Below are 144,179 nucleotides of genomic sequence, written 5' to 3'. Positions count from 1 at the left end.
TTGTTCTTCCAAGCTGCAGCTGCTGCTGTTTGACCAGGAAACAGGAGGTTCTCTCCTGGCATCTGTTTGATAAGCTCAATCAGAGCAAAAGTTCAGTTTTGGCTTCCTCTTGGAGGAAAAGACAATGTGAGTCAATAGGCCCATCCCGACAGGGAGCCTTAATTAAGCTAAAGCTTAAAAAGTGTAGAAAATGTAAGTTTAAACCAGTTTGGAATAACTTCCTGTGAAATCCTGAAAAGTGAAGGTCAAATGGGGCAAACTGCCTATTCTCCAAGAAATCCAAACCATCTAGCCTTTACCCCAAATTGTACATTTCTCTTATAGATAAGATCTATTGCTCTCTATGTCAATAATCTGTCTTGTTCCTCCAATGAAATATCTCAACCTATGATAAGCCTTGGAACATGTGAAGTGAAAATGTACAGACTATGCCCACTGAATTTAGGATTTAGAGGAACTATAAGGGATTTTGTGTGTTTTCTTTCTAAATGATTTCTGTGCTATAGAGGTGTCATGAGTCATATCACATGAGAAGGAAAAAGGAATGCTGAAAGATACCTAAGCAAGGTGTGACTTTGGAATATTAAAAGAAATTAAAAGAAATATTAAAAGGGGCTAATACTGAAATAGAACCCATTGAATCAATTAAACCATCTGACTAAAAGAGCAGCGACTAGATACTGATGGAAGTAGCAGAGCTGAAAGCTGAGAACAATTTGGCACATAGCCCATAGAAATCAAAGGGTAGTCCCCTCCAATGATCCTGAAATCAGGGTATATGAAATTGAGGTCATTCCCAGCTTATCAGGATAAGATAAGAAGAAGCACCGAGATTTCATTTCAAAGATACTATTTCCCCTTCTGGTCTATAAGATCAATAACTGAAGGTTAGCGTTTTGATTCTACACTCTTTAGTGAGACATTAAGTAACTTTATTTTGCATTTCAGCCACCAGCCAATGCTATGTCCGTGTCCTCCTTTACACAAGTCCAAGCAAACTGGCCCAAGAGGGTATATCTACAGAGCAATGTAAGCATAGGGTTAGTGGTACTTGAGTAAGATGAAACACTTCAGGGAACCCTGGGCTTGAGCCTCTACACTGCATTTGAGCCCTAGCTTAAGGATTTTCTCACCTGTGCTTGAACCTAGGGCTCTGGCATCCACACTGCAGTGCACAGACTGTGTCAAAGAAACCCTACCCCAGGGTATGTAGCACTCCCACCGTCTCACTACTGTCAACACTCTAGCCCTTCAAATGTGTTGCACTGTAGGAAAACTCTACCACCCACCCTGTATCCTCACTGTGATGGTGCTGTTCATGGGACTCAGGCAGCCCACAAAGAGCACATTGGTGGCACAATTAGCTCCTTTGGTGACCGTCTCTAGAATGCCTACAGTTGGAGAAGCTGAACTACCATCTAATCTGAGAACTGGGCTCTCCAGCTCTAGGCTGTGTCGTGTTGGCAGAAAAATACTCATGTGCACCTCTTCTGAGGATAAATCAGCCTCCAGGGCTGGCAAACTATTAAAACGAAACTTTGTAATTCTTAATTTGTTAAATGGGCTGTTCAGAGAAGGTGTTTTTATTCATTTTTGTCTGTTCGTTTTGAAGTTTGACATGAAAAGTGGGTTTCAGAGGAAAAGTGTGCACACACACTCCAGCGTTGATGCTGCTGGCTACAGAGAGGTAAGGCTTGGGGTGCACTCTGCTCCAGCATCCCCCGGGGATCCCTGATCCCTGCTTGGGGTCAGGGATTCCTGGGAGGCTGTGGGGAACTTTGGGAGCTGGCTTCTACTCACCACCCTCTCAGTGCATGCTGCCTGGGCACCACTGCACACACAGCCCCAGGGAGGGTGGGCAGGAGCAAGGGACAGAGAGCTGAACAGGACCAAGAGACTGCCCTGTAGGGAGGGGAAGCAGCAGAGCTCCTGGCTGGGGGAGGGATGACCCCAAACATCCTGGCAGCCGGAAGATGCCTCTCGCTTGTCAACTTTGGTCCTTGCTCCCAGCAAACTTTGCACAGCAGCGAAGAGGTGCCTCAGCTGCCACCACTGGATGCTGCAGGGAGGTTTGGGGGCTGGCTCCCATTCTCTGCACTCAAAGTGCCTGGTGCCCAGGCACTTCTGCACACACAGCCCCAAGGAGGGCAGGGGGGGATGCACAGAGAAAAGTGGGGACCAAGCACATGCAGGGCTGGATTAACCTGTTGTGGGCCCAGCGCCAAACATATTTGTGGGCCCCCATGGGGGTAAAGGAGCATGGCATGGGGAGGTTGGTCCCCAGATCAAGGGGCCAGCCAGGGGCAATAGGGCATAGCATGGTGGGGCCAGCCCCGCTCCACCCAGCCCAATGCAAGGGTACTGCATACAAACCAGCAGTAGCCAGATGCACACTGGCCCACCCAGTCCTGAGCTGCCAGCCTGCCCCTTCCCCTTAGGGGTGGGCCCATGCCATGCCACACAGCCCCCGACTCCCTATGCCCAGCATCCCCTGGAACTGCTATGCCCAGCAGCCCCCCACACAGATGATCCACCACAAATGCACAATGGCCTGCGCACCCCCACCCCTGCCCAGCACCTGCCCCATAGCTGCACCACTATTGTCCAATGCACTTTCCCACAGCCCCCCACCGTAACTACACAGCACCCCACTTAGACCCCCCACTGCCCAGCATCCCAACACACAGACATCCCCCACCACCGCCCAAGAGACCCCCCACTGGTCAGCAGCCCCCACACACACACACCTCCAGAGACCCACTCCCTCACACCCTGCCCCCAGCCACACTCACTGGCCCTGCTGGAAGGTGACGGAGTCTGCCAGGCTGAGCTGTCAGCATGGCCAGGGCCGGTCCAGTGCCAGGCGGGGAATCATGCCCACCTTTTAGGAGTGGCATGATTAGCCAGGTCAGGGTCTGCCCCCGCCCTGGCCGGACTCCCTCAGGACCCACTTGCCTGAAAATAGGATGACCACATGTCCCTGTTTGGCTGGGACAGTTCCCTTTTTAAGCTCTGTTCCCGCCATCCTGACTTCTTTGACAAAAACAGGCATTTATCCCTGTCAAGGTTCCTTCCCCACTGTGAACTCTAGGGTACAGATGTGGGGACCTGCATGAAAGACCCCCTAAGCTTATTCTTACCAGCTTAGGTTAAAAACTTCCCCAAGGTACAAACTTTGCCTTGTCCTTGAACCCTATGCTGCCACCACCAAGCATGTTAAACAAAGAACAGGGGAAGAGCCCACTGGGAGATGTCTTCCCCCAAAATATCGCCCCAGGCCCTACACCCCCTTTCCTGGGGAAGGCTTGATAAAACTCCTCACCAATTGGTACAGGTGAACACAGACCCAAACCCTTGGATATTAAGAACAATGAAAACGCACTCAGGTTCTTAAAAGAAGAATATTAAAGAAAAAGTAAAAGAATCCCCTCTGTAAAAATCAGGATGGTAAATACCTTACAGGGTAATCAGATTCAAAACATAGATATAAAGGGAAGGGTAACCACCTTTCTTTCCACAGTGCTATAAAATCCCTCTTGGCCAGAGGCAAAATCCTTTCACCTCTAAAGGGTTAAGACGCTAGGATAACCCCGCTGGCACCTGACCAAAATGACCAATGAGGAGACAAGATACTTTCAAAGCTGGAGGGGGGACGGACAAAGGGTCTGTCTGTCTGGGTGATGCTTTTGCCGGGAACAGATCAGGAATGCAGCTCAGAACTCCTGTAAAAAGTTAGTAGGTAATCTAGCTAGAAATCTGTTAGATTTCTTTTGTTTAATGGCTGGTAAAATAGCTGTGCTGGATGGAATGTATATTCCTGTTTGTGTCTTTTTGTAACTTAAGGTTTTGCCTAGAGGGATTCTCTATGTTCTCTATGTTTTGAATCTATAGTAGACTCCCACCATGACATCACCCTTGTTGCTCACACTTCTAAACTTAATCCAGAGACTCTCAGGTTTTTCTGCAGTTTCATACCAGAGCTCTGAGCAGTCATACTGCTCCCTTACACACAGTGCAATTCCCCCACCTTTTCTGCCCTGCCTGTCCTTCCTGAACAGTTTATATCCATCCATGACAGTACTCCAGTCATGTGAGTTATCCCACCAAGTCTCTGTTATTCCTATCACATCATAATTCCTTGACTGTGCCAGGACTTCCAGTTCTCACTGCTTCTTTCCCAGGCTTCTTGCATTTGTGTATAGGCACTTAAGATAACTTGCTGATCGTCCTGCTTTCTCAGTATGAGGCAGGAGCCCTGCCCTCTCACGCGCTCCTGCTCGTGCTTCCTCCCGGTATCCCACTTCCCCATTTACCTCAGGGCTTTGGTCTCCTTCCCCCGGTGAACCTAGTTTAAAGCCCTCCTCACTTGGTTAGCCAGCCTGCTTGCGAAGATGCTCTTCCCTCTCTTTGTTAGGTGGAGACCCGTCTCGGCCTAGCACTCCTTCTTCTTGGAACACCATCCTATGGTCAAAGAATCCAAAGCCTTCTCTCCGACACCACCTGCGTAGCCATTCCTTTGACTTTCACGATTCGACGGTCTCTACCTGGGCCTTTTCCTGCCACAGAGAGGATGGGCGAGAACACCACTTGCATTTCAAACTCGTTTATTGGAGCCACATAGCCTGCAGTGATATGCTGCAATGATATTGCTACAGTTTCAACTGATTTTCCTGGTACTTCAGTTAGTCTTAATAGCCTGTAATTGCCAGGATCACCTCTGGATCCTTTTTTTAAAAAATGATGTCACATTAGCTATCTTCCAGTCATCTGGTATACAGGCTCATTTAAATGATAGGCTACATACCACTGTTAATAATTCTGCAATTTCACATTTGAGTTCTTTCAAAACTCTAGAGCGAGAACCATCTGGTCTGGTGACTTATTGTTTAATTTATCAATTTGGTCCAAAACCTCCTCTATTGACACCTCAATCTGGGACAGTTCCTTAGATTTCTCAAAAGAATGGCTCAGGTGTGGGAATCTCCCTCACATCCTCTGCAGTGAAGACCAATGCCAAAGAATTCATTTAGCTTCTCCACTTAGCATCTTGATCATCCAGTGGTCCAAATGATTGCTTCCTGCTTCTGCTATACATAAAAGAAATGTTGCTGTTAGTTTGTGTTGTGCTAGTTGCTCTTCAAATTCTTTTTTGGCCTGCCTAATTATACTTTTACACATGACTTGTTAGAGTTTATGCTTCTACTGTATTTTCCTCAGCAGGATATGACTTCCAATTTTTAAAGGATGCCTTTTTGCCACTAACTACTTTTTACCTTGTTGTTTAGGCATCATGGCACTTTTTTTGTCTTCATTATGTTTTTTTTAATTTGGGGTATACATTGAATTTGAGCCTCTATTATGGTGTTCCAAAGAGGATGGATCTAGACTGGGGTCGGCAAACTATGGCCCGCAGGCCACATGCAGCCCACAGGCCCGTCCTGTCCGGCCCCTGAGCTCCTGACTGGGGAGGCTCCTCCCACTTCCCCCGCTGTCCCCCGAACCCCAGAACGCCCCAGCGCACCGCGCTGCCAGTGCTCTGGGAGGTGGGGCTGCGTGCTCCGGAAGATCAGCGCGGCAGCCTGTCTGGCTCCACACAGACACTCTGCTCTGAGTGGCATGGTAAGGGGGCCGGGGCCAGGGGGTTGGATAAGGGGCAGAGGGTCTCGGGGGGCGATCAGCGGAGGGGGAACGGGGGCGTTGGAGTCCCAGGGGGCCTGTCAGGGGGTGGGGGTGTGGCTTGGGGTTGGGGCAGTCAGGGGACAAGGAGCAGGAGGCTTAGATAGGGGTGGGGTATTGGGGAGGTGGTTGGGGCAGGGGGTCTCTGGAGGGGGTAGTCAGGGGACAAGGAGCAGGGGGGTTGGATGGGTCAGGCATTCTGAGGGCGGCAGTCAGGGGGCTGGAAGTAGGAGGGGTCAGATAGGGGGCAGGTCCAGGCTGTTTGGGGAGGCACAGCATTCCCTACCCAGCCCTCCATGCAATTTTGAACCCCAATGTGGCACTCAGGCCAAAAAGTTTGCCCACCCCTGATCTAGGCTGTTCTCAGCGGTAGCAGATGACAGAACGAGGAGTAATGGTCTCAAGTTGCAGTGGGGGAGGTTTAGGTTGGATATTAGGAAAAACTTTTTCACTAGGAGGGTGGTGAAGCACTGGAACGGGTTCCCTAGGGAGGTGGTGGAATCTCCTTCCTTAGAGGTTTTTAAGGTCAGGCTTGACAAAGCCCTGGCTGGGATGATTTAATTGGGGACTGGTCCTGCTTTCAGCAGGGGGTTGGACTAGATGACCTCCTGAGGTCCCTTCCAACCCTGATATTCTATGATTCTGTGAATACGTTTGTTAAGCTTGAAAGTTATATTGGCATAGCTATGTTGGTCAGAGGTGTAAAAAAACCTACATCTCTGAGTGACATAGCTACATCAACATTACATTTTATTTTAAGGCAAACAAATCAAAAACCTTGCAGACTCTGTCCTCCCTGTCTGTGCAAGCCCAGCAGTCCCTTTCCCAAGTCTTTCCCTCACACCAGTAACTACAGAAACCAAAGTTCCCTGGCTTTTATTGCAGAGTCTTAGCCGTAAAGGACCTTACACACACACACACACCTTATGACCACTTGGTTTCTGGAGCAATTCCGATGTGTGGTGGCTCCAGCAGTCGTCCATTGAGAGCATAATGCCTAGTGCATCCATTTTCTGGGGAATGGTGCACCCCCACCCCCTCCATGTCCAGCTACCCTCTTTTATAAAAGTGAGCTAATTAAAGTCCAGCTCTTTCTCAGGTGCAGTGGACAGGGCTAATCAGTCAGCCAGCTAGCTGTGGCTGACCCCTTATACCTTCACAAAGCCTCTTTTACTACCCAGGCTCATATCTGTGCTATACAGGCAATTAAATAATTTCTTCTCTCTCTGCCTCTTGACAGCAGACACAGCTTTGTGCTGAAGCTCTTCCCACACTCCAGTGTCAGTCAGTGTTCAAGTAGAAGATTGTCTCTTTGATCTCTGCCAACACTGTTCAGTGAATCTCCTCTTTCTGCTGAGAAGCTGGATGTGTAACCCTACTAATTTATGTGTCAGATGGTGATTTGGGGTTTGTACCTAGACACATTCTACAGTGTGGCCCTCTTCAAACAGGATTTTTGTCTCTAGATTTGCTTTTATCTCACTAGAGTCTGTGTCTCTGCAAAAGTGCCTGGTTTACTGTAGATGGGCCTCTGGTCTCTGGGATGGGAGTGGTCTATTGCTGACTGCATTTAAGAAATGCAGCAATCAGAGCTGATTTCACTTTCAGGTTTCACCTCATTCTCCGAGGAGATTCTGTGCAAAGCTGTTGGATAAAGTGGTGACATTTCGTGAACTCTCCTGTTTAATTTATGTTATTAGAGCCCGGGAATCCATCCTCCAGGTAAGGATTTAAGCAAATCTCTTTGTCAGAATGGAACGATATTGGCCTGTACAAACTTCAGAATTCTTTATTTGTTCTTTTTCTGGTGACACTTTTGTCTCCAGGGCTGTGTCTGAGCCTGTCAGCCTTGGAGATGAGCTGTTAAATGTAGTCTCAAGGGCTAGAGGGCAAGCAACTGGGGTTTGAATTTTGAATAGAACTCTACAGGGTAGGTGTCAGGTGCTGCCAAAGTGCTTTTTTTCTCAGTTGTAAAAATGATATTATTTAACTGAGCCGGAGGGCGTGTATTGAGTGCTGGATGGGATACACTCTGGATGCTTCTCTGTGTGGGGAGGGTCGGGATTCCTACGGGAGCAGTATTATTTATATAGCCCATTAAAATCCCGTCTAGTGTGTGTGTGTTGATCATCCTGATGCCCTTTGTGTGTTAGGCTGAGCTCTGTGAGGGGGTGTTTAATCCTTGCACCAGGCAAGAAGTGGTCAATGAGCTGCTCTGGGATGGAGCAAACCCACCCCCAGCGCACCCACGAGCCATGTCAAGAGCGGAGTGGGAGTTCAAGATGGGGGTAGCCAAGCTCAGTGGTGAGCAGTTCTAGGAGGAGAGCTGGGTGCTGAGCTCTAAGCAAGAGACCTGGTGGAGAGCAGAGCCTATGCCCGGGCCTGAAAGTAGGGCTAAGTCTCCTGATGTGAAGGGGATTGTACCATATTCCTCTGCTGGTGAAACAGCAGACACTGAGCTGGACTGCAGCCCATCCAAGGCCCTTCTGGAAAAGAGGCCAGTGGCCCAGCTGGGAGTGTCTGGATATTACCTTTTCCTTTGTTCGTTTTCCTGCTGCTAACTTGTCTGTGTCCTGGGAACCTGCACAGGGTGAGCACCCAGAGGGCGGGAGGGCTGAGACTCTGTCCCCTTTGCAGTACTACAGTTTTTCCCCACTAGAGAGGCCAGCTCCAGAATGGGTTTACAACCCCATCAACACACCAAGGGGCACTGTCAAGAGACCAGCAGCCTCCCAAGCCCATTGTATTACTTTGACTGTCTCCAGATTCAATAAAGCAAGTCATATGTCTGCGTCTGCTCCTCTGCCATAAGAATATGGTTTACTCCAGCTCATTTGCTTTGATATGTCTTCAGTTAAGTGTTTAGTTTGTTTAGTTTTTCCCTGGTTGGTTTCTCTTTGTACGTGACGAGTCCTCTGTCTCTGCTGTGTTTTTGGTCAGAAATCCCTTTGTGCAGGTATTAAAATAACTTGCCCTCTAGGTACAGCTTTAGGAAATGGTTGATAGTTCATATGGGGTTATTTAATGCAGTGTTGTCAGCAATTTCACTCTACCCCCACTTCTGTATCTTAGCAGGATTTTATTGCACCATCCCCTGGTACCAGATAAATTAAATTATTTTCAGTTGTGTACAGTATAGAAGGGGTCAGCATAGAGTCAGCCATAGATCACCTAGGCCATTACAGACCAATCATACATTTTTATGGGGTGGTGACTATCCATGCCATATTTCAGGTTATAACATGGTTACTGTTGAAATCCGAATTGTCACTCCTCCCTTTGGTCAACAGACATAGGTTTGAAACACTGCTGTGCCAGTTCTGGACCCAGCAGAGTCCGTGGGGCAAACTGGAAGTCACTTGCCCAGGGAGAAGCACTGACCGGTGGAGTGCTCTCATTACCGTTCCCCAGCTCTGCTTCCTCTCTTCATTGAGGAAGGGCGAGAGGAGCACAAAGCACTGCTCTGCAACAACTGTAGCTCCAGCTTACTTTCAAACCCTCAACATTTTTCACAAAACACAGTTGTTGTTTTCTGGCCAGCCCCACTCTGTTAGATTTTGTGCAGTATGTTTGTTCTGTGATTTGTTTAAAAAGAGCATTTTTAAAATACGCTTAAAAATAGATAAATCACATTGCCACAAGCAGTATATTGTGTAGCTGCCTCAGTTTCAGTACAATTGTTTGCTGATTAGAGAACAGAACTTTTAGTGTTTCTGTTATTAATGTGTAGCAAGTAGAAAATGAATAGGGGATAAAAGTCAAACAGGGAGAGCAGGAATAAGAGCAGATCACATCCTCAGTATAATAGTGTTACTGTTGTGTTTTAGGGTTGCCTGAACTTCTGTTGCCACCATGGCTTGTTCTGAAACTGCAGCAATGGAGATGCCAGCCCTGGGCCGCCCTCTGCGGCTGGGGATGCTGTACGACTGCTGCAGCGACACTCTCATCCCAGGTACGGTTAGAGCTGCACCAAACACCTCTTTACGGTAGCTCCCATCCATCCATCTTGCCAACTTACCCACACTGCAGGATCTTTATAACAGCAGATCCCAGGTCACTTGTTAGTGCACTCAAAGTAAATCCTAATGTGTTCCCATTAACATCCTCCTCTTGTGTTAGAAGAGAAGGAAGCAAGGAGGCAGGACAGTACAGGCTGAGGTACATGGCTCTCTGCTTCCTCCCCCGCACAGCCCTATTTTCATCCTTAACGGCCCCTGTACAAACACACTTTCCTCTGTGCATCCCCACCCAGCTCAGATCCCCCAATCCCAGTTCTTATACCGATCTCTGGCCTGGCCCAACTCTGATCTCCCCCACCTTCAGCTCTGGTCCTTCCGGGTCCCGACCAGCTCACCTCAGGCGTCCATCCTGAACCAGCTTCATCACTGTCCCATGGACCAGCTCTGACCCACCCAGCAATCGCTTCATGTTATTAATACATGCTTATATTATTACTTTGATCTCCTTGTCTCTGTTTTGTCCAGATTATTATTATTATTTATTATTAATTAGTTTATATTAAGGTGTCATAAATATAAAGGGAAGGGTAAACACCTTTAAAATCCCTCCTGGCCAGAGGAAAAGCCCTTCACCTGTAAAGGGTTAAGAAGCTAGGATAACCTCGCTGGCACCTGACCCAAATGACCAATGAGGAGACACGATACTTTCAAAAGCTGGGGGGAGGGAGAAACAAAGCCTCTCTCTCTCTGTCTGTGTGATGCTTTTGCCGGGGACAGAACAGGAATGGAGTCTTAGAACTTAGTAAGTAATCTAGCTAGAGATGCTTTAGATTCTGATTTCTTTAAATGGCTGAGAAAAATAAGCTGTGCTGGAGGGAATGTGTATTCCTGTCTTTGTGTCTTTTTGTAACTTAAGGTTTTGCCTAGAGGGATTCTCTATGTTTTGAATCTAATTACCCTGAAAGGTATTTACCATCCTGATTTTACAGGGATGATTCTTTTTTACTTTTTTTCTTCTATTAAAGTTTTTCTTTTAAGAAACTGAATGCTTTTTCATTGTTCTTAAGATCCAAGGGTTTGGGTCTGTGTTCACCTATGCAAATTGGTGAGGATTTTTATCAAGCCTTCCCCATGAAGAGGGGTGTAAGGTTTGGGAGGATTTTGGGGGGAAAGACGTTTCCAAACGGACGCTTTCCTAATAGTAATACCGGTTAGACGTTTGGTGGTGGCAGTGGAAGTCGAAGGGCAAAGGGTAAAATAGTTTGTACCTTGGGGAAGTTTTAACCTAAGCTGGTAAAAGTAAGCTTAGGAGGTTTTCATGCAGGTCACCACATCTGTACCCTAGAGTTCAGAGTGGGGAAGGAACCTTGACATAAGGTATACCTTTTTAACAGTGAGAGTGATTAACTATTGAAAGAGTTTACCAAGGGTAATGCTGTGTTCTCCATCACTGGTTATTTTAAAATAAGGATGAATTATTTTCATTGGTCTTCATGACTGAGGCTGTGAGGGAGATTCCAAAACCTGAGCCATTCTTTTTAGGTGATAGATCTGAGGAACTGTCCCAAATTGAGGTATCATTAGATGATGTTTTGGAACAAAGTGATAAATTAAACAGTAATAAGTCACCAGGACCAGATGGTATTCACCCAAGAGTTCTGAAGGAACTCAAATGTGAAATTGCGGAACTGCTAACTGTAGTCTGTAATCTATCATTTAAATCAGTTTCTGTACCAGATGACTGGAGGATAGCTAATGTGACGCCAATTTTTAAAAAGGGCTCCAGAGGTGATCCCAGCAATTACAGGCCTGTAAGACTGACTTCAGTACCGGGCAAACAGTTTGAAACTATAATAAAGAATAATATTGTCAGACATATAGATGAAAATAATTTGTTGAGGAAGAGTCAACATGGTTTTTGTAAAGGGAAATCCTGCCTCACCAATCTACTAGAATTCTTTGAGGGGAGTCAACAAGCATGTGAACAAAGGGGATCCAGGGAATATAGTATACTTAGATTTTCAGAAAGCCTTTGACAAGGTCCCTCACTAAAGGCTCTTATGCAAAGTAAGATGACACAGGATAAGAGGGAAGGTACTCTCATGGATTCACACAATGCACAGTCAACCCTGTGGAACTCCTTGCCAGAGGATGTTGTGAAGGCCAAGACCATAACAGGGTTCAATAAAGAACTAGATAAATTCATGGAGGATAGGTCCATCAATGGCTACTACCCAGCATGGGCAGGAATGGTGTCCCAACCCCTGTTTGCCAGAAGTTGAGAATGAGCGACAGGGGATGGATGGATCACCCAAAATTTTATCTCTTGCCTCACAATCCCGTCTATCTGTCTGACCCTATCCCCATACACCCCATCTGTCTATTTATCCATCAATGCCAATACACCCCCTCTATCTATCTTTCCATCTATCCCCATAAACTCTATCTATTAGTCCGCATACACCCCATCTATCTATTGGTCCCCATAAACCGCATCTATCTATCTTCCCACATATCCTCATACACCCCCTCTGTCCATCTATCTATTTATCCCAATTCACCTCCTCTATCTATCTATTTATCCCCATACACCCCATCTATCCCAATACACTAAATCTTTTAATCTATCCCATACACCCCATCAATCCATCTATCCATCTATTCCCATACACCCCATCTATCCATCTATCCCCATACACCCCCTCTATCTCTCTATCTATCTATCCCCATACACCCCATCTATCCTCAGACCATCTATCTATCTATCTATCCCCATACACCCCCTCTATCTATCTATCCCCATACATCCCATCTATCCTCAAACCATCTATCTATCTATCCCCATACACCCCCTCTATCTATCTATTCCCATATACCCCCTCTATATCTAATCTAATCTAATCTAATCTAATCTAATCTATCTATCTACCTCCATACACTCCCTCTATCTAGTTTTCCATCTCTCCCAACACACCCCCTCTATCTATACCCATACACCCCATCTATCCATCTATCCCAATACACCCCATCTATCCCCATGTACCCCCTCTTCTATCTATCCCCATACACAAATTTATCTTTCCCCATGCGCCCCATCTATCTAATCTATCTATCTATCTATCCCCATACACCTCCTCTATCTATCTATCCATCTATTACCATAAACCCATCTATCTATCTATCTATCTATCTATCTATCTATCTATCTATCTATCTATCTATCTATCTATCTATCCATCCCCGTACACAAGATCGATCTATCCATCTATTCCGATGTACCTCATCTAATCTATCTATCTATCTATCTATTCCCATACACCCCCTCTATCTGTCTATCGATCTATCCCCATACAACCCCACTATCAATCTATTCATCTATCCCTATACACCCCCTCTATCAATCTGTCTATCCATCTATCCCCATACCCCCCATCTATCCATCTATCCCCATACACCCCGTGTATGTATGTATGTATCTATCCCCATTCACCTCCTCTATCTATCTATCCCCGTACACAAGATCGATCTATCCATCTATTCTGATTCACCTCATCTAATCTATCTATCTATCCATCTATTCCCGTACACAGGATCGATCTATCTATCTATCCCCATAAACTCCATCTATCTATTTATCCTCATGCACCACATCTATCCATCTAGTCCCATACACCACTCATCTATCTATCTAATCTACCTATCTATCTATCTACTCCCATACGCTCCTTCTATCTCTTTCCATCTATCCCCATACATCCCCTATATCTACCTATCCCCCCCATGAATCTATCCATCTATCACTATATACCCTCTCTATCCATCTATTCCCATACACCCCTTCTATCTGTCTATCCCCATACACCCCATCTCTCTCTCTCTTCCCATACACCCTTCTATCTAATCTAATCTATCTATCTATCTGTCTATCCAATTTGATATAAAAATGCCAGATTCTGTAGACACAGAATGATAGAGATGAATGGAGCAGTTCACACCTCTTTGAGCTGTTGTTTCAGGCTCTCTGGAGACTTGGGCAGGCATCCAGGCACTGGCTGATTTTTTGGTTCATGTTTTCCATGTTATGATCACAGCGAACCTCCTCCCCTTCTTTCTTTTCATTCCCAAGCATCTTTGCAGACATAGGGAGCTATACAGCATCACCATCCCTTCCTGTCCTTGGCTTGTTCCTCCATTAAGTCCAGCATGGTTACATCCCTAAATAATATGTTCTACAATTTAGTCAGTGATCAGCCTCTAGGTCAGACTGATGTTAATCATGATTGCATTACTTCTCTGGCATCCTATCCTCTGTTAGTGGAGCATAAAATCTCCACCACCATAATCATTTTGATTTTAGCCAGTCCCACACCTTGGTTTCCCACTCTTCTCTCCTTCTAACTTCTTCATTTCTCTTAAAATCATTCCACTTTTTTATCTACCATCTCATCTCTACTGCCTCCAGCCTTTTGTTGATTTTTTCATTTAATGCAGCTGCTTCTAGACCATGGAGTAATATTGTTACTACACTGGTTTGATAAATTTTCCCTTTGGTAGCAAACATAATGTTTACCAGTCCATAATTTCATCAATTTCTGTGCAGCACTTGTAGCTAAAACACATCTTTTTTTAACCCCATCCTCGATGGAACGATTAGCACTGATCAAACTTCCTAGGCCACACAAGTTTCAAAAAAGAACTGATAAATTGATGGAGGATAGGTCCATCAATGGCTATTAGCCAGGACGGGCAGGGGTGGTGTCCCTAGCCTCTGTTTGCCAGAAGCTGGGAATGGGCGACAGGGGATGGATCACTTGACCATTGTCCTGTTCTGTTCATTCCCTCTGGGGCACCTGGCATTGGCCACTGTTGGAAGACAGGATACTGGGCTAGATGGACCTTTGGTCTGACCCAGTATTGTTACCCAGTTTTCTTTGAACCCAAAGCTCTTGGTAACTTTCACTCTGTGAGAGGTAGTGTAAGGAAATAAATCAGGGGAGACATGGCTGTCCGACCGATCGATGGGTGGCACAAACAGGACAACACAAGAGTGCTTTCACTTAAAGCTAAACTTTACTTAGTCTCAAGCACCTATATACATGTCTGCAACAGGTTAGTAAGATACCCCCAACCCTTGATAATTACCAAAGCTGAATGTGGCTCTTGAGTGGCACAGCAGCAGGCTTCCGGTGGCCAAATCTTCCGTCTGCTGGTGGGGACTGCAAGATGTATCCAGAGGGAGAGTCCAGAAGAGTCCAACTACTTCAAATTTCCCCCCCTTATTTATACATTATTAATAGAATGACATGTCCCTTAAAGAAAACTTGTTAAGCAAGGAGAAAAGGAGTACTTGTGGCACTTTAGAGACTCACAAATTTATTTGAGCATAAGCTTTCGTGAGCTACAGCTCACTTCATTGGATGCATTCCGTTTCAATGGTCAGCAAGAGGTTTCCTTCTGATCATTGATTAACCAGGTGTGGGTTTTTCCAGAGTTTGCAGCCTTGAGACCCTAATAGACAATCCTGGGGGCACATCCTGCTCTTCTAAAATCCATGTATCAGCAACTTTAACACAATTCTTATCAGGAAGGACGCAGGGTCAAGCTGCCCTTTCTGTGGCACCCAAAACCCTCTCCCCTCCTGCCTGGGTCAAGCTGAGGCTGCAGCATGCTCAATTTACAGCCCGCTGAGTTGGCTGCTTTTAGCAATAAGCCATAGTGGTTTTAGGCACTTTACTGGTTTGCTGACATCTCCCCATACAGTACGGCCAAACTTATATGCTCATTCTACAAATTCATCGCTGCTAGATTTCAAAATTTTTATTGTCTCTTTTCCATGATGCAACCACTTTGTTATCTTGGGATTTATTGTTAGTCCCAAAGTATTATTATTACTTCAAATGTGTCTGTCAGTTATACAATGCCATCTGCATAAAGCAAGAAGCTTAACCCTAGATCATCCAGTGCCACATCCTCCATGTCAATTAATGTTCTTAATGTCCAGTTTAAGAACATAAGGAAACATTATGATTTCTTGCCACGTTAAGACAGTGTAACCTATTTTCCTTTGAGAGTTACTGTGTTGCATGGTTGGACTATTAGAATTACGAGAGATATTTAATAACTGAAGGTTACAAATAAATGTGGTAATTAACTGTTATTTCTATAGAAATATTTAGCCTTAATACAAACTCTGTAAATTATGCCTAGAACTATGTTGGAGGAAGTCAGAATGGATGATCTAACTGCCCTTTATGGCCATAAATTCTATGAAACTTCACATGCCTCCAGACTTGATTCATAAGTCATTTTTCAACTGATTGATATATATCTCATCATATTGTTACAATTATATATAAAAATAAACACTTGGTAGTTTTTAAATCAAAGTGTCCTGATTTGAGAGTACTCTCCAAAGTAGAAGTTGTTCCAAAAAAGGAAACCAGCATTAAACTTAGTAAGCTAATGCTCTCTTAATGCAATCAAAAATAGGTTAATCAATATGAATTTTCATATAAATGTTGGCTAAAGTAGTACTTAAAGTGATTAAATTATGCTGGAGGACATCTGTACCAAAACATTAAAAATTCTGCACACAATATTTTAAAATATGGTATATTTTATTTGTCAAAATAATACAATATAACCACGCCAGTTTCAATTACTTTGGTAATTTATTTCAAAATACTTATCGGCAAGTATGTCTGTAACAATACAAACAAAAATTCAGCAACAGGTGGGTTTTTTTTGTTTTGTTTTTATTTTACAAATATATTCCTTACTAGACATATTGCTACAGAACACTGAGTAATTCATTTAAGATACGATACAGACATGTATTTCCCACACCCCTGAGAAGCAGTGCAAAGGCTTAGGGGAGTCAGGGTTAATGGAAGTGCTGAGGGAGAGGGAAGGAGCATGGGAGTGATCCCGGAGGGTTGCTGGGTGTGGGTGGAAGACGTGTGGAATGGGGGGCAGGGGGTTGGGGGAAGAGTGATTGTTAGAGTGTTAGGGAGCCTCCCCCATGCAGACCCTTGCTGACCCAGAGAGTCTCACATTCAGTTAGATCTTTCTGCCTCTGTCCCTGAGTGTCCCTGCACCCCCATTCCCATGAGGCCCTGCAGCCCTCCTCCTCCATTCCCATGTGACCCAGCATCCCCCTACCCCCTGTGGCCCTGCACCGCCTACCCCCATCCCCATGTGGCCCTGGAGCCCCCCCCACCATTAAGCCCCTGGCTCATTGCTATCATCACACTAGCCCCTGAGCCCACACCTGCTGTCCTGCTCACTAGCTATCTTCAGTAGTTTTTTATCATCTGCAAAATTTGCCACCTCACTGTTTACCCATTTTCCAGATTGTTTATGAATATGTTGAACACTACTGGTCGCAGTACAGACCAGTGGAGGACACCACTATTTACCTCTCCCCATTCTGAAAATTGACCATTTATTCCTTACTTTTGTTTTCTATCTTTTAACCAATTACTGATCCATGTGAGGACCTTCTCTCTTATCCCATGACAACTTACTTTGCTTTAGAGCCTTTGGCGAGGTGGATCACCCTTATCCACATGCTTGTTGACCCCCTCAGAGAATTCTAGTAGATTGATGAGGCATGATTTCCATTTACAAAAAATATGTTGACTCTTCCCTAACAAATCTATGTGTCTGATAATTCTGTTCTTTAATATAGTTTCAAACAATTTGCCCATTACTGAAGCTAGGCTTACTGGCCTGTAATTGCCGGGATCACCACTGGAGCCTTTTTTAAACATTGGCATCACTTTACCTATCCTCCAGTCATCTGGTTCAGAATCTGATTTAAATGATAGGTTACAAACCACTGTTACATAAGAACATAAGAATGGCCGAGCTGGGTCAAACCAAAGGTCCATCCAACCCAGTATCCTGTCTACCGACAGTGGTCAATGCCAGGTGCCCTGGAGTGAGTGAACCTAACAGGTAATGATCAACTGATCTCTCTCCTGCCATCCATCTACACCCTCTGACAAACAGAGGCTAGGGACACCATTCCTTATCCATCCTGGCTAATAGCCGTTAATGGACTTAACCTCCATGAATGTATCCAGTTCTCTTTTAAACCTCCTCAGGCAAGGAGTTCCACAGGTTGACTGTGCACTGTGTGAAGAAGAACTTTCTTTTATTTGTTTTAAATCTGCTGCCTATTAATTTCATTTGGTGGCCTCTAGTTCTTATATTATGGGAACAAGTAAATAACTTTTCCTTATTCACTTTCTCCACACCACTCATAATTTTATATACCTCTATCATATCCCCCATTATTCTCCTTTTTTCCAAGCTGAAAAATCCTAGCCTCTTTAATCTCTCCTCATATGGGACCTGTTCCAAACCCCTAATCAGTTTGGTGGTGCTTAGCACTTTCCAGGAGGGAGGGGGGAGGAGAAGGGAGCCGCGCACTCAGGGCAGGAGGCGGAGAAGAGGTGGGGCAGGGGCGGGGATTTGGGGAAGGGGTTGGAATGGGGGCAGGGAAGGGGTGGGAAGAGGTGGGAAGGGGCGGGGCCTCATGGAAGGGGTGGAGTGGGGGGAAGGGCCGGGGGCTGCGGGGCGGGGGTGTCAGTGATGCCGCCCTCAGGCCAATGTACTCGTCCTCATGTGGCCCTCCTGGTGATTTAAGTTTGAGATCCCTGCTTTAGTGACTTTTTCATTTTAATATAGTTTTTGTGCATGGAATAAAATTAATCTATATTGGGATTTTACCAGGTGAATCAGTGTGATTTTCTATAGCTCACTTTTCAATTGATCTATAATCCTAGTAATGCAATGCTAAAATTCAGTGTAGGTGTCTTGGTACAGTTCTTTCTCTTTAGTAGCAGCAATAGTTTGGCGTGGACACCTCAGTTGTTTTATCTTGTTAAATAGGATCTTCAAGCCCTACTTGAGGAAAAAAAATGTTTAGTTTTACATTTTTGTAAAAATTCATTTGGGGTGGGGAGGGATGTCTACTTTTGTTTCTTTTGGTATGCTAAAATTTCACTTTTTACACTGTTTATTTAGGAAGTTTTAACAAGTTTAGAAATCCTTGCCATGTAAATATCAGAAACAAAACAAAACAATCATTACAACAGTTATCTTTTGTTTAAAGAAACATTATACAGGAATATAGTCATCACATCTTTCTGTTTAACACGGTGTTACCACATTACAGAATGAGCATCATTACAAAATGTACATTGTTTCTAGTGATTTATTAAATTGAGTTAAATCTCTAGGTACTCTGTCAGGGTTCCCTCCCCACTCTGAACTTTAGGGTACACATGTGGGGTCCCGCATGAAAGAACCCCTAAGTTTATTTCTACCAGCTTAGGTTAAAACTTCCCCAAGGCACAAATTCTCCCTTGTACCTTGGATTAGGTAAATGCTTCCACCACAAAGTGATTTAATAAAGAATCAGGGAAAGGACCACTTGGAGTCCTAATTCCCCAAAATATCCCCCCAAGCCCTACACCCCTCCTTTCCTGGGGTGGCTTGAGAATAAACAAGATGAGCACAGACCAACCTTGGGTTTTTTAGGACACTAAAAAAAACAATCAGATTCTTAAAAAATCCCAGAACTTTATTAGAAAGAAAAAAGGTAAAAGAAGCACCTCCGTGAAATTAGAATGGGAGATAATCCCACAGGGCAATTAGATTCAAAACACAGAGAATTTCCCTCTAGGCAAAACCTTAAAGTTACAAAAAGAAAAACCCGGAATACACCTTCCTTTCAGCACAGAGAAAATCACAAGCCAAAACAAAAGATAATCTAATGCATTTCCTTGCTAAATACTTACTAAGTAGTTGGAGTGCTTTCTTTCTTGTCTGTCTCCAGCAAAAGCCACAAGGAACAGACAAAGCCTCCCCCCCACCCCGGGCCAGATTTGAAAGTATCTTGTCCCCTTATTGGTCCTTTTGGTCAGGTACCTGCCAGGTTATTTGAGCTTCTTAACCCTTTACAGGTAAGAGGTTTTTGTGCCTCTGGCCAGGAGAGATTTTATAGCACTGTACACAGACAGGTGGTTACCCTTCCCTTTATATTTATGACATACTCATTTGACAGATCAGATATATCTATCAAATGTTAATATTCCAAAAAAATGGATATGTGTACTTTTTATTGGGGGGGGCAGGTAAATGTACTTTGTCTGAGTAGGTTTCAGAGTAACAGCCGTGTTAGTCTGTATTCGTAAAAAGAAAAAAGAAAAGGAGGACTTGTGGCACCTTAGAGACTAACCAGTTTATTTGAGCATGAGCTTTCGTGAGCTACAGCTCACTTCATCGGATGCATAGCATATTGTGGAAACTGCAGAAGACATTATATACACCTACAAACCCCCCCCCCCAGACGTTCTGGTTAAACTTGGATTATTGCTGTGCACATTGTAAGATGAGCTATTGCCAGCAGGAGAGTGAGTTTGTGTGTGGGGTTTTTGGAGGGGGGTGTGTGTGCGGGGGGTGGTGGTGGTGGTGAGAAAACCTGGATTAGTGCTGGAAATGACCCACCTTGATTATCATGCGCATTATAAAGAGAGGTTTCAAAGAGGGATGGGCTATTACCAGCAGGAGAGTGAGTTTGTATGTGTGTCTGGGGGGGGGGGAAGGGTGAGAAAACCTGGATTTGTGCTGGAAATGGCCCTCCTTGATGATCACTTTAGATAAGCTGTTACGAGCAGGACAGTGGGGTGGGAGGAAGTTTTGTTTCATGGTCTCTGTGTGTATATAATGTCTTCTGCAGTTTCCACAATATGCTATGCATCCGATGAAGTGAGCTGTAGCTCACGAAAGCTCATGCTCAAATAAACTGGTTAGTCTCTAAGGTGCCACAAGTACTCCTTTTCTTTTTTCTTTTTGTCTGAGTACTGAATGAAAGGTAACCAAATATCTAAGTATCTACCTGTCCGCTGTCTACTTTGCTGGCTATGTCATGGTCTGTTAATTTTTCCATAAACACAACCTCCCATATTTTTAGAGCCATTCCTCAATGGTTGGGTTATTTTTTTTTCCAATGAGAGGATACCAATAACTGAGCACCTATTAGCAGATGAGATATTATTAGTTTCCTTCTGTGTGACCATTTCTACTAGGAAGCCCCAAGAGGATTACCAGAGGATCATTTGTAAATAAATATCCAACAATTTGTGATATTTGGTTACTGATTACATCCCAATACTCTGATGACTGGACATATCCACCATACATGCATAAAAATCTTTCATCACAATTTCTCCAACATTTATCCCCATTTAGTGTCTCTATATTTTTTAACCTGACTGGTGTGAGGTACCATTGAAACCATATCTTATTTTTTTCTCTTTTGTTGTGCTACAGACTGCGGTTTCTCATCCTCTTTTCCAGACCAAATCCCATTTCTTTGGGATAATTTGTCTATCTACATTTTTTTCCCTGCGTGTCATGTAGGGACACTTTTTTTGGGGTCAGGAAAGCTGTCTGCAAAGATTCATAAATTAGTTATTTTTTTGTTTCTTAACTGACCAGATGCTATCGCTTCTATTAAAGTTGGCGTTCTGTAACAGACAGGTTTTCTAGAAAGTTGAGAAACATTAATGCCTGACTTGAAAGTACTGCTACCAGGGGACAGTGGGCCAGTTAAAGTTAGTTTTAATCTCTAAATAAATTAGAACATTTCTTTATTGAATAACCGGCCAACTGTGTGTATTCCATTGCTTTCCCAAACTTTGAAGCCCTCTGGTTCTTGATTTGGGTTCAGATTGGGATTATTTGCATTGGGTATCATTGGTGAGAACTGATCCTATCTCAACTTCTATTCCAGACCCATTGAGTAACCTTTGTTAAGGATGCGTGTCCATTTCTGGCAGGTGTGATTTATTTATTAATCCGTGGTAGCCTAACGATGTGTACACTGCCGCAATTTTCTTGTTCAATAAAGACCCAGTGTTTGGCTAGGTTAAAGGGCCCCCAGTCCACTACTGCTTTGAGCTGGCTGACTTGACAGTACCACAGAATATTTCAAACAGCTAGTCCACTCTGCTTAATAGGTCTGTGTAATGTATTTGGTCTCACTTTTGGTCTTTTCTTATTCCATATAAATTCTAACAACATCCTCTGTGTTCCTGCTTGGATTTTGTCTGGGATAATCACAGAAAGATTTTGAAAATAAGAAAAATATCCTTGGCAGAATATTCATTTGGACTGTGGCTATTCTCCCCCGCCAAGAAATTGCATACTCCCCCCACAACTCCAGGTCTTTTTTCATTTGCTGAAGTAGTCGTTAGACATTTAAATCACAGAGCTCTGTTGTTTTTAAAGGATGATACAGTAAATATAAAACACTACAATACTTTCATGACATGTACTATAGATGATGTGAAATAAAATCTCTCCTTTTAAATTGAGTCAGATGGTGTTTGAATTCTTCATGTGCTAACTACTGTTATACTCAGCACCCCAAACTCATTATAACCCTAATATGATATTGATAGGTGGTCATAGAATCATAGAATATCAGGGTTGGAAGGGACCTCAGGAGGTCATCTAGTCCAACCCCCTGCTCAAAGCAGGACCAACCCCAACTAAGTCATCACAGCCAAGGCTTTGTCAAGCCTGACCTTAAAAACCTCTAAGGAAGGAGATTCCACCACCTCCCTAGGTAACCCATTCCAGTGCTTCACCACCCTCCTAGTGAAAAAGTTTTTCCTCATATCCAACCTAAACCTCCCCCACTGCAACTTGAGACCATTACTCCTCGTTCTGTCAAGGAGTTCTATTATTGGCCCTTAGACACAAAATAGATGCTAAATAAAAGCCTCAGACCGACGGACAGACCTTCCAACAGAGCACTGTCATTCGACACCTCTCACTGGTTGCATGTTACTTTAATATGAGACAATTAAATTAAATTAGAAGGATTTCATATCATATTAATCTGTCACTAACTGAGTGTTTGTGTGGAATTTCTCAGGTATCGCTTTATGGAACACCGATACCCTTAACAAACAAGTGGGGAAGACGATGCAGCACAAGACTGAATTTCAGATCATTGCATCTGACACCATGGAAGATAAGGCCTCTGCTCTCAGTCTCTCAGGATCCCTGAAGGCAAGTTTCCTGGGAGGCCTAGTAGAAGTGAGTGGAGCAGCAGGATTTTTAAATGATACCAAGAAATCCAAAAATCAAGCCCGAGTTACTTTGAAATATTCAGCAACAACCAGGTTTGAGCAGCTGGCTATAAGCCATTCAGAGCGCCAGAATGTCTCTTATCCTGCTGTATATGACCAAAAGAAAGCCACCCATGTGGTCACAGCTGTGCTGTATGGGGCTCAGGCTTTCTTTGTGTTTGATAGGGAAGTTTCTTCATCAGAGAATATAGAAGAGATACAGGGAAACATGAAACGTATGATAGAAAAATTACCAAAAATTGCAGGAGGAGGAGAGGGGCCCGAGTACAAGAAAGCATCAAATGCTGAAGACTTCAGTTGCACATTCTATGGTGATTTTGCTCTTAAGAACAATCCACTTACTTATCTAGATGCCATGGAAACATACTCCACCCTCCCGAAGCTGCTGGGTGACCATGGGGAGATGGCTGTACCAGTAAAAGCCTGGCTGTACCCATTGCAGCTGCTGGATTCCAAAGCTGCTAAGCTGGTGAGTGAGATCAGCAACGTACTGATTTTTGATACTCAAATAGCCTTGGAGCAACTGACAGAACTGGACATACGATGCAATGACATGATGAAAAATCCAATTGCCACAATCTTCCCTGAATTCAAAAAGAAAATCCAGCAATTCAGAGATCAGTGTCAGCAACACAGACAGACTTTCCAGAAACAACTAGCAGGAATCTTACCTGCTATCCGTGGCGGTGGAGCAGAGGAAAGAGTCCTGGTGGACATTTTAATAAGCAAAAATCAATCACTATTCAATACACAGAGACTCAATGAATTTCTGGATACAAAGGAGCGAGAGATGAATTTAGTGGATTCCTACCTTACTAGGCTACAGAATGTGGAAGTCATATCCTCTGAGAGTGAACTAGAAAAAATAGTACTCAGCCCTGAGCATGATTCTGTTGTGTCTTTCACACTTACTTCATTACACAACAAAGAACCATATTTATCAGATTTGAACTTCTGGCTTCGAAGAGAGTTTCTGGAGAAAATTCATGATTCAGCCTCAGCCAGTTCTACCCATGAGAAATCAAACTCCAAACAGTGGTTTGAGTATGAAGAGATAAGAAGAAAAGCACAAAAAATCACAAAGTCCTTCTTAGACTTTACCAACGTCAATAAATCTCATGGAAACACCCAGTTCATTGTGGCCTCTGTTCCAGATGAGGACAATCCAGGAGCTTCAATTTACCTGTATGCAGATGGAGAGCTGGTCAGCACCAACTTTGAGCCCCCATCAAAACCTCTCCCTCCTCTGATTGATAGAATCAGACACAATTGTGCGCAGCTCACATTTAACCCATCAGACTTTGGAAGGGCTGCAATATCTGGCTATCTGGTAGAGTACAGAATTGTAGGGGAGGAGAACTGGATGGCTGTGAATGTAAATAACACACAAGAGCCATTCACAGTAACAGGGCTACGTCCAAACACTGAGTACCAGTTCCGATACGCGGCAGTGAGCAAACCAGGGCTCAGTGAAAGCAGTGACATGAGTCATACTGTGAAGACTCTTCCCCCTACCAGCCCTCCTGGAAACCTGGCTATGGCTACTGTAGAAATATTTTCTATCACCCTCACCTGGCAGAGTCCAAGTGTCATTGAAGATGGAGTCAGTATAAGGGAGTATAAGGTAGAATATAAAGAGGAGGCTGGAGGTGAAAGAAATGAGCAGAAAGACAAATGGCTGGAACGGAGGACAGGAGACAGAACTGGATCTTGTAACATTGATGAACTGAAGCCTGAGACGCCCTACAGATTTCGAGTGTCAGCTGTGTGTGCGGACGGGGCTGTGAGTGATGCAAGTGAGGAGAGTTGCATCTCAACCCTAAAGAAAGGTAAACATAAATAAATCTGCCTATTTTTCCCTCAATTAAAGCCCTCTAGTGCCTGGAGCTACTGGATCAGGTAAAAAGAAAAAAGAAAAGGAGTACTTGTGGCACCTTAGAGACTAACCAGTTTATTTGAGCATGAGCTTTCGTGAGCTACAGCTCACTTCATCGGATGCATAGCATATCGTGGAAACTGCAGAAGACATTATATACACACAGAGACCATGAAACAAAACTTCCTCCCACCCCACTCTCCTGCTGGTAACAGCTTATCTAAAGTGATCTTCAAGGAGGGCCATTTCCAGCACAAATCCAGGTTTTCTCACCCTTCCCCCCCCCACATACACACATACAAACTCACTCTCCTGCTGGTAATAGCCCATCCCTCTTTGAAACCTCTCTTTATAATGCGCATGATAATCAAGGTGGGTCATTTCCAGCACTAATCCAGGTTTTCTCACCCCCCCCCGGGGGTGAGAAAACCTGGATTAGTGCTGGAAATGACCCACCTTGATTATCATGCGCATTATAAAGAGAGGTTTCAAAGAGGGATGGGCTATTACCAGCAGGAGAGTGAGTTTGTATGTGTGTGTGGGGGGGGGGGGGGCGGAGGGTGAGAAAACCTGGATTTGTGCTGGAAATGGCCCTACTTGATGGTCACTTTAGATAAGCTGTTACCAGCAGGAGAGTGGGGTGGGAGGAAGTTTTGTTTCATGGTCTCTGTGTGTATATAATGTCTTCTGCAGTTTCCACGATATGCTATGCATCCGATGAAGTGAGCTGTAGCTCACGAAAGCTCATGCTCAAATAAACTGGTTAGTCTCTAAGGTGCCACAAGTACTCCTTTTCTTTTTTCTTTTTACGAATACAGACTAACACGGCTGTTACTCTGGATCAGGTAAGAGAATCCTTATCATGGGAATGAAGCTAAAATATCCTGGGAGTATAATGCAGAATCAGCTTTGATTCAAATAAGGAATAAAATTACAAATAAATCTTAGCATCCACTTAAACACCCAAGCTGGTTCCTATGCATGGACTAGATGGGTTAGGTCAATGTTTCTCAATGACCAGTCCATGGACCGGTGCCAGTCTGTGGCAGCCTCCTTGCTGGTCCCTGAGATTTCCTTGGCACAGTTTAGGAAGGCAGCACGCTGGTCCCTGGTATCAAAAAGATTGAGAAACACTGGCTTAGGTGATCGATATCCCAGACCCAGATCACAGAGTGGATCAACATAAGAACGGCCATACTGGGTCAGATCAATGGTACATCTAGCCCAGTATCCTGTCTTAGAATCATAGAATATCAGGGTTGGAAGGGACCTCAGGAGGTCATCTAGTCCAACACCCTGCTCAAAGCAGGACCAATCCCCAACTAAATCATCCCAGCCAGGGCTTTGTCAAGCCTGACCTTAAAAACTTCTAAGGAAGGAGATTCCACCACCTCCCTAGGTAACGTATTCCAGTATTTCACCACCCTCCTAGTGAAAAAGTTTTCCTAATGTCCAACCAAAACCTCCCCCACTGCAACTTGAGACCATTACTCCTTGTTCTGTAATCTGCTACCACTGAGAACAGTCCAGAACCATCCTCTTTGGAACCCCCTTTCAGGTAGTTGAAAGCAGCTATCAAATCCCCCCTCATTCTTCTCTTCCGTAGACTAAACAATCCCAGTTCCCTCAGCCTCTCCTTATAAGTCATGTGTTCCAGTCCCCTAAGAATTTTTGTTGCCCTTCGCTGGATTCTCTCCAATTTATCCACATCCTTCTTGTAGTGTGGGGCCCAAAACTGGACACAGTACTCCAGATGAGGCCTCACCAACGTCGAATAGAGGGGAATGATCACGTCTGTCGATCTGCTGGCAGTGCCCCTACTTATACATCCCAAAATGCCATTGGCCTTCTTGGCAACAAGGGCACACTATTGACTCCTATCCAGCTTCTCGTCCACTGTCACCCCTAGGTCCTTTTCTGCAGAACTGCTGCCGAACCATTCGGTCCCTAGTCTGTAGCTGTGCATTGGGCTCTTCCGTCCGAAGTGCAGGACTCTGCACTTGTCCTTGTTGAACCTCATCAGATTTCTTTTGGCCCAATCCTCTAATTTGTCTAGGACCCTCTGGATCCTATCCCTACCTTCCAGCGTATCTACCTCTCCTCCCAGTTTAGTGTCATCTGCAAACTTGCTGAGGGTGCAATCCACACCATCCTCCAGATCATTTATGAAGATATTGAACAAAACTGGCCCGAGGACCGACCCTTGGGGCACTCCACTTGATACCAGCTGCCAACTAGACATGGAGCCATTGATCACTACCCGTTGAGCCCGACAATCTAGCCAACTTTCTATCCACCTTATAGTCCATTCATCCAGCCCATACTTCTTTAACTTGCTGGCAAGAACGCTGTGGGAGACAGTGTCAAAAGCTTTGCTAAAGTCAAGGAACAACACATCTACTGCTTTCCCCTCATCCACAGAGTCAGTTATCTCATCACAGAAGGCAATTAGATTAGTCAGGCATGACTTGCCCTTGGTGCATCCATGCTGACTGTTCCTGATCACTTTCCTCTCCTCTAAGTGCTTCAGAATTGATTCCTTGAGGACCTGCTCCATGATTTTTCCAGGAACTGAGGTGAGGCTGACTGGCCTGTAGTTCCCAGGATCCTCCTTCTTCCCTTTTTAAAAGATGGGCACTACATTAGCCTTTTTCCAGTCTTCCGGGACTCCCCCCGATCGCCATGAAATTTTCAAAGATAATGGCAAATGGCTCTGCAATCACATCTGCCAATCCCTTTAGCACTCTCGGATGCAGCGCATCCTGCCCCATGGACTTGTGCTCGTCCAGCTTTTCTAAATAGTCCCGAACCACTTCTTTCTCCACAGAGGGCTGGTCACCTCCTCCCCATGCTGTGCTGCTCAGTGCAGTAGTCTGGGAGCTGACGTTGTTCGTGAAGACAGAGGCAAAAAAAGCATTGAGTACTTTAGCTTTTTCCACATCCTCTGTCACTAGGTTGCCTCTCTCATTCAGTAAGGGGCCCGCACTTTTCTTGACTTTCTTCTTGTTGCTAACATACCTGAAGAAACCCTTCTTGTTACTCTTAACATCTCTTGCTAGCTGCAACTCCAGGTAGATTTGGCCTTCCTGATTTCACTCCTGCATGCCCGAGCAATATTTTTATACTCTTCCCTGGTCATTTGTCCAATCTTCCACTTCTTGTAAGCTTCTTTTTTGTGTTGAAGATCAGCAAGGATTTCACTGTTAAGCCAAGCTGGTCGCCTGCCATATTTACTATTCTTTCTACACATCAGGATGGTTTGTCCCTGTAACCTCAATAAGGATTCTTTAAAATACAGCCAGCTCTCCTGGACTCCTTTCCCCCTCATGTTATTCTCCCAGGGGATCCTGCCCATGAGTTCCCTGAGGGAGTCAAAGTCTGCTTTTCTGAAGTCCAGGGTCTGTATTCTGCTGCTCTCCTTTCTTCCCTGTGTCAGGATCCTGAACTCAACCATCTCATGGTCACTGCCTCCCAGGTTCCCATCCACTTTAGCTTCCCCTACTAATTCTTCCCGGTTTGTGAGCAGCAGGTCAAGAAGAGCTCTGCCCGTAGTTGGTTCCTCCAGCACTTGCACCAGGAAATTGTCCCCTACACTTTCCAAAAACTTCCTGGATTATCTGTGCACTGCTGTATTGCTCTCTCAGCAGATATCAGGGTGATTGAAGTCTCCCATGAGAACCAGGGCCTGCGATCTCGTAACTTCCATGAGTTGCCGGAAGAAAGCCTCGTCCACCTCATCCCCCTGGTCCGGTGGTCTATAGCAGACTCCCACCACGACATCACCCTTGGTGCTCACAGTTCTAAACTTAATCCAGAGACACTCAGGTTTTTCTGCAGTTTCATACCGGCGCTCTGAGCAGTCATACTGCTCCTTTACATACAGTGCAACTCCCCCACCTTTTCTGCCCTGCCTGTCCTTCCTGAACAGTTTATATCCATCCATGACAGTACTCCAGTCATGTGAGTTATCCCACCAAGTCTCTGTTATTCCAATCACAACATAATTCCTTGACTGTGCCAGGACTTCCAGTTCTCCCTGGTTGTTTCCCAGCCGTCTTGCATTTGTGTATAGGCACTTGAGATAACTCGCTGTTTGTCCCGCTTTCTCAGTATGAGGCAGGAGCCCTCCCCTCTCAGGCTCTCCTGCTCGTGCTTCCTCCCGATATCCCACTTCTTCATTTATCTCAGGGCTTTGGTCTCCTTCCACCGGTGAACCTAGTTTAAAGCCCTCCTCATTATGGTTAGCCAGCCTGCTTGCAAAGATGCTTTTCCCTCTCTTCGTTAGGTGGAGCCCGTCTCTGCCTAGCACTCCTCCTTCTTGGAACACCATCCCATGGTCAAAGAATCCAAAGCCTTCTCTCCCACACCACCTGCGTAGCCATTTGTTGACTTCCACGATTTGACGGTCTCTACCCAGGCCTTTTCTTTCCACGGGGAGGATGGACGAGAAGACCACTTGCGCCTCAAACTCCTTTATCCTTCTTCCCAGAGCCACCTAGTCTGCAGTGATCCACTCAAGGTCATTCTTGGCAGTATCATTGGTGCCCACGTGGAGAAGCAGGAAGGGGTAGCGATCCGAGGGCTTGATGAGTCTCGGCAGTCTCTCCTTCATGTCGTGAATCCTAGCTCCTGGCAAGCAGCAGACTTCTTGGTTTTCCCGGTCAGGGCGTCAGATAGATGACTCAGTCTCCCTGAGGAAAGAGTCCCCGACCACCACCACCCACCTCCTTCTCTTGGGAGCGGTGGTGGTGGAACCCCCAACCCTAGGACAGCACATCTCATGTCTTCAAATCGGCGGAGTCTCCTTCTGCTCCCTTCCCTCAGATGTATCATCTAGTCCACTCTCCGCATTAGTACCTGTGGAGAGAACATGAAAACTGTTACTTACCTGTATCTGTGTTGCTGGTACATGGACACTCCCCTTTCTTCTTCTGGAGGTCACATGCTGCCAAATTTCTTCACCGTTCTCCTGTCCCCGCAGTGCAGCTTGCTCTGAAACTTCAGAACTTTGTGTCTGTAGAAGCATATCCTGACGTCTGTCCAGGAAATCTTCAGTTTCTCTTATGCAACGCAGGGTCGATACCTGTTGCTCCAGACCTTGAACCTTCTCTTTCAATATGGAGACCAGCTTGCACTTTGTACAGACAAAGTTGCTTCTGTCCTGTGGAAGAAAGACAAACATGGCACATCCAGTGCAGGTCACAACAGCTGAACACCCCCCATCCATATTACCTTCCTTCTACGAGCTTCCTCAGGAGTTGTAGTAACTACTCAGAGAAGCCGGCAAGATGTCAGCCTCAGTGGGCTCTCCCCAGGCAAACTCCCTCTGTTAGCCTCTCTGTTGTTCGCCGCTCAGCTGGTTCACAGCTGACAGGCTTTTTATAACAGTCAGGCCCACTCAAGGCTCACCTGGAACAAAGCACTCCCAATTCACACTTTTCAAACAACCAATCAAGCACATGGTCAAATTGTCCCCACAACAGACACTCAGATACTCACCAACACAGCCTCCCTAATGCAGCCCTTAGCGTACCTCTTCTCAGGCAGATCCCAGGCAAACTCCCTCTGTTAGCCTCTCTGCTGTTCGCCGCTCAGCTGGTTCTATATACTATACATTGAAATGTAAGTACAATATTTATATTCCAATTGATTTATTTTATAATTATATGGTAAAAATGAGAACATAAGCAAATTTTAAAGTAATCATGTGCTGTGAAACTTCTGTATTTTTATTTCTGATTTTGTAAGCAAATAGTTATTAAGTGAGGGGAAACTTGGGGGTAGGCAAAACAAATCAGGCACCTGAAATGAGTACAGTAATCTGGAAAGGTTACAGTGGCCAATACCAGGTGCCCCAGAGGGAATGAACAGGTCAGGGAATCATCAAGTGATCCATCCCCTGTCATCCACTCCCAGCTTTCTGGCAAACAGAGGTTAGGGACACTCAGAGCATGGGGTTGCATCCTTGATCATCTTGGCTAATAACCATTGATGGACCTATCCTCCATGAATTTATCTAATTGTATTTGGAACCCAGTTATAGTTTTGCCAACGATTTCCACAGGTTAACTGTTCATTCTGTGAAGGAGTACTTCCTTTTGTTTGTTTTAAACTGGTTGCCTATTATTTAATCAGGTGATCCCTGGTTCTTGTGTTCGGTGAAGAAGTAAATAACACTTACTTCCTTATTCACTTTCTCCACATCATTCATGATTGTATAGACTTCTATCCTATGCCCCCTTAGCTGTCTTTTTTCCAAGCTGAAAAGTCCCAGTCTTTTTAGTCTCTCCTCATACCAAAGCTGTTCCATTCCCCTAATCATTTTTGTTGCCCTTCTCTGTACTTTTTCCTGTCCCAGTTTATCTTTTTTGAAATGGGTGACCAGAACTGTATGCAGTATTCAAGATGTGGGCATGCCATGGATTTACATAGTGTCTCTGTGATATTCACTGTTTTATTATCTATCCCTTTCCTAGTGGTTCCTAACATTGTTAGTTTTTTTGACTGCCGATGCACATTGAGTGGATGTTTTCAGAGAACTATCCACAATGACTGCAAAGTCTCTTTCTTGAGTAACAGTTAATTTAGACCAGTGGCTATCAACCTTTCCAGATTACTGTACTCATTTCAGGTGCCTGATTTGTCTTGCCTACCCCCAAGTTTCTCCTCACTTAAAAACTATTTGCTTACAAAATCAGAAATAAAAATACAGAAGTGTCACAGCACACAATTACTTTAAAATTTGCTTATGTTCTCATTTTTACCATATAATTATAAAATAAATCAATTGGAATATAAATACTGTACTTACATTTCAATGTATAGTATATAGAATATCAGTGCTGGAAGGAACCTCAGGAGGTCATCTAGTCCAACCCCCCGCTCAAAGCAGGACCAATCCCCAACTAAATAGAGCAGTATAAACAAGATGTATGAAATTTTAGTTTGTACTGACTTTATTACTGCATTTTATGTAGCCTGTTGGAAAACTAGGCAAATATCAAGATGAGGTTAAGTACCACCTGGAAGATTTCTGTATACCCCCCAAAGTAAACATACCCCTAATTGAGAACCACTGATTTACACCACAGCATTTTCTATGTATATTGTTACGAATTACACCTGAGAGGACACGCACACAACTGCTGCGAATTATACCTGGTAGGACACGCACACAAATGCTGCGAATTATACCTGATAGGTCACGCACAGTTTGAATCTAGGCTGAGGCACAGAAACAAAGTCCACAACTGCAGAGTTCCCAAAAGACACTAAGTTTATTACGCTCAAGCGTGGTGCCCCCCTGCTAGCAAGGAGGGGACCCTGAATACAGATTATACAAAGGTTATATACTTTTTAGCAAAGCATGTTGCCCTCGTGCATCGGAAACCTTAGCCAATAAACAAACCCTTTTCTTATCTACCACCTATCCCTGCTTGGTGCATTCCTCGTGCTAAACCAGTATGTTAATTACACAGCATGGTCCTAAAGCCATGCATCAGTAACTTTTATTATCAGGATGGGAGGCCTCACATCAAAGGCCAAGAGATAGGGAGTTAGAGACTGACAAAAAACAGATACTGGGAGTCAAGGCAGGCTGGAGACAAGGAGGAGGATTTTCACAGGGATTCAGTATCTAAGGATCACTCCTCCTGGTGTATGATGTGCTTGCTTTTAGACAATGGTGGGCCCCAAACCAAAATGGAGTCACATGTGCTAACTTTTCCTTAACAATATTTGGGATTGTTTTCCAATGTGCATTACTTTGCATTTATCAACACTGAATTTAATCTGCCATTTTGTTGCCCAGTCACCCAGTTTTGTAAGATCTCTTTGTAACTCTTCACAGTCTGCTTTGGACATAACTGTCTTGAGTAATTTTGTATCATCTGCCGCATTTGCCTACTCACTCTTTACCCCTTTTCCCACAACATTTATGAATATGTTGAACAGCACTGGACCTAGTATAGATCCCTGATGTACCCTGCCATTTACCTCTTTCCATTATGAAAACAGACCATTTATTCCTACCCTCTGTTTCCTGTCTTTTAACCAGTTACTGATCCATGAGAGGACCCTCCCTCTTATCCCATGATTGCGTACTTTGCTTAAGATCCTTTAGTGAGGGACCTTGTCAAAAGCTTTCTGAAAGTCCAAATACACTATATTCACTGGATCACCCTTGTCCACGTTTGTTGACCCTCTAAAAAATTCTAATAGATTGGCGATGCATGATTTCCTTTTACAAAAGTCATGTTGACTCTTCCTCAACAAATTGTATTAGTTTGTATGTCTGATAATTCTATTCTTTACAATTTGCCTGACACTGAAGTTAGGCTTACCAGCCTGTAATTGCCAGGTTCACCTCTGGAGCCATTTTGAAAAATTGCCATTACATTAGCTATGTGCCAGTCATCTAGTACAGAGGCTGATTTAAGGTTAAATACCACAGTTCTGCAAGTTCAAAATCGAGTTCCTTCAGAACTTGTAGATGAATATTATCTGGTCCTGGTGACTTATTACTGTTTAATTTATCTTTTTTTTTTCAAAAACCTCCTCTATTGACACCTCAGTCTGGGACAGTTCCTCAGACATGTCACCTAAAAAGAATGGCTCAGGTCTGAGAATTTCCCTCACATCCTCTGCAGTGAAGACTGATGCAAAGAATTAATTTAGCTTCTCTGCAATGGCCTTGTCTTCCTTAAGTGCTCATTTTGTAAATCGACCAGCCAGTAGCCCCGCTATTTGTTTGGCAGACTTCCTGCTTCTGATATGCTTAAACCTTTTTTTGTTGTTACTTTTTGTTTCTTTACTAGTTGCTTTTCAGATCCGTTAATGTGGAATTCCAAAACTTTCCGGAGGAGCACCCGCAACCATCACTCCTGTATATTTTTCTTTCAGCTCCCAATGATCTCCCCACATCTTCCCCACTGATGTTTGTCTAGCTTCAGGGATGAGTCAGGTGGCAGTCCCAGGTATGTGGAGTAGGGCTAGGGGACAAGCCCAGGAAATTCCTTGGCACAACACTCTGTGTTTCTGGGAAATGTTTAGAACACAAAACCAAGCCCTGTTCCAAGAATGCTTTGGCTGAGCCAGTTTTACCTCTCTCCACATCCACCCCCATTGTCCCTGGCACCAAAGCAACTAAATAGAATCTAAGGCAACAGGCTGTGCATACACAGCCGCTAGGAAAGGGTCTGAGTTGAAGTGACATTGAAATGATGTTCAAGAGGAAAAACCTTTCAGGAGACAACAGCATCAGCAGCAATGGGGAGGAGGCTAGAAAGGAGATGAAAACAAGGCCCAGGTTGTGGAGTGACAGTAGTAGAATTGCCCACAGGGCTAGAAAATCAGGGAGAAGTGAAATATTGAGCATACAGAAGCTAATATTAAAGAAAATAGTCCATAATCCAAGAGAGCATTTTCCTCCTGAGGCTACTGCTCTTCCTCACTCTGGCTCTGCTTCACAAGGGCAATAATACTCATGGAATCCATTCCTTCTTCAGAGACAGACAGTTCTGTGATATGGGGCCTGACCTTGCCCAAAAGGTGGGGAGACAGGAAAGCTGGCTGCACTGCCCTTTCTCCTTCCAGGGTGTCTACAGCAGCACCATGAATTGATCGAATCCAGGGGTTCTCAGACTTCATTGCACCGTGACTCCTTCTGGCAAAAACAAAAATTAGTACACACACCAGGGAGTGGGGCCCGAAGCCTGAGCCCACCCCAGCCCCACTGCTCTGGGTGGGGGAGGGAGCAAATCCTGAGTCCCATCTCCCTGAGTGAGGGAGCGGGGGTCTGTAACCTGAGCCCCACCACTGGGGCATGAAGCCCTTGGGATTTGGCTTTGTCCCTGGGTGGTGGGGCTCAGACTTCATCTTTCTCCCTGGGTCTCAGCAAATCTAATGCCAGGCTTGGCAACCCTATTAAAATGGAGTTGTGACTCACTTTGGGGTCCCAACCTACAGTTTGAGAACTGCTGATCTAATCCAATATGTCATTATGAAAAATACTAGCTGAGGTCAGAAAGTCTGACCTCCTTTTCCCTCCCCAGGGAAGTTTGGATCTAGGGGCCTTGCCTCTCTGGTGGTGTCTGGGCCCATTTCCCTGCCATTATGTGTGTGTTGGGATCTGGGGAGCCTCTACCTCTCTATGAGGGTCTGACTGCTCCTGCTCCCCTCACATGAGCTGGGATCTGTGGTGGGCTTCCCTTCTTGGGTTATCTCCACCATTCACCCTGTCACCCCTTCATGTAGGAGTGAGAATGTGGAGGGACCTTGAATCTCTTGGAGGGTCTGAGACCTTCTCCCTGCCCCCCACATATGTCTGTCTGTCCCTTTGAAGGGGTCTGAGTCCCTGTGTGTGTGTGTCTGGGATCTGGAGGAGCCCATCTCTATTAAGGGAGTCAGAGCCCTTCTCCCTTTCCCCCATGTGATCCATGATCCTGGGGGACCTGGCCCTCTGAAAGTGTGTGAGCCTCTCCCTCTCTCCCCCCCACCCCATGAGCAGGCATTTGAATAAGTCCTGCCCCTATTGGATGGGAGCTGAGAACAGGCATGTTTGGTGTATATCACAGCCTCTTAACCCCTGACACTTAAAAAAAAAACAGAACCAGAACAACCCCAACCCAGCAAGCTGGGAAAACTAAAGATCTGGGCACCTCTAAGAGGCAATACTTCCCCTGTAGCAAGCACTGAGTCTGTGTATAGCAAAAGAAAATTTTTATTAAAAAAGGAACTCAGCATTCACTTGGGAAAACACCACAATCATGATTTAAAAGCATGAAACCCTAAGTGAATACTCACCCCCAGTATGTTGGGCAGTGTCCTTTGCCTCAGTTTCCCACCTTACAGTGTGAAAGTCCAACAAATAACTGTCCCTTTTACATGCCCCTCCCCTTTCCCTCTCCTCCACCCCACTCAAAGTTGGTTGTCCTTGGTCACGAAGATGCAGAGCTCAGAGGTGCATTTGCCTGGGCCCACCTCCCCTCCCTGAAATGGGAGGTAGGTGTTGAGCAAAGCCTCCACTGCTGCCACCACTCATCTCTGCTGCTGTTCACTGCTGCTGCTTGTGGCTCACTGCCACTTCTGCAATGTCGTGTTCTGAGACTCTCCCGCTTAGCCCAGCTCTTAGTGATTTTAGCAGGTAGTGGGGAACCTCTCTGCTACTGGGCTGCTTCACTGTCTTTTACTGCAACACTGTCCCCAGACCAGACCTAAGGCTTAGTTCCTCCACCTGCTCTTCAATGATGTCAGCTCTAGTAACCACTGAACAGAAACAGGTGCTCTCAGGTGAATCCAATCAGCCCTGTCAACACTGCACAGGGGAGGGTCAAATGGTGTCTAGGACTCTTCAGGCAAAACACACTCCATCAGGTAGGAACACCTCCCCCCCCTCCCCCGCCCTTCATTGGGATTTGGCATCTCTACCCCCTGCTTAGCAAGTGAGCTTCAGTTTAGGTGACCCCCTCAATCAGGGCATGTTAAGTAGTTGATGCATTACCCCTGCATGCAATGCTAAAGTGAATAGTAACCCAACACCAGCCAAAATTGATCACTGAAGCAGTGTAGGTGTGTCTATTAGTGAGACAAGGTGTGGGAGGTGATATCTTTTATTGGACCAACTTCTGTTGTGACAGATACCAGCTTTTGAGCCACACAGAGCCCTTCTTCAGGTCTGGGAAATGTACTCAGAGTGTCACAGCTGATTCAACAAAAATAACAACATAACCTACTCCAATAAAAGACATTTCCTCATCCACTTTGTGTCTCTGATATCCTGGGACCAACATGGCTACAACAACACTGTGTCCATGGGTGTGTCTATGACAGGGGAGAGCTCATTTGAATCACAGAATCATAGAAGATTAGAGTTGGAAGAGACCTCAGGAGGTCATCTAGTCCAATCCCCTGCTCAAAGAAGGACCAACACGAACTAAATCATCCCAGACAGGGCTTTGTCAAGCTGGGCTTTAAAAACCTCTAAGGATGGAGATTCCACCACCTCCCTAGGTAACCCATTCCAGTGCTTCACCACCCTCTTAGTGAAATAGTGTTTCCTAATATCCAACCTAGACCTCCCCCACTGCAACTTGAGACCATTAATCCTTTTTCTGTCATCTACCACCACTGAGAACAGCTGAGCTCCATCCTCTTTGGAACCCCCCTTCAGGTAGTCAAAGGCTGCTATCAAATCCCCCCTCACTCTTCTCTTCTGCAGATTAAATAGCCCCAGTTCCCTCAGCCTCTCCTCGTAAGCCATGTTCCCCAGCCAGCTAATCATTTTTGTTGCCCTCCGCTGGACTCTCCAATTTGTCAACATCCCTTCTGTAGTGGGGGAAGCAAAATTGAACACAATACTCCAGGTATGGCCTCACCAGTGCCGAATAGAGGGGAATAATCACTTCCCTCAATCTGCTGGCAATGCTCCTACTAATGCAGCCCAATATGCCATAGACCTTCTTGGCAACAAGGGACATTCTAGACTCATATCCAGCTTCTCATCCACTGTAATCCCCAGGTCCTTTTCTGCAGAATTGCTGCTTAGCCAGTCGGTCCCCAGCCTGTAGCAGTCCATGGGATTCTTCCTTCCTAAGTGCAGGACTCTGCACCTGTCCTTGTTGAACCTCGTCAGATTTCTTTTGGCCCAATCCTCCAATTTGTCTAAGTCACTCTGGACCCTATCCCTATCCTCCAGTGTATCTACATCTCCCCCCATCTTAGTGTCATCTGCAAACTTACTGAGGTGCAATTCATTCCATCGTCCAGATCATTAATGAAGATGTTGAACAAAATCGGCCCCAGGACCAACCCCTGGGGCACTCTGCTTGATACCAGCTGCCAACTAGACATCAAGCTGTTGATCACTACCCATTGAGCTTGACAATCTAGGCAGATTTCTATCCACCTTATAGGACATTTATCCAATCCATACTTTTTTATCTTGCTGGCAAGAATACTGTGGGAGATCATATCAAAAGCTTTGCTAAAGTCAAGATATATCACATCCACTGCTTTCCCCATATCCACAGAGCCAATTATCTCATCATAGAAGGCAATCAGGTTGGTCAGGCATGACTTGCCCTTGGTGAATCCATGTTGACTGTTCCTGATCACCTTCCTCTCCTCCAAGTGCTTCAAAATGGATTCCTTGACGAACTGCTCTATGATTTTGCTGGGGACTGAAGTGAGGCTGACCGGTGTGTAGTTCCCTGGGTTCTCCTTCTTCCCTTTTTAAAAAATGGGCACTGTATTTCCCTTTTTCCAATCATCCTGGACCTCCCCCGATCACCATGAATTTTCAAAGATAATGGCCAATGGCTCTGCAATCACATCAGCCAACTCCCTAAACACCCTTGGATTCATTAGATCTGGACCCATGGACTTGTGCATGTCCAGCTTTTCTAAATAGTCCTTAACCTGTTCTTTCACCACTGACGGCTGCTCATCTCATCCCCATACTGTGTTTCCCAGTGCAGCAGTCTGGGAGCTGATTCTGTCTGTGAAGACCGAGGCAAAAAAGGCATTGAGTATTTCATCTTTTTCAACATCATCTGTCAGTATGTCGCCTCCCCCATTCAGTGTCTGAGTTAACAATTTCAGATTGTCAAAATAACAGGCTCAATTAAAAGTATTTAATCTAAGATTATTAATCTGAGATTAGTACATCACTACAGAATGCAGAAATAGACACATTACCACCTTTTATTAGCAGACTAAGAACTGAATATGTGTCTTTCCCGCATCTGGAAGAGACATGCAATTTTCATTCACCCAACCTAAGTTTTCATATCATTATCATTATATGGAGTTTCAGACAAAGGAAAGTTGCCAAGAATAGTGTTCCAGAAACATATGTTGTGATGTCTTTTCTATACAGTCTCACTTTACCTGACTCATGTGAAGGCATGATTATTTACAGGTGAGAGCACTAACAATTCTCCAAACTAATATCTCTCCGAGGTTTGTTCTTACCCCACAATCATTCTTCCATGTTGATTTCCCCAATTGAAAACATCTGGCAAACAATAATCTCTTATTAGTTCCACAAGTCTATGTATGCTTATGTCAGCATTTTATATATTGTGACGGGGCAAGGTCAGAGAGCTATAGAAAAGTAGTGGGAGATAGATATATTAGCTCCAGGCTAAACAAATCCCTGGTACCAGGATACGTTAAATGGCAGCTGCTCCAAGTCAATTAAGACACCTGGGGCCAATTAAGAACTTTCCAGAAGGCAGGGAAAATGCTAGGTTGATTGGGACACCTGAAGCCAATCAGGAGCTGGTTAAAAGCCTCCCAGTTAGTCAGGTGGGTGCACATGTCAGGAGCTGTGGGAGGAAGTTGCGCTGTTGGAGAGACTGAGCAGTACACACCATATCAGGCGAAAGGAAGGAGGCCCTGAGGTAAGGGTGAAGTGGAGCTTGAGGAAGCGGGGCCTGCTGTGGGGGAAGTAGCCCAGGGAATTGTATGTGTCATGTTTCTAAAAGGTCAGCTACCATAGCTGATGCTATTAGGGTCCCTGGGCTGGAGCCCAGAGTAGAGGGCGGGCCTGGGCTCCCCTCTTTGCCCCCCCTCCAGATTAATCACTGAGTGTGGGAGATAACAGAGACTGAGCAAGGGAGGATAGCTTCTCCTCACCTCCCTCACTGGCTTATGATGAAAATGGCTCTAGAGAGAGAGAAGGGTTACATGGAGGGTTACAGTGAGTCTCTGAGGCTAGCGAAATCTGCCAGGAAACGCGGGACCCATGTAGACAAGGACAGAGCTTCGTCACAATATATGTATGTTCAGGAGATCTTTTCCAAGAATATCTGGAGTTTTAAAGACATGAAGGCATCCCAGTTATTAAATACAGCATAATGAATAAATTCCTAAATAAGGTTACTTATTGGTCAACAGACCAGTGTTCTACGCCTTAGAATTCAGACACTCTTTGTTGAAGATAAAGATTCTAAAGAATAGTTAATGTATATATGAATCAAATATACAGAAAGAAAGAACTAAAAGTATTACTGTTTACTAACAATAACTCCATTCCCAAATGTCCAAAGTCATCATGCAGAGCCCTCATGGCCATGAGTGTGCACTTTTTTGGTAGTACTAGATGTGTTCATTGATTTTGTAAAGGATCTGCTCTGATTTGGTGCAGCACTCTCTGAATCAGTTTTAGTTTGCTCCATTCTCTCAATGGTAATTTACCCTCAGTGGTAGATGGAATAATCACAGCTTGACCCTCATTTTCAGCAAGCAGTGTTTCACGAACATCCTTATTTTACAGTGGGGCTTCTTACCAGTCAACAACATTGAGCCTAGGCAATGGAGATTGGTCCAATACAATGTAATTCACCATGGCTAATGGCATACTTTCAGGGGACAGCCCCAGAGAAACACAACCATGGAGACTCATGCACCTCTGACTCTTGATGACCTAGTGCAAATAGCTCTCACTCCACCTATAGGATTCACAGCAACTTCTGATGTCTGTGGATGCTGGGGCAATGCATCCACATCTCTATTACTTCTCCCTGATTGGTACTGAATGCTGAACTCATAGCTAGGCAAGGTGGCCTGTAGCATCCAGCTTAGCACTTGTTAACATGTAAGTCTATGAATTGTTGTCTGTCCACATTTGAAACTGAGCACATACAAGTAGTTTTGAAACTTCTCAGTGACAGCCCATTTCAAGGCCAAGAACTCCTGCTAGTGAATGGGGTAGTGAGTCTTGCTATCACAGAGTCTGCTTCTGCCAAAGACCACAGGTTAACTTTTACTTTCAACTTCCTGGTATAAGTCTGCTCCCAAGCCCTCCAAACTGGCATCAGCTGCCTGAGTCAGCAAAGACGAGGACTGGAGCATGAGCTAGGCAATTAATGATTTATTGAGAAGCTTTTCCTCACATCTCTCATCCCATCGGGGTCCAAAGGGGCCATAATGTCACTGCTCAGGAGGGCCTTACCTTTGGTCCTAGAGTTATTCTTGCTGGACAGGTATCTCCTGGTGAGATCAATCAGAGGCTTTGCAATGGTAGCATACTTCTTCACAAATAGTGATAGTAGCCACTAAATCCTAGAAAGGTCCTGAGCTCTCTGTAATTATGTGGCTGTGGTCAGGTAGTGAGTTTTTCTATTTTATCTGGATCAATATTCATGCCTGCACGGGACACAATGTGACCCATGGATTTGACCTGCAGAACTGGCATTTATCAACTGAAAGTTTCAGTCCATAGGCTTACAGCTGTTCTAGCAATTTATGAAGTCTGTCTTCATGTTCCTCCAAGGTTCTTCCAAACACAATCAGGTCATCCAAATAAACAAAGACTTGCAGTAAGTTCATGTCTCCCACAACTATCTCCATAAGACATTGAAACATGGCAGGGACTCCAGAAATTAATTGGGGCATGCATTCACACTGATGGAAACCTAATGGGCTGATGAAGGCTGTCTTCTCCCTATCTTCTGCTCCCAGCAGGATCTGGTAGTATCCACTTAGAAGATTCAACACTAGGAACTACTGACTCACCAGCAAACAGTCCAAGGCCTCTTGTACTTGAGGCATGGTGTGCTGGTCAACTACAGTACACCTATTTAAAGTGCAGTAGTCAAAACACATCTGGATTTTCCCACTCTTCTAACAGATACAATGGGGGAGGCATATGGGTTTCAGGCATATGATCACAGTAAGCTCCTGATGATGATGCTGCACATTCTCCATTTCTGAGAGAGCAATCTTCCTAGATCTCTCCCAGAAGGGTTGTGGAGTCCTGTAGTCTGATGTTGTGTTCCACTCCCTTTGCACATCCTACGCATGTGTGAAAATACTTGGATTTTTTCCCAAAGTTCCTTCCTTACATGATCCTTCCACTCCTCAGACAATGGGGAATCTCCAAAGTCAAACTTTGTCAGGTCTATTGGTGGACCCTCAGCTTCACACTGAGTCTCACAATGGTTTCAGGCTCAAAGAGGTCTGCTATCTTCAGTCCATGTTTCACAACAACATCATGGCTTGTTTCATTAGCAATCAGTATAATCACCTTTTCCTGGGCTTCAGCAGGTAGGGTTATGACTCCACTGAGAACCAGCACTCCTTCAGGGAGCCCTCCCTTAGCCAGCTGCTCTACCATTGCTAATATCCCTTTCCTGCCTTTTAGACAGGTACTCATAGCAAGCACTTCTCTCTCCATCACTGCAGAGACTACTAACAGAGTTGTGGCCCTGTACTTCAACACTCTCATTGATAGCTCAGACCTCTCCTTTTTAGGGTTCTTGGTTTTTCTATAGACTGAAGCACAAAGCATATGGATCCTCAGGATGCTTCGGTATTGGTCCCCTGCTGACTGGCTGCAGTACTCAGAGGCTACCTTGAAGAGATTGGAGTTGATCCCTGTCATAAATATAAAGGGAAGGGTAAACCCCTTTAAAATCCCTCCTGGCCAGAGGAAAAATCCTCTCACCTGTAAAGGGTTAAGAAGCTAAAGGTAACCTCGCTGGCACCTGACCAAAATGACCAATGAGGAGACAAGATACTTTCAAAAGCTGGGAGGAGGGAGAAAAACAAAGGGTCTGGGTCTGTCTGTGTGAGGCTTTTGCTGGAGACAGAACAGGAATGGAGTCTTAGAACTTAGTAAGTAATCTAGCTAGGTATGTGTTAGATTATGATTTCTTTAAATAGCTGAGAAAATAGCTGTGCTGAATAGAATGAATATTCCTGTCTGTGTGTCTTTTTTGTAACTTAAGGTTTTGCCTAGAGGGATTCTCTATGTTTGAATCTAATTACCCTGTAAGGTATTCACCATCCTGATTTTACAGAGGTGATTCTTTTCTTTTTACTTCTATTAAAAATCTTCTTGTAAGGAAACTGAATGCTTTTTCATTGTTCTAAGATCCAAGGGTTTGGGTCTGTGGTCACCTATGCAAATTGGTGAGGATTTTTACCAAACCTTCCCCAGGAAGTGGGGTGCAAGGGTTGGGAGGATTTTGGGGGGAAAGACGTGTCCAAACTACGTTTTTTCAGGAACCCAGATAAAGTTTGGTGGTGGCAGTGGAAATCTAAGGGCAAAGTGTAAAATAATTTGTACCTTGGGGAAGTTTTAACCTAAGCTGGTAAAAGTAAGCTTAGGAGGTTTTCATGCAGGTCCCCACATCTGTACCCTAGAGTTCAGAGTGGGGAAGAAACCTTGACAATCTCTATCAGCACAAACACATAAGAATCTCCTTTAGGGTTGGGGCATATCAGTGCAGTGGTGTCCACCTCTTGTCTTACTTTGGCAACATCTTCTGAAAATTCCAGGTGCACTGTCACGTACCCTTGGCAGGGGTATTCATATATGCTGAGGCCACACAGACCAGGGCCAGTCAGTGGCTGTATAGGCAGGTGCCTAAGCATCTGTTGGTAGAAGGACTGAAATATAATAGTCACCTGAGATCCACTGTCGAGCAATGCCTTACATTCTGTCCCTTTAATCCTCACCTCTGCTCAAGGTCCTATCAGTCCTGCTGTTATCCCAGCTAGGCAGCCTTTTCCAGGGAAGCCTTCAAGTCCTGTGGACCTGGGTGGCCCCATTCCCAAGCCCCTTTGGCAGTTCCTCATCTCCTAACTGGTCCTCAGCTTTCCATATACTAAGGAGGGATTTTCTTCATTATGACACTTGGCAGCTCCGTGTCCATCCTGGCCACACCAGTAGCAAAAGAATTGTCCTTTCCTCCTTCGCCTAGTGGGATGGTGGCTCTAAATCCTGGCTTCTCCATAGCCACAGCCTGAGGCTCCCTATTATCTGAAGTCTTAGCTTGGTCAATGGTACTGTGTAGCTCAGCCATCTGTTCTGTCAGGACTTGTTGTGGACCTATATTTGTTGTATAAGTTCCTTTCTGGCATTCACCATCAGTGCACTGGCTGTTCGCAAGGGTGCAGTGTTGGCTGGCTCAGATGGCTGGGCTTCCCAAAACTCACTGGCAGCCTGCCTTTCTTCCTCCTCTCTGACCTCTTTGATCAGCTGGGAGTAACTCAGGGGACTTTCCTGTCATTCTCTTAACTGGACTATGGTTCTGATATACAGTTCCTCTTATAATTTGAACCATTTTGGTCGGCTCCATCTGCTCAGCAGTTACTGCTCCCCTCTTGACAGCTCTCTGAAGCAGTTTCTCCAGCCTCTGTATGTAGGCTGACGTCTTCTCGCCCCTTTGTTGATGGCAAGAATGGCAGAGCCTGCCCAAAAGTGGGGGGGGGGGCAGGGCTCCCTACCCCTCCTCTTCCACCCGAGTCCCTGCCCCTTGCCAAGACAAAAGCCGGAGTAGGCCGGGAACCACAGGTTCTCCACCTGCCTGGGATGGGGGACTGTCATAAATATAAAGGGAAGGGTAAACCCCTTAAAAATCCCTCCTGGCCAGAGGAAAACTCCTCTCACCTGTAAAGGGTTAAGAAGCTAAAGGTAACCTCCCTGGCACCTGACCAAAATGACCAATGAGGAGACAAGATACTTTCAAAAGCTGGGAGGAGGGAGAGAAACAAAGGGTCTGTGTGTCTGTCTATATGCTGTTTTTGTCGGGGATAGACCAGGAATGGAGTCTTAGAACTTTTAGTAAGTAATCTAGCTAGGTATGTGTTAGATTATGATTTCTTTAAATGGCTGAGAAAAGAATTGTGCTGAATAGAATAACTATTTCTGTCTCTTTATCTTTTTTGTAACTTAAGGTTTTGCCTAGAGGGATTCTCTATGTTTTGAATCTAATTACCCAGTAAGGTATCTACCATCCTGATTTTACAGAGGGGATTTCTTTACTTCTATTTACTCCTATTTCTATTAAAAGTCTTCCAGTAAGAAAACTGAATGCTTTTTCATTGTTCTCAGATCCAAGGGTTTGGGGTCACCTATGCAAATTGGTGAGGTTTTTCATCCAACATTTCCCAGGAAAGGGGGGGTGCAAGTGTTGGGAGGATTGTTCATTGTTCTTAAGATCCAAGGGTCTGGGTCTGTAGTCACCTAGGCAAATTGGTGAGGCTTTTTACCAAACCTTGTCCAGGAAGTGGGGTGCAAGGTTTTGGGAAGTATTTGGGGGGAAAGACGTTTCCAAACAGCTCTTCCCCAGTAACCAGTATTTGTTTGGTGGTAGCGGCCAATCCAAGGACAAAGGGTGGAATATTTTGTACCTTGGGGAAGTTTTGACCTAAGCTGGTAAAGATAAGCTTAGGAGGTTTTCATGCAGGTCCCCACATCTGTACCCTAGTGTTCAGAGTGGGGGAGGAACCTTGACATGGTGGCAGAGCGGTGGGATTAACCTGAAATCATTTTGCGATCCAGTTGAGATTTTTTGAACTAGAAATACAGATTTTAAAAAGGAAATTTTTTTTTCCTTTGGAAAGGAAGTCCAGAAAGCAGCTGAAACTGAAAGCAGCTTGTTTTTTCTCTGCTTTGTGGCCAAGCAGAGACAAAAGGGGATTATCTTTATGAATTGCAGGTTTTCTTTGCCTGGAGGCAGGGTACTTAACTCCTGCAGGGAAATTCACAGTCTTCCAACCCAGAGTTTTTTTTTCCCTAAAAGTAAATGGGGGGCGGGGGGGGGAGTGTTCTACCCATTTGCCTGGAGACAAAAGTGGCAGGGTTTTTTTTTTTTTTTTAGGATTTTGATTTCTTTACAAGGAGCACTGGTTTGAAAAGGAATTTGTTTTTCCTTTAGGCTGCTGGTAAGCAGGTTTCCAAGTAGTTGGAGGTTTTTTGCTTTGATTTGGGCCCAGAGCAGAGACAAGGGAATTGTCTTTTTCTGTAGGCTGACAATCACTATCAGAGAATAGGTATTCTATTCCAGCACAGCAAAATTTTACAGCCAAGTTTTGTTTGTTTATTTCTAAACCTCGGGTGTAAAGTTAGTTAAAAACAGAGAGGTTAGAATGACAAAATCCACGGCTCGACAAAAGCTGGAATTAGCCAGATTTCAGGCTGAGGAAAAACAAAGGGAACATGAAAGACAGATAGAACTCATGCAGCTGAAGAAGGAGGAGAAGGAAAAAGAAAGGGAGGCAGCGAAAGAGGCAGAACAACACCAAGCGGCTGCTCACAGGAGAGCTATGGAGGCAAGGGACAAAGAAATGGAGGCAAGGGCCAAAGAACTGGAGGAGAAGGAAAAAGAGAGGAAGCATGTGGAGGAGATGGAGAAGATAAAGGCTCAGCAGAATATACCAACAAACTCTAGCAATCCTTCTCCAGGTACCACTCCCCATCCCAGAAAGTTCCCCACCTACAAGGCAGGCGATGATACTGAGGCCTTCCTAGAAAACTTAGAAAGGGCCTGCCTTGGGTACAACATCTTTACTGACCAATACATGGTAGAGCTGAGGCCGCAGCTCAGTGGACCCTTAGCTGAGGTGGCAGCTGAAATTCCTAAAGAACACATGAACAAGTATGAACTGTTTAAATCCAAGGCGAGAGTCAGAATGGGGATAACACCCGAGCAGTCTCGTCGGAGGTTCAGAGCCCTAAGGTGGAAACTAGATGTGTCATTTACCCGACATGCCTACCACATTGTGAAACATTGGGATGCCTGGATATCAAGAGCAAGTGTTGAATCTCCAGTAAATTTGCCCTTCCTAATGCAAATGGAACAATTCTTAGAGGGTGTTCCTGAGGAAATAGAAAGATACATCCTAGATGGGAAGCCCAAAACTGTAATCGAGGCAGGAGAGATTGGAGCCAGATGGGTGGAGGTGGCCGAGAAGAAGAAAACTGGTCGCAGTTGGAGCGGAGACCAGAAGGGACAACCCCAGACCACACCCTATTACCGGGGGCTGCCCAAGGCCCCACCTACCTCCCAAAGAACCCTCCAGACACCTTATCGTCCCACCACCCCGTTCTCCAGCAACCCACCTCGCCCCAGTGACCCATCAGCTGGACGATGTTTTAAATGTAACAAGCTGGGGCATGTAAAGGCCAACTGCCCCAAGAACCCCAACAGATTACAGTTCATTGCACCGGGATCACACCAGAGGTCCGCAGGCCCAGATACCTCCCAGATACCCTTGGAGCGGAGGGAAACTGTGAGTGTGGGCGGGAAGAAGGTCACCGCGTGGAGGGACACCGGAGTACAAGTGTCAGCTGTCCATGCTTCCTTAGTGGACCCCAATTTAATCAACCCAGAGATCCAAGTGACAATTCAACCCTTGAAGTCCAACTCATTCAATTTGCCTACAGCCAAGTTGCCTGTCCAGTACCAGGGCTGGTCAGGAACGTGGACTTTTGCAGTCTATGATGATTATCCAATCCCCATGCTGTTGGGGGAAGACTTGGCCAATCATGTGAAGCGGGCCAAGAGGGAGGGAATGGTCACCCATAGCCAGACTAAACAAGCCGTGAGGCCTAGCTCTATTCTGGAAACTTCTATCAGGACCCAGTCAGAGGTGATGGACCCCGACCCCAGGCCAATGTCTGCAAGAGGAGTAGTGGATCCAGTCCCAGAGACCCAGACGGAACCAATCCCAGAACCGGAACCAGCCGAACAACCAACACCAGACCCATTGCCAGCACTGAATCCAGTACTTGCAACCTCAACACCAGAGGGCCCCACTGAACCTGAACTGGCAGCAGCCCATAACCCTACACAAGAGGCTCAGCCGGAGCCTGAATCCCAACATAGTGCACCAGCAGAAAGTGGTTCACAGTCAACGGAAACAGCCGCATCCCCTACATTGCTTCCAGAGGGACCAAGCATAGGTCCACAATCCAATGAGCAACTGATGTCTCCAGCATCAAGGGAACAGTTCCAGACCGAACAGGAAGCAGATGAAAGCCTCCAGAGAGCTTGGACGGCGGCACAGAGCAACCCACCGCCTCTCAGCTCTTCTAATCGATCCAGGTTTGTTGTAGAAAAAGGACTTTTATACAAGGAAACTCTTTCTGGTGGACACCAGGAAGACTGGCATCCTCAGAGACAGTTGGTAGTTCCAACTAAATACCGGGCCAAGCTCTTGAGCTTAGCCTGTGATCACCCTAGTGGCCATGCTGGGGTGAACAGGACCAAAGACCATTTTGGGGGGTCATTCCACTGGGAGGGAATGGGCAAGGATGTTTCTACCTATGTCCGGTCTTGTGAGGTATGCCAAAGAGTGGGGAAACCCCAAGACCAGGTCAAAGCCCCTCTCCAGCCACTCCCCATCATTGAAGTTCCATTTCAGCGAGTAGCTGTGGATATTCTGGGTCCTTTTCTGAAAAAGACACCCAGAGGAAAGCAGTACATACTGACTTTCATGGATTTTGCCACCCAATGGCCGGAAGCAGTAGCTCTAAGCAACCCCAGGGCTAAAAGTGTGTGCCAGGCACTAGCAGACATTTTTGCCAGGGTAGGTTGGCCCTCCGACATCCTCACAGATGCAGGGACTAATTTCCTGGGAGGAACTATGGAAACCCTTTGGGAAGCTCATGGGGTAAATCACTTGGTTGCCACTCCTTACCACCATCAAACAAATGGCATGGTGGAGAAGTTTAATGGGACTTTGGGGGCCATGATACGTAAATTCGTAAATGAGCACTCCAATGATTGGGACCTAGTGTTGCAGCAGTTACTCTTTGCCTACAGAGCTGTACCACACCCCAGTTTAGGGTTTTCCCCATTTGAACTTGTATATGGCCGTGAGGTTAAGGGGCCATTGCAGTTGGTGAAGCAGCAATGGGAGGGATTTACACCTTCTCCAGGAACTAACATTCTGGACTTTGTAACCAACCTACAAAACACCCTCCGAACCTCTTTAGCCCTTGCTAAAGAAAACTTACAGGATGCTCAAAAAGAGCAAAAAGCCTGGTAGGATAAACATGCCAGAGAGCGTTCCTTCAAAGTAGGGGACCTGGTCATGGTCTTAAAGGTGCTCCAGGCCCATAAAATGGAAGCATCGTGGGAAGGGCCATTCATGGTCCAGGAGCGCCTGGGAGCTGTTAATTATCTCATAGCATTCCCCACCTCCAACCGAAAGCCTAAGGTGTACCATATTAATTCTCTAAAGCCCTTTTATTCCAGAGAATTAAAGGTTTGTCAGTTTACAGCCCAGGGAGGAGACGACGCTGAGTGGCCCGAAGGTGTCTACTACGAAGGGAAATGTGCTGGTGGTGTGGAAGAGGTGAACCTCTCCATGACCCTTGGGCGTATGCAGCGACAGCAGATCAAGGAGCTGTGCACTAGCTACGCGCCGACGTTCTCAGCCACCCCAGGACTGACTGAACTGGCATACCACTCCATTGACACAGGTAATGCTCGCCCAATTAGGGTCCAACCTTACCGGGTGTCTCCTCAAGCTAAAACTGCTATAGACCGGGAGATCCAGGATATGTTACAGATGGGTGTAATCCGCCCCTCTGGAAGTGCATGGGCATCTCCAGTGGTTCTAATTCCCAAACCAGATGGGGAAATACGTTTTTGCGTGGACTACCGTAAGCTAAATGCTGTAACTCGCCTGGACAACTATCCAATGCCATGCACAGATGAACTATTAGAGAAACTGGGACGGGCCCAGTTCATCTCTACCTTGGACTTAACCAAGGGGTACTGGCAGGTACCGCTAGATGAATCCGCCAAGGAAAGGTCAGCCTTCACACATCTTGGGCTGTATGAATTTAATGTACTCCCTTTCGGGCTGCGAAATGCACCCGCCACCTTCCAAAGACTTGTAGATGGTCTCCTAGCGGGATTAGGAGAATATGCAGTCGCCTACCTTGACGATGTGGCCATATTTTCGGATTCCTGGGCAGAACACCTGGAACATCTACAAAAAGTCCTTGAGCGCATAAGGGAGGCCGGACTAACTGTTAAGGCTAAGAAGTGTCAAATAGGCCTAAACAGAGTGACTTACCTTGGACACCAGGTGGGTCAAGGAACTATCAGCCCCCTACAGGCCAAAAAGAAAAGGAGGACTTGTGGCACCTTAGAGACTAACCAATTTATTTGAGCATGAGCTTTCGTGAGCTACAGCTCACTTCATCAGATGCATACTGTGGAAATTGCAGAAATGGCCAAAGTGGATGCTATCCAAAAGTGGCCTGTCCCAAAGTCAAAGAAACAGGTTCAATCCTTCTTAGGCTTGGCCAGTTATTACAGACGATTTGTACCGCAATACAGCCAAATCGCCGCCCCACTGAGAGACCTAACCAAAAAGAAACAGCCAAATGCTGTTCAGTGGACCGAAAAGTGTCAGAAGGCGTTTAACAAGCTTAAAGCGACACTCATGTCTGACCCTGTACTAAGGGCCCCAGACTTTGACAAACCGTTCCTAGTAACCACAGATGCATCCGATCGTGGTGTGGGAGCAGTTTTAATGCAGAAAGGACCTGATCAGGAATTCCACCCTGTAGTGTTTCTCAGCAAAAAACTGTCTGAGAGGGAAAGCAACTGGTCAGTCGGTGAAAAAGAATGTTATGCCATTGTCTACGCTTTGGAAAAGCTACGCCCCTATGTTTGGGGACGGCGTTTCCACCTGCAAACCGACCATGCTGCACTGAAGTGGCTTCACACCATCAAAGAAAATAGAAAAAAACTTCTTCGGTGGAGTTTAGCTCTCCAAGATTTTGATTTCGACATCCAACACATCTCAGGAGCTTCTAACAAAGTGGCTGATGCACTCTCCCGTGAAAGTTTCCCAGAATCAACTGGTTAAAATCCTCCTTGAGATGTGGAAAATATTGTTAGTCTTTATGTACTTGGTAGTATATTTAGAGATACATGTGTCTTATTAACTCTGTTTTCCTAGAACTCCAGGAAGAAATCCCAGCCAGTGTTTCACCCTAGCTGAGATTTGGGGGGCGTGTCATAAATATAAAGGCAAGGGTAAACCCCTTTGAAATCCCTCCTGGCCAGGGGAAAGCTCCTCTCACCTGTAAAGGGTTAAGAAGCTAAAGGTAACCTCCCTGGCACCTGACCAAAATAACCAATGAGGAGACAAGGTACTTTCAAAAGCTGGGACGAGGGAGAGAAACAAAGGGTCTGTGTGTCTGCCTATGTGCTGTTTTTGTCAGGGATAGAACAGGAATGAAGTCTTAGAACTTTTAGTAAGTAATCTAGCTAGGTATGTGTTAGATTATGATTTCTTTAAATGGCTGAGAAAAGAATTGTGCTGAATAGAATAACTATTTCTGTCTCTTTATCTTTTTTGTAACTTAAGGTTTTGCCTAGAGGGATTCTCTATGTTTTGAATCTAATTGCCCTGTAAGGTATCTACCATCCTGATTTTACAGAGGGGATTTCTTTACTTCTATTTACTCCTATTTCTATTAAAAGTCTTCTTGTAAGAAAACTGAATGCTTTTTCATTGTTCTCAGATCCAAGGGTTTGGGTCTGTGGTCACCTATGCAGATTGGTGAGGTTTTTCATCCAACATTTCCCAGGAAAGGGGGGGTGCAAGTGTTGGGAGGATTGTTCATTGTTCTTAAGATCCAAGGGTCTGGGCCTGTAGTCACCTAGGCAAATTGGTGAGGCTTTTTACCAAACCTTGTCCAGAAAGTGGGGTGAAGGTTTTGGGAAGTATTTGGGGGGGAAAGACGTTTCCAAACAGCTCTTCCCCAGTAACCAGTATTTGTTTGGTGGTGGTAGCAGCCAATCCAAGGACAAAGGGTGGAATATTTTGTACCTTGGGGAAGTTTTGACCTAAGCTGGTAAAGATAAGCTTAGGAGGTTTTCATGCAGGTCCCCACATCTGTACCCTAGCGTTCAGAGTGGGGGAGGAACCTTGACAGGGACCAAGAGCATTCCCCTGCCCATGTCCCCACCCTGCAGACCCCCCAACCCAGGGCAGGTGGAGGGTCCACAGTGCAGCTCCCCACAGCTGCCCACACAGCTCTTACCATGGCCGGGCTGCTGCCTCCTAGGCAGAGACGGGTCCAGGTAAGAACTGTGGGGACCTGCAAACTCTCCACCTGCCCTGGGTGGGAGGCCCTTGGGGTGGGAACATGGGCTGAGGGCTGCTTTTGACCCTCCTACACCGGGCAGGTGGAGGGTCCATGGTGCAGTGCCCCACAGCTGCCAGGGATCCCTGCCCGGGCTCCAGCTGCTGTCCTGGCCGGGGGAGTGGGGCCTTCATGGGTGAGAGAAGTGACAGGGCAGGGCCTTTCTGAGGAAGTAAGCATGAGAGCTGGGGTATGGTTTAATTCTCAGATACGTTCATTTTTCAGTTTGTGAGCAGAGAAGCTTTGCCAAATGTAATTGCATGATGCCCAAAGTGGGCGATGGCAGCTCAGGTTGATACATTGCTGTTAGAGGGCTTTCTCTGAACCCCTTTCCCTGGTTCTTGTCATGCAGACAGAAAGCAGAAGACAAGAAGTCTGAAGTGCCAAGAAGTCTGAAGTGCAGGCAATACGATTTTTATTGGGGATAGTTCCAAGCAAACATAACCATAGTTCAACATGCCAGCAGAGTCTGTTTCCCAGGGTTCCGTTCCTAGCTCTGACACCGCAGAGTGTTTACCCCATGTCCCTTTCCCAGCTCTGACACCACAGAGCCTTTGTCCATGTCTCTGTTACCCATTCCCCAGTCTCTATTCCCACTTCCTCATTCTTAGCAGCCCCAAATATACATGCAGTGCACGCCCCTACTCACACACCTTACCACTTATGGTCATGCTCCGTTTTGGAGGGCCGTGAGTCTGCGGTCTTCATCCCACTTCTTTTGTATCCCTTGGGAGAGGTAAGGAATGAGGTTTTGCTCTGGCCAATGCCAGGCTTTTCTTTGTCTTTTAGTGTTTCTTATGCCTTCACCCCGAGCCCTCCTTGCCCATCCTAATTCGTTGCTTGATGTGCCTTGAGATACGAGTTGGGGGAGTCTTAAAATGTGAGCTTGTATATTATTCTCCCACCATGCCCAGTAATATTTTAACTGTTCTTATCTGTTCCCAATATACTAACAAACCCATCTGGCCAGACTAGGGTTGCTAACTCGGTTGGATCAGATGGACTGGATGCTGTTGCCACAAATATCATCCGGTCCGTCCGGTCCAACCAAGTTAGCAACCCTAGGCTAGGCCAAAGCAACATACAAAGTGTCTTTGTTCACACATATTAGTATAATATATATGAGTATCAAAAAGTCAAACTCAAAATTCTATCTGAGGCTGACAAACAAGCCTATATATTAACAATTGCTATTTCATGCATTCTTTATGTCTGCATTCTAATCCATTTTGCAATAATCGCATTTTAAAAAAATCAAATATTTCAGTCAAAGTGTGATCCAGGAAAGAAAACTGAAGGAGAAAAGGGTAAGAAAATGACATTTCTCCTCTGCTGTCCTTATTTCTGCAGGAATTATCAGCTCAGATTTTTCTGAAATGAAATTGAGAGCATCACTAGCATTGGGAGTTTGATCCATGCTCCAGAAATTTTTCCTCTCACTCAGCAGGTTTGGACAGGGCTCAATAGTACCCACTTCCAAGGTTGGCTTCTTTGTTCAGCAGCAAGGGCAGATGCAATTGCTTTAAAAACAAGAGAAGAAGTTGCTAGGTCACCTGGCTGGGTGCTGTGGGATTCTAACCAGGATTGGTCGAAAAGTTTCCATCAAAGCTGGGTTCTTGATGAAAAAATTGGGTTTTCTACTAAACAAAACTTTTTATGAGAAGTCCATGGCAAATTTGGACTTTTCATCAGAAAACCAAAAAGTTGTTGTCTTTTGGCCAATGGATTTAGGCTGAATACTCTCTTGTTTTTTATGAACATTTGACATTTTCTGTCCAAAAAAAAAAAATTTCTGACCAGCTCTACTTCTGACAGTACAGATGGGATTTTGCTGTTTGGGTTAAAGAAACATATTTACATTTTAGATACAATACTGTTTGAAATGTCTTTGCGTGTGCAGATAAATGTTTGATACTGTTGGTGTGTGTTCAGCTGCCTCTTCAAATCTTTGCCAATGCACCTTAGTCCTGACCTGCAGTAGACCCTGGTGTTTCGGTCCGAGTTCTCTCCTGAACGAAGACTAACAATCAAGCCAAATCGTGCAGTGGTTTTGTGATGTGGGAAATTGTTTTCTATGTTCAAGGAGGAACCAACGTAGGTTTACTGAAGAGCAGTCCTTACACTGGAAATGATCATAGTTCACACGGTACTTGGCTAAACATTTTCTCACTCAATCCCATGCCTTTGAGGGTTGCAGTCACTCCCACAAATGCCTTCAAAAAAAACCCAAATTTTAAATAATTCTTTTCCAGTTTTCTCAGTGTTTTCCTAATTCTCCATATTCTGTCCCTGCATTTCTTCTGAGTTTGCAAAGAGACTTTTCCCAAGCTGCACTGCCAGCTCCACAGACAATCTCGGCTTCCTGGCATGGTAGGAATGATGGGCTGTGGCATACTCCATCCCTGCACCAGTCTTGCTGGTCTGAGGGCAGTCATGCTGATGTGGACACAGGTTCGGTGGGACTCTGCAACTCCTCCCTGACCAAGAGTGAGGGGGTCACTTGTGGGCAGGCCAGCTGCTCCCATGCAACTTAGCTCCCTTCCTCCAATGAGCCTTCCACTGATCCTACCCCCCATTTCTCCCCCATGCAGGGGCCAGGGCAGTTACTGCTGACCCAGTGCAGCCCAACACCACAGGGAGAGGGGACCTGGAAGGGGAGTTTTAATGAAATCACCAAGAGCCATTTTCTCTTCCTCCCAGGCCAGTTTCTCTAGGCGGCTGTTCTTCACCCTGACAGGCCCACCCTCCCCAGCTGACAGCTCCACTTAGCACCTGTCAGCCAGAGCGGCTTTCCCTGGGCTGCTCACCCATTCAGTGTCCTGGGCTGTTACCCAGATAATGAATAGCCTTACTGGCTGAAACAGTCGGGAAGGCACCATTTCCCCTGGTGTAACTCCCCCCTAGCTGAGTGCCATGCCGACTCCATGCAAGGGGAAGAGCCAGGGGGATGCTGTGGCCATTGCCGAGAGAGGGCTCCTCTCTGGGATCCCATTGCTCCTCTGCTGCTGTGCAGACCGGCTACCCATGGAGGTCCTAAGGGCTCCATGCCACGGAGAAGGTGGGATTTGGCTCTAAAGCCGGGCAATGCAGCTCTATTGCATTTATTTCCCCGGGTGTGTTCATCAGCTCCCCTAAGTAAGAGTGTCAGGAGCTGCTATTGTGGGCATGGTGCATGTTCTCCATCTACTTCTACTGTCTGTACCTCTTCTACAGTGTTTTCTTCCTGTCCTGCCCTCTTTTCCTTCACTGTTTTCCCTCCTCATTCCTGTTTTTCTTCTCCTGCTCCACAGGCTTCACTCTTTTCCCCTTTCATCCATCTCTCCCAGTTATTTGTCCCATTCCCTTTTTCCTCTTTTTTGTATTCCATTCTTTCTCTCCCTAGTCTCCTTCCTTTCTCTTTTTACCTCATTACCCCAAAAATAAAACAGAGGGGCTGATTTGTAGAGGTGCTGAGCACCCAAAACTCCAGCTGAAGTCAGGGGGAGCTGGGCATGCTCCACTTCTCTAGAAGTCAGGTCCAAGTTAAACTCCTTGGGCATCTTCTGCCAACTAAGGAGCCCGTTCTATAGCCTGCCCCGGGCTCTTTCTGCTGCTCCCACATTGCTGGGCTGGCTCCTGGTGACTGCGGCTCCTCTCTGCGTGTAGTAGAGGCTGGACAGGGAGCTAATGAGACCTGGTGGCAACACCGCACCATGGAGAGTGATTCCAAAACAGAACAGTAAGGATCCAGATCAGCATCCCTCCCAGAAACAACACCTGATCACTGCACTGGCCCCCTCCAGCCCAAAGCCTGCTGTGTGCTTAGAACTCACTCAAATCTGAACCGAGGCCTCCAAAGGTGACAGGCTGTCAGTGCTAACCACTCACTTTGCTGCTCCGCTCCAACATGCAAAATGTTTCCAGGCCGATTAGCTAAGGCCTTACAATAGGTATAATTACAGAAAGGGAAATTCCCCCAAACTCACGCATTGTTACTTTATTATCTTTACCATGACATTGTCAAACTTCTTCTTCCAGGCCCAAGAGCTGCCAGATATTACATTGAGAAATCCGAACTACGGATTGTTCTTGTTGGTAAAACTGGAGCTGGGAAAAGTGCAACGGGAAACACCATCCTCGGTGAGAAATTATTTGAGTCTAAAATCGCAGCACAATCAGTAACAGACAAATGTGCTGTCAGGAAAAGAGATTGGAACGGCAGGGACATTGCAGTCATTGATACTCCTGGTCTTTTTGACACAAAAGTTCCTTTAGAAAAAACTATGAAAGAAATAGGGCGTTGTGTGGTAGTCTCCTCCCCAGGACCCCATGCTATAGTTCTGGTGATGCAGCTGAGTCGTTTCACTGCAGAAGAGAAAAAAACAGTTAAAAGAATACAAGACATTTTTGGGGAAAAAGCTGTGGAGTACATGATCTTCTTGTTCACCAGAAAAGATGACTTAGGTGACACGACTTTAGATGAATATTTAAAAGCTTTGGATGACAAAGATCTTCAGAAGTTGATGGAAAAGTGCGGGAATCGATGCTGCACTTTCAACAACAAAGCAAAAGGACAGGACCAGGAAGCCCAGATTTCAGAGCTAATTGCAATAACTGATAAAATGGTGCAAAAGAAAAGAGGCTTACATTATACTAATAAAATCTATAAATATGCTCACATGAAACTTCAAGAAAAAATCAAGCTACTCAGAGAAAGCTGTAAGGAAGAGATGGAAAGAAAAGAAAGCGAGCATGATGAGGAATGTAAAAATATAGATAAGGAACTAAAGAAGGAAGGCTCACATGATGAAACCACTTTGAAACAAAAGACCCAACAGAAGGAGGCCCTAGGACAAAAACTGGAAAAAGATTTAGAGAAAATAAATAACCACTACCAGGAAGAGCTACGTAAACTCAGGGAACAAGCTGACGATGCTTCTATAATAGAAGCCATTTTATTAGAATTCAGGCATATATTTTCAAAAATCAAATGCTGGTTTCAATAACGATTGACTTACTATAATTTCTCCTTCTCTTGTCACTTTGCCAGTTTTTCAATAGTCATAAATTAAATTTCAGTGCTTTGTAACCATTTAACCTCCTAATTTTTTTCTGCATTGAAATTTATATTTGTATCAGCTTTGTACTCAGGCTTATACTTTCATACCCTACAGCAGATGCATACAAAGCATGAGTAAATGAAGCTATTAGCTTTTGTTCTTTCTTAACATTGTGTGCTGGTTCCAGCTACAGTTATTTGATCTCTTCTGAACTATGAGTTGGAATAACCTTGGGTTGATATAATATATTAATTGTGACTACTATTGTTGACAATATGGTTGTAAATGTAGATGTTAATTCTGTTCAGGAATCACTTACTGAAATCAATCTGTTCATAAAAATAACCATTCATAAGTATTCACTCATCAGTTTGGATGAACAGTTCTCAGCTCATTGGTTGTTCACAAGCAGTTCATTCAGATTTGTCAGTATTCAGTATTTGTAATTATGACTGGCCACCCAAGTCACATGATATTGTTTATGCTTCTGGATTAAAATTTTGTAAACAAGAGAATAATCAATGATGCATGATGTGGATTTTCCAATCAATAATCTGAAAATTCATGAAACCTTCAAGGTTTGCAAATATTTTTCCACATTCAAATCAGCACTTCTATTCACTAAACTATTTGTGACTAAATGCTTTAAAAATATTCACAGTCCTACCACATCTATCTATAGATATAGCCTACCTATAATTATGTAATGTACTTCTATATTTTCCTGTTTCAGCTTCTGATTTGCTGTGAAATGTCATGTGATAATTTCCATTAATTATAAATGATGTTATAAAAATAAATTCTATTTACATTTAAGCATATGTCAGCACTTGGGGTTATAGAATTTGATGACATTACGTAGTTTTATGCTGAATTTTAAGACACATTAACCCAGGTATCATTTCTGTAGCCAATTAGTTAATTTTCTCATCCATGTATCATTGTGCTATGTCATGTTATGATCAATTTATATGCTATTTCATATACAATCAATGTATGCTAAATAGATTAAAGTTGTAGGATTACAGAAGTATACGACTGATAAGTATTTACAAGTAATGAATGTGTACTAGGTATATAAATAAAGCATGACTGAAATGCATGGCCTACTGGCTGAGACTTGTAAGTTTTCATCTTAACCACACTAGGCCATACACTTAAGAATCCTTGACATGAGTGGTTGACCAATGAATAACCCTATGCCCCAAAGGTCCCAAGATTACTGTTAAGATGTGCCAATAGGTGATTGCAATAGATCGCAATGTATTGTCCGAGACTATGAGAGACATGATTGTAACATCTTTGAATGTCTCTCTTGATCACAGGGTACATGTCATGCATAGATGCTAATGAGAATAAGAGGAACTACAAACAACCTATGAAAAATGGGGACCCCAATATTTATGAGATGTAAAAGTACAGATAAGGGAAAGAGGACTGACACCTTCATACATATGCATAAGGTGTTAGGTGCAGTTAGAATTGCAATATATAAAGGGTTCCCTGGTTAAGTAAAAGTGGGAACACCCACGGGAAAAATCCCAGCAGGAACTATCCCTCGACTGATGATCAGTTGGTGAGAAGGTCATCGGACCCTAGAATATTTTTCAGGATGTGAGTCTCATTACAGTTATAATTATTCAGTAGGTTTTTGTAGGCTTTCTATATGCATGTTGTGATGTTGCACCCCATATGTTTTATTGAAATATGCTGATGAGTGTGAATATGATGTAACTGGAATATGCTTTATGCACAAGGTCTCTTGTAAGGTATCATTACAAATCTTATAATCTACTGAGTGTGTTCATCCTATTTGTTTGCATGCATTATTTCTATGTCTGGAGTTAGGAGAATAAGATATAAACTTGTATTACTGATGTAAACATATTAAGTGGAAGCCGTTAAGGGTGCTTCAGAATCAATTAACTGTAAATGGCTCTGTTTACTTGCAAACCTTCCTGTGTACATGTGGGCCAGCCCGGGAAGAATGGAGGCTGGGGTCTCACAGGACATTTGGCCATGGCACATGGTACTGGAATCCATCTTAAATCTGGTACTTTTCCATTTAGAAAGAGGGGTGGGGACCCAGACAGACAAAAGATTCCCACCCTGTACCAAAGCTATAAAAGGGGGGGGCAGGACAAAAGGGGCCAGTCATGAGAGAGCCCCTGCTTACCACCTAAGATATCTGCTGGAACTAACAAGGACTGTACCAGGGGAAAAGATTGGGCCCAGACTAGGAAGGAGTCTAGTCTGTGAAAGAAGCTTATTGGAACATGTCTGAGGGTGAGTTACTACCTGTAATCAGTTTCTTAATGTATTAGGCTTAGACTTGTGTGTTTTTTGCTTTATTTTGCTTTGTGACTTACTTTGCTCTGTCTGTTATTACTTGAAATCACATAAATCCTACTTTTTATAAGTAATAAAATCACTTTTGTTTATTAGTAAACCCAGAGTAAGTGATTAATACCTGGAGGAACAAAGTGCTATGCATATCTCTCTATCAGTGTTATAGAGGGCAAACAATTCAATAATTTACCCTGTATAAGCTTTATACAGAGTAAAATGGATTTATTTGGGGTTTGCCTCCCATTGGGAGCTGGGTGTCTGGGTGTTGGAGACAGATAACCTGCTGAGCTGTTTTTAGTTAAAGTCTGCAGTTTTGGGGGAGTGATCCGGACCCTGGGTCTGTGTTGCAGCAGGATAGCATGTCTGGATCAACAAGGCAGGATTCTGGAAGTCCCAGCCTGGCATACAAAATGGGCTTAGAGGTATTTTCAGCACATCACATGACAGTCTCAAGGGGGTCTCTGTGACTGAATCCATCACACATGGATAATTTTAACTTTACTTATCATTTTAATAAAACTTGTAGTACATATAAGACTTTGTACTTGTGATTGTGTCTGTGGCTATTATCCTTAGACTTGAGAGCCTCCACATTTGATAAAAACTCCAGAGGGAATTTTACTCTGAAGTGGAAACTGTAGCAACCAGAGCCAAACAACATCACTAAATTCACTTTAAATAAAGTAAAAGGCAACATTTACTATGGATCAGTTATTGCCTCCTTATAGTTAAAATTAGTATTTGCTTTCTTTTATAAATGAGTGAAGGGATCCTCCCTTCTACTACAGCCCTTGGACACTTCTGTGGGAGTACACAGGGTCATAAAGTCCTCTTTGGGGGGCTCAAGGAGAATTCTTCTTTGAGTGTTTGTCCACACAGACCCCACTAGGTGTGTGTGTGCCTCATGTGCACCAGTCCAGAATCTTTTGACTAGCCATGTCCACTAGCCATGTGCATAAACCTTTCCTTCCTACCCCCTGGGGCAGTGAGATTGAGCTACCATAGTGTCCCACTGCTTCCCTGTAGCTTCCTTCGAACCGTTTTGGAGTTGTTAAGAAATTAAGTGCCTGGATACTTTTGAAAATCCATCTTGATACCTGTCTGCATCTATAATCACCTAAAGACCTTCAAAAATCTGGCCACAAGGGCCTCAGTCATTCACCTGCACGTCCACCAATGTAATATATGCCATCATGTGCCAGCAATGCCCCTCTGCTATGTACATCGGCCAAACTGGACAGTCCCTACCTAAAAGGATAAATGGACACAAATCAGATATTAGGAATGGCAATATAGAAAAACCTGTAGGAGAACACTTCAATCTCCCTGGACACACAATAACAGATTTAAAGGTAGCCATCCCGCAGTAAAAAAACTTTAGAACCAGACTTCAAAGAGAAACTGCTGAGCTTCAGTTCATTTGCAAATTTGACACTATCCGCTCAGGATTAAACAAAGACTCTGAATGGCTGGCCAACTACAAAAGCAGTTTCTCCTCCCTTGGTGTTCACACCTCCTCTACTAGAAGAGGGCCTCATCCTCCCAGATTGAACTAATCTCGTTATCCCTAGCCTGATTCTCGCTTGCATATTTATACCTGCCTCTGGAAATTTCCACTACATGCATCCGACGAAGTGGGCATTCACCCACGAAAGCTTATGCTCCAATATGTCTGTTAGTCTATAAGGTGCCTGTCATAAATATAAAGGGAAGGGTAAACCCGTTTGAAATCCCTCCTGGCCAGGGGAAAGCTCCTCTCACCTGTAAAGGGTTAAGAAGCTAAAGGTAACCTCGCTGGCACCTGACCAAAATGACCAATGAGGAGACAAGATACTTTCAAAAGCCGGGAGGAGGGAGAGAAACAAAGGGTCTGTGTGTCTGTCTATATGCTGTTTTTGTTGGGGATAGACCAGGAATGGAGTCTTAGAACTTTTAGTAAGTAATCTAGCTAGGTATGTGTTAGATTATGATTTCTTTAAATGGCTGAGAAAAGAATTGTGCTGAATAGAATAACTATTTCTGTCTCTTTATCTTTTTTGTAACTTAAGGTTTTGCTTAGAGGGATTCTCTATGTTTTGAATCTAATTACCCTGTAAGGTATCTACCATCCTGATTTTACAGGGGGGATTTCTTTATTTCTATTTACTTCTATTTCTATTAAAAGTCTTCTTGTAAGAAAACTGAATGCTTTTTTCATTGTTCTCAGATCCAAGGGTTTGGGTCTGTGGTCACCTATGCAAATTGGTGAGGCTTTTTATCCAACATTTCCCAGGAAAGGGGGGGTGCAAGTGTTGGGAGGATTGTTCATTGTTCTTAAGATCCAAGGGTCTGGGTCTGTAGTCACCTAGGCAAATTGGTGAGGCTTTTTACCAAACCTTGTCCAGAAAGTGGGGTGCAAGGTTTTGGGAAGTATTTCGGGGGGAAAGACGTGTCCAGACAGCTCTTCCACAGTAACCAGTATTCGTTTGGTGGTGGTAGCGGCCAATCCAAGGACAAAGGGTGGAATATTTTGTACCTTGGGGAAGTTTTGACCTAAGCTGGTAAAGATAAGCTTAGGAGGTTTTTCATGCAGGTCCCCACATCTGTACCCTAGAGTTCAGAGTGGGGGAGGAACCTTGACAGCACACAGGACTCTTTGCCGCTAGTCCTGCAGAAAAGGATCTGGGGATTACAGTGGATGAGAAGCTGGATGTGAGTCAGCAGTGTGCCCTTGTTGCCAAGAAGGCTAACGGCATTTTGGGCTGTATAAGTAGGAGCATTGACAGCAGATTGAGGGAAGTGATTATTCCCCTCTATTCGGCACTGGTGAGGTCACATCTGGAATACTGCATCTAGGTTTGGGCCCCCCACTACAGAAAGGATGTGGACAAATTGGAGAGAGTCCAGCAGAGGGCAACAAAAATGATTAGCGGGCTGGGGAACATGACTTACGCAGAGAGGCTGAGGGAACTGGGCTTATTTAGTCTGCAGAAGAGAAGAGTGAGGAGGGATTTCATAGCAGCCTTCAACTACCTGAAGGGGGGTTCCAAAGAGGATGGATTCAGGCTGTTCTCAGTGGTGGCAGATGACAGAACAAGGAGCAATGGTCTCAAGTTACAGTGGGAGAGGTCAAGGTTGGATATTAGAAAACACTATTTCAGTAGGAGGGTGGTGAAGCACTGGAATGGGTTACCTAGGGAGGTGGTGGAATCTCCATCCTTGGCTGTTTTTAAGGCCCGGCTTGACAAAGCCCTGTCTGGGATGATTTAGTTGGTGTTGGTCCTGCTTTGAGCAGGCGATTTGACTAGATGACCTCCTGAGGTCTCTTCCAACCCTAATCTTCTATGATTCTACGATCAAAGTCACTGAGGCCTCACAATGCTGCATGGTGCAATGCCAAAATACCTCTATAAACCTCGCCACAGTGCATAAGCCCCTGAGCAGAGGCACAAAGAGGGAAACAGTGGGCTTAGGTGAATACTAGGCACAAGGCAAAACAAGAGAGCCAGTAGTGGGTAGAGGCAGTCCGCAAGCATAGTCCCTTGTGCAGGTTCGGTGGATAGGGGGGTGAGTGGTAGTATCTTATTTATGCTCATTGTATTATCATTGATATGCCCTCTCTTGAACATGGTCTTAGAAATGTTGGGCTGGAAGGGATCTCGAGAGATCATCTAGTGCATTCCCCCATGTTGGGAAAGGACCAAGTAAGCCTAGACCTTCTGTGATGGGTGTACCAGGACCTTTGAGGCCCCCTGATGGAGACCTCGGGGTTCCTAACACACCCTGTCCCAGGAAAGGAGCAGTGAAGGTGAGTCCTCCAGACCTGCCTAGAATGGCTGCTTCCCTGGAGCCTATGAGAGCAGAGCAAGCTCAGTTAAAAGGAATTGCTGGGCCTGAGCAGGTCAGTTCCTGCCTAGGATCAGAAGGGATAAGACAGAAGGAATCTCCAGGCAAAGAGGACGGGGAGAAACTCTGCGCAAACTGGGAACAGACACAGAATCCAAGGACCGTAATTCTAAAGTAATGGGTAAAGATTGTGGGACAGAATGGGCAGCAGCCCAGGGAATGCAGCAGCCGCAGCTGTTAAAGAAAGCAGCATGTGGCTGCTATTTGTAAGGTCGCTGGTTTGGGATCCAGAGTAGTGGGCGCCCACTGGCCCTGAGGAGGGAACAAGTTTTGTTTTGGAGCCAAAAAAAGGGATGGAATTTAAACAGGGACTGAACGTGAAGAAGTGACCTGGCTGGAAAGCTGGGGTAATAAGAATTGATAAGGCAAAGAGTCTCCAGAGAGAAGGCCCTGGGGGCATTGCCGCATACCAGGGCAGGCATGGACTTATAGGTAGCCCGGAAGAGTATGAGGACTTAGTCCAGAGACAGGGCTAAAGACATTAACAAAGGCACAGCTTCCTGTCAACTTCCATGGGCCACTTCCTACTCCAGTCTGCATCCCATCTAGCTGCCACCCAATGGCTAAGGAATGTCACCTTTGGGGTTCCCAGCTCTTGTTCCTGCCACCCGGTGCTGTATCTCTCTGGCTTGCCAGCAGAAGACAGGCTCAGATCCAGTCCTCCCCAGGAGCTCTCAGCGTATGTTCATCTCCCTGACTGATCAGGCCTAGAGTGAGCTGAGTGGCTGGTTTTAAACCCCACTTCCAGTCTGTGCATGCTCAGCAAGGGCAAAGGGGTGTGGCCTCCTTAGCCCATAACTGTTCCTTAATCCCCTCCTGGCCAGTGAGGTGTCTATACATCCCATCTCACACACTCTCCTCATGAGATTCCTTTTGGAGGCTTGGGGTGCCTTTTTGCAATTCTTCTCCCCCCCGGTCTCTTGAAAAGGAATTAGCAGATGTGATTGCAGAGCCATTGGCCATTATCTTAAAAAATTCATGGCGATCCGGGGAAGTCCCGGAAGACTGGAAAAAAGCTAATGTAGTGCCAATCTTCAAAAAAGGGAAGAAGAAGGATCCTGGGAACTACAGGCCAGTCAGCCTCACCTCAGTCCCCGGAAAAATCATGGAGCAGGTCCTCCAGGAATCAATTCTGAAGCACTTAGATGAGAGGAAAGTGATCAGGAACAGTCAGCATGGATTCACCAACGGAAAGTCATGCCTGACTAATCTAATTGCCTTCTACGATGAGATAACTGGTTCTGTGGATGAAGGGAAAGCAGTGGACATGTTATTCCTTGACTTTAGCAAAGCTTTTGCCACTGTCTCCCACAGTATTCTTGTCAGCAAGTTAAAGAAGTATGGGCTGGATGGATGCACTACAAGGTGGGTAGAAAGTTGGCTAGATTATCGGGCTCAACGGGTAGTGATCAATGGTTCCATGTCTAGTTGGCAGCCGGTATCTTGTGGAGTGCCCCAAGGGTCAGTCCTGGGGCTGGTTTTGTTCAATATCTTCATAAATGATCTGGAGGATGGTGTGGATTGCACCCTCAGCAAGTTTGTGGATGACACTAAACTGGGAAGAGTGGTAGATACGCTGGAGGGTAGGGATAGGATACAGAGGGACCTAAACAAATTGGAGGATTGGGCCAAAAGAAATCTGATGAGGTTCAACGAGGACAAGTGCAGAGTCCTGCACTTAGGACGGAAGAATCCCATGCATCGCTGCAGACTAGGGACTGAATGGCTAGGCAGCAGTTCTGCAGAAAAGGACCTAGGGGTGACAGTGGACGAGAAGCTGGATATGAGTCAACAGTGTGCCCTTGTTGCCAAGAAGGCCAATGGCATTTTGGGATGTATAAGTAGGGGCATTGCCAGCAGATTGAGGGACGTGATCGTTCCCCTCTATTCGACATTGGTGAAGCCTCATCTGGAGTACTGTGTCCAGTTTTGGGCCCCACACTACAAAAAGGATGTGGGAAAAATTGGAAAGAGTCCAGCGAAGGGCAACAAAAATGATCAGGGGTCTGGAACACATGACTTATGAGGAGAGGCTGAGGGAAGTGGGATTGTTTAGTCTGCGGAAGAGAAGAATGAGGGGGGATTTGATAGCTTCTTTTAACTACCTGAAAGGTGGATCTAAAGAGGATGGATCTAGACTATTCTCAGTGATAGCAGATGACAGGACAAGGAGTAATGGTCTCAAGTTACAGTGGGGGAGATTTAGGCTGGATATTAGGAAAAACTTTTTCACTAGAAGGGTGGTGAAACACTGGAATGGGTTACCTAGGGAGGTGTTGGAATCTCCTTCCTTAGAAGTTTTTAAGGTCAGCCTTGACAAAGCCCTGGCTGGGATGATTTAGTTGGGGATTGGTCCTGCTCTGGGCAGGGGGTTGGACTAGATGACCTCCAGAGGTCTCTTCCAACTCTGATATTCTATGATTCTATGAAAAGAAATCCACTTTCTTATTGTCCTTCCTGGCCCGGTGAAGGATTCAAAACTATACAGCTCTAACGAGAGGTGCCATCTCATGATCCTGTGATTGGTATCCTTCACAGTGTTCAGCCAGCACAGCGGGGCATGGACCATCACCAGCTTGAAGGAGTTCCTCCACAGGTAACACCTCAGCACATCCACAGCCCATTTTACGGTTGGGGCTTCCTTCTTGATGACTGAATAGGAAATATCCTGGGGAAACATCTTCCGACTGAGGTATAGTATGGGGTGTTCCTCACCATTGATATTTTGAGAGAATATTCATAGCCAGTTGTTGTCTTTTCAGCAGTCCCAACAGATCCATCCTGATCCTTTTGAATGGCAACCTGATTATTGGGAGCGGCACTAGTGGGGCTTTGGGGGGTTTCTGGGTCCCCACACTCCATTTATCCACACTGGGATAGTCAATTTGGTAGCCCCCTTTTTTCCTGTCACTGGTGCCTACCATCCATGCCTGCCCATAGGAATAATCCATAAATGGAAGGTCTTGGCAGAAACGGCCAACTGCCCACAGGAGAATCAGGCCTTTCAGGAGGCTCCCCCTCTCCCTTCTTGCCATCTGGGTTTGGTCAGGGGTCTCCATTCTCATACTGGATGGCAGCCAGGAATTTTCATATGCCCAGACCCCTATGCCCATGACCATATCCGGGCTGCTGTTGGGTCATGATTTGGGGCCTATGACCAGTCCCCCAGATGCACATCATCCCTGGTAGCCTTGCATACTCTGGAACATAATGCCCTTAATCTTCAGATTCCTGGGGAGGGTGGCCACTCCCAGGTAACCTTTGGTGGCTAAGAAGTCATCAGTCAGCTTGACAGCCTATGCTAATGTTCTGGGCCAGTGTCGCAGAACCCAGTCCCTACTTCCTGTGGGGAATATCTGAGTGTACTATTCCAGAGACACCTGTTCTTCTACCTGCTCCCCCATCTGCCTCTCTGGTTACAACCACCACCACCAATGTTCTTTGAGGCACTGGGATGTCAAGGTTCCTCCCCCACTCTGAACTCTAGGGTACAGATGTGGGGACCTGCATGAAAACCTCCTAAGCTTACTTTTACCAGCTTAGGTTAAAACTTCCCCAAGGTACAAATTAATTTTATCCTTTGTCCTTGGAATATCCACTGCCACCACCAAACTCTAACTGGATTTACTGGGAAACGTAGTTTGGACACATCTTTCCCCCCCAAATCCTCCCAACCCTTGCACCCCATTTCCTGGGAAAGGTTTGGTAAAAATCCTCACCAATTTGCATAGGTGACCACAGACCCAAACCCTTGGATCTGAGAACAATGAAAAAGCATTCAGTTTTCTTACAAGAAGACTTTTAATAGAAATAGAAGTAAATAGAAGCAAAGGAATCACCCCTGTAAAATCAGGATGGTAGATACCTTACAGGGCAATTAGATTCAAAACATAGAGAATCCCTCTAGGCAAAACCTTAAGTTACAAAAAAGACACACAGACAGAAATAATCTTTCTATTCAGCACAATTCTTTTCTCAGCCATTTAAAGAAATCATAATCTAACACATACCTAGCTAGATTACTTACTAAAAGTTCTAAGTCTCCATTCCTGGTCTATCCCCAGCAAAAGCAGCATATAGACAGACACACAGACCCTTTGTTTCTCTCCCTCCTCCCAGCTTTTGAAAGTATCTTGTCTCCTCATTGGTCATTTTGGTCAGGTGCCAGTGAGGTTACCTTTAGCTTCTTAACCCTTTACAGGTGAGAGGAGTTTTCCTCTGGCCAGGAGGGATTTTAAAGGGGTTTACCCTTCCCTTTATATTTATGACAGGGCCATGGCCCAGGGTCAAGCACCCATGGGGAATCTTTCTTGGTGGAAATGTTGGTGGTGAGTTTCAGGTATGATGTCAAATGCGTCCAGGATAGTAACTTTAACCCTGGAGTAGTCCTGCGTCTCTTTGGGTTCAATGCCCTGATAAGTGATCTGGGCCAGGTCTGTCAGGTATAGGGCCAGCAAGATGGTCCAATGATCTTGTGACCATCCTGCTACTGTTATGACTCTCTCAAAGATGAATAAAAATGCCTCTGGGTCATTTCCAGGGCCCATCTTCATCAACTTCAACAGGGGATTACTTGTAGCCATGGTATAGGGTATTTCTGACCCTGGGCTGATGCTGGCCCCCTTTGGTTAGAGAGGGTGGCCATCTGTTGGACCAGCCATTGTTGTTGTTCGTCTTCTCGCACAGCCAACTCCCCTATGAGCTGCTGCTGTTGTTGGGCAGCCTGTGGTTGGTGGTGGATGGCCATCTGCTGGAACAACTGCCACTGTTGTAGCCACTGTTGTGTCATTTGTCATTGCTGGCTGCCAGCCAGCCATTTCAGCAGCTTGTCCATCTCCATATCGCTTCCCCGTCCCCAAGTACTCTTTTACCTTTGGGGGCTTTTCACTCTTTTTTCTCTCCCTCTTCTCTTTTTTTCTTTCTTTTTCTTTTCCTAGGTCTTCCGGCAGACCTGGGTCACATTGCTACATTCTCTACCAGTTGTGATTGGGGTTGGTGCAGGGGCTCCTGCCAAGTGGTCATAGTTCAATTCATGGCAGTTCTGCCTAGTGGCTCAATTCGGTGGGTGGCAGTCCCATCCAGTGGCAACAGTTCAATGTGGCAGCAATCCCACCAAATATCTATGGTCTCTATGGTGGCAATCCCACTTAGTAGTCACCACTAAAGCAAGGATAGGGGCACCCAGGCTCACCCTATTCCACCGCATTCTGACCCAGGACCCTATGAGGTTGACTTGGCTGCTCACTGGGCTCCTTATGGTGTCCAGCCTCCCATCAGTTTCCCTGGGCCACCTCCTACTTCAATCTGCATCCCATCTAGCGCTTTCTGACTCTGGGGAACATTGCCTTCAGGACTCCCAGCCCTCATTCCTGCTGCTAGGTGCTGAATCTCTCTAGCTCACCAGCTTGAGGCAGGCTCAGATCCAGTTCTCCCTGGGAGTTCCCAGGTTACATCCTCCGCTCTGTCTGGTCAAGTCCAGACTGAGTTGCCTGTCTGGCTTTCAAACCCCACCTCCAGTCCAGGCATGCTCTGCAAGAGCTAAGAAGTGGAGCCTACTTAGTCCATAACTGTTCCTTAAACCGCTTCTGGCCAGTAAGGGGTCTATATACCCTGTCACAGATGAAGATCTACAACCTCCCTTGGAAGCCTATTCCAATTATTAACTATACTCATAGTTAGAAAGTTATTCCTAGTATCTAATCTAAATCTTCCTTGCTGGAGAGTAAACTGATTACTTGTTGTGCTGCCTTCAGTGGACTTGGAGAACAATTCATCATCTTGCTTTACATAACAGCCTTTTAATATATTTGAAAACTGTTAATCAGGTTCTCCCCTTAAGAGACCCAGATATCAATTTTCAAATATGTTAAAGTTTGTTATCAAAAGCCTGGTGATCAACAGTTTAGCATGTGTAGGGGACAACCTTCTGATTCAAAAAGTTGAGGAAAAAACTAAGGGTCATCTATTTTGGATCTGGTTTTTACCAACAGGAATTAATTAGTTGTGGACATGAAAGTGGTCAGGAAATTGGGAGAAAGTGATCATGATCTGATAGAATTCAAGATCTTGTGGAAAGGAGGACATGAGCAAAACAAAGACACTGGACTTCAGAAAGGCAGATTTCAACCAACTCAGAGAAATAGCAGGCAAGGTTCCATGGAAAGGCCAGTTAGGAAGAAAAGGAGTGGAAGAGGGTAGACAGTTCCTAAAAAGATGTAATTCTGATTTCTGGAGGCTCAACATGGAACTATTGCAACACATAGGAAAGATAAGAAGAGTGAAAGGAAGCCAATGTGGCTTCACAAACAGCTTTTTAGCTATCTAACATCCAAAAGGGCTATATACAGGAAATGGAAGGAGGGGCATGGCACCAAAGAAGTATATATGGGAATAGCACGAGCGTGTAGGGACAAAATCAGGAAAGCCAAGTCAAAGAATGAGTTACAGTTGTCAAGGAATGTTAGAGACAACAAGAAGGTTCTACAAATGTCAGACAAAAAAGAAAGATCAAGGACAGTATGGTCCTGCTGCTCAATGGGGAAGGTGAGTTGATAACAGAAGATGATAGAAAAGCAGAGCTGTTCACTGCCTACTTTGCTTCAGTCTTCTCACAAAAAATAAAATGTGACCAGACAACTAGTGAAGTTACCATAGACAAGTGGAAGGGATGCAGACTGGGATAAGTAAAGAACAAGTCAGATCTTCTGACCAATTTGAATGAATTGAAATCATAGAATGTCAGGGTTAGAAGGGACCTCAGGAGGTCATCTAGTCCAACCTCTTTCTCCAAGAAGGACCAATCCCCAACTAAATAATCCCAGCCAGGGCTTTGTCAAGCCTGGCCTCAGAGGTTTTTAAAATTCCACCACCTCCCTAGGTAACCCATTCCAGTGCTTCACCACCCTCCAAGTGAAAAACTTTTTTCCTAATATCCAACCTAAACCTCCCACACTGCAACTTGAGACCAATACTCCTTGTTCTGAGAGCAGTCTAGATCCATCCTCTTTGGAACCCCCTTTCAGATAGTTGAAAGCACCTATCCAATCCTCCCTCATTCTTCTCTTCTGCAGACTAAATAATCCCAGTTCCCTCAGCCTCTCCTCATAAATCATGTGCTCAATCCCCCTAATCATTTTTGTTGCCCTCCACGGGACTCTTTCCAAATTTTCCACATCCTTCTTGTAGTGTGGGGCCCAAAACTGGACACAGTACTCCAGATGAGGCCTCACCAGTGCCGAATAGACGGAAATGATCACATCCCTCAGTCTGCTGGCAATGCTCCTGCTTATACAGCCCAAAATGCTGTTAGCCTTCTTGGCAACAAGGGCGCACTGTTAACTCATATCCAGCTTCTCATCCACTGTAACCCCTAGGTCTTTTCTGCAGAACTGCTGCCTAGCCTCTCAGTCCCTAGTCTGTAGCGGTGCATGGGATTCTTCCATCCTAAGTGCAGGACTCTGCACTTGTCCTTGTTGAACCTCATCAGATTTTTTTTTTTTTTGGCCCAATCTTCTAATTTGTCTAGGTTCCTTTGTATCCTATCCCTACACTCCAGCATATCTACCACTCCTCTCAGTTTAGTGTCACCTGCAAACTTGATGAGGGTGTAATCCATGCCATCCTCCAGATCATTAATTAAGATATTGAACAAAACCGTCCCCAGGACCGAGTCTTGGGTCACTCCTCTTGATACCGGCTGTCAACTAGACATGGAGACATAGATCACTACCCATTGAGCCCAATGATTTAGCCAGCTTTCTATCCACCTTATAGTCCATTCATCCAGCCCATACTTCTTTAACTTGCTGGCAAGAATACTGTGGGAGACCATGTCAAAATCTTTGCTAAAGTCAAGGAATAACTCCTCGTGCCGCTCCCCCGCCCCCCGAGCTCACCTCCACCTCCCTGGGCCTGAGCCGGAAGCTGCCACCTGCTTCCCCGCCCCCCCCCCCCGGCTTCCCGTGCAAACAGCTGATTCACGGGAAGCTGGGGGGGTGGGGAAGCAGAGCAGGGCGGCGCGTTCAGCGGAGGCGGAGCAGAGGTGAGCTGGGGCTGGGGGTGGGGCAGGGAGCTGCCGGTGGGTGCTCGTGGAACGTGGAGTCCAGCCCCGGAGCACCCAGGGAGTCAGCGCCTAAGGTGCCACTTTTGATATGATCAGTGGGGGGGCGGCCACTCCCCCTGCTCCCCTCCCCAGCTATGCTCCCCCACCCCTAGGAGTCTGAGGGACCTGCTGGATGCTTCCTGGGAGCTGCCCCAGGTAAGCACCGCTGGGACTTCGCACCTCGCCCCCCCGGCAGGTGCCTCTGGCTCTTAGGGGAGGGGTGGGCACCCACTACGGTGGCCCACGAGACCCTCCTGCCCAGTTCTGGGGGCAGTCAGGGGACAGGAGAGGGGGGTGGATGGGGCAGGGGTCCGGGGGGGTGGGGGTGGGCAGCGACCCCCTCGTGGGGTGAGGAGGGAACCCGTTGTTAAGACTTTGGCAGCTCATCACGGGGCCTACGCTATACCACCCTCTATTACAGCTAGAAACTACCAGGGTGACTTAAGAATCTGTTAGTGTTTCTCTTTGGCTACTGCTGCTGCACAGGATGTTCTCTACTGTTGCAGCTTCGCGTCTGTTCTTTCTCCTCCAGCAGCGGCTCTTCTAATTCCTTTCCAGCACCTTTCTCACTGGCTTCCAACTTCCCTCCTCAGGCAGCTTCTTGCCCACTCTGCTCTGACTGACGTCTGCCTGCTAACCATCTGTCCTCTCGACTGTCCTGCCAGCTATTGACTGTTGTACTGTTTTTAGACCCATGATATCATCAGATCCTTACTGCACATGCTCACGTCCAGGCATCACCTCATTCTTAGCTACCAGAAGAAGCAGCCCCAAAGCAGAGCAGGCTGGAGCTGTCTGACCTCTCCCTGCCCATATACTGCACATAGAATCATAGAATAACAGAGTTGGAAGGGACCTCTGGAGGCCATCTAGTCCAACCCCCTGCCCAGAGCAGGACATGCTCATTGCTAAGCATTACCTCATTCTGCACAAGTTCACTTGCATGGGTTTTACCTCAGAGCCATGATTACCTCATCCAACCCTACTGCCCATGATCCAGATCTAATTTACTTCGAGGCCATACCTCATTTTACTCTCAGCTCGGGTCATGTGACCTACAACAGCTGATGATAAGTGACCTGCAGCTTTCAGTTGGTGAAGTGACTCCTGCTTATTCAAGAGGGAAGCCAGGGACACAAAATGGAGGTTAAGAATACAAAATGGAGTCGGGGAATTTCTTCGGTATCACATTGGCTTAAATGACTTGCTCTCCAATGGATTCAGCTGTTCTGAGCTGCTCTTCCAGATGACTTGTGGTTCTGCTACTTTCTTCTCTGTGTGCAAACTGTTTCCTTTGCCAGGGACAATCATCCTAACCTCACTGGAGCTGAGGCTGTGGTCCCAGCGTGTGTAGACATACCCACACTCGCGCTGATGCAGGCAGGGCACTAAAAATAGCAGTGTAGCGGCAGCAGCATGAGAGGCAGGAGGGACTAGCTGCCCCACGTACAAACCTATCAGAGACACGAGGCCGGTCCTCAGGGCAGCTAGCCTGACCGGCCTTCATTGCCGCTGCCACTACGCTCTGTCTTTAGCATGCTAGCTCTATCGGAGCTAGCACAAACATCTTTCCTTGAGCTGGGAACCACACTCTCAGCTCGAAGAGAGGACACACCCTTAGGCGGGGACCCAGGTACACTACCCAGTGCCTAGCAATTGCTTACCACCCTGCCTTTCTTCCCTGCAGGAACCTGAGGCCAGTGAGATTGACCAATAGCCTTCTTAGAACAAATTCTACCCTCAACTGGATGGCAACTCCCTGTTTGTCTGTCTGTCTAATGCTATTCATTTTGAAAACTGCATCCAATCAAACCAGAAAAGGCTGATTTCCATTAATAACAGGCCCACAGTGTACCCATTTTGACAGGCAGGATACAGGGATGTGGAACTGCACCGAGCCTGGATACAGGAGTGAGGCAGTGACCTCAGGGTTGGGGTTAGTGGGGCCCTTACCCCATTCCAGCAAATCCCACCAGTCAGGCCCCTGACCTCCCTCACTTCAACAAGCCTGATTTTGGTGGAAAGTGTGAGTGGAAATTGTTTGTATTTAGCCTTTGAAACAAAGCATTAGAGAGATGAAATGAAAAGATGTTAAAACAAGAAAGGCCTGCCTGAATATTTAGTGTCATCTAATCATACGCTTCACTGCAAGCTAATGTAGATAACCTTCCTCTTAAGTTACAGGGACAGATCAGAACCAGCTAACATTCTTCTAACAGATCCTGCCGTATGTCTGTAGGACTCTCAGTCTGATTCCCTCTGACCCACCCTCTTCAAACTGAAGCGTGGAGACCCCCGAGCTGAGCAGGCCAGAGCCATTGCAGCTCCTCGTGCCAGCATTGTCTGGTGAGGAGACCTGAGTGTAAGCTATTAGGTGACTACTAGAGAGGGCCCCTTCCTCCTTGCCCCCAGCTCTGCTACCCAGACAGCTCCAGATACAGGGTCAGTAGGTGCTAAAGCGCAACCTCCTCTTTGTCACACCTTCACAGTGTAGACAGGCATTGGTGCCTCCCAGCCTAAAAACCTCCAACATCACAGAATCATAGAATATGAGGGTTGGAAGGGACCTCAGGAGGTCATCTAGTCCAACCCCCTGCTCAAAGCAGGACCAACCCCAACTAAATCCATAAACCCAGCCTTGACCCACTTCCTCTCCATCATCTCCAAACTTACTGAGGGTCTGTCTGCATTGCAGAGTTAGTCTAGGCTCTTACCTGGGGGTTGCCCCAACCCCCTTTCTGGCTACAAACAAAGCCTTCTCACCCAAGCTTAGTGGTGCTTTAAACCCAGTCTTGGATGGCCTGGATGGGGTATCAGCTAGGGCCGGGTGCCACTTTCACTCAGGCTGGTAACCCGCCCACTTTCCAGTCAGGACACAAGCTAAATCACTCAAGTGCTGATAGTTCTCCAGTGCCATGCCACAATTCCCCCTGTGTTCCCAGAAGGACAAATTCTCCCACCATTCACTGGGAAAGAGTCACAGAGCGGCTCATCTTACTGCAGCACCAAATACCATGGAAAGGGCCCACAGAAGACTTAGCAACACATGCAGATGAGGGCAGCAGCAGCAAGGACACAGTAACTCGGGTGTGGCTTTCCAGTGTGGCAGCTCAAACCTGGGCTAGGCTAACCTGGGTACAGATCACCCGAGTTAACTCTGCAGTGAAGATGTGCCTGAGAGCGACATCTACAACTGCTGGTCTAAATTCTTCTCCTCTAATTCCATTCTAAAACCCTTCCAGTCTGACTCTGCCCTGCCACACCAAACAAATGGCTCTCAGCAAGGTCTCCAATGTCCTCTTCCTGGTTAGATTTGATCGCTGGCTTTCCACCCTCATAATCCTTGGCGTATTAGCTGTCTTAACACTGCCAACCACACTCATTTCCCAAAACCATGCTACTCTTGGCTTTTGTCACTCTCTCCCCCACTTACCACCTGGATAACTTCTTGGGTGTCTCAGATGGTAGGTCTTCCACCTCCCCTCTCCCCCGTCAGTCAGGGCTCTGTCCCAGGCCCTCTCCACTTTTCTATGTACACCCCATCTCTGGTTGCTCTCATCCACAAACATGGCTTTGAATACCATTTGAATGCTGATGGCTCTCAGGTCTACTTCTGCACTTTGGATGTGGCTCCCTCTATCCAAACTAAAATCTCAGCCGGTCTTTCTAACAGCTCCTCACTGATGGCAAGCTACCAACTGAAATTTATCCTGGCCAAACCTGAGCTTCTGATCATTATCCCTAAGCCCCTCCTCTTCTCCCCCTTTCTCTCTCCTTGTGGACGACGCAACAATTTGTTCTGCCATCCAAGTATCTAAACTTGGATTCATCTATGATTTGGCCCTCTTCTTTGTCCCAGATATCCAGGCTGTGTCTAAAATCCTACCACTTCCTTCTACACAGCATCTCCAAATTCAACTTTTCATTCCAGCACACGCTGCCCAAATTCTTGTTCAGACCCTGATCATCTCACATCTTGACTACTTCAGCGTCCTCCTTTGTGGCCTCACTGTCTGCTTCAAAGCCAGTCTTGAATCCATGCAAAATTGGGCTGATAAATTGGCTTGTTGCTCACACTATGCCCCCTCCGCCACCTTCCCTCTATGTCCCTCCACTGGGTCCCCCTCTACCCAAGCCTCAAAACACAAACTTTGTGTCTTTACTGACGTAAGCAGGGTCTGAATGATTTCTCCTCTGACAGCTAGCTGGGAGGGGGAGGGACTTCAGGAGCAAACTGTATTTACATTAACACACCTTATCTGCTTAGATATCCAGCAGACAGGAGCTGTGTTGCTCAAAAGTGATCAACTTTGGCTGGTGTTGGGTTACAATACACTGTAGTACTGAATGCCGGGGTAGTGCAATGTTGTTATCAGTGTTGTTGTCTTTATTGCATGAGTAAAGAGGAGCAGAACTGTGCTGAGCCTGTCCTGATTGAGGGGTTACCCTCAGCTGAAAGGGACTCATTGAGCCAGGGGCTTGAATGCTAGACCCCTGGGAAAGTAATAGGAGTGGGGACAGGTGTCACAGCCAGGAAATGTGGATGCTCCCTAAGGGTCCCTGGTCTGGTTAAATCTATTTCTCCCCACTGTTCAAAGATAGAGCTAAATAGTCTTCATTAAGAGCCTTTTGTTATTTTAAGTGCTCAGTCCAGAGCTGAAATCTCTTGTGGTGGAGCAGTGTTTCTGCCCAGGCTGCTGAGAGCTAAAAATCAGGAAAGATCTGACAATCACTGAGAGATTGACCTACAAAGCTCACAGAAGAGAGACAGGCGGCAACAGAAGGTGACTGATGGGAAAGTGGGTGGCTGGCGAGAGCAGCGAGCAGGTGGCCGGCGAGCGGGATCCGGCTGGAGCGGTAGGCGGCCAGCGGGTGGGAGTGGCCGGTGGCAGGCAGTGCAGAACAGCAGCTGGCCAGGCAGTCAGGAATAGCGGCTGGCCAAGCAAACAGCCAGAGCAAGTGCTCAGATGGCAGAACAAGCCAGGGGCTTTCTTCCCCAGGTGGGAGGTGAACTCACTCAGATGCACTTCTGAAGTCTGGGTCCTCACTGACCCAGGACAACCAGTGTGAGTGGGGTATGGTCTGGGAGAAGAGAAGCACAGTAAAGGAACTTTGGGTTGTAGAATTCAAGAATATGAGACAGAAAGAAGACTCTGCCCCATGCATCCTGGAGTGGGTGTCCTGCTCACAGTTTTATGTTTGTGAATCCTGCTTGCAGAATTTTTCCTAACTAATGTTGAGTGACTTCTGTCCTTTCATTAAAAGTTTAAATAAGAAAGTGGTATTTACTTCTTCTCATAACACAAGAATTGGCGGTCACCAAATGAAATTAGTAGGCAACAGGTTTAAAAAAAAGAAAAGGAAATATTTCTGCACACAGTCAACCTGTGGAACTCTTTGCTACAGGATGTGGTGAAGGCCAAGACTATAACTGGATAAGTTCATGGAGGAGAGGACCATCAATGACTATTAGCCAGGATGGGCAGGGATGGAAAACCATGCTCTGAAGTGTCCCTAGCCTCTGTTCACCAGAAGCTGGGACTGGATGACAGGGATGGATCACTTGATGATTGCCTGTTCTGTTCATTCCCCCTGAAGCACCTGGCACCAGCACTGTCAGAAGACAGGATACTGGACTAGATGGACCATTGGTCTGACCTTGTATGGCCATGCTTATGTTCTTATGTTCCTGCTTCCTGCTGCAGATCTCCCATTTCTCTTCTCTGACTTCTCCTCTTTTCTGCATCTTGAGACACCTGCCTAGCAAATCGCTGCCCCAAAGGAACTGGCTGTGCACTCGCAAAGCTAGAAAGAGGTACCCAGGAAGGACACAGAGGGGGCAGGCTCTAAAAGAGACACACATTCAAAAGAACACAGGCAAATAGGCTCAGATCCTCCAACATATTCAGGCTCCTAACTTCCATGGATTTCAGCAGAAGTTAGGAGCCTAAATACCTTGGAGTATCTGGGCCATAGATGTGTTCTACAGGCTGGAATGTACGTAAAAGATATGCTTTTGTGTGGTAAGTCATTTTATACATTTACATGACTTGGGGAGCTGGAGATTATGCAGTTGCAAAGGGCTGATTTTTTGAAGGTTATTTACATTGTACTTAATGAACTGGAGCAGAGAAATGCTGCAAACTAGGGTTATGTAACACAGTGCCGGCCGTGGCATCGCTATGTGGAACAATGGGAGGGAATCACTCTTCTCTGCTGTAGGTTGCTTTGACACACAGAAAATGCTCCAATCTCAGAGAGAAACAACAACAAAAAAAAAGGACTTGTGAGCCTATGCAAATGGCCTCAGTGTGAAAGGACCAGTCCTATCCCCACCAGTCCTGATTGATTAGGGGCCAGGCAGAGCGAGGAGCCAGCCCCAGAGAATGAGCTGGCTAGAGGATTGCGTGAAAATCCCACTCCTGGCTCCCTGGTGCCAGACTGTCTCCTCACTGGAGCAGAGGAATGCCACTCCAGAGCAGGAGCCCCTGCCCAAGCGGGGACAGGGGATTGGCTGCACAGCGCTGATGAGGGTGGGAGAAAGGTGGGACAATTGCACTGGGGCCTGACCTCAAGGGGGTCCCCCAAACATCTGTAATGTCTGTGTAAAGTTAAATGGGATAGGGAGGGGTTAATGAACACAATGTACCAGAGTGCAGAATTTCTCTCGCTGGGCCGGTTTGCAGCCACATGACTGGTTGTGGGGCAGTCGGCTGGCACCGGGTGGGGCAGGGCTGGAGGGAAGGGATGGCCGAGGTGTCTGCAGCTGTGAGCAGCAGGCCCGAAGCAGCCCTGAACCTGGGGCCAAGGGATCAGCTCAGGGAGCAGGCCGGAGCACAGCCCCAGCTAGGCTGAATGAGCAGCAGCCTGGACCCAGTAGAGGAGCACTGTGACCATGGGGAGGGACACCAGGCAACCCAGCAGGGTCTGGGATTTCCCCCTCAGAGCCTGCACCACAATCAGGCACTGGTGACCACCACAACGGGCAGAATCACAGGTAGTGATCAATGGCTCCATGTCTAATTGGCAGCCGGTATCAAGTGGAGTGCCCCAGGGGTCGGTCCTGGCGCCGGTTTTGTTCAGTATCTTCATTAATGATCTGGAGGATGGTGTGGATTGCACCCTCAGCAAGTTTGCAGATGACACTAAACTGGGCGGAGAGGTAGATACGCTGGGCAGGGATAGCATACAGAGGGACCTAGACAAATTAGAGGATTGGGCCAAAAGAAATCTGATGAGGTTCAATAAGGATAAGTGTAGAGTCCTGCACTTAGGACGGAAGAACCCAATGCACAGCTACAGACTAGGGACCGAATGGCTCGGGCAGTTCTGTGGAAAAGGACCTAGGGGTGACAGTGGACGAGAAGCTGGATATGAGTCAACAGTGTGCCCTTGTTGCCAAGAAGGCCAATGGCATTTTGGGATGTATAAGTAGGGGCATAGCGAGCAGATCGAGGGACGTGATCGTTCCCCTCTATTCGACATTGGTGAGGCCTCATCTGGAGTACTGTGTCCAGTTTTGGGCCCCACACTACAAGAAGGATGTGGATAAATTGGAGAGAGTCCAGCGAAGGGCAACAAAAATGATTAGGGGTCTGGAACACATGACTTATGAGGAGAGGCTGAGGGAACTGGGATTGTTTAGTCTGCAGAAGAGAAGAATGAGGGGGGATTTGATAGCTGCTTTCAGCTACCTGAGAGGTGGTTCCAGAGAGGATGGTTCTAGACTATTCTCAGTGGTAGAAGAGGACAGAACAAGGAGTAATGGTCTCAAGTTGCAGTGGGGGAGGTTTAGGCTGGATATTAGGAAAAACTTTTTCACTAAGAGGGTGGTGAAACACTGGAATGCGTTACCTAGGGAGGTGGTGGAATCTCCTTCCTTAGAAGTTTTTAAGGTCAGGCTTGACAAAGCCATGGCTAGGATGATTTGATTGGGGATTGGTCCTGCTTTGAGCAGGGGGTTGGGCTAGATGGCCTCCTGAGGTCCCTTCCAACCCTGATATTCTATGATTCTATGATTCTATAAGTTCCCTTGTTTGGGACTGTCATAAACATTTAGCTAACGGTAGCATAAAATCCCTCCTTTAGCTGTAAAGGGTTAAGAAGCTCAGATAACCTGGTTGGCGCCTGACCAAAAGGACCAATAAGGGGAGAAGATACTTTCAAATCTGTGGGGGAAGGTGGGTTTTTTTTTTTTTTTTTGGTGTTCCTTTGTTCTCTCCGGGTCAGCAAGGAACCAGGGCAGGGAAAATACATCTCCCAAAGCCATAGCTGAACTAAGCATCTAAGAGTACAGAAATGGTAAGTAATAGGAAGGAAATGCATTAGCTTATCTTTTGTTTTAGCTTGTGAATTTTCCCTGTGCTAAGAGGGAGGTTTATCCCTGTTTTTTGTAACTTTAAAGTTTTGACTAGAGGGGAATCCTCTATGTTTTGAATCTGCTGCCCCTGTAAAATTACCTTCCATCCTGATTTTACAGAGGTGCTTCTTTTACTTTTTTCTTTATAATAAAGTTCTTTTTTTTAAGAAGCTGATTAGTTTTCAGTATCCTAAAAACCCAGGGATTTGGCTGGTATATGATTCTCAAGCCTCCACAGGAAAGGGGGTGAAGAGGCTTGGGGGGATATTTTGGGGAAACAGGAACTCCAAGGGGGTCCTTTTTCCTGAATCTTGGTCTAACTCACTTGGTGGTGGCAGCATACTGCCCAAGGACAAGGAAGAATTTGTGCCTTGGGGAAGTTTTAACCTAAGCTGGTAAAAATAAGCTTAGGGGGTCTTTCAAAGAGGGGAGGGAACCCTGACAGTGACTAAGAAACTAGGGCTAGGGAGCTGTTTGGATTCAAAATCCAGGTAGAGGGTTTTCATCCACACATTCAGATGCTGGGCACTCAGTACATTGTGTTATTATTAGGCGGGGAAGGCCTGTGTGACTCCCCACAGTGCCCCCTCTGGTCCATGGGGCTCACTGAGGGTTTGTCTCTGCCCAGATAAAAGTGTCAGTTTATAGCTGAGTGCAGCGTTTGTTTCTGGGGTGAATTCCCCTCCTGAAGGATTGTGGAAGGGAACCAGAGACTGGGCCTAGTGGGAGGCAGCGGGTTTTCTCAGGCATGTGGCTTGAGATGTGGGATCTGCCGAGTGAGCCTGGGGTGCTCCCACTACCCAGTATTGTTCTTTACAGAATTTTGCACCAGGGTTCATCTCCATAATCCATCCCTCGTTGCTGACCATCTACATCTGTAATCTCACACTAGGCTCCTACGTGATCCCTTCGTTCAGCCAATTCTCCTCCCCCACCCCCAGTCCTCTGCTCCTTGTTCTCCTCCATCAGGGACTGACTCTTGCTTGCTGACACCCAGCTGTCTGCACTACTCTGCCCATGTCCCTGGACTTCTCTGCTTTCCCAGTCCATCTTAAAATGCATTTCTCTGCCTCTTGTTATCAGAGAGCTGTTTACCAGTTCCTCACGCCTCTTCCCACCTCACCTTTTCCACTGTTCCCCCCTTCATACTGCCCATTCCCATTATCGTAACTGCCCTGAATTGTGTGAATAGCACTGTGAAATGTTCTTGTGCTATCTGAAAGGTGTGTGTATAATCTCATGTGCTGGATGGCTAAAAGGGCAGCCTGAGAGGGAAAAGTCAGTTTGTTTATCATGAAATATAATTGAGTACCTTCATGCTCAAGTCTTTCTTTCCTGTCTGTATCTGCGATGTGACAACAGAGGCGTGGTGGTTACCCACACTGTGCTAGTTTCTCTTTCCCTTCCTGTGTTTGTATCTGTTATGCGTGCATGGAAACATCTCTGAATAACTGTGGTCACCAGCAACACTCTGCTGAGTTTTTGTTCCCAGCAGCAGCTGCAGGTCTCTCTGTCTCCCTCACTCAGAGGAATTTCTCTTTCCCTTCCTGTCTCTATCTGCAGCACTGGCCAAATCTGTAAGGGTGCCTGTGGGTGCATGTGTTACCCCCAGTGAGATGGAGTCTCTTTCTCTTGCTGTCTCTGAACTGGGAGCATGTGGACAGGCCTCGAATGTGTGGTTTGGTTTCGAGTCAGTTCAGGAGCTGTCTCCTTGGTGGCTCCAACTGGATCGGCAAGAATTTTAGTTTGGAGTCACGATCACACATAACAGGAGCCTCAACCCGACACCTCCAAATGCTCCCAACCCCGGACAGGTGTCTGAGTGCCCTCTGCTGCTGAGACCTTCCCACCCTCAGTGAAAAGCAGCCTCACCTCCGCCCCATTGAATTCTTCTAGCTGCAAACTGCCTGTTCAGGGAATTGTTTCCCCAGCCCACTGGGCCGTCCCACGGAGCAGCCCCGCAGTTCCCATGGGTCTTAAAAGGACAGGTCTCCGGGCAGTGTCCTGGAACACCACAAACAAAAACCCCTAAGCCCAGGCCTCACGTCCCATAATCTCCCGGTTCCCCAGTCTAATGAGACTCCTGCCACTTCCAGTCGTAGTGCTCTGCTGGGCATCCAGCTTCCATTCTCTGGCTTGCCAGTCTTCCTGCAGCCAGGTGAGCCTGTTTGAGGCATGCCTCAGTTTACCAGCCTCAGTGCAGGCACACACTCTATTGCTCCTACATGGACGGCCTTCAGGTTGCTGGGGTGTTGGCAGAGGCCCCCGGCCTACCACAGTGCCACCTTTTGCTGCCCACGGTTGCTGCCCACAGCTGTACGAGAGTGGCGGGGGCTCTCTCCACTTCTTGAGTTTCCGTTGTGTGGCCTCCTGCTGCTGCTGGGGTGCACAACATCCGCCGTTCTTTTTCTCCCCTTATATCAGGAACTGCTGCTGCTATTGTCCACCTCCTTCATCCTCCAGGCTGAGCAGGATACCTGCATCACCACCACATGGAAGCTGGTGGGCCAAATCACCAACCAGGACATCAGGCGGGGCAGAATCTGTCCCTCTCTTCAGGGATGGGTTTATTTTTAAAAACCAAAACACTTCAACATAAATCAAACAGAGAAACTTACACGGGCTGCCTGGCCCTTTTCCCAGATCCTTTCTCCGACCTGCTGGTGCTGCTGTGGTTTGGAATGGGAGGGTTCAGAGGGGCCTCCAGTGCCTGTTGGGTCAGAGAGGAGCTCACAGTGGATGCAGCCATGACGGGGTGGTCTGGAGAGTAAAAGAGAGAAGACTACTAGACCGTGGGCTGCTGGAGCCAGGGTTCGGCATGGGACGTCTTTAGCAGGGACAGGGGATTGAGAATGCCCCTGGGGGAGGAAGAGCGGGGCACTGGGCAGAGAGAGGAATAGAAGTGTTGCTCTATCAGATATAAGTCATTGCTCAAGGGACAGAAATGGTGGAAACCATGGGAAGGTTGTCAAGGGGGGCTGCAGGGGCTGCAGCCTGCAACCAGCCATGGTGAACCTTGGACTGGTGACTGCAAACCACCCAGGAGGTAGAATGTCAAGTAGATGGCAAGTGGGGAACCTGCTGGCAAGGCCTGCACAGTCACGCTCTGAGCTTAGAGGACGTGGGGAAGAGCTTGCAGAAGGTGATTCGTTTAGAGATTGGCTGTTCAGTTGTGCATGGACGATGGTGCCTGGGGCTTGGCAAAGGAAGCTGCAGGGAGAGATGTGTGGGCATAAGGGTGATCCTGGCACAAGTGGGGAGAGGTCAGAGAGGGTGGTAGTGCCGGAGAGAGGTCAGGAGGAGGAAAGGGCTGCAGCCTCTGCGGTGACGGTTCAGGCTGAGGGGGTGGTGGACTCTGAGACATCTGTTTCTAACTTTTCATATCCTTTGATAGCGGAGCTGGGGCTGGAGGTGGGAGGGGCAGAGCCCCCATAGCCTCTAATGCTCCCTGAGAGTAGGGCAGTGGGTGGAGGGGGGTTATAAAGGGACAAAATGAGTGACAACTGGCAAAGGACATACGAGGCAATAAGGAGAGATTCTATAAATACAGTAGGAACAAGAGAAAGCTCAAGGACGTGTAGGTCCAGTCCTTAATGGGGAAGCAGTGCAAATAACAGATGACATAGAGAAGGCTGAGGTATTTAATGCCAATTTTGCTTCAGTCTTCACCAAAAAGGTGAATTGTGACCACATGCTTAACACAATTAATATTAACAACAAGAGGGAAGGAGCACAAGCCAGAATAGGGAAAGAACACCTTAAAGAATATTTAGATAAGTTTTATGTGTTCAAGTCAGCAGGGCCTGAAGAAATTCATCCTAGGGTACTTAAGGAACTAGCTGAAGCAATCTCAGAACTGTTAACAATTATCTTCCAGAATTCACTGAGAACAGGTGAGGTCCCAATGGATTGGAGAAGGGCAAATGTAGACTTTTGTTGGGGATAGTCTAGGTTTATTTGGTCTGGACTCAAAGCATGGAGGTAGACTATATGACTATATGACCTCTTGAGGTCCCTTGTCCTACATTTCTCTGATTTCTATACTCTTTCAGGTTAGAATATTATTTGTAAATATTTATTGTCGTTTGTGCACTGTTTGATTTTTCCATAGCAGCTTGTGGAAGAAAAATATCATTTGAGGTTTACTATGACTCTTTAAAAAGGGTGGGGAATCCTGTGGCACTTTAAAGACTGACACATTTATTTGGGCATAAGCTTTCATGGGCTCGGACCCACTGGAATCCTTTAAAAAGGGTTATCGAACTACATTTTTTCTAGTGTCTGATCTTTTCTTCAGAACCTTTTTCCAAGGATGGACAGCACTTTGAGGAGTGAAGCTGATATCTGCGATCCCTGAGTTTGTGTAGTTTGGGAAGAATGTTGTGAAAAGTTGACAGGCTTTTCTATGCTCATGTTTCAGGATAACCATAAGTCACTGATTTGAGTGATGATGGTATCCTGCCACTACACTAGTCAATGTAGACCATAGCCCAGTTCTTGGACTATTAGAACCCACTATTCTAGATTTGTTTCCTTATGCTCAGCAACCCCTTGGAGTATGCTGTCATGGACAAGTCAGAGCTACTTATTTTTCTTTTATTACAGTCAGTCACATTTTTCAGAAAATGGGTGAGGAGCACGCAGCCTGATTACATTAGCTTAGTACTGGTGTTTGCTCGAGTCTTTCCTCCGCTGTCTAATTAATGATATTTCCTTGATAATACTCCTAGGGCAAATATCTCATTACTCCTCTGGGGCTGACCTTTCTTTCAGGGCTAGGATCCCAGGCCTTATTCTCCCCCTTGTGTTTTCTTCTCCCTACCTCTCTGCTCCCAGAGTGACTGCAGACTCTCTAGCTGGACTTCATGTTCAGTTAAGCCTAGCTTTCCCTCCAGGTGCAGGCAGGTATCATAATTGGCCTTTTGGGATCATATTAACCCCTTCAGAGCCTGAGTGGGATGCCCACCCTGTGACCGGTGCCTGCTATGGATCACCACTGAGAATGCCACATTGTAAGAAACAGGGCAGACATTCCCCCAAAACTAGTGGTTTATTCTATAATTAGTTTCACCAAGCCAGGAACACAATGACTTTCTGTAGCACCACGCTGGTTCACAAGAAGCTAACAACATTATCCCCTTAGGCAATCCAGCCCTTTTCACCATCCAGACAGCTGGTTTTTATGATGAGCTGTGATACATGAATGGCGACTGGGGGTGGGGGGGAGTAACTCCCTTTGATGGACACCCAGCCAGCCAGTTAGCTGTAAAATTCGTCTTGGTCTGTTCTCTGCTTGCTTTACTTGTAAAGGGTTAACAAGCCCACAGGTAAAAGAAAAGGAGTGGGCACCTGTAATAAATATAAAGGGAAGGGTAAACCCCTTTGAAATCCCTCTTGGCCAGGGGAAAGCTCCTCTCATCTGTAAAGGGTTAAGAAGCTAAAGGTAATCTCGCTGGCACCTGACCAAAATGACCAATGAGGAGACAAGATACTTTCAAAAGCTGGGAGGAGGGAGAGAAACAAAGGGTCTCTGTCTATCTATCTGCTGTTTCTGCTGGGGATAGACCAGGAATGGAGTCTTAGAACTTTTAGTAAGTAATCTAGCTAGGTATGTGTTAGATTATGATTTCTTTAAATGGCTGAGAAAAGAATTGTGCTGAATAGAATAACTATTTCTGTCTGTGTATCTTTTTTGTAACTTAAGGTTTTGCCTAGAGGGGTTCTCTATGTTTTGAATCTAATTACCCTGTAAGGTATCTACCATCCTGATTTTACAGAGAGGATTTCTTTACTTCTATTTACTCCTATTTCTATTAAAAGTCTTCTTGTAAGAAAACTGAATGCTTTTTCATTGTTCTCAGATCCAAGGGTCTGGGTCTGTAGTCACCTAGGTAAATTGGTGAGGCTTTTTACCAAACCTTGTCCAGGAAGTGGGGTGCAAGGTTTTGGGAAGTATTTTGCGGGGAAAGACGTTTCCAAACAACTCTTCCCCAGTAACCAGTATTTGTTTGGTGGTGGTAGCGGCCAATCCAAGGACAAAGGGTGGAATATTTTGTACCTTGGGGAAATTTTGACCTAAGCTGGTAAAGATAAGCTTAGGAAGTTTTTCATGCAGGTCCCCACATCTGTACCCTAGTGTTCAGAGTGGGGAAGGAACCTTGACAACACCTGACCAAAAGAGCCAGTGGGAAGGTAGAAATGTTAAAATTGGGAAAGAAACTTTCCCTTTGTCTGTTGTTCTCTGTGCTGGCAGCAATGCTGTGTAAGGCTTGAACCAGGTATGAAAATTCATCTTCCATACCTAGGAGAAATTATTTGGATAGGGAATGTTTAGCTAGACACAGTCAGGTTTATTTTTTATTTTGGCTTGTGGATCTCCTCTGTGCTAACCCCAGCTGCTGTTGTTTGCTTATAACCTTTAAGTTGAACCCCCAAGAAAGCTATTTTGGGTGCTTGATTTTTGGAATTGCTCTTTTAAAATCTAGTAAAAGCCTATGTTCCAGATGTAATTTTTTCCTTTTTGTTTTTAATACAATTTACCTTTTTTAAGAAAAGGTTTGGATTTCTGGTGTCCTAAGAGGTTTATCCATGTTATTTGATTAGGTGATAACCACAGCTAATTCCCTTCATTTTCTTTCTCAGCTCTTCCCTGGAGGGGGGTGAAAGGGCTTGAGGGTACCCCACAGGGAGGAATTCCCAAGGGTTCAAAGGGTTTGGGTTTTTTTTGGTGGTGGCAGCATTTACCAAGCCAAGGTCAGAGAAAAGCTGTAACCTTGGGAGTGTAATACAAGCCTGGAGTGGCAAGTATTAATTTTTAAAATCCTTGTGGGTTCCCACTTCTGCTCTTGGAGTGACAGAGTGGGGATTCAGCCTTGACAGGAGTGATTTCTTAAAACCAGATTCATCATATATAAAGTTCTTCCAATCCCAAAGGATCAGCCACTTCCCCAGGTCAATATGGAACTCAGATCTTACCCCCAAACCATTCTTGTAGCCAATCCTTTAGTAATTGACAACTAAAGGATTATTTATGTAAAAAGAAGAGAACTATTAAAAGGTGAAAAGATCATATACATTACAAATGATTGTGAAGTCCTTATATCAGATTTGTAGCCATGATGGATGCTGGCTTGCAAAAGTTTCTCTGGAAACTTTCAAAAGATTGGAAGGTCCTCAGTCTATTGTTCAAAATACTCCTTTTGTTAGAAATCCACAGTCCAGAGAACTAGAGCAGGAATGAGGCAAAATGGAAGTGTTTCAGTTGCAATTTATACCCTCCCTCATGTCCATGGAAAGTTAGTGTCAAAGATGATCTCTTAAGTCACATGCTTTGTTGAATCAGAGGGGAAGCCATTGGCTCCACATAGTCTGAGGCATCAAAGTTTAACCGGTTTATCAGTTAACCGGTAAGCACAGTCTTTTTGGTTTTGGTTAACGATTACACTCAGCTGCCACCCCACACCCGGGGTCCTGGCTGCTGGCCCCCATGCCCAGCCGCCAAGACCCCAGGTGAGGGGCCAGTGGCAGGGACCCCGGGCACGGGGATGTAGCCGAGTCCTATGCTGCGGCCAGGACGCCGGGCACGGGGGCTGGTGGCTGGGACCCCGGGTGTGGGTCAGCAGCGGAGTCCCAGGCACGGGTTAGCAGCCAGGATGCTCAGCCCAGGAGGCAGCAGAGTCCCGGGAGCAGGACAGTAGCTGGGCCGCCAGGTGCAGGGAGGCAGCCGAGCCCCTGGGCCCGGGAATAGGGAGGCGGTGAGTGGTGGTGGTCGGGAACTCTCTCCTCCGGGGGACTGAGTCATCTATCTGCCGTCCTGACCGGGAAAACCGAGAAGTCTGCTGCTTGCCAGGGGCTAAGATTCGCGATGTGACGGAGAGACTGCCGAGACTCATCAAGCCCTCGGATCGCTACCCCTTCCTGCTTCTCCACGTGGGCACCAATGATACTGCCAAGAATGACCTTGAGCGGATCACTGCGGACTATGTGGCTCTGGGAAGAAGGATAAAGGAGTTTGAGGCGCAAGTGGTGTTCTCGTCCATCCTCCCCGTGGAAGGAAAAGGTCGGGGCAGGGACCGTCAAATCGTGGAAGTCAACGAATGGCTACGCAGGTGGTGTCGGAGAGAAGGCTTTGGATTTTTTGACCATGGGATGGTGTTCCATGAAGGAGGAGTGCTGGGCAGAGACGGGCTCCACCTTACGAAGAGAGGGAAGAGCATCTTCGCGAGCAGGCTGGCTAACCTAGTGAGGAGGGCTTTAAACTAGGTTCACCGGGGGAAGGAGACCAAAGCCCTGAGGTAAGTGGGAAAATGGGATACCGGGAGGAAGCACAGGCAGGAACGTCTGTGAGGGGAGGGCTCCTGCCTCATACTGAGAATGAGGGGCGATCAGCAGGTTATCTCAAGTGCTTATATACGAATGCACAAAGCCTTGGAAACAAGCAGGGAGAACTGGAGGTCCTGGTGATGTCAGGGAATTATGACGTGATTGGAATAACAGAGACTTGGTGGGATAACTCACATGACTGGAGTACTGTCATGGATGGTTATAAACTGTTCAGGAAGGACAGGCAGGGCAGAAAAGGTGTGGGAGCAGCACTGTATGTAAGGGAGCAGTATGACTGCTCAGAGCTCCGGTACGAAACTGCAGAAAAACCTGAGTGTCTATGGATTAAGTTTAGAAGTGTGAGTAACAAGAGTGATGTAGTGGTGGGAGTCTGCTATAGACCACCGGACCAGGGGGATGAGGTGGATGAGGCTTTCTTCCGGCAACTCGCAGAAGCTACTAGATCGCATGCCCTGGTTCTCATGGGTGACTTTGATTTTCCTGATATTTGCTGGGAGAGCAATACAGCAGTGCATAGACAATCCAGGAAGTTTTTGGAAAGTGTAGGGGACAATTTCCTGGTGCAAGTGCTAGACGAGCCAACTAGGGGGAGAGCTTTTCTTGACCTGCTGCTCACAAACAGGGAAGAATTAGTAGGGGAAGCAAAAGTGGACGGGAATCTGGGAGGCAGTAACCATGAGTTGGTTGAGTTCAGGATCCTGACACAGGGAAGAAAGGTAAGCAGCAGGATACGGACCCTGGACTTCAGGAAAGCAGACTTCGACTCCCTCAGGGAGCGGATGGGTAGGATCCCCTGGGGGACAAACATGAAGGGGAAAGGAGTCCAGGAGAGCTGGCTGTATTTCAAGGAATACCTGTTGAGGTTACAGGGACAAACCATCCCGATGAGTCGAAAGAATAGTAAATATGGCAGGCGACCAGCTTGGCTTAACAGTGAAATCCTAGCGGATCTTAAACATAAAAAAGAAGCTTACAAGAAGTGGAAGGTTGGACATATGACCAGGGAAGAGTATAAAAATATTGCTCGGGCATGTAGGAATGAAATCAGGAGGGGCAAATCGCACCTGGAGCTGCAGCTAGCAAGAGATGTCAAGAGTAACAAGAAGGGTTTCTTCAGGTATGTTGGCAACAAGAAGAAAGCCAAGGAAAGTGTGGGCCCCTTACTGAATGAGGGAGGCAACCTAGTGACAGAGGATGTGGAAAAAGCTAATGTACTCAATGCTTTTTTTGCCTCTGTCTTCACTAACAAGGACAGCTCCCAGACTGCTGCGCTGGGCATCGCAACATGGGGAGTAGATGGCCAGCCCTCTGTGGAGGAAGAGGTGGTTAGGGACTATTTAGAAAAGCTGGACGTGCACAAGTCCATGGGGCCGGACGAGTTGCATCCGAGAGTGCTAAAGGAATTGGCGGATGTGATTGCAGAGCCATTGGCCATTATCTTTGAAAACTCTTGGCGAACGGGGGAAGTCCCAGACGACTGGAAAAAGGCTAATGTAGTGCCAATCTTTAAAAAAGGGAAGAAGGAGGATCCTGGGAACTACAGGCCAGTCAGCCTCACCTCAGTCCCCGGAAAAATCATGGAGCAGGTCCTCAAGGAATCAATCCTGAAGCACTTAGAGGAGAGGAAAGTGATCAAGAACAGTCAGCATGGATTCACCAAGGGAAGGTCATGCCTGACTAATCTAATCGCCTTCTATGATGAGATTACTGGTTCTGTGGATGAAGGGAAAGCAGTGGATGTATTGTTTCTTGACTTTAGCAAAGCTTTTGACACGGTCTCCCACACAATTCTTGTCAGCAAGTTAAAGAAGTATGGTCTGGATGAATGCACTATATAGGGGGTTGGACTAGATGACCTCCTGAGGTCCCTTCCAACCCTGATATTCTATGATTCTATGATTCTATGAATCCAGCCACCGAGGCTAGTTGGCAGCTGGAGTGGGGAGACGGGGTGTACCTTAACTCAGCACTCATTCAGCTGGGGTGGCCACCCTGTTCTCCCCCGAACTATGGCCAAAGGTGCTGGGGTCACCGAAGTCATGACGGGTCGCCCGCTGCACCTCCGGGCCTGTGTGGAGGGGCTCACATTGAACTTGATCAATGTCTACGCCCCAAATTGAATCATAGAATCATAGAATATCAGGGTTGGAAGGGACCTCAGGAGGTCATCTAGTCCAACCCCCTGCTCAAAGCAGGACCAATCCCCAATCAAATCATCCCAGCCAAGGCTTTGTCAAGCCTGACCTTAAAAACTTCCAAGGAAGGAGATTCTACCACCTCCCTAGGTAATGCATTCCAGTGTTTCACCACCCTCCTAGTGAAAAAGTTTTTCCTAATATCCAACCTAAACCTCCCCCACTGCAACTTGAGACCATTACTCCTTGTCCTGTCCTCTTCTACCACTGAGAATAGTCTAGAACCATCCTCTCTGGAACCACCTCTCAGGTAGTTGAAAGTAGCTATCAAATCCCCCCTCATTCTTCTCTTCTGCAGACTAAACAATCCCAGCTCCCTCAGCCTCTCCTCATAAGTCATGTGCTCTAGACCCCTAATCATTTTTGTTGCCCTTCGCTGGACTCTCTCCAATTTATCCACATCCTTCTTGTAGTGTGGGGCCCAAAACTGGACACAGTACTCCAGATGAGGCCTCACCAATGTCAAATAGAGGGGAACGATCACGTCCCTCGATCTGCTTGCTATGCCCCTACTTCTACATCCCAAAATCCATTGGCCTTCTTGGCAACAAGGGCACACTGCTGACTCATATCCAGCTTCTCGTCCACTGTCACCCCTAGGTCCTTTTCCGCAGAACTGCTGCCTAGCCATTCGGTCCCTAGTCTGTAGCGGTGCATTGGGTTCTTCCGTCCTAAGTGCAGGACCCTGCACTTATCGTTATTGAACCTCATCAGGTTTCTTTTGGCCCAATCCTCCAATTTGTCTAGGTCCCACTGTAAAAGGCATAATGAAGAAGTGGTATTGCCCAAATGGGGTAGGGAAGGCCATCTCTCATGGGATGCATGCATCAGGGGTATTTGCCAATACCTCTTTGTTAGCTTTCATCTTGAAGTTAGACCTAACATCAAAATGAAAGCTGTGTTACACAGCCATTCTAGTAGTTTATCCACTAAGGGGATGAGTATGGGGCTGAGGCACATGATTTATGAGGAGAGGCTGAGGACACTGGGCTTATGTAGTCTGCAGAAGAGAAGAGTGAAAGGGGATTTGATAGCAGCCTTCAGCTACCTGATGGGGGGGTTCCAAAGAGGATGAAGCTAGGCTGTTCTCAGTGGTGGCAGATGACAGAACAAGGAGCAATGGTCTCAAGTTGCAGTGGGGGAGGTCTAGGTTGGATATTAGTGAAATAGTGTTTTCTAGGAGGATGGTGAAGCACTGGAATGGGTTACCTAGGGAAGTGGTGGAATCTCCTTCCTTAGAGGTTTTTCAGACCCATCTTGACAAAGCCCTGGCTGGGATGATTGAGTTTGGGGTTGTTCCGGCTTTGAGCAGGGGAGTGGACTAGATGACCTCCTGAGGTCTCTTCCAACCCTAATATTCTATGATATATCTGTGCTAGTGTCTTCCAGGCACATGGACTGAGGATATGAAATAGGGGACAGTGGCATCATGCTTTTACCTTTATCCTCCCACACCTAAGCTGGAAGCAAAAAGAACGCCGGGAAGACAAAGACTTGAACTGAGGAGACTGGTCACAGGTTTAAAGGGGAAGCCGGTGTATTAAGAACTATAACCTACCTCCAACGTCCAGTGGGGTAAGAAAAACTGCTTGATCCAAATACTGCCTAGTCTAATAAAGTTTAAGATTTTGACTGTTCACTTACCTTTTATTTTCTTTGGTAACTATCTCTGACCTTTTGTGCCTACCACTCATAATCACTTAAAACACTCTTTCTGTAGTTAATAAATCTGTTTTATATTTTACCTAAAACAGTGTGTTTTGCTTGAAATCCTTGGGAAATCTCAGCTCAATTTACCAAGCCTGGTGTGTGTCTAGTGTGTGTTCTCTCCATGTCAAGGGAGGAGGACTAAGTAATAAACTTACACTGGTCAGGCTTCTGACCAAGGCAAGGCAGTATATTCCAGGGGTTCAGGGGTGGGGGCTTAGGAGATTTGCTGGTGCCTTTATCTGTGTGATTCATCAGTGGCTCAGGGACCCCTAACAGAGTTTAGCTGGGTGTGGGGCTCCACTTGTGGTTGAGCTAAGTGATAACAGCACCTGGAGGGATTTGCTGCTTGTCACTAGCTTAGCTTTGTGAGAGACAGCCCAGGCTGGAAAGTTAAGGGGGCACAACGCTCCTACAGTTCCAGTTTGTACCCTGGGTCCTGTCACATAGCCCATTCTGGGAATGCAAAACTGAGGCACAGAGAAGCTGTTTCTCAATATATAAATAAAGGGAATCTGTCTCCCTGGGATGGGTGGTACAGTACCATCAAGAATCGAAAGTGGAGGCTATGGATCCTGGTCCCCTCATGTCGCAATTTCCCTTATATGAAGAGGCCTAACTGGATATTCCGGGGGAATTCCAAATGAATTCAGGGGACAACTAAAGAATAACCAGGTTAGGAGTGAAGGTCAAAGGTTCAAAACTAGGGATCCAGAGGGGGACACTGAGCAGAGAACCCTGGACAGTGCCCACTGCTCCTCAAAGCCATCTAGGACAGTGGTTTTCAAACTCTGGGTCGCGGCTCCGCAAGGTTAGCTACTAGTGGACAGGAGATGCTTTGTTTACCTGCAGCATCTGATCAAAACATAGAGAATCCCTCTAGGAAAAACCTTAAGTTACAAAAAAGACACACAGACAGAAATATTCATTCTATTCAGCACAGCTATTTTCTCAGCCATTTAAAGAAATCAGAAGCTAACACATACCTAGCTAGATTACTTACTAAGTTCTAAGACTCCATTCCTGTTCTGTCCCCGGCAAAAGCATCACACAGACAGACACAGACCTTTTTTGTAACTTAAGGTTTTGCCTAGAGGGATTCTCTATGTTTTGAATCTAATTACCCTGTAAGGTATTCACCATCCTGATTTTACAGAGGTGATTCTTTTTTACTTCTATTAAAAGTCTTCTTGTAAGGAAACTGAATGCTTTCTCATTGTTCTAAGATCCAAGGGTTTGGGTCTGTGGCCACCTATGCAAACTGGTGAGGATTTTTACCAAACCTTCCCTAGGAAGTGGGGTGCAAGCGTTGGGAGGATTTTGGGGGGAAAGAACCCAAAAAAAGTTTGGTGGTGGCAGTGGAAGTCCAAGGGCAAAGGGTAAAATAGTTTGTACCTTGGGGAAGTTTTAACCTAAGCTGGTAAAAGTAAGCTTAGGAGGTTTTTCATGCAGGTCCCCACATCTGTACCCTAGAGTTCAGAGTGGGGAAGGAACCTTGACAGGCCCACAACCCCCAAGCTCCAGATGCCACAAAGGGAGGTGGGACTGGTGGAACCATGAGACCACAAGCTGCAGAGAAGCGGGTAGTAAGTAACTCAGTGAGTCATTGCAGGGAGGAGCTTGGCGAACCAGAGACTAGCTCAGTAGGTTTCAGCTGGATCCTTGCCAAGCTGGTGGTGGGCAGTCCCACCACCGACAGGGCCCTGGGTTGGAAGAGTGGAAGGGAGGGTCCGGGGTGGCGGCCCACCTCACCAGCTCTATTGACTCTGGCCGCTAAGCCACACAGCCCTGATCGTGAAGGCAACTTTACTGACTCTGGCCATTGGGATGCACAGCCCTGATAGAGGGTGGTGATAAGGACTCTGACTGTTGGTCTACCCCGCCCTGATAGAGAGGGCATGTAGATTGACTTTGGCTGTTAGGCCACATTACCCACATGTGAAATTAGACATCCAATGTAGGACACACAATGCAATATGGTCAGCCAGGCATTGTCTTCTGTTCCTCGTCTGAGCCATACCTGTGTGTCACCCTCTGGTGTCCTGTCTTACATACTGTGTAAATTTTCAGCATATATATACATACATAACCTCCTTATATATTGTCTGTACATACATATTACAATAATTATGAGGACCAGCATGACACAGGCTTTCAGTAGAGACCTTACATGACACTTTTTGGCAAACTAGCATGTAGCCATTTTGCACCAAGAGGTTCCTGGGTCACAGCCCCCATCCATTCCAGCACTGACTGGGAGCAGGCACAGTACAGACAACCTCAAGAGATCAAAAACCATGAATTAGACCCACCAAAAACATGATTTAAAAAAACCAAATAACATTTTCAGTCTGTGTCTTTTGACTCTTTAACTCCCCTGCTGATGTATGGGTGATAATTTCCAGTTGAACAATTAATCTTTAATTCCCACAAAAAACACACACTTCTCCTGGCTGCTCAGATAGAGATGCCACAGACCCTCTTCTTGCACCTAACCTAGGGGAACTGCCAGCCATTTCCTAGACCCAGTAGCATCACTTCTGTGCCTGGGACCCAGCCACATCACTTCCCTGACTGCCCGCTCCCTTGCTTCCCTATGCCCCAGGACCCCCTCTCTGTTCTAGGCCCATGTGTTGAAGGCAGGGCTCAGTGGCAGGACAGGTCCGTGTCCTCAGCACTGAGGCTCTGACACAGAGCTCTGACCCACCCATAAAATAACAGAATTAGAGGAACTTCTCACATTATCACAACAGCTCCTCCTGCAGGTGCCAAAATCCCCAAGATTTGCAATCAGTTCCTGAGAGTTAGCAACACTGCAATACGGTCTTTCCCTGGCCGCTCGGCAGGGACTCCCCTTCCCCACCACTGCTCCCGGTTGCCATACAATCCCTTCCTCTTCCACACCATCATTGTCCTCTGCAGCCCCCTCAGTTTCCCTCCTGCCCTCACATCTCCCTGCTTCCCATTCCCTGCACCCCCTAAACCTGCCTCCTGCTTGCTTAGTGCCCTGCTGCCCCTCTCTCACCCCATCCCCCTTTCATGGGGTCTCTGCAGCTCTTCACAGTCCCTGTGCCCTGACCAGCCCCCTGAACCCTGCAGTGGCAGCCAGCGTGCCTGTGGTCAGGGCTTCCATCCCATTGCAAACAGTGGGAGGTGGCAGCTGTGGAAGTGTGAAAGGGAAAAGAGGATTTGTGTGCAGTTATTTTAGTTTGGTTAAGAGACAGAGCAAGAAACAGGCCAACCTTAACCCTAATAACGCGAGATTTGTAGAAGTGGAGTTTGTGTGATGCGGATGGGAAAACTATAAGGGACCTTACTTTAAGGTAAGAATGGAATGCAATGTTGACTAAGATAATGGGAAGAAAAATGTATAAACAGGACACAGCTATATGTAACAAAAGGGTATAAATATTGCTTTATATTGATTGTACTTTGAAGATTTGCCTAAGGACAGACACTCTGTCCAATTGCTGTCTTCCCTGCAATTGCATGAATAAATTGTCTCTGACTTGTTGCTGACAAACTCAGTGTGAAGATTCTGTTTTCTTCCACACAGCCATCTTTACTAAGGGCAGCCTCACATTTCCGCATGCAGATATAGACCATAGGGCCATGGCGACCATCTTGCTGCTTTAGCCCCATTGACAATAATAGGAGATGGTAGCCATTTTGAATAAGGGAAAAAAATGGGAGGTGGCACCTTTCATCGTGTTTTTATGAGACAGGTAAAAAGACCACCCCAAGTTGCTAGAGTCATGATAAAATTGCAAGAGTTGCAATACAATCATGGACATTCAGAGTCACTCCTAGTATGTCTCCACCAAAGGTGTACAGGGAGACTTTGGCAAACCATTAAGTGCTTGAAACCAATATTGCGCATTGCTAAAAGCAGCCAAGTCAGCAGATCGTAAAGTGGTCATGCAGCAGGCTTAACTTAACCACGGAGGGGAGGGGTTTTTTGGGTACCACAGAAAGGGCAGCTTGACCCCGTGTCCTTCCTGATAAGAATTGTGTTGAAGTTGCTGATACATGCATTTTAGAAGGGCAGGATGTGCCCCAGGAATGTGTTTGTTAGGGCCTCAAGGCTGCAAACTCTGGAAAACCCCACACCTGGTTAATCAATAGTCAGAAGAAAACCTCTTGCACTGAAACTGCTTGTTTAACAAGTTTTCTTTAAGGGACATGTCATTGTGTTACTAATGTATAAAATAGGGGGGAAAATTTTGAAGTAATGGGGCTCTTCGGGACTGGACTCTCCCTCTGGATGCATCTTGTGTTCCGCACCATCAGACGAGCTGCCACTGTGTCACTCCAGAGCCACACTCAGCTTCGGTAATTATCGAGGGTTGGGGGTGTTTTACTAACCTGTTGCGGACGTGTGAAAGTGCTTGAGACTAAGTGAGGTTTAGCTTTAAGTGAAAGCACTCTTGTGTTGTACTGTTTGTGCCAGCCATCTATTGGTCGGATGGCTGTGTCTCCCCTGATTTATTTCCTGACACCACCTCGCACAGAGTAAAAGTTACCAAGAGCTTTGGGTTGAAAGAACCCCGGGTAACAAAGGATTAATTTGGGCTGACCTGGCTTATGTTCTGGATCTATGGCTGGCCTCTGGAAGGATTTACCTGCCCTTTGGCCCAAGCAGTTCCATGGCCCATGGAACCACCCCCATTACTTTCTCATTATTTTACTGCACCCAAGCCCGGGCCAGAATGGCATAGCCCAGGGATGACACACTCGTGTCACATGCAGCTCTGGTATAATCCACCTGGCTGGGCACTCACCAGGCTGCTGTGCTGGGTTCCACGATGCTGTCCCTGTGGGCCCTAAGCTTCTCTAGGTTTCTGCAGGCTGTGGCAGTATCTTTTCTTGGCCCCTCTGGCACAACTCCTAGGCACCGGCTCTGTCTGTTACCCCTTCATGGGAATGGGACCCTCGGCCCCAGGGCCAGCACTGACCACCAGGCTTCCCACTAGCTTAAGCACCCCTCTTCCCAGAGCTCCACCTGGTGGGCACTCTGGGTTTAGTTACATCTCCAGAGACCCCTGATGGTGAAGCAAACAGACGCACAAGCTGTGTAAGTGTTCTAAACACAATCACTCTGTGCTTAGCATGAGAGATACACAGATCTAGACAACCATACAACACCCACATGCATTTCCCTGCCTCCATCTCCTCACCACCCTAGTGCACTTCCTGGACTTCAGTCGGAGCCTCCAAGGAGTCCTGGGACCCCCATCTGTATGCGGCTTCTCCTCCTGTACCATGAGGAAGTGTCACTAGAGGAGGTTTTGGAACAAATTGATAAACTAAACAGGCTCCAGGACCTGATGGTATTCACCCAAGAGTTCTGAAGGAACTCAAATGTGAAATTGAAGGACTACTAACTGTCATCTGTAACCTATCATTTAAATCAGCTTCTGTACTGAATGACTGGAGAATAGCTAATGTGATGCCAATTTTTAAAAAGGGCTCCAGAGGTGACCGGGGCAACTACAGGTCAGTAAGTTACTGGATCAGTTGGGATTGTATGTCTGGGGACTGTTTGAGCCTTTGTTACATTGATCATCCTTAATCATCTTTGATAAGCCGCAATCAGCCATGTGCTCACCCTTCCCCAGTGTGATTAATGAAGGGGTGGGGCTGACCTAGGAGAGAAGGCCTTAAAAGCCAGAGGCTAAACAACCAGGGGGAGCTAACGAACAGGGAACCACAAACAGGGGAGATTGAGAGGGAATTTGTGGGAGGGAGTCATAATAAATCAGTAGGGTTAGGAAGGGACACATTGCCAGTGCCAAAGCTGTTCCTGTCTCCTCTGCCTGCGCGTGTAGCCAGACTGATAACCCAACCATTGAACATACAATCATAGAATCCTAGAATATTAGGGCTGGAAGAGACCTCAGGAGGTCATCTAGTCCAATCCCTTACTCAAAGCAGGACCAACACCAACTAAATTATCCCAGCCAGGGCTCTGTCAAGCCTGACCTTAAAAACCTCTAAGGAAGGAGATTCCACCACCTCCCTAGGTAACCCATTCTAGTGCTTCACCACCCTCCTTGTGAAAAAGTCCATAAAAAGTTGTTACAAGGATGAGGGAGAATAGTCCATAAAAGGTTGTTACAAGGACAAGGGAGAAAAATATTCTCCTTAACCTCTGATGACAGGACAAGAAGTAATGGGCTTAAATTGCAGCAAGGGAGATTTAGGTTGGATATTAGGAAAAACTTTCTAACTGTCAAGGTGGTTAACCACTGGAATAAATTGCCTAGGGAGGTTGTGGAATCCCCATCATTGGAGATTTTTAAGAGCAGGTGAGCCAAACACCTCTCGGGGATCATCTAGATCTGTAGTATTCACTGTGCGGCCAGTGGGCCACCTGCGGTTCGTCATGGTAAGCCGCTGACTGGCCGTGGGAGTTTGCTGATATTGAGCGTCAGCAGGCATGGCTGCCCGCAGCTCCGATTGGCCACGGTTCACTCTTTCCAGCCAATGGGAGCTGCAGGAAGTGGCACCTGGGCTGTGGGAAGTGGCACAGGCCACAGGGACGTGTTGGTCACCTCTTCCCACAACTCCTATTCACCGGGATCGGTGAACCTTGGCTAGTAGGAGCTGAAGTTGACCGTGCCCGTGGACGCTCAATATCAACAAACTCCTGTGGCCAGCCAGTGGCTTACCCTGATGAGCCACATGTGGCCTGTCAAGGTTCCTTCCCCACTCTGAACTCTAGGGTACAGATGTGGGGACCTGCATGAAAAACCTCCTAAGCTTACTTTTACCAGCTTAGATTAAAACTTCCCCAAGGTACAAACTATTTTATCCTTTGCCCTTGGACTTCCACTGCCACCACCAAACGTTTATCTGGATTACTGGGAAAGCATAGTTTGGAAACGTCTTTCCCCCCAAAATCCTCCCAACCCTTGCACCCCACTTCCTGGGGAAGGTTTGGTAAAAATCCTCACCAATTTGCACAGGTGACCACAGACCCAAACCCTTGGATCTTAGAACAATGCAAAAGCATTCAGTTTTCTTACAAGAAGACTTTTAATAGAAGTAAAGGAATCACCTCTGTAAAATCAGGATGGTAAATACCTTACAGGGTAATTAGATTCAAAACATAGAGAATCCCTCTAGGCAAAACCTTAGATTACAAAAAGACACACAGACAGGAATATGCATTCTATTCAGCACAATTTATTTTCTCAGCCATTTAAAGAAATCATAATCTAACACATACCTAGCTAGATTACTTACTAAGTTCTAAGACTCTATTCCTGTTCTGTCCCCACAAAAAGCATCACACAGACAGACACAGATCCCTTTGATGTTCTCCCTCCTCCCAGCTTTTGAAAGTATCTTGTCTCCTCATTGGTCATTTTGGTCAGGTGCCAGCAAGGTTATCCTAGCTTCTTAACCATTTACAGGTGAAAGGATTTTTCCTCTGGCCAGGAGGGATTTTAAAGGGGTTTACCCTTCCCTTTATATTTATGACATGCCCCCCAAAATCACATATAGGGTGAAACGCTGGCTGAGATTTCTTCCTGGAGCTCTAGGAAAACAGAATTAATAAGACACATGCACCTCTAAATATACTACTAAGTACATAAAGACTAACAATATTTTCCACATCTCAAGGACGATTTTAACCAGTGGATTCTGGGAAACTTTCATGGGAGAGTGTATCAGCCACTTTGTTAGAAGCTTCTGAGATGTGTTAGGATGTCGAAATCAAAATCTTGGAGAGCTAAACTCCACCGAATAGTTTTTTGTTATTTCCCGTGGCGGTGTGAAGCAACTGTAACGCAGCATGGTTGGTTTGCAGGTGGAAACGCCATCCCCAAACATATGGGCGTAGCTTTTCCAGATCGTAGACAATGGCGTAACATTCTTTTTCACTGGCTGACCAGTTGCTTTCCCTCTCAGACAACTTCTTGCTGAGAAACACTACAGAGTGGAATTCTTGGTCCGGTCTTTCCTGCATTAAAACTGCTCCCACACCACACTCGGATGCATCTGTGGTTATTAGGAACAGTTTGCCAAAGTCTGGGGCCTTAGTACAGGGTCAGACATCAGTGTCGCTTTAAGCTGGTTAAAGGCCTTCTGACACTCTTCGGTCCACTGAACGGCATTTGGCTGTTTCTTTTTGGTTAGGTCTCTCAGTGGGGCGGCGATTTGGCTGATGATTATCCCATCCCCATGCTGTTGGGGGAACACTTGGCAATCATGTGATGTGAACCAAGAGGGTGGGAATGGTCACCAGCAGCCAGGCTAAACAGGCCATCACGCCTAGCTCTGTTCCAGAAACTTCTACCAGGATCCGGTCAGAGGTGATGGATCCGGACCCCAGGCCAATGTCTGCAACAGCAGTAGTGGATCCAGTCCCAGAGACCCAGACAGAGCCAGTCCCAGAACCGGAACCGGCGGAACAACCAGCACCAGACCCATTGCCAGCACTGAATCCAGTACTTACAACTCCAACACCAGAGGGCCCCACCGAACCTGAACTGGAGGCAGCCCATAACCCTACACAAGAGGCTCAGCCGGAGCCTGAACCCCAACATAGTGCCCCAGCGGAGAGCGGTTCACAGTCAATGGAAACAGCCCCATCCCCTACATCGCTTCCAGAGGGACCAAGCATAGGTCCACAATCCAATGAGCAACTGATGTCTCCAGCATCAAGAGAACAGTTCCAGACCGAACAGGAAGCAGATGAAAGTCTCCAGAGAGCTTGCACGGCAGCACGGAGCAACCCACCGCCTCTCAGCTCTTCTAATTGATCCAAGTCTGTTGTAGAAAGAGGACTTCTATACAAGGAAACTCTTTCTGGTGGACACCAGGAAGACTGGCATCCTCAGAGACAGTTGGTAGTTCCAACTAAGTACCGGGTCAAGCTCTTGAGCTTAGCCCACGATCATCCTAGTGGCCATGCTGGGGTGAACAGGACCAAAGCCCGTTTGGGGAGGTCATTCCACTGGGAGGGAATGGGCAAGGATGTTTCTACCTATGTCCGGTCTTGTGAGGTATGCCAAAGAGTGGGAAAACCCCAAGACCAGGTCAAAGCCCCTCTCCAGCCACTCCCCATCGTTGAAGTTCCATTTCAGCGAGTAGCTGTGGATATTCTGGGTGTCTTTTTCGGAAAAGGACCCAGAAGGAAGCAGTACATACTGAATTTCATGGATTTTGCCACCGGATGGCCGGAAGCAGTAGCTCTAAGCAACCCCAGGGCTAAAAGTGTGTGCCAGGCTCTAGCAGACATTTTTGCCAGGGTAGGTTGGCCCTCCGACATCCTCACAGATGCAGGAACTAATTTCCTGGCAGAAACTATGGAAAGTCTTTGGGAAGCTCATGGGGTAAATCACTTGGTTGCCACTCCTTACCACCATCAAACAAATGGCATGATGGAGAAATTTAATGGGACTTTGGGGGCCATGATACCTAAATTCGTAAATGAGCACTCCAATGATTGGGACCTAGTGCTGCAGCAGTTGCTCTTTGCCTACAGAGCTGTACCACACCCCAGTTTAGGGTTTTCCCCATTTGAACTTGTATACGGCCGCGAGGTTAAGGGGCCATTACAGTTGGTGAAGCAGCAATGGGAGGGATTTACACCTTCTCCAGGAACTAACATTCTGGACTTTGTAACCAACTTACAAAACACCCTCCGAACCTCTCTAGCCCTTGCTAAAGAAAACCTACAGGATGCTCAAAAAGAGCAAAAAGCCTGGTATGATAAACATGCCAGAGAGTGTTCCTTCAAAGTAGGGGACCAGGTCATGGTCTTAAAGGCACTCCAGGCCCATAAAATGGAAGCGTTGTGGGAAGGGCCATTCACGGTCCAGGAGCGCCTGGGATTTTTGAATTATCTCATAGCATTCCCCACCTCCAACCAAAAGCCTAAGGTGTACCATATTAATTCTCTAAAGCCCTTTTATTCCACAGAATTAAAGATTTGTCAGTTTACAGCCCAGGGAGGAGATGACGCTGAGTGGCCTGAAGGTGTCTACTACAAAGGGAAAAGTGCTGGTGGCGTGGAAGAGGTGAACCTCTCCCTGACCCTTGGGCGTATGCAACGACAGCAGATCAAGGAGATGTGCACTAGCTATGCGCCGACGTTCTCAGCCACCCCAGGACTGACTGAACGGGCATACCACTCCATTGACACAGGTAATGCTCACACAATCAAAGTCCAACCTTACCGGGTGTCTCCTCAAGCTAAAACTGCTGTAGAACGGGAGATCCAGGATATGTTACAGATGGGTGTAATCCGCCCCTCTGGAAGTGCATGGGCATCTCCAGTGGTTCTAGTTCCCAAACCAGATGGGGAGATACGTATTTGCGTGGACTACCATAAGCTAAATGCCGTAATTCGCCCAGACAACTATCCAATGCTACGCATAGATGAACTATTAGAGAAACTGGGACGGGCCCAGTTCATCTCTACCTTGGATTTAACCAAGGGGTACTGGCAGGTACCGCTAGATGAATCCGCCAAGGAAAGTTCAGTCTTCACCACCCACGTTGGGCTGTATGAATTTAATGTACTCCCTTTCGGGCTGTGGAATGCCCCCGCCACCTTCCAAAGACTTGTAGATAGTCTCCTAGCGGGATTAGGAGAATATGCAGTCGCCTACCTTGACGATGTGGCCATGTTTTCGGATTCCTGGGCAGAACACCTGGAACATCTACAAAAAGTCTTCGGGCGCATAAGGGAGGCAGAACTAACTGTTAAGGCTATGAAGTGTCAAATAGGCCTAAACAGAGTGACTTACCTTGGATACCAGGTGGGTCAAGGAACTATCAACCGCCTACAGGCCAAAGTGGATGCTATCCAAAAGTGGCCTGTCCCAAAGTCAAAGAAACAGGTTCAATCCTTCTTTGGTTTGGCCGGTTATTACAGACGATTTGTACCACAATACAGCCAGATCACCGCCCCAGTGACAGACCTAACCAAAAAGAAACAACCAAATGCCGTTCAGTGGACCGAAGAGTGTCAGAAGGCGTTTACCAGCTTAAAGCGACACTCATGTCTGACCCTGTACTAAGGGCCCCAGACTCTGATAAACCGTTCCTAGTAACCACAGATGCATCCGAGCGTGGTGTGGGAGCAGTTTTAATGCAGAAAAGACCGGATCAAGAATTCCACCCAGTAGTGTTTCTCAGCAAAAAACTGTCTGAGAGGGAAAGGGGCGTTTCCACCTGCAAACAGACCATGCTGCGCTACAGTGGCTTCATGCCGCCATGGGAATTAACAAAAATTTATTCGGTGAAGTTTAGGTCTCCAACACATCCAACACATCTCAGGAGCTTCTAACAAAATGGCTGATGCACTCTCCCGTGAAAGTTTCCCAGAATCAACTGGTTAAAATTGTCCTTGAGATGTGGAAAATATTGTTAGTCTTTATATGCTTGGTAGTATATTTAGAAGTGCATGTGTCTGATTAATTCTGTTTTCTCCTAGAGCTCCAGGAAGAAATCCCAGCCAGCGTTTCACCCTATCTGTGATTTGGGGGGCATGTCATAATATTAAAGGGAAGGGTAAACCCCTTTAAAATTCCTCCTGGCCAGGGAAATACCCTTTCACCTGTAAAGGGTTAAGAAGCTAGGATAACCTCGCTGGCACCTGACCAAAATGACCAATGAGGAGACAAGATAGTTTCAAAAGCTGGGGGGAGGGAGAAACAAAGCCTCTCTCTCGGTCTGTGTGATGCCTTTGCCGGGGACAGAACGGGAATGGAGTCTTAGAACTTAGTAAGTAATCTAGTTAGAGATGCGTTAGATTCTGTTTTGTTTAAATGGCTGAGAAAGTAAGCTGTGCTGAATGGAATGGATATTCCTGTTTTTGTGTCTTTTTGTAACTTAAGGTTTTGCCTAGAGGGATTTGCTATGTTTTGAATCTAATTACCCTGTAAGGTATTTACCATCCTGATTTTACAGAGGTGATTCTTTTTACTGGTTGCAGAGTAGCAGCTGCATTAGTCTGTATTCGCAAAAAGAAAAGGAGTACTTGTGGCACCTTAGAGACTAACCGGTTAGTCTCTAAGGTGCCACGAGTACTCCTATTCTTTTTACTGTTTCTTCTATTAAAATTCTTCTTTTAAGAACCTGATTGCTTTTTCATTGTTCTTAAGATCCAAGGGTTTGAGTCTGTGTTCACCTATGCAATTTGGTGAGGATTTTTATCAAACTTTCCCCAGGAAAGGGGGTGTAGGGTTTGGGAGGATTTTGGGGGGGCGGGGAAGACGTTTCCAAATGGGCTCTTTCCCAATTATATATCTCTGTTAGATGTTTGGTGGTGGCAGCGAAAGTCCTAGGGCAAAAGGTAAAATAGTTTGTACCTTGGGGAAGTTTTAACCTAAGCTGGTAAAAATAAGCTTAGGAGGTTTTCATGCAGGTCCCCACATCTGTACCCTAGCGTTCAGAGTGGGGAAGGAACCTTGACAGGGTGTATTTTTAGCAGGGTTCCACAGGGATCCATACTTTATTTAATATTTTTATTAAGATCCTTGAAGAAAACATAAACATTTTCAGATGACACAGTCATTGGGGAAGTGGTAACTAATGAAGAGGACAGGCCACTGACACAAAGCACTCTAGTTTATGTGGTAAGCTGGGCAAAAGAAAACAACGTGTTTTATTATGGCTAAATGTAAATGTGTACATCTAGGAACAAAGAATGGAGGCCATACCTGCAGGATGGGGGATTCTATCCTGGGAAGCAGTGACTCTGAAAAAACTTTGGGAATCGCGGTGGCTAATCAGCTGAACATGAGCTCTCATTGTGATGCTGTGGCCCAAAGGGCTGTTCGGATGCATAAACAGTGGAATCTCAAGTAAGAATAAAGAGGTTATTTTACCACTGTATTTGGCACTGGCGTGGCTACTGCTAGAATACTGTGTCCAGTTCCGGTGTCTGCAACTCAAGAAGTATGTTGATAAATTGGAGAGGGTTCAGAGAAGAGCCAGGAGAATGACTAAAGGATTAGAAAACGTGCCTTATAGTGATAAATGCAAGGAACATTTTTCTAAAAGATCTGCCATAGGAAATGTTTTGGAGACGCTCTAGGGCCTGTGTTATTCAGAGGTCAGACTAAATAACTACAATGGTCCCTTCTGGACTTAGAATCTATAACCCAGTGATTAGGGCACTCTCCTGAAAGGTGGGAGACCCTATTCAAATCCTTTCTATCCATCAAGCACAGGGGAGAATTGAACCTGGGTCTCTCAGATGAGTGCCCCAACAACTACTCTTAAAATTATATGGTGGGCACCATTTTGTGTGGAGCAAGGCAGATGCCTAGTTCATGCTCACAAGAAATGAGTTTGGTGCTTAAGCTGCCTGACTGCCGGAGAGGGGTTTCTGGCTGTGGATCGCAAGCAGGGACAGGCGCCTCCCTGCAGCTCAGACTTAGGTGCCAAACTCCGTGAGAGAGGCAGGGCTTAGCAGACACCACTCTTGTCGGCATCTCCCATGGTTAGCTTGGGCAGCTTCTCACCTACCATGCTGGCTTTTGTGGATCCCATTCTAAGGTGCTTATCTCTTCCCACGGATTGTGTTGGTAGCCTGGATGCCTAGCTCAGGGTTTCTGGATCCCACTGTTGTTCCAGAAATGTTCCAGGCACCTAAAATTAGGTGTTGCAACACTCAGTGATGCAACATCTAGTGACACAATGGTTGAGTCCCTTTGTGCACCCACCTGCTGCATCCATAGAGTGTGAGGAACTTTACCCTCAGCATACTCCACAGTCTGCACTCTGTTAGGTCTTTCTACCAGAAGCTGGGGGGAGATGCACCACACACATATGCTCCTCTCTAATGTCTCAGCTAGATATGGACTGAGGCAACTTAGCTCAGCCTAGGAGTGTGTGAGTGGATACAGCATGTCACTCCAACTTCCTATTAAATTCCTGTGTCCCTAGGAGATTCAGGCATCCACTTGGAGCATAAGAGGGCCTCTGAAATTGGGAAGCTCATGGGAAAAATGGGAGACTTAACAGGTGGACTCAATCCCCATACAGAGAAGGGCTACTAGGATGATCAGAGGAATGGAAAGCCTATCTTATGAGAGGAGACTCCAGGAACTCGGCCTGTTTAGCCTAACCAACAGAAGGCTGAGGGTAGAGGTGATTGCTCTCTGGAAATACATCAGAGAGAGAAACACCGGGGAGGGAGAGGAGTTCTTTAAGTGCCAATATTCTCACAATAATAAATGGGTATAAACTGACCAGCAACTAGTTTAGGCTTGAAATTAGATGAAGGTTTCTGACCAACAGACTGAAGCTCTGGAACAGCCCTCCAAAGGGAGCAGTTTGTGGGGTGGGGAAAACTTACCTGGCTTTGAGACTAAACTTGGTAAATTTATGGAGGGGATGGTTTGATGAGATTGCCTACAATGGCATGTGGCCCATCTGTGACTGATAGTAGCAAATATCCCCAGTGGCCGGAGATGGGGTACTAGATGGGGAAAGCTCTGAGTTACTACAGTGAATTCTTTTCCAGTTGTCCGGCCAGTGGGTCTTGCTGACATGTTCAGGGGCCAACTGATCGCCATATTTGGGGTCAGGAAGGAACTTTCCCCCAGGTCAGATTGGCAGAGACCCTGGTGGGTTTTTAGCCTTCCTCTGCAGCATGGAACCTGCGTCACTTGTAGGTTTAAACTGGAGAGTGGATGATGAGGTCTGTTGCCTGCAATGTGCAGGAAGTCAGACTAAATGATTGTGATGGTCCCTTCAGGTCTTAAAGCCTATAAGTCTCATACAGGAATATCATCCTCCGAGATGTTCCCCTTCTCTTCTTGTTCCTTCTGCTCTTGTGCTGGCCAGACAAGACCTGGTTGGAATGTTTCAAAAATTTAAAATTAAAAAACAAACTGAATTTTCTCCCCTTTCTTTCCACCCCACTAGTTCAGACCCATCCTTACCCTGAGGTTGTTACACAGCACTTCCAGCACCTGGTGCATCAAGCTGTGTCTTTGTGTATATATGTGTGTGTGTTGTAGGACACTGAACACATCTCTGGAAACCACCCTCTTTGGGTTCTAAGCAGTTCCCTGATCATGAAGACATCACTAACATATGACTATTTCCTTATGATAATGAAATGCTAATGGGTGGCTGTGCATAGTTGTGGGCCTGGGTCATTTGTATATCCTCTTTTGAAAATTGTCCCTCTCCTCCATTGTTCTGGCCTGCGTCAGCTCCTTCCAGCCACAGAACCCTGGCCCTTTCAGAATCAGGTGAGGAGCATGAGTCGTGATTGTATGAGCCTAACTGGTCTCCAGAGTCTTTTCTCTTCCTTCTAGTAAATCAATGCTGTTTTCTTTACAGTACTTCCAAAGTAAGCCCTGGTCTACATTAGAGTTAGGTTGATGCAAGGCATCTTACGTCGACTAATTCTGTAAGTGTCTACACTAACATTTCACTCTCACTGATAGAAACTCTCCCACTGCACTGATTTAATAACTCCACCTCCGTGAGCAGCGTAGAGTTAAAATCGACTTAGTTAGGTTGATGCAGTATCAGTGTAGACACTGCTTTGCTCACATTGACTGTTGTTGGCTTTCAGAAGCCATCCCACAATGCCCCACACAGACAGTTTAATTGGTGCAAGCACTCTTAGTGAGGATGTGCTCCGCCAACACAAGGAGCTAAGTATAGACACGCACAAGAGATCTAATTACTGTAGATGCTTATGCCAACGTAAGTTAGGTCAACTTAATTTTGCTGCATAAACATGCCCTAAAATTGGAGTCTGCACATGGATTTTAGAGCACTTTAAAATATGTTCTTAAACCAGAAGCGTTCAGATCCAATGACCACAGCATGTCACCTGGAGCCAGCAAGCTGCAGTGACTGCAGAGCCTGCAAGCTTCTGGCTTGCAACAGAGCCCCATTGCTGCCGCACATGCCCATTTCACTCTCTCGAGAGCATCAGTTTGAGGCAGCCGATATTGGAGTTCTACACTTTAGCCGCAATAGCTGGTTCAGTATTCCTTCCCCAGAGGAGACCTGGGTGGGTGCACTAGCCGAGATCAATCCTGAATGGGTTATATCCCCGTTTAGGGAGGATCAGCATCACAGTCGGAGCCCCAGCTGCAGGCAAAACAAATCTTAGAAGAATCAAAAAGTGTTGATGTCACATGATATTTTTAGGGGGGCTTTCTCTCTTGAACCCGTGGCTCAAATTACCACAAATGTAGATCACCGATCCTGCCCTAGATCCCCAGCAGGAACTGCAATGTTGAGACAATCCAAGTGGGTTTTAGAGGATTTAGAAAAGTCATTCTTTAAACAATAAGTGACTCTCAGCCTTAACTATAGCAGTACTGCCTCTCCATTACGGGGTGGTGGTACTGAGACACAGGGAGGCCACACAGCAAAGCAGCGGGAGGCAAGATTGCACCCAAAAAATCCCTGTCGTTGCTGTAATGTCAAAACATCAATCTCTCCCCCATTGCTGAACTTTGTTATCTCTGAAGTGACATTACTATTTTTGTTCTGAACAGATTTGTGTTACCACAGCCAATACGGGGAATCAGAACTGAGAATCGTCCTTGTAGGTAAAACAGGAGCTGGGAAAAGTGCAACAGGAAACACCATCCTTGGTGAGAGAGCGTTTGCATCCATACTGGGAGCAAAGACAGTAACTAAGATTTGTAAAGCTGGCAGTAGGATCTGGAATGGGAAGACGGTTCGAGTGCTTGATACTCCTGCAATTTTTGATCCAAAGATCTGTAGCACAGACACTTATCAAGAGATCAGTCGCTGTATCGCACTCTCTGTCCCAGGCCCCCACGCTCTGATGCTGGTGACCCAGCTGGGCCGTTACACTGAAGAAGACAAGGACGCGGTGAGGAGAGTAGAGGAGATTTTTGGAGTTGAGGCCATGAGGTACATGATCGTCTTGTTCACCCGAAAAGAAGATTTAGGGGATGGTTCACTGAGTGACTATGTGAGACACTCGGATAACAGAGATCTCCAGACGCTGATTCAAAAGTGTGGGGACCGATACTGCGCTTTCAATAACAAAGCAACTGGAGCAAAACAGAAAGAGCAGGTTAGTAAGCTGATAGAAATAGCTGAGAGAATGGTGTGGGAGAACGGAAACTCATATTATACTAGTGAATTATATTTCAAGGCAGAGGTGATGCTCAGTTATGATAATGGAAACTTTGAAGACACATGCAGAAACTTTGGAGAAAAAGTGAAACAGCACATAACAAACCAAAAAGACATGGCAGAATCTGAGCATTGTGGGGTATTAAACAGAATTGGGAAAGCATGTTGTCATATAATTACAGTTTATCTATGGAGACCTGTGATATTTGTGATATATGCTATATGTAGGATAGGATGTGCTATATGTAGGAGAGGATGGAGGTGCATTCTTTCATTGTATAATTACTGGTTTGGTTAATGACGATAACTCAGTTTCCTATTTGTTTTTCTCTTGGAGTTGAAATGTAGTTTATTAATAATCATGGACAGAATTTCTCTTCATTCTAATCCTTCAGCTTCCTATGTTCTATAGCTCAGCTTCTTACCACGAGTACAGCAAAAGACAAACGTGCAAATTATGATTAGATGAAGTCATTTAGATTTGTTTTACAATAACTTCACACAAGAGATTCCATTAAGGATTGTATACAGATGTGTCAAATCTGTACTTTTTTATGGAAAACCAAATGATGGCAATATAATAAACATGGAGGCATTTCCATTAAAATCTCATTGTATCAAATTTTGGTCATTTCAAACAACACGTAATTTATAGCGATGAAGAGTCAGCAGACCCAGTGTAGATTTAAACTCTCCCCTCACACCAGACTCTCTTCCCAATAGAGCCGCCCCCTACAACTGCTTCCGTCTTTTAGAATGTGAACTTTGCAGGGTGTGCAGAAGGTGAGCAGTGTCAGGCTGTTTCGGACCAGCGTGCGGAAGGCGACATTCCAAAGGTCAGAGCCCCTCCCACAGAATGCTCTGCTGTCATGGGGGTGGGAGTATTTCTTCACTGACACCAGGAATCAAACCCTTCTAATTTGTCTGATGTGCCAGCAAGCATTTCAGTATGGCTTTGATTTGACTGTGTAAAACCATATGTAGTATATTCATAGTCATGCATATACTCAGGGGATTAAAGGGTAAACACTAGCAGACTGGCTCAGAAGGAGGGGAGACTGTCTCATCACCCTGCAATATGTCTGGGCAAGTAGAAGGATGGATGAGGCAAAGCAAGAGTTCCAACAGTAGCACCAGCATTCCCACAGTTCTCCATAGGAAGCCCAACATGGTTATGATCCAGAAGACCGCTGCTTTGTGCATGTAAGAAATAATGCTCTACACACACCGAAGTCCTGTTACTGCACAGTCACTTTAAAAGATGCTGACCAGACGCTGATGGCTGCTTCCCTACACAGTCACAGGTACTGAATAAATTTTAAAATATGCAAAATGACTGGGCCACAGTTTTGCTGACGAGTGAAGGATGCAGTATAACTTGCTGTCAGGAGCTTCACTATAACATGCCAATTCAGGGGGAAACTTCAATAAGACCCTTGTCTGAAGACCTCCCATGTTGCTCACTTCATTGATGACCCATGGCCATAGGCTGGGGATGAATGGGTGCGTAAGAGAATGAGGTAGAAGTGTGGGAAGGAAGGGACATGATTGGCAGCGTGGCTGCTGGGGAGACAAGAGAATGGTATTGTTGAGGGAAGGACACATTGCCGCCTTGGGTGTCTGGAGACATTAGGTCAAGTAGTCTGAGTCTGTTTTATTGGAGAGGTGGATGGATCACAGAGATGTACAACTTGTGACTTGCTGGTGGCTGCATGTGCAAAAGAGATTGAGGTTCAAGTGAGGGTTTGGAGGGAGTGCCATGAAGCACTGTGGGAAGTTGTCAACAAGTTCATGTTTCTCCTTTGAGAATGCTGCTGAACACCAGTTAACTACTTAGTTCAGTCCAAAACGTCCAAAAAGATCACAACAAAAACTTGAATCTGCTCATGAACATACATCGTTTCACAGAATCATAAAATCAAAGGACTGGAAGGGACTTCAAGAGGTCTTTTAGTCTAGTCCTGTGCATTCAAGACATGACTAAGTGCTATGTAGATCATCCATGACAGGTATTTGTCTAAGCTGCTCTTAAAAATCACCAATAGAGATTCCACAACCTCCCTAGGCAATTTATTCCAATGCTTAACTACCCTGAAGTTTTTTTTCTCATATCCAACCTAAACCTCCCTTGCTGCAATTTAAGCCCATTGTTTGTTGTCCTATCCTCAGAGGTTAAGGATAACAATTTGTCTCCCTCCTTCTTGTAACAACCTTTTATGTAATTGAAAATTGTTATCTTGGCCTCCCCTCAATGTTCTCTTTTCCATACTAAACAATCCCAATTCTTTCTATCTTCCCACATAGGCCACGTTTTCTAGACCTTTAATCATTTTTGTTCTTCTCTGGACTCTCTCCAATTTGGCCACATCTTTCCTGAAATGGGGCATCCAGAACTGGACACAATACTCCAGTTGAGGCCTAATCAGCACAGAGTAGAAGGGAAGAATTACTTCTTGTTACTTGCTTACAACACTCCTGCTAATACATCCCAGGATTATGTTTGCTTTTTTGCAACAGTATTACACTGTTGACTCATATTTAGCTAGTGGTCCACTATGACTTTAGCAAAGCTTTTGACACGGTCTCCCACAGTATTCTTGTCAGCAAGTTAAGGAAGTATGGGCTAGATGAATGCACTATAAGGTGGGTAGAAAGCTGGCTAGATTGTCGGGCTCAACGGGTAGTGATCAATGGCTCCATGTCTAGTTGGCAGCCGGTGTCAAGTGGAGTGCCCCAGGGGTCGGTCCTGGGGCCGGTTTTGTTCAATATCTTCATAAATGATCTGGAGGATGGTGTGGATTGCACTCTCAGCAAATTTGCAGATGATACTAAACTGGGAGGAGTGGTAGATACGCTGGAGGGGAGGGATAGGATACAGAAGGACCTAGACAAATTGGAGGATTGGGCCAAAAGAAATCTGATGAGGTTCAATAAGGATAAGTGCAGGGTCCTGCACTTAGGATGGAAGAATCCAATGCACCGCTACAGACTAGGGACCGAATGGCTAGGCAGCAGTTCTGCGGAAAAGGACCTAGGGGTGACAGTGGACGAGAAGCTGGATATGAGTCAACAGTGTGCCCTTGTTGCCAAGAAGGCCAATGGCATTTTGGGATGTATAAGTAGGGGCATAGCGAGCAGATCGAGGGATGTGATCGTTCCCCTCTATTCGACACTGGTGAGGCCTCATCTGGAGTACTGTGTCCAGTTTTGGGCCCCACACTACAAGAAGGATGTGGATAAATTGGAGAGAGTCCAGCGAAGGGCAACAAAAATGATTAGGGGTCTAGAGCACATGACTTATGAGGAGAGGCTGAGGGAGCTGGGATTGTTTAGTCTGCAGAAGAGAAGAATGAGGGGGGATTTGATAGCTGCTTTCAACTACCTGAAAGGGGGTTCCAAAGAGGATGGCTCTAGACTGTTCTCAATGGTAGCAGATGACAGAACGAGGAGTAATGGTCTCAAGTTGCAATGGGGGAGGTTTAGATTGGATATTAGGAAAAACTTTTTCACTAAGAGGGTGGTGAAACACTGGAATGCGTTACCTAGGGAGGTGGTAGAATCTCCTTCCTTAGAGGTTTTTAAGGTCAGGCTTGACAAAGCCCTGGCTGGGATGATTTAACTGGGAATTGGTCCTGCTTCGAGCAGGGGGTTGGACTAGATGACCTTCTGGGGTCCCTTCCAACCCTGATATTCTATGATTCTATGATTCTATGACCCCCAGATCCCTTTCTGCAGTACTCCTTCCTAGGCAGTCATTCCACATTTTGTGTGTGTGCAACTGATTGTTCCTTCCTAAGTGGAGGACTTTGTATTTCTTCTTACTGAATTTCATCCTATTTACCTCAGACCATTTCTCCAGTTTGTCCAGATCACTTTGAATTTTAATCCTGTCCTCCAAAGCACTTACAACATCCCCCATCTTGGTATCATCCACAAACTTTATAAGCAAATTATCTATGCCTTTATCTGAATCATTGATGAAGATATTGAACAGAACCAGATCCAGAATTGATCCCTGTAGGACCCTACTAGTTATGCCCTTCCAGCATGACTGTGAACCACGGATAACTACTCTCTGGGAATGGTTTTCCAACTAGTTATGCACCCACCTTATAGTAACTCCACCTAAGTTGTATTTCCCTAGTTTTTAATGAGAATGTCATGTGAGACAGTATCAAAAGCCTTACTAAAGTCTAGATATACCACATCTAGTGCTTATCCTCTATCCACAAGGCTTGTTACCCTGTCAAGGAAAGCTATCAGGTTGGTTTGACATGATTTGTTCTTGACAAATCCATGCTATTACTTGTCACCTTATTATCTTCTAGATGTTTGCAAATTAACTCACTTTCCCTTATGTGTTACTCAAGTTTCTAGGTGGTGGGCCAAGGGTGTGTAATCATTACAGAGACCGCCTAGAGGGCTGGTGTGACTGCCATATAGTTTCCTGGTCCCAGGTAATTCCTGACACTCTGTATCCTGGCAACTGATGACCAATGCCCATTCTCTGAAAGAGCCAGACAGACGTGTTGGAGAACAAAGCAATAGGTGGAGGCCAGGTGACTTAGCCCTGGTCTACACTAGGAGTTGAGGTCGAATTTAGCAGCATTAAATTGATTTAACCCTGCACCCATCCACATGACGAAGCCCTTTTTTCCAACTTAAAGGGCTCTTAAAATCGATTTCCTTACTCCACCCCCGACAAGGGGATTAGCGCTTAAATCAGCCTTGCCGGGTCGAATTTGGGGTACTGTGGAAGCAATTAGACGGTATTCGCCTCTGGGAGCTATCCCACAGTGCTCCATTGTGACCGCTCTGGACAGCACTCTCAACTCAGATGCACTGGCCAGGTAGACAGGAAAAGAACCGCAAACTTTTGAATTTCATTTCCCGTTTGGCCAGCGTGGCAAGCTGCAGGTCAGTGCAGAGCTCATCAGCAGAGGTGACCATGATGGACTCCCGAACGGGAGGTACAGGATCTGATCGCTGTATGGGGAGAGGAATCCGTGCTATCAGAACTCCGTTCCAGGTTTCGAAATGCCAAAACATTTGTCAAAATCTCCCAGGGCATGAAGGACAGAGGACATAACAGGGACCCGAAGCAGTGCCGCGTGAAACTTAAGGAGCTGAGGCAAGCTTACCAGAAAACCAGAGAGGCAAAGGGCCGCTCTGGGTCAGAGCCCCAAACATGCCGCTTCTATGATGAGCTGCATACCATTTTAGGAGGTTCAGCCACCACTACCCCAACCATGTGCTTTGACTCCTTCAATGCAGAGGAAGGCAACACGGAAGCAGGTTTGGGGAACGAGGAAGATGATGATGATGAGGTTGTAGATAGTTCACAGCAAGCAAGCGGAGAAACTGGTTTTCCCGACAGCCAGGAATTGTTTCTCACCCTGGACCTGGAGTCAGTACCCCCCCAAACCCACCCAAGGCTGCCTCCCGGACCCGCCAGGTGGAGAAGGGACCTCTGGTGAATGTACCTTTTTAAATAGCATACATGGTTTAAAAGCAAGAGTGTTTAATGATTAATTTGCACTGGCATTTGTGGACAGTACAGCTACTGGAAAAGTCTGTTAATGTGTCTGGGGATGGAGTGGAAATCCTCCAGGGACATCTCCATAAAGCTCTTCTGGATGTACTCCCAAAGCCTTTGCAAAAGGTTTCTGGGGAGGGCAGCCTTATTCCGTCCACCATAGTAGGATACTTTACCACGCCAGGCCAGTAGCACATAGTCAGGAATCATTGCAGAACAAAGCATTGCAGCATATTTTTGCTGGCATTCAAACAACATCCGTTCTTTATCTCTCTGTGTTAACCTCAGGAGAGTGATATTATTCATGGTCACCTGGTTGAAATAGGGTGCTTTTCTCAAGGGGACATTCAGAGGTGCCCGTTCCTGCTGGGCTGTTTGCCTGTGGCTGAACAGAAATGTTCCCCGCTGTTAGCCATGGGGAGAGGGGAGGGGTTAGCCACGCGGTGGGGGAGGCAAAATGTGACCTTGGAACCAAAGCACATGTACTATGTATGTAATCTTAACAGCAAGGTTTACCGTGAAAGAGTGTACCCATTGTTCTAGAAAATGTGTCTTTTTAAATACCACTGTCCCTTTTTTTTCTCCACCAGCTGCATGTGTTTCAAGTATCACAGGATCTTCTCCTTCCCACAGGCTAGCGAAGATTAGAAGGTGAAAAAAACGCACTCGCGATAAAATGTTCTCTGAGCTCATGCTGTCCTCCCACACTGACAGAGCACAGACGAATGCGTGGAGGCAGACAATGTCAGAGTGCAGGAAAGCACAAAATGACCAGCAGGAGAGGTGGCGGGCTGAAGAGAGTAAGTGGTGAGCTGAAGAGAGGGCTGAAACTGAAAGGTGGTGGCAGCGTGATGAGAGGAGGTAGAATTCAATGCTGAGGCTGCTGGAGGATCAAACTAATATGCTCCAGTGTATGGTTGAGCTGCAGCAAAGGCAGCAGGAGCACACACCGCCGCTACAGACCGTGTGTAACCAACCGCCCTCCTCCCCAAGTTCCATAGCCTCCTCACCCAGATGCCCAAGATGGCCACCCAGGCACTCCACCGCAGAGGATTGCCCAAGCAACAGAAGGCTGGCATTCAATAAGTTTTAAAGTTTTAAACTTTCAAAGTGCTGTGTGGCCTTGTCCTTCCCTCCTCCACCACCCCACCCAGTGCTTCCCTCCTCCACCACCCCTCCTGGACTACCTTGGTAGTTATCCCCCTATTTGTGTGATGAATTAATAAAGACTGCATGAATGTGAAGCAACAATGACTTTATTGCCCCTGCAAGCGGTGATCGAACGGGGGAGGGGAGGGTGGTTAGCTTACAGGGAAGTAGAGTGAACCAAGGGGGGCGGGTTTCATCAAGGAGAAAGAAACAGGACTTTCACACCACAGTCTGGCCAGTCATGAAACTGATTTTCAAAGCTTCTCTGATGCGCACCGCGCCCTCCTGTGCTCGTCTAACAGCCCTGGTGTCTGGCTGCACGTAACCAGCAGCCAGGCGATTTGCCTCAACCTCCCACCCCGCCATAAACGTCTCCCCCTTACTCTCACAGATATTGTGGAGTGCACAGCAAGCAGTAATAACAATGGGAAAATTGGTTTCGCTGAGGTCTAAGCAAGTCAGTAAACTGCGGCAGCACGCTTTTAAACATCCAAATGCACGTTCTACCACCATTCTGCACTTGCTCAGCCTGTAGCTGAACAGCTCCTGACTACTGTCCAGGCTGCCTGTGTACGGCTTCATGAGCCATGGCATTAAGGGGTAGGCTGGGTCCCCAAGGATAACTATAGGCATTTCAACATCCCTAACGGTTATTTTCTGGTCTGGGAATAAAGTCTCTTCCTGCAGCTTTTGAAACAGACCAGAGTTCCTGAAGATGCGAGCATCATGTACCTTTCCCGGCCATCCCACGTTGATGTTGGTGAAACGTCCCTTGTGATCCACCAGTGCTTGCAGCACTATTGAAAAGTACCCCTTACAGTTTATGTACTCACCAGCTTGGTGCTCCGGTGCCAAGATAGGGATATGGGTTCCGTCTATGGCCCCACCAGTTAGGGAATCCCATTGCAGCAAAGCCATCCACTATGACCTGCACATTTCCCAGAGTCACTACCCTTGATATCAGCAGATCTTTGATTGCGTTGGCTACTTGCATCACAGCAGCCCCAACAGTAGATTTGCCCACTCCAAACTGATTCCCGACTGACCGGTAGCTGTCTGGCGTTGCAAGCTTCCACAGGGCTATCGCCACTCGCTTCTCAACTGTGAGGGCTGCTCTCATCTTGGTATTCATGCGCTTCAGGGCAGGGGAAAGCAAGTCACAAAGTTCCATGAAAGTGCCCTTACGCATGCGAAAGTTTCGCAGCCACTGGGAATCATCCCAGACCTGCAACACTATGTGGTCCCAGCAGTCTGTGCTTGTTTCCCAGGCCCAGAATCGGCGTTCCATGGCATGAACCTGCCCCATTAGCACCATGATGCCCACATTGCCAGGGTCCCTGCTTTGAGAGAAGTCAGTGTCCATGTCCTCATCACTCTCATCACCACGCTGACGTCGCCTACTCACCTGGTTTTGCTTTGCCAGGTTCTGGTGCTGCATATACTGCTGGATAATGCGCGTGGTGTTTAATGTGCTCCTAATTGCCAAAGTGATCTGAGCGGGCTCCATGCTTGCCGTGGTATGGCATCTGCACAGAAAAAAGGCACGGAACGATTGTCTGCTGTTGCCCTGATGGAGGGACAGGAGACTGACAACATGGCTTACAGGGTTGGCTTATAGGGAATTAAAATCAACGAAGAGGGTGGCTTTGCGAGAAACTGAATGGCCCCCTCAAGGATAGAACTCAAAACCTCAAGGATAGAACTCAGAACTGGGTTTGGCAGGCTGTTGATTTCACAGAGGGAAGGAGGAGAAAATGAATACAAAACAAATCTGGTCTATTCCTTGTTTTGAGCCACTTCATCTATCTTTATACATCTTGCTGGCAGCAGACTGTGCAGTACGACCGCTAGCCATCGTCATCTCCTGGGTGCTCGGCGGAAGATGGTGCAGTATGACGACTAGCCATCATCTTCTGCTGGCTGGAGGTTAAAAGACAGAGCACTGCCGGTAGGACTGAATCGCCATGAGACGAAACAAGGGAAATGACCTGGCTGAGTCACTCCCATGTTTGCCCAGGCGCCCAATTAAAAGAGCACCCAGGACTACGTCGATGACGGCTACCAGTCACACTGCACTGTCTGCTGCCAAAAGGCAATAAGCTGCTGCTGTGTAGCAATGCAGTACCGCGTCTGCCAGCACCCAGGAGACATACGGTCACGGTTACCTGAGCGGGCTCCATGCTTGCCGTGATATGGCGTCTGGACAGGTAACTCAAGAAAAAAGGTGCAAAACGATTGTCTGCCCTTGCTTTCACGGAGGGAGGGAGGGAATGGGGGCCTGACGATATGTACCTAGAACCACCCGCGACAATGTTTTAGCCCCATCAGGCACTGGGATCTCAACTCAGAATTCAGATGGGTGGTGGAGACTGCGGGAACTGTGGGATAGCTACCCACAGTGCAACGCTCCGGAAGTCGACGCTTGCCTCGGTACTGCGGACACACTCCGCTGATTACATGCACTTAGAGCATTTGTGTGGGGACACACACAATCAACTGTATAAAACCGCTTTCTACAAAACCGACTTCTATAAATTTGACCTAATTTCGTAGTATAGACATACCCTATGACATATTCCTCCCTCTAGTGCAGAATTTATCAGTTAAGAAAAGTAGAAATAATATACTACAGCCAAAGAAATAGAAAGGATTTCCATAAAACGGAAACTCTTTGTTTCCCTGTTTGATCCTCACTCTTGCTAGAGGAAAAATACCAGCAGTTCAAGATGGAGTTTAGGACCAGGTGACATGGTCACTTGCGTCTGTAGTGTCATGGCCGCTATGAGGCAGAGGCTGTTAGAGTGTCAACAGGAAGACTACGCTCTTTCACAGTCCATTGTCCTTGCAGATGGGCCATCAGCCCTGTCTGACTTTTTCTTTGTTGTACCTGAAGGTTTAGCTGTGGGTGTCACCCAAAGTAGCACATTTGAAATACAGCTACATAGTCAATATTCCTAACTTCAGATACAAAAATGATGCATGCGTATGTAACCTTTGGGTGGGCTAGAGTTCACTTCATTGCCCTTCTCCAGTGCCTAAAAGAAACTCCAACTCCTATAGAAAAGTAGCTGGAGACCCAGAGTTCAGTCTCAGGATTTTCAGCAAGGATTGCACAGGGTCAACCTTCCCACATTCAAGTCCCAAAAGGAACTAAAGAAATGAATTTAATTAAATAACTTTATAAAATCTTTTGATGAAGAAACAAATAATACTAATTTTTACAGCATGACTATTTTATAACCCACAGACATTATCTTCAGAAAACAAATTAAAATCTGAACCGTTCAGTCCCCACAGAAACACACAGTGAGAAGAAACTGAGAGCCCCAAAAGCTTAGGTTTAGTTCACCTAGGTCTCAGCTAGAGTCTTCGATCACCAAATCTGTACAGTCTGCTGAGTCTCAAACAGAATCTTCCGCTGGAATCCACGTAGACTCTTCCTCTTCCTCCGCTGAAATCACTGCTAGCCAGTCAGCTAACGGATTAACCAACCACTAGGTTAAGTCTATAGATTTTTTTAAAAACAGTCACAAGAAAATACAAAAACGGAGAATAACAAAATATAAATGACTCTTTCCCCATTACTACATTTAAAGAAGAGTTCGAGAATCAGACTAATTGAGAAAGTCACTAGAACCATTTGGCTACAATCAAAACATTCAATGCATACAATTAAAATAGAAGAAGTTATTTTTCCCTCCCAATTTCTCCTTGCTATCATTAGCATTGCCCATGCTTCCCTGGGAGATGGTTAACAGTATAACTAACCTGCTGCAAAAATGCTTCGGCGTTAGGGAACACAGCCTGCTTTCTGCTCCTGAGCTCAGCTTATTCCAACTGACACAAGACACACGGCCCTTAGTAAAGCAGCTGCTCTGACTGCTTGCTATCAGAGGGCTTTCCCTTCACCCCCTCCCCTGGTTCTTCTCATGCAGACAGCAAGCAGCAAAAGACCAGAAGTCCAAGTGCAGACAATGCGATGTTTATTGGGGTTCAGTTTCCAAGCAAGCATATTCTGAAGCCCTTCACACCTGTCGGGCTTATCTCTATACGCCGATTGAGTCTGTTCCCCAATTTTCTGTTCCCAGCTCTGACACCACAGGCCTTTACCCCATGGCCCACTTCCCCTGTTCCCAACTCCCAATTGCCCCATTACCATTCCCCTTCCCACTCCCCCCTCCTCCTTCTTAGCAGGCTCAAATATACCTGTACTGTACACCCCTAGTCACACCCCTTACCACTTCTGGTCATGTTCTGTTCTGGAGGGTCGTGAGTTGGGGTCTTTGTCCCACCTCTTTTGTACCCCACGGGAGGAGTCAGGCGTGAGGTTATACTCCGGTCAGGGGCAGGCATTTCTCTGGACTTTTAGTGTGTTGTACCACCCCACTAATCCCTCTTGCCCCTCCTGACTGGTTGCTTGACCTTGCCTCAAGATAGGAGCTGAGGCAGTGTGCGCCTCTACATTGCATTCCCACCGTGCCCTGCTCCATCTCTTTTCTCTTCCCATTATACTGACAAACCCAGCTGGCTGTGGAAAATGGAGCACAGTTTCTTTGTTCTTAACACATTAGGAAGGATGTAAGAGTATCAAAAGCCAAACCCAAAATTCTAGCTCAGGCTAACAAACAGGCTTCTATGCTAACCCTCCACCCCGTTCTTTCTTCTGGGATCCTCCTGCCCAGGTATCCGGGAAAAACACAGGGCACGTGGTGGCACATTTCCTGAGAGGCCAGGTATTAAGATGGAATGTGTCAGGGCTCCATTTGCCCCACTGCTCCCTATGCAGTATAGTGCCCTGCACCTTCCCTTGTACGGATGTGCTGCACGTAGAGTGCAATTAGTGTGTCAGACTCCCCACAGTAATGGGCCCGAGAAGGTTGGGCCGGGTTATCTGTTACACTTTCGTAGAGAGCCTATTACATTGCTTATATGTGAGAAGTAGAGGTTGTGCTTTGTGGGGCTGTGCCCCCCTTAGCCACCACAGTGTACATTGCAGGATTAGTGTACTTAATAATAGGTCAACAACCATAATGATCCACAGTAACATCGGGAACCCTGACCCTTGTGATATAGTCCAACATTCAGGCCATTACCAAAAGCCCTGCTTCTTCTCTTTTGACAGGGTTAAAACCCGGTAACACCATTCTGGAGTGTATATTTCAAATGTGTCCAGTTATTGGCAGTTGCAGTGAGCTGCCTCTGCAGTGTCCATGTACTTTTGTCCATATCGCAAGCCCACTGGATATTCACAGAAAAATGGGGTTTTGTCCAAGCCAGCTTGACCACATGGTATGGAATTGGGTAGTACACACTGGTTCAATTGTTCACAGCCATGAGTTCCACAGATCCACTCGTGTACCATAGTCCTGATGGCAGCGTGTAGATGTCTGTAACTGTGCCAGATGCTTGGACCCCAAGCATTGTGTACATTCTCAGAAAACACCCCATACGTATCACCCCTAATGGTCCCCATTTGCAACAGGCCATTAATTCTGCACCTCCATGGCCACTGGGGAGGGACACATTCAAATATGTTCTCTGGACAAACAATTAATTAACTGAATTATTGTCCATTTTACACCATTCCATTCTCCCCACCTATCCTTCAGTGGTTCCCAGAGAGCTCCTCGCTGTCTTATTATTCCCATAGGGCTCATGGGGACCACCTTAGTAGCCGTCCCATTCCAAGGTACCATGGTAACTATTAAACAGGTGCCAGCCCCAGAGCTGAGCATTCTGTATCCCCATACACACCTCCGCTTCCCAAGTTAGCCTTCTGAAGCCATCCCCCACCCATGTCGCGAGGTTTCCTGTCCACTGAGCGAGCCACAGGTTCACTTTTGCTGCCCTTTTCCATCCCATTGCGATTGCAGACCATTGCTGTGCCAGTCGCTCATTGATTTGCTGCTGCAATTTTACATTCTGGCTTATCAGTTACTTAGTTACCCAACGGTCCCCCCGATTTCATACACCCAACCCTGTGTTTCCTGCTGCCCACACATCCCTTCTCCAGCGACCATTCCATGTGCGTCTTCTCACTCCTCAATTAAATTGTTGCTTCAAGCCTTCTATGTATGTGCTGCCGTTGGGGTGTACCTGGTTCACCCACCATTCTCTGGGGTGCACCACCCATGTAGTGGACCGGAAAGACTGCTGGTTGCACCCGCTCCCTTATCACATCTGACTGGGGTGAAATAGTTATGGGTGAGGACAAAGTCACAAAGTTCAGCCACCAGGTTAGCCATGACATTATCGGGGATAGTGTTCCTGACGGCTTGTAGTCCATCTTTGTGTGGAATGTTGGTGTAGAGGGCTTCTACATCCATAATGGACAGGATGGTGTTTTCAGGAAGATCACTGATGGACTGTAGTTTCCTCAGGAAGTCAGTGGTGTCTCGAAGGTAGCTGGGAGTGCTGGTAGCGTAGGGCCTGAGGAGGGAGTCTACATAGCCAGACAATCCTGCTGTCAGGGTGCCAATGCCTGAGATGATGGGGCGCCCAGGATTTCCAGATTTATGGATCTTGGGTAGTAGATAGAATATCCCAGGTCGGGGTTCCAGGGGTGTGTCTGTGTGGATTTGATCTTGTGCTTTTTCAGGGAGTTTCTTGAGCAAATTCTGTAGTTTCTTTTGGTAACCCTCAGTGGGATCAGAGGGTAATGGCTTGTAGAAAGTGGTGTTGGAGAGCAGCCGAGCAGCCTCTTGTTCATATTCCGACCTATTCATGATGACAACAGCACCTCCTTTGTCAGCCTTTTTGATTATGATGTCAGAGTTCACATTTGGGGACAATGTATACCTTCAAATCAGCGGCACTGCTATGGGTACCCGCATGGCCCTACAGTATGCCAACATTTTTATGGCTGACTTAGAACAACGCTTCCTCAGCTCTCGTCCCCTAACGCCCCTACTCTGCTTGTGCTATATTGATGATATCTTCATCATCTGGACCCATGGAAAAGCAGCCCTTGAGGAATTCCACCATGAGAGGAAAGTGATCAGGAACAGTCAGCATGGATTCACCAAGGGAAGGTCATGCCTGACTAATCTAATCGCCTTCTATGATGAGATTACTGGTTCTGTGGATGAAGGGAAAGCAGTGGATGTATTGTTTCTTGACTTTAGCAAAGCTTTTGACACCGTCTCCCACAGTATTCTTGTCAGCAAGTTAAAGAAGTATGGTCTGGATGAATGCACTATAAGGTGGGTAGAAAGTTGGCTAGATTGTCGGGCTCAACGGGTAGTGATCAATGGCTCCATGTCTAGTTGGCAGCCGGTGTCAAGTGGAGTGCCCCAGGGGTCGGTCCTGGGGCCAGTTTTGTTCAATATCTTCATAAATGATCTGGAGGATGGCGTGGATTGCACCCTCAGCAAATTTGCGGATGATACTAAACTAGGAGGAGTGGTAGATACACTGGAGGGCAGGGATAGGATACAGAGGGACCTAGACCAATTGGAAGACTGGGCCAAAAGAAATCTGATGAGGTTCAATAAGGATAAGTGCAGGGTCCTGCACTTAGGACGGAAGAACCCAATGCACCGCTACAGACTAGGGACCGAATGGCTAGGCAGCAGTTCTGCGGAAAAGGACCTAGGGGTGACAGTGGACGAGAAGCTGGATATGAGTCAGCAGTGTGCCCTTGTTGCCAAGAAGGCCAATGGCATTTTGGGATGTAGAAGTAGGGGCATAGAGAGCAGATCGAGGGACGTGATCGTTCCCCTCTATTCGACATTGGTGAGGCCTCATCTGGAGTACTGTGTCCAGTTTTGGGCCCCATACTACAAGAAGGATGTGGATAAATTGGAGAGAGTCCAGCGAAGGGCAACAAAAATGATTAGTGGTCTGTAACACATGACTTATGAGGAGAGGCTGAGGGAACTGGGATTGTTTAGTCTGCGGAAGAGAAGAATGAGGGGGGATTTGATAGCTACTTTCAACTACCTGAGAGGTGGTTCCAGAGAGGATGGTTCTAGACTATTCTCAGTGGTAGAAGACGACAGGACAAAGAGTAATGGTCTCAAGTTGCAGTGGGGGAGGTTTAGGTTGGATATTAGGAAGAACTTTTTCACCAAGAGGGTGGTGAAGCACTGGAATGTGTTACCTAGGGAGGTGGTAGAATCTCTTTCCTTAGAAGTTTTTAAGGTCAGGCTTGACAAAGCCCTGCCTGGGATGATTTAGTTGGGGATTGGTCCTGCTTTGAGCAGGGGGTTGGACTAGATGACCTCCTGATGTCCCTTCCAACCCTGATATTCTATGATTCTATGATTTCAACAATTTCCATCCCACCATCAACCTCAGCCTGGACCTGTCCACACAAGAGATCCACTTCCTGGACACTACGGTGCTAATAAGCGATGGTCACATCAACACCACCCTATACCGGAAACCTAATGACCACTATTCCTACCTACTTGCCTCCAGCTTTCACCCAGACCACACCACACAGTCCATTCTCTACAGCCAAGTTCTATGATACAACCGCATTTGCTCCAACCCCTCAGACAGAGACAAACACCTACAAGATCTCTATCAAGCATTCTTACAACTACAATACCCACCTGCTGAAGTGAAGAAACAGATTGACAGAGCCAGAAGAGTACCCAGAAGTCACCTACTACGGGACAGGCCTAACAAAGAAAATAACAGAACGCCACTAGCCGTCACCTTCAGCCTCCAACTAACACCTCTCCAACGCATTATCAAGGATCTACAACCTGTCCTGAAGGACGACCCATCACTCTCACAAATCTTGGGAGACAGGCCAGTCCTTGCTTACAGACAGCTCCCCAACCTGAAGCAAATACTCACCAGCAACCACACACCACACAACAGAACCACTAACCCAGGAACCTATCCTTGCAACAAAGCCCGTTGCCAACTGTGCCCACGTATCTATTCAGGGGACACCATCACAGGGCCTAATAACATCAGCCACACTATCAGAGGCTCGTTCACCAGCACATCTACCAATGTGATATATGCCATCATGTGCAAGCAATGCCCCTCTGCCATGTACATTGGTCAAACTGGACAGTCTCTACGTAAAAGAATAAATGGACACAAATCAGATGTTAAGAATTATAACATTCATAAACCAGTCGGAGAACACTTCAATCTCTCTGGTCACGCGATTACAGACATGAAAGTTGTGATGTTACAAGAGAAAAACTTCAAAACCAGACTCCAGCGAGAGACTGCTGAATTGGAATTAATTTGCAAATTGGATACAATTAACTTAGGCTTGAATAGAGACTGGGAGTGGCTAAGTCATTATGCAAGGTAAGCTATTTCCCCTTGTTTTTTCCTACCCCCCCCTCCCCCGTTCCTCAGACGTTCTTGTTAAACCCTGGATTTGTGCTGGAAATGGCCCACCTTGATTATCATACACATTGTAAGGAGAGTGATCACTTTAGATACGCTATTACCAGCAGGAGAGTGGGGTGGGGGGAGAGAAAACCTTTTGAAGTGATAAACACCCATTTTCATGGTCTGTGTGTATAAAACATCCTCACTGCATTTTCCACTTTATGCATCCGATGAAGTGAGCTGTAGCTCATGAAAGCTCATGCTCAAATAAATTGGTTAGTCTCTAAGGTGCCACAAGTACTCCTTTTCTTTTTGCGAATACAGACTAACACGGCTGCTACTCTGAATCCTCTGCCTTGGTGGGTCCTGTGCTTTCTGGCAGATTTTCTCGCCTCAGAGGTCCACGGCAGCCCTCAGTTAGGCCACTTTTGCCAGTGGCTCAAACCTGCTGTTTGCCCAGCTAACCTCATCACTGGCCAGCATGGGGAAAAGGAGGAGAACAAACCCTGTGGTCTCTTGTCCTACCTAGTGGGTCGGGGACAGGCCAAAGACCTTCCCCATCTGATGTGACTCACAGTCGAGGTCAACTCCCCTTGTGTAAAGTAAGGAGTTGGGCGGGGGGTGGAGATGGGGGGAACCTGGGCCTGCTCTCGACTCCGGGTTCCAGCCCAGGGGCCTGGGGATAGCAGGTGTCTACAACATCTCCTGTACCAGCTGTATGACAGTTCCAACTCCCTGGGCTACTTCCCCATGGCCGCCTCCCACCACCTTCTTATACTCACCACAGGACCTTCCCCCTGATGCCAGAGAGCGTTTGTACTCCGCAGTCCTCCAGCAGCGCGCCCTCTCATTCTCAGCTCCTTGCGCGCCCCTCACTGACTGATGGCAGGTCCTTTTTAATGGAAGGGGGCTGTTGCCCCCTTACTAACACTCAGCGGGGGTGTTTTGGTTGCTAGCTCCCAGTCCCAAAAGGGAAAGGGTGGATGGGAAACCAGGACCCTGAGACTGACAGTCCCCAGGGGCAATGGGGAGAGGCCAATGCTCCAGGTCAGCCTGATTGACAGGGCGGGCAGGTTAATCAGGGAGTCAGGAGGCCAGGGAGGTCCCATCCTCCGTGTGAGCTGGAATTGCCTGGGTCAGACAGAGTGGGGCCCAGCTAAGGAGAGATCAGGGGCTGGAGCTGAGCGGGGGAGCAGAGCTGGGCCAGCCAGAGGGGCAGAGACGCAGCCCAGGGGGCTGGAGGCAGAGCAGCAGCAGCAGCCGTGCTGGGGCAGAGTGGAGGAGCTGGAACTGGGGCTGGAGCAGTCTGGAGCCGGGCGCCGTAAGCAGCTGGGGAGAGCGAGGGGGACCCTGGGCAGTGGGCCCAACGCAGGGAGACGCCCCCAGCTGAGAGGCTCTGCAGGCCAGGATTGGAGGGGGACTGTAACCCCGACAGGGCGGGGGCGACGCTGGGAAGAAGGGTCCTACCACTTAGAGCCTGAGAGCGTGTGGCCACCCCCAGAGCAAGTGTCCAACCCACCGCATCCCTGCAGCACAGCCAGGGCCTGAGCAGGGGGCCTGGGACTGACAAGGAACAGACGGTGAACTGCCCTGACGTTCCAGAGACACTGTTTGTGATGTTCCCTGCCACAGAGCGGGGTGACGTGTTTCCTTTAACCTGTCCCATTTTTCCTTATTCCTTTTTAAACTAATTTCTGATTAAATAAACTGTATTTGCTTTAAATTATATGCAATGATCAGTGGGTCAGGGAAGTGCCCAGTGCAGAGAGAGCACCCCAGAGTGGGGACACCCCAGCCCCTGTCCTAGGTGACCACAGCAAGGTTGGGGGTCGAGCCCCCCAGGAATCCTGGGCCCAGCCTTGTTGGGGATACGAGGACTCTGCCACACAGGAGAGTGGAAGGGGAGTCCTCGAGGGCAGGGAGGCCACTGGGTAAAGGAAGTGGGAGCGAAGACTCAGATCCTTCCGCTAGCCCATTTCACCGGGGTAGTACAGAAGCCAGGAAAGTTCCCCACAATAGCGGGACCATTCAACCCCCCCCCCCACGCTTACATTAAGCCAGGTGTCCTGATTAGCCTGCCTGCCTTAATTGATTCTGGTAAGTTCCTAATTGGCTCCAGGTATCTCAATCAGCCTGCCTCCCTGAATTGGTTCTAGCAGGTTCCTGATTGCTCTAGGGCAACCCCTGCTCTCATAACTCAGGGAACAGAAAACTATTCATCCAGTGGCCAGCGTGGTTTCCTTTGAACAGACTCCTGCCTTCCACACCACCCTCCTGTAGCCCTCTGGCCTGGAGGGAGGGAGGTGGAGGGCTGCTACCGCTGCTAGGCCCTGGGCTTTCGCTGCTGCTGCTCCAGCTACTCCCTTGTCTGGACCAGACCCCTCCCCCCTTCTCTGCTACCTGGTGGACCCCCTGGTTGCTGCTGGCCTGCTGCAGCTCCTTGTGGGGGCCTGCTGGCCTGCTCCCCAGAGAAGGGGAGTGAGGGACCCTTGCCTCAGCTGTTGCTGCAGCTGTGGACACCACGACCACCTGAGAAGGGTCCCTCCTGCCTGGCCACCGGACTGCCTGCTGGAGCCGCTGCTGCTGTGTGTGCTGCCTGGAGCTGCTGGAGCCCTGAGGAGAAGGAAGAAGAGGATCATCTGCTGCTGGGGGAGCGTGCAGAGTCTCTGCAGACCACTGTGGAGGGGGCCTTCAAGGACAGGATCTCATGGTCTACAGTGCTGAATGCTGCAGAGCGGTCCTGGAGGACGAGAATGGATGTCTCTCCTCTATCCACGGACAGCAGGAGATCACCCACCAGTGCCACTAAAGCGGTTTCAGTTCCATGTTCGGGCCTGAATCCAGACTGTGCTGGGTCTAGAATATTGGTCTCAATTAGATGAGCTCATAGTTTGCCTTTGGCTTCTCTCTGAGCTTGCTCAGGAAGGGGACATTTGACACTGAGGCCTTGTCTACATAACACAGTTTTGTTGACAAAAGTGGATGCGTACACACTACAGTGAGACCTTTGCCGGCAAAAGTGCCCTGTTTTGGTGACAAAATAAAACCACCCAGACGAGAGACATAAGGCCTTTTTCTGCAAACGTTTTGTTGACAAAGTGCTAGGGTAGGCACCATGCTTGATTTTATCACTTTAATTGGCCCCCAGGAGGTGTCTCACAATGCCCATCCTGACCACCCTGGTGAGCAGTTTGAACTCTGCTGCCCCGCAGCCAGGTAAACCACCATCCGCCCCTCCCCTTTAAAGGACCACGGATTTTTGCATTTCCACTTCCTGTTTGCTCAGCGTGGAGAGGTCTCATCACATCTTCCCAGGTGACCATGGCAGCCCCATGCTCCAAATGCTCTCCTGCTTGGAGCCCAGTGGAGCCATTGGCTTTACTCAGTATATGGGGAGAGTAGGCTGTGCAGTCCCAGCAGCGCTTCAGCCCTAGGAATGTTGATACCTACAGGCAGATTGCTCGAGGCGTATGTGAAAAGGGCTCTGACCGCGGCACGGTGCCGTGCAGAACAAAGATAAAGGAGCTGAGGCAAGCATACCAGAAGGCAAGGGAGGCAAACCATCTTTCCGGTGCTGCACTGAGGACCTGCTGGTTCTATAAGGACTTGGACACTATCCTTGTCAACAGCCCCACCTCCACTGCCAAGAGCCCATGGATACTTCAGCGGGACTGGAGGAGGCAGAAAGTGGACGAAGTCTTTGACAAAGAGGTGGAGTTAGATGATGATTTAGAGCCCACAGCAGGGTCACCAAATGAGGGAGGCAGCCAGGAACTATTCACCACTCCAGAGGTGTCCAGCCAGTCTCAGCAGTATCTCTCTGGCGAGCAAGAAGCAGGAGAGGAGACCCCTGGTAAGTGGCTTTGCTCTGTGTAGTGTAGAGGTGGGTTCAGGGTATAGAAATGTTCAAGGCTTGCTGTGTTTCTGTGTGCTGGACATTTCTCTGTGCCTCTAATCAGTATGGTGGAACAAGGTGTTGATACACACTGAGAACTCATGAGAGTCCTCCAGAGAGATCACTAGGAAAATTTCTTAGAGGTACTTTTTAGAGGGCTTTCCCTTCACCTTCTCTCCTGGTTCTTGTCATGCAGAGAGAGAGGAAAAGACCAGAAGTCCGAAGTGCAGAGAATGCAATGTTTATTGGAAGTGTTTCTTGCAGCCCTCTCGTGGGCCCTCAGTTTCTGCAGAATTTATGTTTAGTAAAATATTCCAACCCCTTGTTACTGTGAAGGAAACCTCGCAAATGTGACCCTGCCTGAGTCTGCAGAAACTGGGGAGCCATGAGGGGGTACCTGCAGTGGTCCGTAGGCTGGTGCACCACACATCTGTAGTTTACTCTTTTTAGTTATTTCAGCAAAGGGTAGGGATGAGGGGTTGCGGGGGGAGGTGAAGGAAACCAGTGAAAGAAGATGGTTACACAGTGATTCAGGGAAGGCAGGTAGGCAGCATGGCGGAGCAGGGTGTTTTAATCCTGCATAAAGTAATACATAAATGTACTTGTTAACTCGCTCCTTGTTGGCGTTATGGTAGAAGTGTTTCTTCAGGAGGGTTTAAATGAGGCAGGCATAGTTGTCTGGTGGACCAGCTCAGGGTATCCCATGGGTATGCGGCAGCATGGACACAGGCCCAGAGATGATCGTGGGAGAAGCAGACAAAGCACTGAGGGTGGCATTGGGAGGAGGAGGGGCAGGGTCATGCTGTAGGGCACAAGGGCAGGAGAGAGCAGTGCTGAAGGTGAGGACAAGAAGTTTAAATTTGATGCAGTGGAGAAGGGGGAGCCAGTGGAGGGGTTAATACACTGTGAAGCCATTTAACTTGTAAAGTTGACAGTGCAGTCCTCTGTGGTGGTGGACTGCTGTCAGCAATTGACCAAGTGGTCTAGAGGAACAGGAGAAGAGGCTTGATACCCAAAGCACTGGCTAGCTCAAGTCTCTGGCGGCTGATAGATACTAAGGGTCTGAGACTCTGTTTCGAGACTGCAATAAAGTAAACCCCACTTTTTTGTGGCTGTACGTGTCTGCTTGAACGTTTCTTCACTGGACACAGAAATACCCTTGGAAGCGAAGAGACAAGGACATATTAATCCAGAAAAATGGTGGGTTTAGGGGGGAGGGGACTAATGCAAAGGGCTTACAGCCATTTTGGGGAATTCCAACAGCTCGTTGAACCAGAGGTAAGTTGCTGGCCTGGAGCACATGAGATCCCACAATAGCTTGAACTTGGTAGATTGTGAAAGTTGTGGTTACTTCAGAGCTGGGCCTTCAGTTCAAACAATAGGGGCTCAAGCCTTTTAGGAACAAACTCTGTAGGAAGGGACCCACTTTCAGGATAGGACACTAGATCCTGGAATGCCGTGAATCTGAAAAGAACTTAGTTCCTACCATGACCCCTAACTGACCATGAGCTCCCTGGGCAATGCTGTAGCTAGGAGTGCTAAGCTGGTCCTTGGATGTATGAGCAAAGGATTATCAAGAAGAAGTGGGGAGGTTGCATTCGTTCTATATACAAAATTAGTGAGACCATTCATGGAGACTGTGTCCCATTACGGTATCCACACTTCAAAAAGGATGTTGTAAAACTAGAAACAGTTCAGAAAAGAGCTACAACCATGATTCAAGGTTTGGAAAGCCTGCCTTACAGGGAACGACTGAGGGGACTCAGTCTATTGAGTTTAGCAAAGGGACGGCTGAGGCAGCTTTATTGTGGTGTGTAAGTACCTACCTGGGGAGACGATTTCTGATAATAGATGGATCTTCAATCTAGTAGACAAAGGCAGAATGAGATCCAATGACTGGCAGCTGAAGTTAAAGAAGTATGGGCTGGATGGATGCACTACAAGGTGGGTAGAAAGTTGGCTAGATTGTCGGGCTCAACGGGTAGTGATCAATGGCTCAATGTCTAGTTGGCAGCCGGTATCTAGCGGAGTGCCCCAAGGGTCGGTCCTGGTGCTGGTTTTGTTCAATATCTTCATTAATGATCTGGAGGATGGTGTGGATTGCACCCTCAGCAAGTTTGCGGATGACACTAAACTGGGAGGAGTGGTAGATACGCTGGAGGGTAGGGATAGGATACAGAGGGCCCTAGACAAATTGGAGGATTGGGCCAAAAGAAATCTGATGAGGTTCAACAAGGACAAGTGCAGAGTCCTGCACTTAGGATGGAAGAATCCAATGCACCGCTACAGACTAGGGACCGAATGGCTAGGCAGCAGTTCTGCAGAGAAGGACTTAGGGGTGACAGTGGACGAGAAGCTGGATAGGAGTCAACAGTGTGCTGTTGTTGCAAAGAAGGCCAATGGCATTTTGGGATGTATAAGGAGGGGAATTGCCAGCAGATCGAGGGACGTGATTGTTCCCCTCTATTCGACATTGGTGAGGCCTCATCTGGAGTACTGTGTCCAGTTTTGGGCCCCACACTACAAGAAGAATGTGGAGAAATTGGAGAGAGTCCAGCGAAGGGCAACAAAAATTATTAGGGGACTGGAACACATGACTTATGAGGAGAGGCTGAGGGAACTGAGATTGTTTAGTCTATGGAAGAGAAGAATGAGGGGGGATTTGATAGCTGCTTTTAACTACCTGAAAGGTGGATCCAAAGAGGATGGTTCTAGACTATTCTCAGTGATAGCAGATGACAGGAGAAGGAGTAATGGTCTCAAGTTGCAGTGGGGGAGATTTAGGTTGGATATTAGGAAAAACTTTTTCACTAGAAGGGTGGTGAAACACTGGAATGGGTTACCTAGGGAGGTGGTGGAATCCCCTTCCTTAGAAGTTTTTAAGGTCAGTCTTGACAAAGCCCTGGCTGGGATGATTTAGTTGGGGATTAGTCCTGCTTTGGGCAGGGGGTTGGACTAGATGACCTCCAGAGGTCCCTTCCAACTCTGATATTCTACGATTCTATGAAGCCAAATGCTTTCCATGATAGCTTAGCCAGTGCCGACTGCCTCTCATTCTCGTGTTTGTGCTCCAGCCTGCCATCGAGATTTGGCTGCTCAAAGTCAGGGCACTCGCGTTTGGAGAAACCTGAGCTCTCTGGCAGGTTAGAGCACACAGCTTGGAATACCACGTGGCAGTGGGGGTGCCCTGGGGATAAACACAGAGGTCCACCCTTAAGGTCAGGCATTGGGTGAGGAGAACCTAGAGTACTAAGTGCCAGAAACACTGGTACTGAGAAGTGGGTCAGTGGTTTGGAGCTGTTGGGCTAAAGAAGATGGACAATCTTTGTAAAAATAATGATTTCCCTGATCTATCCACTGACAGTGGGACTGAGGACTCTACTGGACAGTGGGATCATTTTTGAATGCTTATGGGATGCTTTCTTCCTCTCTGAAACAGGGGCACATCGCTCAGTGCCTGTAAAACTCTCTGAGAGGCTTTCTGGCAAAGGCACTTGGCTGATTGCTAACCCCTCCTCCTTTCTCCCCACCCCCAGCACATATTCATAGTGAAACTGAACTTTTCTCTGACTGAGCTTATTCAACAGACGCCGGAAGAGAACGTCCTCTTCCCCGGTAAACAGGAGCAGCCGCAGCTTGGGAGAACGGTGGAGAAGTTGGCCAGATCTGCAGGAAGAGCACGCTGTTGTTCCTCAGGCTAAGAAAGCAGCACACAGGTGTGTGTATGGGGGAGGGCAAATTTGTTTTAAACTCCTGTGATATGTTTAAAGGAAAAAGGTTTGTGAAAATGCTGGAGTCAGAGGGAGAAAACCCAAGTAACAGGCTTCTATTCCTCTCTACGTTTAGCCAGCAGAGAAGGTAGCTCGACCATGCCTGCAGGCACAGCGATAGGCAGTGAGATGACAGCTTTTCTATATCAGGTTTCCAGATCTTTTCTAGACCAGATTAGATTCTGATGTCTCATAACCTGATTGAAACTACAGTTAATGTGGGGTTGCATGTGTGTGTTATATCAGACCATATGCTAGTAACCTTCACATAAACACAGGAAACTTCCTGTCCCTCAGAGTCTGCAGGTCTCCAGTGTTCAGGCATGCTTCGGGGTGATTTAAAACCCTCCAGTTGTAAAGTCATAGCAGTTAGAGATGGAAAAGGCCTCGTGAATCACCCACTCTATCTCCCCATGAATGCAGAGTTGTTCCAGAAAGACATTTATAGGAATTTTTTCAGTCTAGTTTTAAATGTCCCAGGTGGCAGGGTTCCCATCTCTTCCCTTGAGGAAAATAGTTTGCAGTCTAGTAAAATGCATCTCACACTCAGGAAATTTTTCTTCAGGTCCAGCCTAAGTTTTCTCTTGGTGTAGCTTTATTCTGTTACTCCTGTTATACTCCCTTGTACCACCATAACTAATGTCTCTCCCTTCTTGGTGTTAAAACACTTAGATATTGCTAGACAGTTATTTTCTGCTCTTAGTTGTGATGCATCTTAGCCATACATATGTAGCTCTTTTAATCTTCCCCAGTCCCTTCAGCCCTCGGATAATTTTTGTGCTTCTGTGAACTCTCTTCATTTTGTCAATAGCTCTTTGGAAAGGTGGTGCCCAGAATTAAATGCAGTATTGATGGTGCAGTATCAACAGAGCCATATATTAGGGTTATTACTCCTTGTTCTCTCATGTGATGCCTTTGTATCTGCAGCTCCCAAAAAAACCTGGCCTTGCTCCCCACTGTAGTTCCCCCCCTATGTTTCTTTCTGTAGCAGTGCTTCCCAAGTTTCTCCTTTCTACTCAGTCAGTAGTTTGGATTATTTTCCAGAGATGAATTTTTTCAAGATGATTCTCATTTCTCATTTTCTGTTAGAATCTCTCTGGATCCCTGTCATAAATATAAAGGGAAGGGTACACACCTTTAAAATCCCTCCTGGCCAGAGGAAAAACCCTTTCACCTGTAAAGGGTTAAGAAGCTAGGATAACCTCGCTGGCACCTGACCAAAATGACCAATGAGGAGACAAGATACTTTCAAAAGCTGGGGGGAGGGAGAACATCAAAGGGGTCTGTGTCTGTCTGGGAGAGGCTTTTGCTGGGGACAGAACAGGAATGGAGTCTTAGAATTTAGTAAGTAATCTAGCTAGATATGCTTTAGATTATGATTTCTTTAAATGGCTGAGAAAATAAGTTGTGCTGAATAGAATGAATATTCCTGTCTGTGTGTCTTTTTGTAACTTAAGATTTTGACTAGAGGAATTCTCTATGTTTTGAATCTAATTACTCTGTAAGGTATTCACCATCCTGATTTTACAGTGATCCTTTTCTTTTTACTGTTTCTTCTATTGAAAGTCTTCTTGTAAGGAAACTGAATGCTTTTTCATTGTTCTAAGATCCAAGGGCTTGGGTCTGTGGTCACCTATGGAAATTGGTGAGGATTTTTACCAAACCTTTCCCAGGAAGTGGGGTGCAGGGGTTGGGAGGATTTTGGGGGGAAAGACATTTCCAAACCACGTTTTCCCAGTAAGCCCAGATAAATGTTTGGTGGTGTCAGTGGAAGTCCAAGGGCAAAGGGTAAAATAGTTTGTAACTTGGGGAAGTTTTAACCTAAGCTGGTAAAAGTAAGCTTAGGAGGTTTTCATGCAGGTCCCCACATCTGTACCCTAGAGTTCAGAGTGGGGGAGGAACCTTGACAATCCCTTTGTATTATTTCTCTCCTCACTGCTCTTCACAACTCCTCCAATAATGGGCTGGATGCAGCACAGCAGAAGTTTGGAGGGTTGCACAAAGAGGTGCAGGTAAAAGGCTGTTGAGCAGGATGGGTAGTTTAAGGGAATCCACTCTGGCAGTCACAAGAACGTTGCCTCCTGGCCACCAAGTGACTCTGGGCTACAGGCCGGAGTGAGCCCTAGGAAAATAACAAACACTAAGGGAGCTCAGCGGCGTGGAGGGGGAACACTCCTGCCAAGGACGGGGAGCTGAAGTATGGCCGAGGTTTCAGCAACATAAGCACCTTCTTTATGACACAACAGAGTCTCCTGTTACACAACACTTTACCTAGGAGTGGGTTTGGAGTGAGGAATGACTTGGCCTGGGGGACTGGGTTAAGCCACACACCCAGATAGGGGAATGTTAATATGGAGACGAGGATGGGCATCAAGAACACACACATGCCAGTCATGCCTGCTACAGGTATTTGAGCACTAACTGCAAACTTGAATCTCTGGTCAGCTCTGAGAGCTCCGGTGCACACGCTGACCATCTCAGCCGGGGGGCAGTCAGGGGGCGGGGCTGTAGATAGGGGTTGGGGCAGTCAGGGGACAGGGAATGGGGTGGGGGTTGGATGGGGTGAAGGTTCTAGGGGGGCGGTCAGGGGATGGGGGCTGAGGGAGTTGGATAAGGGGCAGGGAGTCCTGGGGGGCAGTCAGGGGGCAGAGCTGTGGATAGGGGTTGGGGCAGTCAGGGGACAGGGAGTGGGGTGGTGGTTGGATGGGGCAAAGGTTCTAGGGGGGCGGTCAGGGGATGGGGGTCGGGGGGGCGGTTGGATAAGGGGCAGGGAGTCCTGGGGGGAAGTCAGGGGGCGGGGCTGTGGATAGGGGTTGGGGCAGTCAGGGGACAGGGAATGGGGTGGGGGTTGGATGGGGTGAAGGTTCTAGGGGGGCAGTCAAGGGATGGGGGCTGGAGCCGGGGAGGGGTGGCTGGATAAGGGGCAGGGAGTCCCGGGGGGGCAGTCAGGGGGCGGGGCTGTGGATAGAGGCTGGGGCAGTCAGGGGATAGGGAGTGGGGTGGGTTGGGTGGGGTCTGGGGGGGTCTCTGGAGGGAGTGGTCAGGGGACAGGGAGTGGGGTGGGTTGGATAGGGGCTGGGGTCCCGGGCGGTTAGGGTCAGGGGAGTCTTGGGAGGAGGTGGTCAGGGGACAAGGAGCAGGGGTGGTTTGGATGGGTCGATGGTTCTGAGGAGGGTAGTCAGGGGGCAGGAAGTGGGTGGGGGTTGGATAGGGGGCGGGGCCAGTCTGTTTAGGGAGGCACAGCCTTCCCTACCCGGTCCGCCGTACAATTTTGCAACCCCAATGTGGCCCTGGGGCCAAAAAGTTTGCCCACCCCTGGTGTAAAACACTGGGGTTCAGGCATGTAGGGCACTCTACTTGCCTAAGGAAAGGAGTACTTGTGGCACCTTAGAGACTAACCAATTTAGTTGAGCATAAGCTTTCGTGAGCTACAGCTCACTTCATCGTTGCATCCGATGAAGTGGGCTGTAGCTCACGAAAGCTCATGCTCAACTAAATTGGTTAGTCTCTAAGGAGCCACACGTACTCCTTTTCTTTTTGCAAATACAGACTAACACGGCTGTTACTCTGATACTTGCCTAAGGTGCGCCTCACCATCTACACTGCTAGTTACACCCATGCTAGCTGGGCATACAGTCTCTGTATGCTACCCACTGCCACAAGTGTGGACATAGCCTATGGGCTAGGCAGAGTCCTCTATGCTGAGCAGTAGTAAGTCTCAACTCCCCAGCTTGCCATCCCTTTCCTCTCCAGGTAGAAGGAGAAATGGGGTGTGAGGAGAGAGTCAATATAGCCAAGACTGAGGAGTTCAAAAATCACAAGCCGGACCCCGTAAACTTCTGACGTTGGCTTAAATTTCGTGAGACTTTAAAAAGTGAGATATTGTTTTCTTGCCTGTCTCCTTATTTATTTATTTACCGTTGTCCGTGTTTATTTCAGGCTGAACATTGAATTGTAAGCAGTGTTGCCAACTTTTATGGTTTGATCATGACTCTCATGGTAATTGGTGTTTTTCCTAAAGCTTCAGCTCATGGAGTCTTGTGAATACATCTGACTCTCAGTTTCTTATTAAGTTTTAGCCCTCATAGTTGGAGAGAAAAGCTTGCAAATGTGAGGAGATTGTACCCTAAAGGCTCAAAAACCAGAAGACAACTAAAAATAACCCCAAATTTATTAGTTGTAAAAATCCTGAGATTCTTAAGCCAATCTTGTGGGTTTTCTGTCTTACTCAGGATTTTTGAATGGTTAGGTTTGTGATATCATATAAATCGGCTCCTGCCCTCTGATGAGAGGGCATAAAATGGTGCTCAGCTGAGGCCACCCCTGCCCCCAGCATTCCCCTAGACTCAGATGTGTGCAGAGGAGACAGCCCTCCCTCTGGGGTAAGGGGCACTTGGATCCAGGTGGTGCCTCCCCTTCCCTTTGCTAGTAGGTTCGTAGGGTAGTGATCAATGGCTCCATATCTAGTTGGCAGCCAGTTTCAAGGGGAGTGCCCCAAGGGTTGGTCCTGGGGCCGTTTTGTTCAATATCTTCATTAATGATCTCAAGGATGGTGTGGATTGCACCCTCAGCAAGTTTGCAGAGGACACTAAACTGGGAGGAGAGATAGATACGCTGGAGAGTAGGGATAGGATACAGAGGGACCTAGACAAATTAGAGGATTGGGCCAAAAGAAATCTGGTGAGGTTCAACAAGGACAAGTGCAGAGTCCTGCACTTAGGAAGGAAGAATCCCATGCACTGCTACAGACTAGGGACCGAATGGCTAGGCAGCAGTTCTGCAGAAAAGGACCTAGGGGTTACAGTGGACAAGAAGCTGGATAGGAGTCAACAGTGTGCTGTTGTTGCCAAGAAGGCCAATGGCATTTTGGGGTGTATAAGGAGGGGCATTGCCAGCAGATCGAGGGACGTGATTGTTCCCCTCTATTCGACATTGGTGAGGCCTCATCTGGAGTACTGTGTCCAGTTTTGGGCCCCACATTACAAGAAGGATGTGGAGAAATTGGAGAGAGTCCAGCGAAGGGCAACAAAAATGATGAGGGGACTGGAACACATGACTTATGAGGAGAGGCTGAGGGAACTGGGATTGTTTAGTCTACAGAAGAGAAGAATGAGGGGGGATTTGATAGCTGCTTTCAACTACCTGAAAGGGGGTTCCAAAGAGGATGGATCTAGACTGTTCTCAGTGGTAGAAGATGACAGGACAAGGAGTAATGGTCTCAAGTTGCAGTGGGGGAGGTTTAGATTGGATGTTAGGAAAAACTTTTTCACTAGGAGGGTGGTGAAGCACTGGAATGGGTTACCTAGGGAGGTGGTAGAATCTCCTTCCTTAGAGGTTTCTAAGGTCAGGCTTGACAAAGCCCTGGCTGGGATGATTTAATTGGGGATTGGTCCTGCTTTGAGCAAGGGGTTGGACTAGATGACCTCCTGAGGTCCCTTCCAACCCTGATATTCTATGATTCTATGAATTAAATATGCCTATAAAAATTCAGGTGCTAAATTAGAGGCCAGTATTCAAAATCAGGTCCAGATTTTCTTCACAATTTTTAGTAAAGGGTCTTCAAAATGTGTCATTCACATTTAGCTTCTTTTGCATTTAATTTTCTGCCATAATCCTTTCCAGTTGAAAGACAGAGGGGCGACTTCATATATGACACAAAAGTATTCATACATGGTTGTTGAAGTTTCTCTTTTATCTGAATATCTGTAGTACATTCTTCTGTGTGAAGGTTCTTCTAGGTTTTAAATAAAATTGTTTTTCAACAGATATTTCAAGTAAAAATGGAAAGCTGGATTCAGAAAGAACAAACCGATGGTAAGGAAATAACAGTCAGGACTCTATCCTGTCCCTTCTTTGCCCTTAATTAATATAAGTATAAATACTGAAAGGTTTATTGTCTGTAGGTGAGCTCCTTCCCGTTTGAGATTAATGTTCTTCACTGAGTGTTGATGCAAATATCTTAAATAAGGGTAAGAACCCCCAAGGAACAAGGTCAGAAGTGTAGCAGGGGCTCATGACAAAAGAGGTTTTAAAATGGGTTTTTATAGTTGGCAACTTTTTATAATCGTTACTGCCCATGAGTATAAAGGCTGAAGAGCCAAGGACAGTGCATGCAGCCACTCTGAAAGATATTCCCTCCTAACCCAGACTGTCAGTGCACCACATTCCTGACCTGCCAGGAACACTGCTCTTCCAATCCTGTGTCTCCCAAGTGTAGAGATGGCCCAGACTGCTTGGTCTTCTGGGACGTGGACCAATGTCCACGAGTGACTCTGAGGCCAGTAAACCAATGATCACTAGTTCTGAAGCTAAACCCTCAGAGGTGAGAAGTTAGTGCCCATAGATCCTGATCCAACTCTTAGTGAAGTCAGCAGGAAGATTCCCGATGTGGAGTGACTTGAATGGGAGCTGGATCAGGCCATAAATTACTGTGCCATTCAGTTCTAAAGTGAAAACGTCTTAACCTTTGCACATTCAAATGTATATAGTTGTATAGGCAGAAATCCTCAAAGCTACCCATCTCTATTTGGTTTTCTTTGTAATGTCATGAATATCTCACATGTGTTCCAACAGCCCCAGGGGATGTCGGCCGCTACACTGGGGAATCAGAACTGAGAATCATCCTTGTAGGTAAAACCGGAGCTGGGAAAAGTGCAACAGGAAACACCATCCTTGGCAAGAAAGTGTTTGAGTCCAAACTCTCAGCAAAGTCTGTAACTGCAAACTGCAGTAAGGGGGCAAGAATCTGGAATGAGAGGAATGTGGTGGTGGTTGATACTCCTGGCATTTTTGACACACATGTACCAGTGGAAGAAACTTGTCGAGAGATCAGTCGCTGTATTGTAGTCTCCTCCCCAGGGCCCCATGCTATCGTTCTGGTGGTGCCACTGAGCCGTTACACTGAGGAGGAAAAAAAAGCAGTCAAACGAATACAAGATATTTTTGGAGCTGAGTCCATGAGGTACATGATCCTGTTATTCACTCGGAAAGATGATTTAGATGGTACCGAATTAGAAGAGTTCATAAAAGACTCTGATGCCCAAGACCTTTGTGAGCTGGTAGGAAAATTTGGAAAACGATACTGTGCATTCAACAACAGAGCAACCGGAGAAGAACGGGATGCCCAGGTTAATGAGCTGCTGGGGATGGTAGATAAGATGGTGCAGGAGAACGGAGGCACATATCACACAAATGAGATGTATAACTATGCTGAGAAGAAGCTTCAAGAGAAAACAGAGGAGCTGAAAAAAAACTATGCAGAGCAGCTGGAAAGAGACAGAGAGAAAATAAAACGTGATTATGAGAAGCAAATAAAACAACTCAAGGAAGAATTAAAAATAAGGGATGAAGAACAAAAGCAGTATCCAGATGAAAAGGAGATGATAATGTGGCACAAAGATGTAGCAGAAAAGGAGATGGTTTTGCAACAACAAAAATTGAGACTTTTAGGAGAAAAAGAGAGAGATTATGCTGCAAAACAAGCAAGAGCCAGGGAAGAAGCTGAAAGTGATATAATATGGAAAATGCTTTTGGATTCTTTTACACTTGCTTTTGAAGTAATTATGGCTTGGTTTAATAATGACTGAGCTACATTTAACTTCTTTATCCTGTTGTTCTGAGTCTATAAAAGTCACAAATGAATTTTCACTGCTTGTTACACGTATGGACCCAACATTCTGCATCCGAGGGCCAAATTTATCCCTGGTAGCTCCACTGGAGCCAGTAGAGCTACACAAGGAATGAAATGGGCCCTTAATTGCTAAGATACCTTCTCCCTTGTGCTAGTGAATCGATCACATGCTTTGATAATCTGTTCCAAGAAATAATTGCTATCACTGTTATAATGCATGAATTCAATGTGTGCATTCTACTTACATGACTGAGTATAAACATGGACAATATACATACATGGTAGAGGCAATATATATTGCCATGTGCGCATCTGCTATGCAGCTATGCACTGCTGGGCTCCTGCTCCAGGAACACTTCAGGAAGCTAATAAAGAAATAGTTGACTTGTAGATTCCTTGGTAGATAAACAGAAAATTTGGGAAATAGAAACAGGAGACCCAATCTGAGAATCATACAGGCGAAGAACAGCCTGGAAAGGAATTACCACAGTTTTTGTACATTAGTTTCTAATCACGAAGGAGAATGAGGAAGAGGTATTTGAATGGAAAGGAAAAGACACTGTGACTTTAGTTATAACCTTTACAAGATTCCAAGAAAGAGAATTTGTGCTGGGAGAAACTATAAACAAGTAAACCGCTATTCCAAGGTGAGCAGATGTGTGTTTACTTAGACCAGAACCTAGTGCAAGTGCAGAGTGGAATAAATATAGACGCCTGCTTACCAGAAAGGGACTTAATCCAAGGGTGTGGTACCCTGCAAAAGTCATTCCTTAGTATGATGGGAGAAAGAGTTTCTTCACTACTCCACAAGACCTGAAGGAGTTTTTTGGCAGCCCATCCAGCATGAGAGGCTCAGAGTGAGGCTGTGTCTATATTATGAGCTGGGGTGTGATTCCCAGCTTGTGTAGACATACTCGCGCTAGCTCTCCTTGAGCTAACACACTAAAAATAATACTGTAGCCATGTCAGCATGAGCAGCGGCATACGCTAGCCTCCCTGAGTATAAACCCGCCTGAACCCCGCTGGGGTGCACACAGGGTGGCTAGCCTGTCCCGCCGCTGCCCATGCAATCGTGACTATTTTTAGCACGCTAGCTGCACGAGAGCTAGCATGAGTCTGTCTGTGCAAACTGGGAATCACACCCCTAGCTCCACAGGGTAGACATAGCCCAAGACTCCCTCTCCAGTGCTGTGCCCCGGGGGAAGGCAGAGCACAGTATGTGAACTCCCCTTACATACATTCCTTTAGACATGAGTGCCTGGGACTCATGGTTTTCCCTCGCTATTATTACAGGTGGTGGTTGACTCCAATTTGCATAATGTATTTATATGGAAATACTTGACAAGGCTTTGTTAGTTTGTTTTTTAAAGCAGAAAAAATGGAAAGCTGTTACTCTTTTCTGCAGTGAAGTACTCAATAGTATAAAATTGAATCATTTCAATCAGAGTAAATTTAAATTCATTTCTAGGTTTTGTTCCCTTTTTTAAAAATTCCTATGAAAATCGCATTGTGGGTTTCATGTTTTTGTCTCGCCGTATCTCCAGATCAAATTTGCTCACTCTAGGTATTTTTTCCATTGTTAGTACTGCAAACCCAACCTGGGAACTGAAAGTTAAACCTGATTCTTTCTGATTTATCTTTCACTAGTCAATTAAGGAGTTAGATAACAATTCAGCTGTATTACTTACTATTGCAAAATTGGGCTAGGTAGGAGTGCCAAGGCTTTGGTTCGCTTACTATGTGACATCTGTGTGCATTCTATGCAAGGTTTTGTGGTGAGGTTTGTGAGTAATAGATATCTAGAACTGAAGGTGCAGAAATAATTGCTTTTGATTTTATTTTTATTTTTCATGCCGTTTTTCCTTTGCTAAAGCACGTACCATCCTAGAAAGCATGTTTTTGTACTTATGAAATGTGTTTACTGCCACCTGTTACCCCAAAGTACAGAGGTACGTACATTGGTTGTGTACACAGCCTGCTTCTAGTGATAGGTTGACGCTGGCTGGGCTCTAGGTGCAAATGGTGATATCGATGGTCCCTGATGCTTTCATACTTTGCTGATAACAATAAATCTTTTAGAGTAACAGCCGTGTTGGTCTGTATTTGCAAAAAGAAAAGGAGGACTTGTGGCACCTTAGAGACTAACCAATTTATTTGAGCATGAGCTTTCGTGAGCTACAGCTCACTTCATCGGATGCATCCTATGGAAATTGCAGAATATTACCACTATACATACAGACACCATGAAACAATAGCTCCTCCCACCCCACTCTCCTGCTGGTAATAGCTTATCTAAAGTGATCATCAAGATGGGCCATTTCCAGCACAAATCCAGGTTTTCTCACTCTCCGCCCCCCCTCAGACAAACTCACTCTCTTGCTGGTAATAGCCCAATAATCTTTTGCTATTATTAAAATCATGTCTGGGTTTGCTGATGTTAAAACTGTCTCCAAAGATTAAGTGCAGGTATTCCCTAGACCTTTCGCATGAAGGGTCTAGGGCATGAAGAGAGGGATGGTGCGAGGAGTCTAACTGCCCCCACATCTGCTGTTCAAGGCCCAGGCACAATGGCAGTCCCTTTACATGCGAAGCATAGACACTTCTTTCTAGAGCCACTCAGTCACTACAAAGCAGACAGAGAGCAGGGAGAGCCTAGCCCCGTACACCTCCTCACCAACCCAACTACCTAACTGGGGATACAAGAGATAGCAGGCATTAGCATTGAAAGAGATGGTGCAGTGTGTACATTCTCCCTGCACCCAAGAGAGTTGGAGGAACAATCCCTCCTGGAGTCCTTCCTGCAGCCAGGTGGCTCAGCATCATTATCCTGGTAAATGTCAAAGCGACCGTTGGGTGAGATAAGAGATTGACGCATGGGTGGGTAAGAAACTGGGAGAAAGGGGAGAAGGTTATGCTGAAAGGTGAACTATTGGACTGGAAGGAGGTCACTAGTGGAGTTCCTCAAGGATCGGTCTTGGCACAAATCAGTCAATGTTTTTATTAATGAGCTTAGCACAAAAAGTAGGAGTGTGCTAATGTAATTTTCTGATGATACAAAGTTGGGGTGCATTGTCAATGCAGAGCAGGATGAGAATATTATGCAGGAAAGCCTGGATGATCTTGAAGACTGGAGTGACAAATTGTATATTACAAAGTGCAAAGTTATACACTAAAGGTCTACTAATAAGAATTTCTGCGACGAGCTGGGCACTCATCAGTTGGAAGTGACAGAGGAGGAGAGACACCTGGGTGTGTTCATTGATCCGAGGTTGACTATGAGCCACCAAGCTAAGTGGCTGTGAAAGAGGCAAATGCAATCCTAGGGTGCATTCGGATTGGCAGAGACCTTGGGGTTTTTTCACCTTCCTCTGCAGCATGTGGGAGCAGGTCACTTGGGAGGATTATCTGGGTACATCTCTCCTAACCAGTCCCACCCCTATTGTATAGCTAATTTTCATACAATAATTTCCTTGGTTGTATGAGGGAGACTGCACAGAGGGTGGATACTTGGCCCAAACTGCCACAATTCTTCAGAACCAACTCAACACAACCAGTAACCCCAGACACCCAGAGCCCCTCACTGCAGCAGGCACATCTCATTCATCACCTGAAGAACACACAACACAACACACTCATTCACCCCGTTCATCCATTTATAGTTTCTTAGAGATTCCTGTCTGGGGAGCCACCTGACACACATCACCAACCAGCACACCCAATAACCCAAACACACAGCACCATAAAACCAGCATACCCAAAAACCCTGAATGCTCACCGCCCTAAAACCAGCACACCCGATAACCCCAAACACACCACCATAAAAAGCACACCCAACAACACAAACACACAGCACCATAAAACCAGCACACCCAATAACCCTGAACTCATACCGCCCTAAAACCAGCACACCCAATAACCCCTGAACACACAGCACCATAAAACCAGCACACCCAATAACCCTGATAGCACACTGCCATAAAACCAGCACACCCAATAACCCCCCAAAACAGCACATCCAATAACCCCAAACATACATCGGCACAAAACGAGCACACTCAATAACCCCCCCAACCAATAACCCCAAACACGCGTCATCTTAAAACCAGCACACCCAATGACCCTGAATGTACATTGCCATAAAACCAGCACACCCAATAACCCTGAACTCACACCGCCATAAAACCAGAACTCGCAATAACCCCAAATGTACATCAC

The 144,179-nt window shown here is 46.5% G+C and overlaps 4 protein-coding genes across 4 annotated transcripts; all 4 read left to right on the top strand.

Annotated features, from left to right (window-relative positions):
* The first annotated feature begins 7,199 nt into the window (after positions 1–7,199).
* LOC141981960 (stonustoxin subunit alpha-like) lies at positions 7,200–24,650 on the top strand. Its single transcript, XM_074943575.1, has 3 exons — positions 7,200–7,398; positions 9,504–9,628; positions 22,591–24,650. Exons 2-3 carry the CDS (start codon positions 9,529–9,531, stop codon positions 24,648–24,650), a joined length of 2,160 nt encoding a protein of 719 aa, XP_074799676.1. The 5' UTR covers positions 7,200–7,398; positions 9,504–9,528.
* Positions 24,651–55,283: 30,633 nt separating this feature from the next.
* LOC141981959 (GTPase IMAP family member 7-like) lies at positions 55,284–56,576 on the top strand. The gene is made up of 2 exons (XM_074943574.1): positions 55,284–55,290; positions 55,609–56,576. The coding sequence occupies exons 1-2, from the start codon at positions 55,284–55,286 to the stop codon at positions 56,574–56,576; spliced, it is 975 nt and encodes a 324-aa protein (XP_074799675.1).
* Positions 56,577–69,382: 12,806 nt separating this feature from the next.
* On the top strand, positions 69,383–136,177 carry LOC141981958 (GTPase IMAP family member 3-like). The gene is made up of 3 exons (XM_074943573.1): positions 69,383–69,407; positions 108,066–108,817; positions 136,088–136,177. The coding sequence occupies exons 1-3, from the start codon at positions 69,383–69,385 to the stop codon at positions 136,175–136,177; spliced, it is 867 nt and encodes a 288-aa protein (XP_074799674.1).
* Positions 132,190–139,920, top strand: LOC141981957 (GTPase IMAP family member 9-like). Its single transcript, XM_074943572.1, has 3 exons — positions 132,190–132,280; positions 138,100–138,148; positions 138,908–139,920. Exons 2-3 carry the CDS (start codon positions 138,115–138,117, stop codon positions 139,918–139,920), a joined length of 1,047 nt encoding a protein of 348 aa, XP_074799673.1. The 5' UTR covers positions 132,190–132,280; positions 138,100–138,114.
* Positions 139,921–144,179: the final 4,259 nt, after the last annotated feature.

The sequence above is a fragment of the Natator depressus genome, chromosome 2 (assembly GCF_965152275.1).
Source record: "Natator depressus isolate rNatDep1 chromosome 2, rNatDep2.hap1, whole genome shotgun sequence".
Taxonomy (NCBI): Eukaryota; Metazoa; Chordata; order Testudines; family Cheloniidae; genus Natator; species Natator depressus.
The sequence above is the reverse complement of the archived record's forward strand: the minus strand, read 5'-3'. Positions and strand labels throughout refer to the sequence as shown.

What these genes read in the sequence shown, in the direction of transcription:
- LOC141981960 (XM_074943575.1), top strand. Translation starts at nt 9,529, where the DNA reads ATGGCTTGTTCTGAAACTGCAGCAATGGAGATGCCAGCCCTGGGCCGC. An exon ending in CAGCGACACTCTCATCCCAG is followed by an intron (nt 9,629 to 22,590) that starts GTACGGTTAGAG and finishes GGAATTTCTCAG; the next exon opens with GTATCGCTTTATGGAACACC.
- LOC141981958 (XM_074943573.1), top strand. Translation starts at nt 69,383, where the DNA reads ATGGTCCTGCTGCTCAATGGGGAAG. An exon ending in CCTGCTGCTCAATGGGGAAG is followed by an intron (nt 69,408 to 108,065) that starts GTGAGTTGATAA and finishes TGTTCTGAACAG; the next exon opens with ATTTGTGTTACCACAGCCAA. An exon ending in CAGAATCTGAGCATTGTGGG is followed by an intron (nt 108,818 to 136,087) that starts GTATTAAACAGA and finishes TTTCCTCTCCAG; the next exon opens with GTAGAAGGAGAAATGGGGTG.
- LOC141981957 (XM_074943572.1), top strand. Translation starts at nt 138,115, where the DNA reads ATGGAAAGCTGGATTCAGAAAGAACAAACCGATG. An exon ending in TCAGAAAGAACAAACCGATG is followed by an intron (nt 138,149 to 138,907) that starts GTAAGGAAATAA and finishes GTGTTCCAACAG; the next exon opens with CCCCAGGGGATGTCGGCCGC.